Source organism: Rhea pennata, chromosome 7, assembly GCF_028389875.1.
Source record: "Rhea pennata isolate bPtePen1 chromosome 7, bPtePen1.pri, whole genome shotgun sequence".
In the NCBI taxonomy this organism is placed as follows: Eukaryota; Metazoa; Chordata; class Aves; order Rheiformes; family Rheidae; genus Rhea; species Rhea pennata.
In genome coordinates, this window is record NC_084669.1 from 2,543,106 (window position 1) to 2,687,284 (window position 144,179).

General features: G+C 42.7%; 3 protein-coding genes across 5 annotated transcripts; 1 reads left to right on the plus strand and 2 right to left on the minus strand.

The window, feature by feature from the left end:
* Window positions 1–11,239: 11,239 nt before the first annotated feature.
* On the minus strand, window positions 11,240–32,387 carry MKI67 (marker of proliferation Ki-67). The gene is made up of 16 exons (XM_062580372.1): window positions 32,296–32,387; window positions 30,116–30,197; window positions 29,919–30,034; window positions 29,333–29,402; window positions 28,297–28,375; window positions 24,814–26,310; window positions 24,274–24,512; window positions 23,100–23,508; window positions 20,754–20,869; window positions 19,853–20,024; window positions 19,623–19,757; window positions 15,722–17,316; window positions 14,534–14,609; window positions 13,522–13,999; window positions 11,423–13,347; window positions 11,240–11,268 (listed from the first exon to the last, which is right to left on the minus strand). The coding sequence occupies exons 1-16, from the start codon at window positions 32,385–32,387 to the stop codon at window positions 11,240–11,242; spliced, it is 7,110 nt and encodes a 2,369-aa protein (XP_062436356.1).
* Window positions 32,388–44,583: 12,196 nt separating this feature from the next.
* On the minus strand, window positions 44,584–116,974 carry PTPRE (protein tyrosine phosphatase receptor type E). Of its 3 annotated transcripts, XM_062579599.1 has the most exons (21): window positions 100,874–100,908; window positions 100,654–100,727; window positions 74,669–74,778; window positions 68,467–68,569; window positions 68,171–68,244; window positions 67,007–67,143; window positions 64,424–64,514; window positions 63,971–64,047; window positions 63,805–63,841; window positions 63,092–63,189; window positions 61,426–61,545; window positions 59,697–59,857; window positions 56,646–56,781; window positions 56,089–56,238; window positions 54,044–54,137; window positions 53,787–53,863; window positions 51,553–51,687; window positions 50,579–50,704; window positions 49,905–50,065; window positions 46,591–46,726; window positions 44,584–44,730 (listed from the first exon to the last, which is right to left on the minus strand). In XM_062579599.1, the coding sequence occupies exons 3-21, from the start codon at window positions 74,769–74,771 to the stop codon at window positions 44,656–44,658; spliced, it is 2,091 nt and encodes a 696-aa protein (XP_062435583.1). In that variant the 5' UTR covers window positions 74,772–74,778; window positions 100,654–100,727; window positions 100,874–100,908; the 3' UTR covers window positions 44,584–44,655. The 3 variants fall into 3 exon arrangements, with proteins under 3 accessions (XP_062435583.1, XP_062435581.1, XP_062435584.1); XM_062579597.1 differs by lacking the exons at window positions 100,654–100,727; window positions 100,874–100,908 and adding an exon at window positions 116,930–116,974; XM_062579600.1 differs by lacking the exons at window positions 44,584–44,730; window positions 46,591–46,726; window positions 100,654–100,727; window positions 100,874–100,908 and adding exons at window positions 48,760–48,809; window positions 116,930–116,974.
* A 5,479-nt stretch (window positions 116,975–122,453) lies between these two features.
* CLRN3 (clarin 3) lies at window positions 122,454–126,903 on the plus strand. The gene is made up of 3 exons (XM_062580687.1): window positions 122,454–122,682; window positions 125,635–125,814; window positions 126,629–126,903. The coding sequence occupies exons 1-3, from the start codon at window positions 122,454–122,456 to the stop codon at window positions 126,901–126,903; spliced, it is 684 nt and encodes a 227-aa protein (XP_062436671.1).
* The last annotated feature ends 17,276 nt before the right edge of the window (window positions 126,904–144,179 follow it).

Sequence of the window (144,179 nt, forward strand, 5' to 3'; positions counted from 1 at the left end):
CAAGCCATAAATTATATTCTAAAGAAACAGGAAAGGAAGCTGAAGGGGGAATCTATGGAGACAATATCCTCAAAGATCATCAATTACCTGATATCTTTTAATCTTTGAGAATTGCCTCCATTAGATCCCAGCCTCTGGGAAATTATCGAGCCTGACAGTGTTTACAACTTGGCATCAAGGTTAACAACTACAGTCATACTGTTCTCTCAAAATAGCAGCACACCTTAGGGTCAAGTCAGGGGAGGAATGCCACGGAAGATGCAAATTAAAAGACAGAAAATTCAAACCATTGCAAGGTTTCTTTCCAGGCCTCATGTAATTAAGCAGTTGATCTCGTTGTCAAGAAAGCCTTTCAAGTCCAGAACTTACAACATTCATAAAGGATACTGGATTTTAAAGAGGGTATCAAGAATACGTAAAATTGTGGCATTAATTATAATGCTGGTTTGAACTATCAAAATCTGGTCTTGTTGTCAGGTTTTTTTTGGGAGATTTTTAAACTCTCCATGCCAATTAGGTAACTTCTTCAAGTTACTTTATCTACGTAACTGATGCAGAAAGCCCATGTACTTTAAAGAGCAGTCAGCTCGCTACTAAAAGGAAAGTTTAAAATATTGATTTCTTCTTTCCTACTGGTTCAAGGTCACTTAGCAAATATGAATATGCAGTTGACCTAAAGCCCAGTGTTACAAGTTTGTAGTTTCGTGATCATGTTTAACAGAGTATGAATAGGCTCCTGAACACAAAAAAACAAACAGAAAACGCTTTGATTGTGTGTTTACTATGTTATATCCATGTAACATTCTATTTAAAATGTAATATAAAATAACGGGGAACATACCCTTTTCAAGGGTATATATTATGCCATTGGGAAATACTTGATGATGCAATATTAACATACTTGCAAGTACTTTTGGAATGTTATTGTTTCTTTGGGAAAAAAAATTTGATTGAGGCCTCCATCATATGATATTAAATATATCAAAACGAATAGTGGGGTGCGCTATCTGGCATCATTTAGTCTTTTTCTTCTTTTTAATATAGTTCTTTCCCCCACCCCCCTTTTGACCCAAAGTAAAGATCCTGTTGATAAAAAGAATAGCAGTTATTATATTACACATTCTTCCCCAGTCTTTGCAAGTGAATTCTGCTCCAGTTGAACAGAAAGAATGACCACAAGATATTGCAATTTGTGAACTGATTATTTTACTCAACCATGCGTGTTCACCACCAGTACTCAGCATTAATTCCCTACTGTCTTTCCCTGTGTGTTTATTTACTTTGGCTTTATGTTTATATCCGTTCTATAGCTAGGCTCAGAGAAATAAAAGCATAGAGCACTATACAGAGAAATGTATAAATGCAAATACAGCCAATGCTAAGCCCAAGCACATTTTCATGCAACCGTGAAACTCCAAGTCACTGTAAAATATACCAAAATTAAAGTCTTTTTTTTTTTCCCATCATCAAACAAAAGCTTTCTAGAACCAAAGCATAAAAAGCAGTGAGGCACACTTGGAAAATTAATTACATTTTTTTTCTAAATTTATAATCAAAACATTCTAGCTAGGTTGACAAATAACTCCTTGTGTGAGATAAGAACTGCTTTACTCAGATAAACACGATATGGCACCATTTGCCCAATACTTTGGTCCCTCCACATCTTAAAAAAAAAAAAAAAAAGAAATCTTCCAGCATTGAGTTCAGTTGTGTGAATCTTAAATTTGCAGATTATGCTCCTTAGAAAAAATGATTCAAATGTTTCTTTAAATGAAAGACATACTGTGTTCTTCCCATTGTACATTAAAAAAAAAAAACAGGTGAATCTTTGCTGTAGCTCATACCTTGGGACAGAAAATGACACTATCACCTCACATCCCTAAGGTAAATAAACTGAGCTAGTTCACAGAGTTATGTAAAATATCTTACCAGGAGATATTTATAAGTATGAGCATTATACCTTCTTTGAACTACTTTAACATAGTTTATCCTTGAATTTTTTCCTGTTTGCCAATTCTGTGTCATTTCTTTCTTTCCAGATGGATTCTACATAGGAACCTGCTTCCCCCTGCCCCCCCCCCCAAATATTTTCCTAGCATAAGGTTCAAATGACAGTTGCTTTTAGAACAAATTTTTTGCACAGTGAAACAATTGTGATTTACATTCTTTATGTACTCCACCACCTTTTGGGGTTCGCTTTCTAATTCCCAGGGAGCTTCATTAGGAAAAAAAAAATGCAAGTATTTTACTTAATTTCTGTATGTGCCCAGCTGATACCATCTTTTGTAGGGATGACCAAAGAAGGGTCTTTTAGAAAAAGCGCAAAGTCTAGTGGAGACACAGTTAAAATTGGAAGAGTGATGTAGAAGTCAGCCAGTTCGGGAATTACTTTGCCGGCTGTTTTGCAGCTGCATGGGATTTTTCAAACTATACATTCAGTTTCTTGAATGGGCAAAAATATAAATGCTACTAATGGACAGATAACACACGGCAGGGATACCTTTAAGTATTTAGCAATCTCAAAGACAGTGAGGTTCCCTGAAGGGAACTAAGCACAGGTATAAACTCAGGAGACTGTGAATAGTGTGTAGCATGGGTTGACAACCAGATTATACCTTCGAAATTTTCATTCGCACATTAATATTTGCCAGTAAAATGCTTGAGAAAAGGATTAAACTTAATTGGAAGCACATAGTTACACTTGAAAAAAATCACAAGATAATTTGTGTGCTTTCTTCCAGAAAATAATTCTAAGTTTTGTTTTGTCCTGTGTTACAAACTGACTGTGGACTGAGTTTAAGGCATTTCCTCCACTGTCCTCCTAAATTACTATGGTGCTATAACTAGCACTTGGCACTAGAAGATGGTTCCGTAAAACTGACATTTTTCTGTTACTGGCTCCCAAATTAGCCCATGCAAATTAGTAAAGCAGCACTTTGTTACCTCTTGGTCTCCATGAGCATTGTACCAAAGGGCTGGGAGAGGAGGGATCAGCACAGCAGTCCTGGTCCATGGATCCCCGTTCTGTCAAGGATGAAACACCAGTTATTCTTTGCTCACTCTTAAACCCAAAGAAATGTTCAGGTAAAAGTAATAAATCATTTTTTTCCACTGCCACATAAATAGCTGTACCACACTAACTACTCTGTTGGTATGACTAGAAGCAGGTGAACTGAAGTACCACCACCACCACCACCAAAAAGAAAACAAACCACCAATTGTCATTACTTACATGATAATTCAGCTCTAAAAGCTGAAGGCTTTCTCTCTGCATTTCACTGGGTCAGAAAACAGACAAAGTATTTAAAAAGCTCATACCTGCAATCTAATCCATAGATACAAGCCACCTAATCTGTATTTCAAGTTAGGTATTTCTTTCACTGGAGGGGATCTTGGTATGGAAACATGTATTGTAATTTAATTATTTTCTCCCTAAGGTTACGCACAGACTTAAGGCAATTCTCTAAAGACTTCTTAAAGATTCATAAACTCAACACTTAATCAAGATATCAGGTTCTAACACATCTCCCACAGGGCTGTAGAGTGTGCCCACCTGACGTTAGAAATGCTGCTGACCTTTTGACACTTCCAGGCAAAATTACGCCAGAAAGCAACACTTCCTCCCCCGATAATTGGCATCTTGACTAACTATAAACAAACAATGAATGTATTATGAAGGAAAAGTTCCCTATTGACTGGCAAGATAGAGTATGAATTCTTTCTACACCAAAAAATATACTGCATGTAAATATAAAACTTGAATAACCATACTTACAAATATGCAGAGAAAACAGAATAGCACATGTGGACTGAAACTGGTAAATAACATCAGTAATTACAGAATTTGTGTCTGACAAAGGGTTCGGGATGAATAAGTGATGCTACAACGATCATTCATCCTCCATTCAGAAAGCCTGTTCTAATGATCTGTGGTATCAATGAAGTTCACAGCATTAATGATGAAACTGAACATATTCAAATACAAATTACACTAGAATAATTCACTCACAAAAAGAACACGAATAAAGCAGACGTTTTGAATGCACAAACTTCTAAAAGGCAAAGGCATGGTTGCTTTGATTTTTCTTTCTCCAAATTTCTCATAATGGATATTGGAGAGTTGCAGATAGGTAACCATTAACCTCAAACAACTTCTCTTCCTGATTTTTATTTATTTCTTTACATTCCATTATTTGCTTATAATGAAGCAAACCGCTCAGATTGAAAGCTCTACACGAAGAGGAATTTTTAGTGTGATTGGACTTCTAAAGAATTAGTAATGCAGGTCCACGTAGGAAAGGTAGCAGCAGACTTCTTCCGTTTCCTTCTTCCCCCATCTTCCCCCCCCCCTTTTTTTTTAATTCCACATTGGCAACTTACCAACGAAGATGAAGTATCATATAGAACATAAAGTAATTTGAAAATGTTCTAGCTAGAGGGGGAAAAAAAAGACTTATTTCCTTGGCAAACCCCTTAGGAAAAGCTTTATTTCAATACTTCCTGAGACATTTCTCAAAAAAACTTTGGAGGTACATTGGAGATACACCTGAAATTTTAACTTTTTGGGGCAAAATTTAATTGCCAACACAATACATTTTTATAGAATTTGAATAAACCAGAAATGACGGAAATCCTCAGTTCTACAAGAGAATCCAGTAGGACTTCTTAGCTCAGTTACAGTAGCTGTGCCACTACCGGAGCCAGCTCCGGTCTCGGAGCAGTTCCTGTCCTGCGGAGTGGAGCTCAAATCAACGCTCCCGAGCGGCTGCTTGCAGAGCAAGCTCAGACATCGTGTCACTGAGCCGTAACGCCAAGGCACCGCAGCAGTCTGGATTCTAGCAGGACTCGTTAGCTCCGACCCAGTGGCAGACCTGCGTTGACCCGAGCCAGACGAGTCTGATGTGCTCCTCCACTTATGCTTAAAGAGACTTTCTGACTGCAAGCCTGCAGACTGGAGCGCGTGAAGGCGCAGAACCAGCTCAGCTCTGAGCTCCAGCTGAGCACTCGGAGAAGAAAGCCCTCTGAACAGACATGGACAAGCCAGCTGAAATTCATGCCAGATTACACCAAGTGTGAGAGAGAGAGGAAAAAAATAAATAGTAAGACCATCTTTCTAAACTGGAATATTTCCCTACCACATGTAAAAATAAGAGTAACTTAACTGCAAAATAAGAAGCCACTTTGCTGTTTTCTTTTGCATGAAGAAGCAGTAGCACCATTACTCCAGAATCCCAAACTCTGTTTGCTTTCACGAAAGAGCAATTGCAGCCATTAACCTCCTTTTTCACCTTAAGTTCCTTAGAGGATAAGAGGGATAAAATGTGAACATTTGTATTTGGTGGACTGTGGAATAAAATGGAGCAGCTGACATACTATACTAGCATCCAGTAGTCAGTAAAATCTGAAACATATTTCTGCTGCAAGTTTGGGTGACTCACGCAAGGACAAGTACAGAAACCATGGCCTCCCCAAGATAAACCACTGTCACAACAGTTCAAACAAAGAAACATCCGCAACTCTCCATCCCTCCCCTCAGCCTCCACCTCCTCTTGAAAGGACCCAACAAGCCCAAGATCACGGTTTAAACATAACTTTTCCAGTAGTTACCTTTCTCCCCGCCCCAAACATTAGTGATTTTTAGTAACAGAAGGCACAGGGTGCAGCCATACCGAGACAGATTTCTCTTATTTCAGAAGCAGTTATTTATTCATTTGCTTTGATTCACACTAAAACTCAACATTTTAAAACCGGGGCTACTTACTTCTTTCAACCCCCCAAACAAAACAAAAACCAAAACAATTAATTTGATTGTATAATCAAGATCATTGCTTAACGGTGCCAGCAACATAAAAGATGATTTACTCTCAGTAGCTCTATCTAATTAAGGATGCAGATGAGTGTGTACCACTTTGTGTGTTATGCATAACCGACAAGGCTACTAAGTGAAAAAGCTGGCTTGCTTGTCTTGCTGACATGTCCTTCTGCACAAAAAGGCTAATCTACACCGTACTTGCAGCCAGGAATTCAAGTGCTGGCATGTAAATTGTGAAGTACTCTCAAGTACTCTCCTGCACTTTAATTCACTGTACCAGAGCTAGTACAACATACCTAAATTTATCACGGCTGGCTGAGTGCCCCGCAGTGCTCCGCTCTTCAGGACTGCATGCAGCAGCTCACCGTCACAGCTTGCTGCCGTGCTGTGGCTCACCACTTCGGCAGCTACTTCACCGCAGCAACGGAAACTTTCCTGGCATTCTTCCTCTAGGCACATACCGAGGAGTGTAACTGCACAAGCTTCACTTCTCCTTCGTACAGAGGGTGCATCACCACTGAACACTTGCTAGCGAAGGCGGAGAATCTGGTGTGAGCTATTACAATTTTAAGAAACGCAGAGGTACAATATGCAAAGTGGAGTATTTTCTTCCAAAGCAAATAGACTTCAACACCGCTGCTTTCTGTTATTCTGGAAAACCAGTCTTCACAACTACCTTAAGATTTTGATTTATCATTAGGCCAGAATTTACTGCCTTGACTATAGAATGATACTAAAGATCAAAAAGGCAAGAAGTACAGCTACTTATAGACACTTTATTCTCTCATACAGTCATGAGAATAGAAGAGAAAAGTTACAGATGGGAGCACAAGAAAGAAGGGAAGAGAGAAGCAGGCTCACCTGGAAGAGCGGTACCTCCACCAAATGTCACAAGAGGTCAGGGTATTACTCTATTTCTACATTTCATAATGAAGGCTATCAGGCCAGATAAATTTTCTGTAATTATGTAATTGGGACAGGCAGTGGGAAGATCTTCCTATGGCTCAGTGAAAAGTAAATGTCAAAATTAAGCAGCAGATGAATATAAATGCAGAGTTCTAACCATAAATATTCATTCAGACAGACCAAGTTCTGAGATGGATCCCACAAACGCTTAAATGATTTCTTGGGGAATAGAATGCCCCCCCCCCCAAAAAAAAAAAAAAAGACAGGTTACTCCAAATAGAAATAGCCTGTGCAAGATAAGCTACATAGATTAATACAGTGAATACATGAGCATAACAGTACACTCCAACACATTTGCCTCAATATCATGTTCAGCATTTCATTTCCTCTACACATGGTGTCAATTATTACAGCGCATCACTATTTCTTCATTTGTTCTCTGCAGAGATCTAGCCATCTTCTGCAAGATACTCAGCTGGTAGACAACAATCTTTTCCATTAGAAACAATGCAAGATTCTAGGAAAAACAGGGTAAGACATCAATGCTGACAATAAAATCCTCCTTCTGGCACAACTTTTAAATAAGTTGGCTTAGGTGTTGGGTTTTTTTTTTTTTTTTTTTTAATCCTTGTAATGTTATGTGCACTAAAGTCATAATGGGGTTCTGACAAAATTATTCATTATCCATTAATATTAAAATATTACATCAGTAGGTTACCTTGTTCCGTTTCCCCTCTGTGAATCAATTTGTGACTATGGTCTCTGGGCTTCTACAAAAAAATCGGGTGCTATTTGTAAGGAATGGCCTTGGAGGAGCTGACGTAGCACAAGCTTCATGAAGATGGAGTTGTCTCTATTTCGCAAGGTTAGGTAGATGCAGGGCTATGAACAAAGTGTAAGGAAAGACCACCCTTTTGTGGGGTGAGAAGAAACTGAAAAAAGAAGCTGCTGAACCTGCCAGACTTAATATACACATAGACCCAAATCAGTTAAGTGCTGCTTTGAAATGAAACATCTTGCGATTCTGAAAAGCTCTAAGATTAGCGGTTCAGATCTACCACTTCAGTTGTTCCCGTGACAAGAAGCATCAAGCTATGCGAGCCTGGAAGTTACAAAGACCAAGTCTGTAGCACTGGATTTGCAATTAAACATTTTGGTGAAGATGTTCCTCACATTTGGGAGGCTGAAAACTAAGCTAGAGAAAACACTTGGGGGTTTGCTCCTATTTCATCAGAAATAGACCTGTTGGCCAGACCAGACCACTGGTCCGGATCGGCGGAAAGCATACAAATAACCTAGGTAGATCAAACATATTGGCCCCAAGTCAGAGCTAATTTGAAAATATGGCTACATCCACACAATCTTGCACTGTAAAACAAACAGAAAACTAAGTGCATTTAGACAGGAAGTGAGTGCCCTAAACATCGAAACACAGCCTATTTTACCTATCCTATTCTACCTAAAGTTTAAATAAATATTTTGTATCACACATGAGCTCCAAATATCTGGACAGCATTCAATACATCCCTTAATTAGGGGATGTCCTGGAACATAGCATCCAACTAACCTTCCCTAGAAATATCTGTAATTCTTTGTAGATTATATAGAAATGCAGGTTCTTAATCTTGGTCTTAAACTGCAGAAAATTTAGATGCCTGAGCCCAATTTTACTCCCTTCTGTGTTTAGTACATACCAGAAGTCACCAGCCTTAAAGACTAACCCACACTGTTAGTACCAGAGAATGAAGACACTGATCTCTGAAAAAGGGTCTCCAAAGCTCACTAGGAACCCTTGACATCACCTGCAACTCTGAAAAGGCACAACAACAGAAGTTTATATACTCACTTTTTCTGCAGCATATCAGTGATTATTTACAAATAGAAGTGCTGTAAAGCATGGCAGTGTTTACCAGAGAACTGCCTGCATTTCAGAAGACCTAAGGTACACTTTCATGATTGTGCAGTTTGACCTGGAAGATCCAACCTTTGACATACGCTTGCAGAACAGTAATAATTATACATTCCTAATTGCTTCTAGGTACACAAATAAGAAGTCATCTCAAACAAAATGTTTTCAAATTTAATGACTTTCAAAACTGTAGTTGCAGTACAATGAACTTAAGATTCTTTTTTAAAGAAATATCACAATTTCAACATATTTCTGCTAATAAACCTATAGTTTTCCTTTTTTTAAAAAAAAATATTTACAGAACTTTAAGGAAAAGACAGACATAAGCACAGTAGAATTTGAGTAGCAAAGAACTTACAGTTAGACTGGTAAAGTAATAAGACTTCCTGACTGCTGCACTGATCAACAGAAAGAAGGGATAAATAGTTACAAAAAGATTTATTTTTGTGTTTGCAGTTTTGCACAAGCTTCCCATTATTTAGAAAGCACTATACATATAAGGCAGATCTATTTAAACAGATATCTAAGCTATATCTGTTAAAAATAATTTCTATAATATCAAAAATCATTGATTGCTTTACAAATCTGAGTTTAAAATCTGAGCACAAATCAATTCACATTAAAAAAGCTGCAGTTTTGATTACTAAATGGATTTAAAAACTAGTTTTGCAACAGTTAAAACTACTGTCTTGTTCTTGTTCTTGTGCTTGATCTTGTTTTCCTGTCTGTTCCTTCAGCTGTCTGCTGGATTGCAGTTTTGTCAAGTTCTTCTTTAGTTTTGTTTCTTTTTCCTTTTTGCAGAGATCTATTTTCATCATTCTCTATTTGTAGACAAAAACATTAACTGTAAGTACGTATCATAAATCAAACATTTCATAACATTCAATTTTCGGTTACATTGTTTTTAAAGGAAATGTCCCTAATGACTATATTCTACAGATTACATCTATGAACTCAACAAACCAGCTACAAAACCCACATTTCCGCACATTCAATATCCTTTAAAATAGTTCCCTGAGGACTTGCAGCTATTTCTGAAAGTAGGTTAACATTAATGAGAGCACCAAAACCAATTAGCTACTATTTCAGCTAAAAACCCTTTTACTGATATGTAAAACTAAAATATACCCAATACTGATGTAAAATCCTGCAGAAAATGAATATTTAGTATGATTTTATGCTCCAAATAGAGCTCGCAAGTCAGGTTTTAACTAAAGAAAACAGACACCTACGCAAGAATCTAGATAGTACAGAAAACTGAGGCTACTCCAAGAAATGAGCACTAGCACCAAAAATGTAAACTTCTGTTAAAATCCACCTGGGGAAAAGATGACATCCCTGGAAGAGAAGCTATCCAGGCAGGTAGTGAAGAACATATACAGCATCAGAAAGGAGGTATGTATAGGTACTTCTGGCAAGTACATATAGCAGGATAAGAAGGCAGAAATTGGCAAATGTATAAAGAAGGGAAACAAAAGAAAAGTCCATAAACTAAGACAGAAGTACATGTTATCGAAGGATACGGCATGTGCCAAAGAAAAGTGAAAGGGACCAAGAGAAATAAAACAGAAGGGACAACCAAACTGCAGTATGTTTTTTAACACAATTTGCCAAGAAATCCCTAAATAGGTACTTGTAAAGATTCAGTCATTATTTCCATGTATTTATTTACTAACATATTTCTAATTATTTCATACTAGTTTTTAAGTTACATCATATCCAGCTGAAAATTTCAGGGAATATTTTAGACATTAGTGACAAGAATTATATTGGCTTGAGGAAAGCAAAACAGAAAGGGGGGAGAATAGGAAGCACATGGAACCTGTGCCATCAAGGTCCTCCAGAAGTCAGGGATACAAGAGTTTAGACAGCATTTAGGAGAAAACAACAGTGAACAACGTGTGCGACAAATGTGATTATCACATTATGTCATGACCACATTCTCCTGCAAGTTAGTTGTTGCATTTACTTTAAACTAAAAGTTAGGTAGGGTACAAATGAGGTATGAAAGAGCATGAGGACATTTGAATAATCCAGGGAATGAATACAACTGTCATATCCCACAAAATCTATACTTTCTATTTGAGACACTCTTGTATAGAGTAACCACCTTTATTTACTTTCGATTTCTTGCTATATTAAAAATCTACTGTATATCTACGTTAGAGTATGGTAGCCCACAGTAATATAAATTACAGAGAGTTTGTTCACATTATTCTTACATCAATAAATAACTTAATTATTTTTAGGGAATAGAAAGCAAATTCATGCCTTACCGGATTTTAATTTTTTGGATGCTAAGTCATCTTCTGGCAACTGACATTTTCTTCTGCGAGAAGTGGAAGTTGTCTGTGGTAGAAGGTTAACCTCTTTTCCCTTACTAGAGGAATTTTTTTTTTCAGAATCAGGGGATTTCAAACATGTATTTTGAGTTTTTGAGGAAATGTTCTCATTTTCTGGCAAGTTGCCGTTATCACAGAGCGAAGTAGAAGTAGCTGCCTCTGACGCAAGTTCTACCTTTTTTCTTTTATTCCTCAATAGCCTTGGTTTTTCCTGGGATAAATTACTATCCAGCAACGCATTTTCATCATCTTTAAGAGTATCCTTTTCATCTATGTCTTTGGACAAAGCATGTTTTTCCCTGAGAAAGGTGGAACCAGCTTCTTCAGATTTGAAATAAACAGTTTTCTTTCTACTTGCTCTTGACAGATTGGCAGATGGCACTATTTCCAAAGGTAAGTTCTCTTGTTCTTCAGGAGTTTCATTCTTACCACTATCCAGCAAACTGATTTTACCTTGTGGTGAAGTGGAACGAACAGCTAATGAAGTGACATTAGCTTTTTGCCTTAAGTTCCTTTTTGAAAGATCCATTTTCTGGGGAGAAGTAGAGTTTTCCAAAATCAGTTTTTCAGCTTCCCCGTAAGTATTCTTTCCACTGTTTTCTTTTAATACACTTTGTTTTCCCTGAATAGAAGTAGAACTTGTTGCTTCTAACAAGAGGGCAACTTCTTTCCTTCTGCCCTTCCTCAACTGAGTTTCTTTTACAGATGAAGCAACAGTTTCCAAAAGCACATTTTGATCTTCTTTAAGAATATCTTCTCTACCACTATCTGCTAGCACACCACGTCTTCCTCTAAGAGAAATGTAATTAGTTGTATGTGACATCAAAGCAGTTTCTTTCCTTCTGCCCCTTCCTAATGGTTTTTCTTTCGCTGGGGACATGGTTTCCAAAGGTATATTTTGTTCTTGATTAGAACTCTCCTCTTTATCATCAGTTTCTGACAAGCCACGTTTTCTCTGGAGAGAAGATGAACTTTTTGCCTCTGCTGCTGGATCAATCTTCTTTCTTTTGTCCTTTGCTGCTGCATTTGATTTTGCCTGGGAAGTTTTATTTCCCAAAGCCATATTTTGATCTTCTTTCACAGTCATCTTTTTATCATCACCTTCCAGCAACCCACGCTTTTTTCTGATAGAAACAGAACTAGTGGTTTGTGATGCTACAGCAACCTCTCCTCTTTTGCCCCATCTCAGCGGATTCTCTTCTGTTGAGGAGAGAGTAGCTTCCAAAGCTGGATCTTCTACAAAAGTCTCATTTTTACTATGATCTTCAATTAATGTTTGTTTTTTAGTAAAGCTAGAACAAGCTGTTGGTGGAATGGAATCAACTTGCTTTCTTCTGCTCCTCCTTATTTGTGAGGAAGTATTTTCTAAAGTGTCATGTTGACCACCTTTATAAGTTATTCCTTTATCATCTCCAGGTAAACTCTTCCCTTCAAGTGCTTTGGAATTAGCTTCTTCAAGTTCAAAATTAACTTTCTTCCCTCTACCTCTTCTAAACGTAGTCCCATTTATTTGTGTCTGACTCTCTTGCAGTATTCCAATTTGTTGAGGTTTAAGTACTTCTTCATTTTCAGTCTGCTTTTGACAGCTATGAGCCACTTTGTCATTGTCTGCAGCAGGTACTGCTGTGGCAGCTGTGTCGTTCATGTCCTTGACAATGGGAGAACCTAAAGAATCCTTGACAGAGGATTCCACTAGCACTGTTTCTGACTTAAGTTTGGGAACAATTACTTTTAGGCTGTTTACATCTCTGACAAATTCATCAGCCTTTATCTCCAAGGAGTCCTTTTTGACTCTCCTACTTCTAGTTCTGCTTGTTTCTTGTACTGTGCTTCTGGTTGTTTCCAAGTACAGAACAGCAGCAGGTGCTTTGGTTGTCTCTCCAAAAGCTGACTGTGACTTTAATCTTTGAGATGACTCTGCTGCATTCTCCTGTGCATTTTCAGATTCATCTCCCTGACATACTTTCCTCTCACTTTGCATGTGCGATTGTGCTTCAGTAACAGTTTCTGCTGAAGTTTCCTTGGTGTCTTGAACTTTTTGCATATTTTCAGGTGCCATCCTGCAAATTTCTGTTTTTGTTTCAATCAAATGCTTTCTAGCATTTCTTAAAGATTTTCCTCTTTTTTCTACTACCTTTATTTCAGGTTCAGCTCCGATTTCAGAATTTTCTGCAAGGGCAGTCTCAGTGATACCTTTGTCAAAAGTCTGTTCTTCTTGCATTATCCTTGCTGAAGAGTCCTTACAAAGTTTCCTCGCTGTCCCATGAAGCTCCTCTGAAGGTGACTGTTTGACTTGGACATTTTTTCCTCTTCTTATTCTTTTAGATGGAATTACTGGTTCTGTGATTTCAACTTTTTTCTCTCCTCTAGACATTTTCCTAGGTGACAGAAACATTTCTTTGTTTTCTATACTACCTTCATTAGATTTGTTTTCAGTTATTGTGAATTCTGTTTGCAGATGCTGACAGTCTGCATTTTGAATGCTATTAGACATACTTTCTGTCTTTATACTTTGACACTCTTCAGTTATTAATATATCATCAACACCATACTCCTGCAAAGTCTGTTTTATATTTGCAGGTTCTTTTTGTAGCACTGAAGAGTCTTTGCCACAACACTCAAGACTCTGATGTTTTAACTCCTTTGGTTCATTCTTTTTACCTCTTCTTGGTCTTTGAGCAGCTCCACATAATTCCACAAATGACACAGTTTCAGCTTTTTCACGATCAATGTGCACTGAAACAATTTCTTCTTCAATGCAACGATTTGTTCTCTTTCCTCTTCGTAGATTTTTAGCCGCTGAAACTGAAGCGTTAACCACATCCATCCCCTCTTGAGGGCTCTTTATTTCCAGAGTTTGCAATTCTTTTAAATTTACATCTTCCTCTAGATTCTTTCCACACTGTTTTACTGAAATAGCATGCACTGTCTTCCTTGGTCTGCCCCTTTTTTGTCTCTTTGTAGACTGGTCTTTGCTGGGTGATACCATCTGTTGAGAATCTCCACCTTCTGAAATATTTCCTTTGTCTTCTAAAAGAGTTTTTCCCCCCATTAGAAGTGTTTACATAGAAAAGAGCACAAAAAAAGTTATACGTTTCTATGTCTGACCAAAGTATCTGTGAGTTTTGAGCAGAACTATCCTACTGTGGGAGACGGGCAAGGAGGGAAATTCAAATCACATTTAATATTCCTAACAAAAAAAGTAATTTTTATTGACTGCCAGAAGAAAGGACAGGTTACTGCACAATGATGTCTGATTTATTTGGTAGGCAGAATTCATAGCTTCAAGCTTTGCAAAGAAAGATAATTAAGTAGGGAGCATTTTTTTTTTTTAAACATTAGTTCAGATGGAGATGCTACCATTACTACACCAATAAACTATTACACCATTACTTCACAAACAAATCTACCTTCCGGTAGCTGTTTTTCGGTAGTGATTACTGTCCACGTTCCATCCACTATGTTATTTTTGCATACTGTGTATTTTAGAATTTTAAAACACACTTAAACTTCATAATATGGTTCATTATCCCTTTAGTTGATAATCAAAGCATTTGTACTCACCGGATTCATGACTGGAATTAGTACAAGGAAGTACAGTATCTTCTTGCTGAAGATCTGTAATATTTATTGATCTGACCTAAAGGAATAAACAATAATCGATAAATTCATAGAAAATTAGGAACATAATAGTCGAAAAACATCATGTCAAACACTTTTCACAAAAAAATGAAATCAATTTGATAACTGTAATGTAATGTACTTAGCATACATACATCAAATTCCAAACTAATCATTTGATCTAGTGCAGCAATTTTTACAGTGAAAAACAATACTGTATACAGTTAAAAAAGTATTCAGTAAATCGGCTCAAAAGTGCCCTAATGAGATCTCAAAAGCAATTTTGGGTATTAGCACTGAACGGCTCGAGCATTTTAGTGTTTTAACATAGTTCTACAGAGATCAGCACTAGGCCCTGTGATACTCAACATTTTATTTATGGTCTGAAAATGAACATAAAAAAGTCAATGCTAATCAAATTCACAAGTGACAAGAGTGATAAAGCTGTGAATAAGGTCAAGACGGCCATCAAGAGCAACCTCAGTTACTGCTTAGGTAGGGTTCATTCAAAAAAAATACATACCGATACAGGCAAATATATGCAGATATATCAGTCTCTAACAAGCGACCATTCAGGAAGCAAAGAACAAACTTAAAGGCATAGTGAGCAATCAGCTGACCATCATCATGACCAGACAAACACCACAATACTTGGCAAGAGCTCAGTCTTGGATGTTGAAAGCAGGAAAAAAAACTTCAAAGTTCAGATATGAAGCTATGAAGGGGTCATACAAAACCCAGAAATCCAAGTATGTGTAGGGCTTGTGAAAAGGATAGCAAGAAAAGAAGTTAATTATAGTTTGTAAGCAATGTAAAGGACGTTTTAAACATAATGGAAACAAATAGCTGGAAAATGAAGCACTCAAATTTGTAACAAGCTATATCTTTTAGCAGGGGGCATTTCCCGCTAAAAAGCTATTAAGGAAAAGATTGCCATTTTTTTTTAAAAGTCTTCAAAGCAACACCATGCACTTTCCCAGAATGTCATTTTTCTCCAGGGCCTGGAGGAATGAGATATTAAATTATATGCTATTACACACAAACTGTCGTATTAGATGACTTTAGAGTTAGTTTCAACCATGAGCTCTGAGTCTAGGTAAGTTGTTCCAAAAGCTAAAGAAAGTATTTTACCTTAACTTCCTCTGGTACATCAAACATCTCCTTAACGCCGACATATTCCACTTCAAAATCTGAACATTTTTCCCTGGGTTCTGCCATAAGCCTTTTCAGACCCACAAAATCTTCAACTGGGTGATACTTCTCTCTCGGAGTCCTCACTAATCTACTAATTCCAAATATATCTTCCACTGGTTCAACTTTTTCTTTTGGTGTCTTGAAAATACGGCTGACCCCAATCATATCTTCTACTGGTTGATATTTCACTTTTGGAGTTTTCCTGATTAACTTAACACCTGCCATATCTTTTACTGCTTCCACTGGAGTCTTCAGCAATCTTCTAGAGGCATTTTCATCTGTAATAGCCTCCGGCTTCTGCTTCGGGGTCCTCAGGAGCTGCTTGACACCGGACAGGGCCTCTGCCTCAGCCGGCTCCGGCTTCTGCTTCGGGGTCCTCAGGAGCTGCTTGACACCGGACAGGGCCTCAGCCGGCTCCGGCTTCTGCTTCGGGGTCCTCAGGAGCTGCTTGACACCGGACAGGGCCTCAGCCGGCTCCGGCTTCTGCTTCGGGGTCCTCAGGAGCTGCTTGACACCAGACAGGGCCTCAGCCGGCTCCGGCTTCTGCTTCGGGGTCCTCAGGAGCTGCTTGACGCCGGACAGGGCCTCCACTGGCTCCGGCTTCTGCTTCGGGGTCCTCAGGAGCTGCTTGACGCCGGACAGGGCCTCTGCCTCCACTGGCTCCGGCTTCTGCTTCGGGGTCCTCAGGAGCTGCTTGACGCCGGACAGGGCCTCTGCCTCCACTGGCTCCGGCTTCTGCTTCGGGGTCCTCAGGAGCTGCTTGACGCCGGACAGGGCCTCTGCCTCCACTGGCTCCGGCTTCTGCTTCGGGGTCCTCAGGAGCTGCTTGACGCCGGACAGGGCCTCAGCTGGTTCCGGCTTCTGCTTCGGGGTCCTCAGGAGCTGCTTGACGCCGGACAGGGCCTCAGCTGGTTCCGGCTTCTGCTTCGGGGTCCTCAGGAGCTGCTTGACGCCAGACAGGGCCTCTGCCTCCACTGGCTCCGGCTTCTGCTTCGGGGTCCTCAGGAGTTGCTTGACGCCGGACAGGGCCTCAGCTGGCTCCGGCTTCTGCTTCGGGGTCCTCAGGAGCTGCTTGACGCCGGACAGGGCCTCAGCTGGCTCCGGCTTCTGCTTCGGGGTCCTCAGGAGCTGCTTGACACCAGACAGGGCCTCTGCCTCAGCTGGCTCCGGCTTCTGCTTCGGGGTCCTCAGGAGCTGCTTGACACCAGACAGGGCCTCAGCTGGCTCCAGCTTCTGCTTCGGGGTCCTCAGGAGCTGCTTGACACCAGACAGGGCCTCAACTGGCTCCGGCTTCTGCTTCGGGGTCGTGCTTTTAATTCCTAATTTCACCCAAGGTGTACATTTTTCTGGATTTATTAGCAAACTGTCCATGTCAACATTTTCTTCCAGCATAGTCTCTTTTTTTTCAGGAGTATTCGTGGAGATGGCATCAACCACAAACTCTTCATCTCTCAGAAAGTGACAGATGTCTTGACTATCTTGTTTCTGCTCTGAAGCATCTGAGCTACTTAAGGGCGACACTATCATCTCTCCTGTAATAAAAGAATAGGTTTACGTAATTTGGAAAAAAAATTAAGCAGAAAATCCAAATATTCTAGTTGTTGTATAAATAAGTAAAAAACAGATTCAAACATCTTGAGCTTTATACAAACTAAAGTGTAATTCAGCAATTGATTTGGCAATTAACCATAAGGTAATTGGCTCCTGCAGGACACAGCATACATTTAAAAAAGACTGTATCTGATTAAGCAAGCAAAAATTGTCATGCTTTTATATAATCAAAATATTAATTTATGTTGTCCCTAAAAACTTCTAGTGATACACCTTTACTGCAAGTTTCTTTAGGGTATTGTAGCAATATCAGACATCAATCAAATTTTTATATTACACAATATACACACACGACCTTTCTGAAACTTTGGAAAGTATAGAAGAAAAATAGAGGTGAAGTGAGATTTTTGTACAATTTGCATCACCTGCACTCAGTTTGCACAAGTTTGTGTTTGGAAAGGCACTTGTTGCAAGTATTCATTATGGTCACTGTAGAAGCACTGGCTCTGGGAAATCTTGGACTGTTTTGGGTCTTGATTATTATGCACGGAAGAAAAGGATGCTTGAGGGGAAAACTTAGGAAAAAAAAGTCAAGTGAATTTCTCTGGCTATTTAATACCAGCTATTTGTTTTCTCTCACTACTTCCCAATGTTGTTAACATAAGTATTACAACAAGCATTAACTGCACTGACACTCAACAGAAACGGCCACCACTCTCCCTCTTCGTTGACAAAATATTTCCCATCGTTCTTCCCAGTGGTAAAAGGAACTGAGGCCAATGAAAAGTTATGGAGAAAAGCCTGGTCAGAACAACACAAAAGGTTTTACAATGAGTTAAATTTAAAGTGGCAGAAGCACAACTTCTGGAGGAATATACCCAGAACTAAGCCTTAACTATTGTCAGGTTAACCTCACTTCAGGCCCCAGTGAAATAACAGAGCAGGTCCTTTAGAAACACTTTTCCAGGCACAAGAAGAAGGGGGCAACCAGGAACAGTTAGTGCGGATTTACCAAAGGAAAATGATACCTGAAATTCCTAATTGCCTCCTGTGATAAAGTGATACGTGGATAAAAGGAGAGCAGTGGACATTATTCGTCCTGACTTTAGCAAAGCTAACATCATCTCACACAATGTTCTGGTGCCTAGGTTAGGACATTAGTTGTTCATTCATCCAAGCTGCAGACAGACTAGAACTGGTTGGACAGGCAGGCTCAGAGGGTCATGGTGAAAGGGTCTCTACCTGCAGGCTAGTAACGAGTACTGCAGGTCAGAGGAAAGGACCAACAGGACCCTGACAAAATTCAACAAGGACAAGGTGTAAAGCACTGCACCCAAGAAGGAAGAGCTCTTGCAACAATCCAGGCTGGAGACTGACTGGCTAGCTGGCTCTGCTGAAAAGGCTCTGGCTCCATGCTTCCCAAACTCCAAAACTAAAGTGCATTTCTGACATGCAAAAGGATCAGTGTGTAGAGCACCTAAGATTAAGGGCTTGCCCACCAAACAGACGTAATCTTCAGGTGGACGAAAAATCACTTCACTAATACTTATTTTCAAGGTAAGCATTATACTGGACTCCCTTCTGAAGTTTTAACAAGGTTTGTTACACCTAAGACTTCCACAAAATCTGAAATAAACTAAAAAGCATTTCACTTTTTTTTTTAATTTTAAACTGGAGAATTTACTCTTGATTTTTTTCTTCAGTGTTTCACTACACAATCAGTTTTGCTAAATTCTGAAGAAAAATTAAATTTAGAGAGGTCTGAGCTCTTTTGGGACATGATGACTGGTCTTAGAGGTCACAAGTAAAAAGACACAAGGCAAAAGGGAAGTACCCTTATCTTAATATAAATCTTCCTAACTTGATACTTTTTTTCTTTTAGTAGACTCTTTCTGCAAGATTACACAACATCCTCTTCCCACCATGAAACTGTATCACTGGATTTAAACGTATCCACAGACAACTGATTAAAGAACTGCCATGCTTCAGCACAAGATTTGCCACACTTTAAACTTGCCTAAAACAACAATACATGCTTCGGCATTTTGATAAGTTCATACAAAATAGAATTAATAAGAAAATAACACCTATTCAAAAATTAACTAGAACTACAAAAATGTCTTTTAACACATGATAAAGCAACTCATTTCATGGGTTGCCAGATGCATCACTATATAGCAAGTCCACCTAGGCTGACTACTCATTGACTCAAGCTGTAGACGTGTCACTACATTGCTACCCTGAAATATATCTAAACATTTGCTCTCTTTTCAGATAAGAAACATACCAGATTCCTCCGGAGTGTGCAACTCTGAAACTTCCACTGCACTACATGTTGGTGTAAAATCAGTCTTCTGAACAGTGAACAAAGGCAGTCTTTTTCCACTTTTATTTTCTGGAGTCTGAAACATCTCAGTCATTCCTACAAATTATATTCAGAGAAGCAAGCATACACTTTGACAAAAGAACTACATAGTTGGTAGAGCCAGTAATACATTTTAAAAGCACACAACTTACCTGTGAAGCTTTCATCTGTATCCATGTTTTGTTTCAAGATAGGATTTTTTACCACTTTAGGGACCTGTCCGGCCATTCTAACTGTTGTGGTATAAGCTCTGCCTACAACTATGGTAGCAGGAGACTCCACATGACCTGTACTAAAGTGACCCTTTACTTTTCTTTCTGGAGTCTGTAGAGGGGAAAAACAAAAAAAATATCAATAAAGTAAAAAAGATGTATATAAAAAACCCCTAATCACTCAAATCTTCTACAAACTTAGTTGGTCTTGCTTGGCAAATACCAACTGTTCTGCAGACAAAAGTGGTTAACTCACAGCTATTTTAAGGAGTTAGCTCTGAGAAATGCAAATATATACCCATTCAAAATTAAGTGACTGTGCTTGATGAGCACCTGAGATTGCAAGTTTTCTTGGCCTTAGGGAACTGAGGGAAATCCTGAGTGCTTCAGCCTTATTCCCTTGCGCTGTGTCAGCTTGCAGAGTATTTAAATTGAAACGCATGCCCTGCCCTGTCCCTTCTACAGTTTGGACTGTAGAGAAGGGACAAAGACATACTCAAACTACCCCATGCTTTCACTTTTATCTAGAGATAGCCTTAAGATTATTCAAATTGAGAGATTAGAAGTTCACTTTCAATTACACTAGTGAAACTGGTGTCTATTTAATATACTCTATAACCATGTTACAGAGCAGTTACCTACTCACATATCTAATCCTTTACTACAGATGGTATAGATGGACTTGCACCAAAAAGAATAAATAGCTGTGGCTCCTGACCTCTTCCTACAGGTCTCAAGTTTCTTGCATACCAGGACAAAAATATCAATACTCAATTAACATGATGTTACATACCTATAAGCTACCATCTAAAAAAAATGCTGCTTTACAGTTTAAAAATACCTTTGGTGATTTTGTTATCCTCTTTGCTGATCTTCCTTTCTGGACAGACTTTTTAATGGCTTTTGCTTGTGGTCTGGCAACACCTAACTTTACCACCTCTGCCCAAGATTTTGCAACTAGAAAGCAGAACAAAAATAACTTTTTAGCTGTGTAAGTCAGCATTTGCAATTATTTCTTTATGCTTCCAAAGGATTTCTGCTGAGTGTGACTTAGCAGGCTGGTCAGTATATTACCTGGCAACACCTATACCAAAATGTTGTGTGAAAACACCGTCAGTTGGAAAACCTAATGTCAGTTGAAGTTTAACAAGTGTTCAAACATCCAGTATAAACTGTTTCCACAATCAAAAAACCTCATTATAGCACCAAAAACTTCACAGACCATTGAACAGAGCATTGACCCAATTCTGTGCTTAATCTTTTTGTTAAGGAAGTATTTTCCCCAGAAGAAAATCTGTCACGAGCCTTTCAGTCTCATCATTATTATACCTGAACTTCTCTTTGGTGGGCTGTGAGATTTAATATTACAGAAATGGCTTTCAAGTGAATCATATCCAGCTTTTCTTTCATCTGCTTTCCAAGGATCTTCATATTCAGGAAATTATTTATTTATATTGCTTACAGCATTTAGATCTTCACAGACTCTCTAAAAGTCTTATATCACCTTCTCCACATAATCTCCTTTTCTGATTATTCCCAAAGAAAGGTTATCTTTATCACAACATCATTCTGTACACTGCATAATAATCAGGGAATTAATTACAGCTATGTAATAAATGAAGCTGTAAGCTGGTAGGCTATCTGCCTTGTTTACTGCAGAAATTGGCTATAAGGAGGCAGAGATCACCTAAAGCAAATTATTTTTGTAGTTAAAGTGAAAGCTGTTCTGAAGAACTGAATTTTATTATTCTCTTATCACAGTGACTATGCAAATTGGGGCAAGTCTTCAAAAACAAATTTTCAAAAGTTGTCATTCTTAGGGTGCCCAGATTATGAAGAAAATTGCCCAGCATCCAGGAAATTATCAGGCACTGGGAACAGGATTGTGTTTTGTATACAGCATAAACATTCAAAAATCCAAATATTTAGTAACTGTGGTGTTATTTCCATTTTAGAGAGGAAATTAAGACACAGGCATTAAGAAACACTTTCACACTGCAGAGATGTGGTGAGCAGAGGTATGACATTAATACTTGTGAAATACTCTGCTACTAAAATGAATGGAATAAAGCAACTGAAAATCCTTATTTCATTAAGTAGTTAACACAACCTTCAACTGTATTAATCTGGAGGTATTGCGAAGGGCTGTGATTTTATCTTACCATATAATAGAGGCCATCACTAGGAAACTGCATGTAGTAAGATATCCAAAATTTTAAAAATCTACTAAGAAAATGGAGATAAAAAATAACAAAAATTACTGGGAAAAGGTGCTGATAAGTTTTAAATTTGACTTTTAAAGAGTCAATTTCATTTGATTTATGAAAATAAATGACTGAAAGATAACTTGTCTGTAAGTATCTTCACAAAAATAAACATTTCAAAAACCAGAGTCTAACAAATTTTACAGTGGCTCCAAAACTATTTTGACCAATGTCAACACTCAATATCTGTCACTCAGCACACCCAGATATCATCATTTGTAATCAAAATTGGTATGTAACACTGTCAACAGCTTGCACAAGTACAGTCCAGTCTACAGACAAAGCTTAGAAACTACATATGGGAAATGTTACAAAGAACTTAAGCTAAAGCTAGACAAAAATCAGATTGCTATAAAAATACACACTTTAACATCAAAATTGATGTAATTGAGGCTGCTTGATCTAGCTCAACATTATTTGACCTCTGAGTCAAACAGGCTCAATACAATGCTAACAGGATGAAATGCAGTAACTTCATATAGCATACCTTATGTCCTAAACCTGTCTTTTAAGTCTGAACAACATTCAGAGAATAAAAGACATCGTTATTTATGACTTTATAATGTGATTATTTACTTTGTGCACTTTGGATGAAAAAAATAATTGATGATAAAACCATCATCAAAATGCTTTCTCATGAAGGAATTTATTACTGAAAATAACCTTGCAAGTTACAATCATAATTGTAGCATCTGTCAGCTTCTAAGTACATAGAATTTGTGTTTTAAATACTCCTCTATATACCCTTTATATTATAAGGGTATAGAACTTTGCAATTCCCAGTTGTTTTCAAGAAGGCCAAAAACTGACAAAAGATTCATATTTGGTGGTCTTTGTTAAATGACTTCACAGGCCTACTTCAGTTTTGTTATTGTTTCTTAAAGCATTAAAATTCATATTAAAAATTAAACGTTTAAACAAACCTAGCAAATTGGCACTGGAGGCACCACTTCTTCTTTTTGCATTAAGAACTGCTACAGCCCCACTTCTTCTCTTCATGGGAGTGCTCTTCAAAGCAAGCTGTGCGTGTTTTGTTAATTTGTTAGCTGTAGTTTTATCATCTTGGTTAACGTGAGAAGAATTTGGTGTTTTTACTTGAGTATCGTTTTTCTCCTGGGTATTCACGTCTTTTGCAACAGCATTCTGCTCCTCTGCAGCCGGTGATGGTGTCGTGACGTGAGAAATGGAGAAACGACCTTTAGTGTAAGGTGTTGGAGAGCTTAAAGTAAATTTAGGTGTTGCTTTTCCAGAAAGAGGGGAGGCAGCTGGGGACCTCCGGGTCATCAAATTTTTTGGTGACACTTTTTCTTTTGGCAAACATTCAGGAAGTACCTAGTAAGAAAAAAAAGTATATATAAATTTTAAATATTTAAATACACATACACCCAGATAAAAAGGTTATTGCACAAAGCAGAACTACAAAAAGCTCATCTAAATCTTTGAAAAGTAAATGCAGTACTATAAAAGATCATCAGATTAAAAAAATCTTATTCTCTAAAAAGTGAAACAAACCTAAAACATTTTAAATTTCAAAATAGTCCCAAAAGATGCATACAAATTCACTTTGGTTAATTGAATTATCCTATTTTATTCAAAACAGTTGTATTCACATCAGGTGGATGACACATTTTAACTAGCTTAAATCATAGGCAAATATTTCAAATTTTTAGCCAAGTCACACGACAGAAGTCTGCCAACAAACTCCCATTCTAAATTGTTTCTGTTTTCTGGTATTTATGGTAAACTGGCACCTGTAGAGGCCAGATACACAAACAGAAATATATTCATTTAGACATATTCATGAGAACAAGTAAAAGCATGTGAGCTGAATAAAAACCTACCTCCCATGCAGTTAAGTATAAAGGGTAACCTGAGCTTTTTTTTTTGGGGGGGGGGGGGGGGGGGGGGGGGGGGGCGAGAAAAGTTTGCTTTTTTCAACCACAACTTTAATTTGCAATTTAAATGTCCGCTTCTCCCAAGGTACATCCAAATAAGGCTTACAATTCATTTTGAAATCATTTTTTAAAGTCTGAAATAATGATTATTGCTCATGTTATTTCTTTTAGCAACTTAGTTTTTTGAACTTTTAAGGTTTACCTGGACTGCAAAATGCTTCAATCCCTGAGCCTTCTTCAGAACGGCACGTGGCGAGTTTCCAAATGGTAAGCTCAGTCTTGCAGGAATTGCACCTCTTTTAAGGGGCGAATTGGGAGGTAAACTCTTATCAAAAAGTTCTGGGCTTAGATGACCACCAAAAGACACTCTCTTTCTTTTTCCTAAAGGCTGAAGTAACAAATTGCCACTTCTCCTCTTCTGAGATGCTCTTCTTCTGTTACCTAGAAGTAGCACGAATTGAAAACATTTGTATACATCTGAGAATCCAGGAAATCACCATTTTAACCAGCACCAAAAACAGTGGACTATCTGTCCACTCGAAGCCTATCGGAAGATAATTCACTTTAAAGATTCAATTGCATAAACTTTTATAGAGAAAATTGTATTTTCATGGGTAAGTACAATTACATGACAAATATTTTTGAACTGATCTGTCAGTAATCAGTTCTAAATCTATGGAAGTAGGAAAGATTCTTGTTTAAAAAAAGCATAGGAGAATTTGTCAAATTAAGAAGTATTTACCTGATTCCTCTTCTTCGGCCAACAGGCTAGAAATATTCGTTTCTGAGACCACCTCATCTTCTTTCAGTATGACAGCACTCCTAGACTTCCTTTTTGATGACAATCTATGAGGTCTGGCATCTTCCAAATCTAGTTTCTGCTGATTGGTCTTTGTGGTCAGCTCCTCTTTAGTTCCACTATCTTTTCCATCTATAGCCTTATCTTGATGATTTTGGACTGCATCTGCCTCCAGTGCTTTTTTAGTTAGCAGCCCAGAGGTCCTTGGTCTACCCCTTTTTCTTCCAGGGCTGGATTTTTGACTAGCAGGAGATGCAAGATCTGGCGTTAATTCTTCTGAAAGCGGTGTCTCTGAATAGACATTTCTGTTTGATAGTTCTTTACTCCGCCTGATATTTCTTTTGGGACTCTTTGAATTAGACGAAGAGGCAGGAGTTTCAGAATCTCTCTGAACAAAGTTTGCCTGATCACAAATTTCTTTCAGCACTTCTTTTATAGATTTTCCTGGTGTATGTTGTTTACTATTACGCCTTTGTTTCAAACATGTATTTTCTGCCAAATGCAGTTGTTTGAGGCTATCATTTCTGCATACTAAATCTTCCTTTTGAGGTTCAGCTGAAATTTCTGAAAAAGTCTTATGTTCCAATAATACATTGTGCTGACTTATTGGAGTATCAGAATTTACAGAACCCTTTCCACTAGTTTCTTTGGTAGATGATACGGAACGAGACCGAGGACTCCTCCTTGTGGACCTTGGAGTAGACAAAATACATTTATCTATTTCAGAAACACTAGTCATGCTAGTTGCATTTGTTACAGCAGTTGTTGGTGCTAGTTGTTCTGGTTTTTTTGCAGAAGAGTATGTTTTTATTTTATCTCCATAACCCAAACATTCTATAGAGCATGGCTTAGGTGAACATGCTGCGTTTCCATCGGTGTTTTCATTTGGTTTGGTTGTAACTTCAATACCTTCAGATTTGCCTGACATATTTTGTTCCTTGTGATCTTGCAAGCGAATTTTCTTACCGATATCTCTTGACATCTCATTTGAAGCCGAAGTTCGGGGACTTCTGGTAAAGCTCTTCTTGTCTGTACTTCCTGCAGCTGTAATCAGATTAAATTTTGAACCGACCACTTCTTGTCTCACTTTATACTCTTCAATAGTTTCACTTAAATCTGTTTCTTTAGTCAGGCTTCCAAGACCATAAGCATAATCTGATGATGAAATCTGAGCACTGGATTCTAGCAACGCACTCTTGCCATCTTCTTTTTTGGCTTGTTGAGATACATTTCCTTCTTGCAGAGTTTTTTTCACTTCAATCTCGTGTTTCAGTGTTTCATAGAGTTTACTAAAAGGAGACATTTCATTTTCCTTTTTACTAGATTGAATTCTATACAAAGGTTTAGATGTTAACAGCTTGATGGGTAAAACTTTAGAAATATTTTCCTCTGTACTTCGTTTATTTTCATTGGCATTTTGTTCTTCACACTCAGTATTATCTATAAAACAAGCAAAACAAAAGAAAAAAAATATAGATGCATAGTTGCTTAAAAATGCAAAACTAAGTTCCTTAAATACAGGTGAAAACTCCTTCTCTTCATCTCCCAAGATGGTAGTGTATTAAAAAGAAAAAACAACCCTCTGCTTGCAATAATAATTTTGTAATAAGCATTTCAATACTAATGCAGTTATCATGAAAACTAAGTTTTGTTCTTCAATTTGTCCCACATTCAGGTAAAGTACTTGATATTCCATGCTGCTTATCTTTAAAATCAATAGATCACATAGATCTCTTTTAGGGCTGCCACAAGATAGATCCGTAAGCATGAAACAAAACAATCCTTTAAATCAGCTTACCACTACAATTTAATCAGTTCTTCATTTTGCATTTACATTGCTCAGTATTGCACAAACTGTAGCAATGTGCTTCTTTAGGGTAAAGCCAGATAATAGAGCAGAGAGACAAGACAGTAAATGACTGCACGTATGCTGCTATTGCATTGTCATTTGCAAATTGCCTTCAGGAAAGCTTGAAGTAACATGCTTTGCTTTACATTTTCCTTGAGCAAGTGGTCAGCTAACAGGGTTCATCTGACAAGAGGTACCTCTCCAAGCCACAAAAAGCCAAGAGCTCACAAACATCTATACATCTACAAGCTCTCTTTCTCAGCACTGCTCGATACCAGCATGAATGACTGCAGAAATAAATGGCGGTATATGTTGCCTTTCCTTACTTGTGACAGAAAATATTCCATGTAAGGATGGAAGTTAGAAATATACTAGGAAGAACCTGTCAATTAGCTTCTTTTTAGGAAGAGAAGGGAGATGGAAGGGGAAGGAGAGAGATGGGAGACAGCAGGAAATTAGATCTTTCTGTGAAAAACCTTGCGTCTAACCTGCTTACAAGTAAAGTAGATTGATATTTTTTGTATTGACCTGATAATTTGATCTCCTTAAAGGTTAAAGAAGAAGGAAACAAAGACTGTTGTATTGTAAGAAGATGCTAGGAAACTTATTATCCAAATTCCACAAGTCCAGATGCACCCACAACAACCCATCAACATCAAGCACTTTGAAATGTTCTGTTTTGGATTGAAAGAAAATTTTCCTGCAAAATACACAGCATATACCCACTGGTAGAATAACAACCACTTTTCTTTTTCATACACCTTGCATCTTTGTAAGGTTTTACACAAACCTTCCATCTTCCCATGAAAGAAGCTTGCTGACTGAAGGAAGAAAGAAGAATGGATAAGTGATGCACTGATATTTAATCAGCCTATTATTTATAATTACTCACATGTAGTAGGTCTGGGGAAACAGGTTTTTACTCGGTCTATATGAAGTAGCTATTGTGAACCATCATTTCCATCAGCAAAAAAATCAACCCTTCCTATGTATATTCAAAATTATACTTCGTTTACATTTTTTAATAGCACACCTGAGAATGTAAAATTGTCTCAACATTAATCTGGTCCTATTCTAGGTCAGACAGAACTGCAAGTTAAATTTTAATCACAGGGATGAATTTACTTTTAATTATACTTGTTTCTGTTGAAAGGCAAAATGTAATAGGTAATTAAGTTTTACATATCAGCTTCAATGGACATTTGTATTGCATTTGCAAAGCTAGCACGCTGAACTCCCTTCTTAGTTGTAACCTTCACAAACTTAATCTGAACAAATCATTTAAAACAATATATACAGATTTTGCCAATTACAGTCTTATTCTTACTGCCCGTTTGTTGGTTGCAACTACACTGATTTATCCTGGCAGGACTTAGCTTTGGTAAAACATAGCATCCACGCATGCCATGATAAAGGAGTATTATACTCAGCCTGACAGGTCTTAAAATATATACCTTTCACTCCATGCAACCTTATTTTTCCTCTTGATGCTAAGAACAAAAGACAACTAAGGGGGGGGGGGGCAGAGAGAAGAAGGAGGAAAAAAAAAGACAATAAAAAATAAAATAGGTACCAACCAGAATCATGAAGACTTTTAGATCCTGAAGTTTGTTTGTGTAATAATTCTGGTTCTGCCACCTGCTGAACATGAAGAACCTGTAAATTTGTACAACATTACAGCAGAGGAACAAGTATTTTATAAACGGCTTAGCTTTCTACCATACACTGGAAAACACCGATCTTACAGATGCATATACATTGCTTAAAAAAATAAGCTTAAAAAGCTTAAAAAAAAGCTTAAAAAAAAAAGTATTCAAATGAAATTTCTATAACATTTCAGAGCTTAAGAATGCAGACCTCAACACATTCAATGCTCTGTATAATAAGAGTTTAATTGTTATGACTGAAATTATTAGATCTAATAGAACCCGAAGCAGATGCATACATACAAATACTTTCTAGCATTTGAAAAGAAAAATTTCACTTTAATAGACCTTGAGGAAGAATTCTTATTTAAATAATAAAATTATAATATACATAAATATCTCAACAGCCACAGTACTTGTTAACTAGCAATAGCCCTTTTAAGGAGAAAGCTTTGCTGGGGCAGAAAAAAAGAAAAATTAATGAAAATAAATCATTAAAAGACTAAGTTGGTTTGATATTTATAAATATCAATATTCCAACAATACATTAGAGTAATAGCACATAGAACAACAGATAATTTTTGAAAAAAAAAAAGACTGCTCAGTCTCTAGGACAAATTTCCCCATTTAAAGTAGGATTTCCAATGTCAATACTCTATGCTTCCTGCATCCCATCATTTCTTGGAAAAAAGCTAAGGATTAATTTTTAATAGCTTACCTGTATTACTAACACCATAGATCATTAAGTATTTATTACTAGAAACTGACAAGTCTAAAAGTAATAAATTAGTAACAAAGAAAAAAATATTTAGATAAAGACATTGGTTTCCGTTTTAAAAACGGAAAGCTAATCTATGGTTGAAAAACTGTTTCTAATCACATGAAGAAAACAAAATGGGAAATACACTACAAATCAGTACAAATACAAATATGCTTGCAATAAATAAGCCTTTAGCCATAGAATCACCTGCAGTGTTTCATTTTTTGGAGACCTAGAACGTCTCTTTCTTGGAGTTGATTGGGGAGGATATTCAAACCTGGAAGAAATATTAAAAAGTAAAAACAATCATTTTTTTTTTTATCAAATAACCGATTAAATTGCCGTAATTATGATAAATGATATAGCAATAGTTGTCATCTTTCAGCAACATACACATATTCCTTTTAAAGGCTTTAACTACATCAAAGTAATTCTAACTTTTCCCCTAAAAGTGATTGCCCTTGAAATAAAATCAAAATATTCTCTCTAGACAATTCTATCTTTATTGGTTTAGCTTAACGTAATACAAAAGTGATAAAAAGAGATCTTTAAGCAATCCTTCCTTCTGAAGGAGCTCTATAAAGCTAGGTAAAGAAATATGGAATAAACTAAACTAACTTCTGTTCCTGAAGATGGTAAAAAGACGTTTTAATTTTCCCATTTATCTACAGCCATTGCCTGTCTCTTCATCTAGCAGTAAGATGCTGTGTCCACAGAGCTCTCCAGACATTTGCCTGCAGACCACATTCTAGGATCAAGGCATTAACAGTTCATCTCTGTCATTGGTACATACCTGAAAGAACGATCAATAATAGTTAACACATCTCCATGCTTCAGAGGTACAGGTTGCTGAAAACAACCACCATTCAGTTGCGTAGGATTTACTGTACTTAGGTTAGTCAGTATTGCCTAAAAACGAAACAGACAGTTCAGTAGCCTGAAGAGATGCAATGATGCAATATAAATACCACTAATATATGTACATCTTACCTCCTTGTTTTCATTTACTTCAATTTTGCAATGTTCTTTAGAGACCTGAGGCAACTGAATGCGAATATCACATTCTGTTTTCCTATGGGTGAAAATACAATTTCAGTTTTAAGACATACAACAGGCAGAAAAATCTGGTTGCAATATAATTGGATATTTTTCCAACTTTTTAGTTAATAATTTGTAAAGCAGCACAATACTCTGTCAAATCTGATAACCTACCACAACCTCAGCATAGCTGGGTTTAATTTTTTGTTTTGTATTTTTGTTTTTGTTTGTACTTCCAGTCACCAGAAGTAATGTAATGTGTGCGCCTTCTTAGACCCATTTACTGTGCACTATAGACTGGGTCCACTCCACAGATTTGCAACTCTGTCCATAATTTAGCAGTTGCAACACTGTTACAATGGTAGCTAGTGCATCATCATCTTTTCACACACATTTCTTTTCAGTTAAAGCTATTAAAGCCCTCAAATTAGACACTAGTTATACTTTAGTTATATGCTTATGATAAACAGCTAGATTATTAAAAAGCATTCGTTTCAGGATTTGTACCACTGACACTTATTCCCAACATAATTACAAGTGAAAAGAAAGCAAGAAGGTAGCTGCTAAGTGGGTGAGGAGGAGAGGGGAACATTGTATTTTGTGCTAATGTCTGAAGTGGATAACTAGCGCTCAAGTAAAAAGAGCAGAAAGAAACGAAGCAGAGAGAAAAACATAAAAGCTATAGACTAGATCCTAAATCACTTATCAATAAAATCCATTGCTGCCAAAATCTACCCTACTGACAATAAGAAATAGATCAAAAAGTACTGTTTAAGTTTCAGATCTCAGCCTTCATATGGCATGCCAAGCCAAAAAAACGAAACCATTCCATTTGCCAGTGAAACCAAGCATTATATGACTGGCACAAGATGAACCCACAAATTACCATGTATAGCCTAAATTTTTAAAACACAGGATTGCTCTCTCTAACTTACCAGTAAGCGTCATCTGTAAACACTCTCAACTTTCTTTGGCATTGGTTATTGATCACCATCAGAGACAGAATATTACATAGACAGACCTTTGGTCTGGCCAGACTAGCCACTTTCTCTTTGAGAAAGATGTGCACAGCTCTTAAGTATATGGGCTTTTTTATATGTAATTTCTTCTAATAATCTCTCACTCCTTCGACACATTGTGGACCTTAGGCAACAAATGTATCACCTATTGGACCAGGTGTACTCTTCATACAAATATCAGACACCTCTCTCTGATGTAGCTGACAGAAAATAATGTTTGTAAAATTAAGTATCATCTGTCTGGGCAGCTCTACAGAAGGCAAACAACAATATTATTGACGCTGAAGTGCTCCCAGAAGACTTTTACCAAGTAATCTGATGCAGGACAAAATAATTACAGTTACTTAAAAGATCTATCAATGAGTAAAGTGCTGAAAAATTTTGATTTAAGAGAAGTAAAAACATTTTATTTGAAGCACTGTCTATAGTAAGGTCACTTGAGTCAAGTCTTCACACATCTTAAGGTATGTTAATGTCATCTTTTCATATTAAATAGCTGTACCAGGTTTAAAAAACACCAAAATTTGTTTCTTTCAGCATCACTCAATTGTGCAAGTCAAAGTGAGTTTCAAGTTTGGAAGAGAAGGGGTAAGTTTGTACCAATTTTTAAGGCGTGATCAATTCTAAAGATTTGCTTATGTAATCCATTACTGAGGTCTCAGAGAGCCAAAGCAAGATTGAGATGAGTATGCCTGTGTGATGAAGATTGCACAAGACACATATTTCTCCTCTCTTTACTAGTAAGTTCATTAGCATCTTGAATATTTCCTGTAGAAACTACCAATACTATTGATCACTTGTCAACTGTAATTTACTTCGTCTCATTGTTTTGCCAAATCACTTCCTCAAATTCTCTTTGGCTAGAAACTATAAGCAAAGTTTTGGCAAGTAAAGGACAAAAAGCAGTAAGAAAAAATAAATTCAACTCTAAAAAAATAAATTCAACTCTATTTTTACACCACGTTAGTGCAATCCAGTACCACCGTCTCTTCCTTAAACAACATTCATGATTATTCAAATACTTGTTTTTGCAAATAAATATATTCCCTGGGTATGATAGCCCTTAATTATCAATATTATTGCAAAGCATACGATTACTTGACTAATTCTCACCTTCCAAATAAACAAGAACTTGCAGTGAGGGGGAAATGAATTCCATCAGTCCCATTCCGTTTAATTACAACAATTTCCCCAAAGAGCGGCATCTTCAGACGTAAGGAACCTCACCTAAAAAAAGAGCATCTAAATTACTCTTCCAAATAATGTTCTGCGTATTTATGAAAACGAACTAATATAATTAATATTTACTTCCGCTGGGCAGACAACTCCTATAATGTACAGACGAACCTCCGTGCCTTTTGCATGTGCTCGCTCTGTGCAGACCTGGGAATTAAAGCGTACCAGGAGTAATCACTGTAGTCGTACACACCAAGCTGTTTGCGCATCGCGTGCTCACAGAAACTGATGTTCACGCACAGCGGCAAGAACAGGCATCGCGACGTTACGCAGTGCGGTTTTACACGCGAAACAAGCATTCGCTACCCACCGCGCATCACAGCCTTTGCAAAGGCCCGGGGCCAACACACAGTATCCTGCATTACCACAGTAATTTAAATCCGCTTTTAGGTAAACAACGCCGGGCCGCGGCGGCCCCCCTCCCCGCGGAGCCGCGCTCGCCGCCCGCTCCCACCCCGCCGGGGGCGGTCCGGACGCCTCCTACCTCCTGCGGAGCCCCCGCGGGCCGCCGAGGAACGCGGAGAGCGGCGCGGCGCCTCCTGTCAGGCCGCGGCGCCGTCTGAGGCTTCCCGCGCGCGCCGCTCGCGCCGCCGCCGCCGCCACCCCAACCCTCGCACCTACCGGGGCCGCCTCACCGCGCCGCAGCCGCGCGTATCCCTGCGCTGCGCCCACCCGCGGCGCGGCGGCCTCGCCCACCGGCTCGAAACCGCCCCCGCTGCCCGCCCGCCCTCACCTGCCGGCAGCGGGCATGGCCGGGAGCACGCAGGGGGCTCGGCCGCCTAGAGCGGGCAGCGCTCGCCGGCCGCACTCTTTTAACCCCCCAGCCACGCTAGCGTGGCGGAAGGATAAAAAGCACCGCCGAAAGCTCGCGTACGACTTTCGAAAAGGCGCGCGGGAGGCCGCGATTGGCAGAAGGGCGATGACGTCAAAGCGCGGCCCAGCCAATCCAGAGCGCGGCGCCGGTTTGATTTCAAACGGACGCAGCGCTGCCGCAGCCGTCGCCGCCCGTGAGGCGCTGCCCGGGCCCTGCGGCTTCCGCCCTCCGCGCCGCCTCCCGCGCCCCTCCCGGCGGGCTTGGGGTTCCCCAGCGCCTCTCGGATCGAGCGGGAGAGGCTGGACAGGGCTCTGCGAGGCCTGCTCGAGCCTGGGGAGAGCTCGCCGCGTCAGCAGGAGAGGGCGGGAGCGGGTTGCGTCGCTTCAGTGTAACCCACGCAGCTACTTCTTAGACTGGTTTAGGCACTTAAGTCTGCTTTCCACGCCAGCCTTTAGGTAACTGAGATTAAAAACATTTTTTTAGTCATAAAAATAAGGGGGTTTAAAGAGGAGAAAACAGCCAGCAAGGAGGGGAAGGAGAAAGCAGTGAAACATAACGTAATCGCATTAGTCTAGACCGTCTGTAATCAGCTAAATGGTCGCTTTTGTAACAGAACTGGTTCCTGCTCTCCACCCGCCACCTGGAATTGGTTGCTGGGAGCTGGATTTGAGAGTCCAAACAGACGCAGGCTGCGTTTCCCCAGCTTTTTATGTCACTACTCTGTATGCTGCTAATCTTGAATCATTCTGATATTTGCTCCCTCTTGTGAACGTGCAAGATTTTCGTTTACGTTATTTTTGCACTGTGTCCTAACTTCCGGATTACCATTTTCTGTGTAAGGTAAAGCCTATCCGGTCCTCTCTGGCATTTGTCAGTAACACAGGAAATGCAAACTAAGCATTTTATCCCTAGATAAACAGGCTCTGCAATACAAGCAAGCCTATACACAGCTTGAGTGAACACACAAAAGTCACAGATCACGATACGCGTGAGTTAGTATGTCTTCTAATACAGATCCATACTTGCAAAATAAGTGGAGTTTTACAGCAATTCTTTATGCCTACCATATGAATAAATTAAGACAAACATTTTTGGATAATGGTTTAGTTTGATTATTGAAAGCATCCATTTTAGTACTTACTGTTTTCTAGATAAATATGTATTTGTGTATGTGTCAATATCTCTATATGAACAAGTATGAGGTTTTTTTACTTAGTTTCTAAGAGGCTGACACAATGCCATGATGCAAGGACTAACCTGTGCCTTTAATAAGTGTCAACACTCCTATGGCAGTTTACTTATTAATGGTGTAATTTAAATACATAATGTTGTAAAGTATTTTTTATGTAATTTGTGTGAAATCTAGGATCTTGCTGCAGCAAGTTATAAAGTCTTGGCATATGTTTGTACAAATTTAAAAGTGAATCCCCACGGGCGAGATCAACCTCCTGGTATTAAAAATGAGAGAAGGCCCTATTTTGAAAATAGCCGAGGAGAGGAAATTATTTCTAAGCCCTTTGGACATGGACTCAGATCAGAAAAGTTTTTTCCAGATTGGAAGGCTGCTTAACTTTAGCCCTTTCCAGCACGCATAAGATAAAAGTAACCTTTAAAAGTTATTTGTGCAGAAAATGCACAAGACAACTAAGACTGTGCTAAGGCTATATATTTTTATACATTATATTCAGTTCTTTCTCTAGTTTGAACATATGTATCAGTGGTCTGGGGCTACAGAATATGGGCCCGAAACATTTCATTTTATTCTCCAGTCTGCTGTATATGATGCATGAGACTAAGTTTTAAAAGCAAGCAATGTGTTTGCTATCTGTTTGCAGATTCTTCCTGATGCCTAAAGGAGTCATGGAAAATCCTTGATTCCATAAAAGAGATTAGAGGTGCTGGTGTTTTCACCTGTATCAAACAGTTTTAAATAAGCAGTGAAGAGAGGGATTCGCCAGGCTGTTCAAGAAGGCTCTGCTAACTGAACAGTCCTCCCCTCCCTGGTAGGCCAGTATCGAGGGGAAACAAGGAGCAACACCATTCTTTTTGCATGGGTTTGCTCAGCTGCCTGGAGCCTCATTTTCAGGCAGTGGTTCCACAGAAATCTAAGCCAAATTAACCTCTAGCTGTTGCCAGAAGAATAACTAGAACTTCAGGTATTTAAAATAAGCACAAAAGAAACCTAAAGTACTTGCAGGAGTTAATAATAAATTGAAGAAAAGGAACTTAACCTTATCCTAAAGGAACTTATCCTGTAAATATACAGGATATATTTAAAATGAGCTTATGTATACTATGCAGGGTATAAATTTCTAATTTTTTCCTCCATCTCCTAACCACCAAACAAACCGATAACTATTTAATGCTAAAATGTAGCTATGATCTTGTAAGAAGACTAGAGGAAAAACACCCTAAAGGAATATTGTGGGTTGTAACGTGTACAGTATTTTTGATATACAGTGTATTATCAAGGTCATATAAATTTAAAACGCTTTGAGTACTGTACTCCATCAAAAAACAAACTTTATTTTTACCATAACTATTTGACAGCAGAGACAGCTTTCCTCAATTCCTTGCTTTCTACTGTCATTTTATCACAGTTTTTCCCCTTACCCCCAGATCAGGGCAGGGATGGGAATCAGAGGGAAAATAAGACAGGTTAGAGTACAGAAAACAGACAAACAGAATGTCTGACTTTTTTTTTTTTTCTTTAATAAGTATGTAGTAGTGAGATATGGAATCTGGTGACCTTAACTCCAAGTTAACAAAGTTATGTGTGTACATGTGTGGAGAAACAGATACAAAGCGAGAAAGGCCCTCTACAAGGTCATCCAATATTTTGTGCTTCAGGGAGATAAAATTTTAATACTCAGATCTTTGACAAAGCAGTACTTCTTTTGATATTACTACTTTTTTATTTAATCATCTAGTTTGTCTCATCTGCTTTTTTATGTTGTGTAATGACTTTAGGGACTTTTAGATGTGATACAGTTAGGTACAAGCAGCTTTTTAAATGTTAGGATTTTTTTTTTGAATTAAATTACTCTGAAATCCATTTTATAAGCTTTGGTGTGGTTTTAATTTGGAATATTAAATCATTAAACTATCATACTTTAAAATTTGCCATAATAGCATTGTGCTACTGGACAATCATATTTAAGTGTAAAACTTTCAGAAGAATCAGAACTATAACAAGGGAATTGTTATCAATAGACAGATATCAAGGCATCTTGAGTGTATTTATAAGGATAGTTATTCCTGAACTATGTACCTAAAGTAAACTGGTTATACCAGGAAAACTCTCTCAAAGCATAAGTCACTCCGGTCTCTACTAGTACATCGAATTGAATTAGGCTGGACAGCAGAAGTGCAGTTTTGCTACTGTCATTGAATAGGCACATTAACAAGGGCTTTGGTTTTTTTTTTTGTTTTTTTTTTTTTTTTTTTTTTTTTTTTTTTTGGAAAAAACAGTATTTTACTGTATGTCAATAATTTTATATTTAGGCATGATCATATAGTGGTGTATTAGTGCACTTACCACTCAAATTCCTATCAGATCCCTTGTGATAAATGTCTGCAAACACACTCAATACCTGCAAGAAAATGCAAATTATTATAAAGGTTTTGAGTGTGGTCTTAAATCTTTCTTCAAGAGCAATGGTAGTCTCTTAAATAATGGATATACCAATACTTGCAAAAATAGATAGATAAGAGGGGAAGAAATGACATTTTCTTCATGATTTAAATTTTCTGTTAGGGTACTTTGTATCTGTGAACATTTAATTTATTAGGAGTACAAGCCAGTAAATACATTTGGATACAATACAAAGTAAAACTGTCAACTTTCAAAGGTGTGTTGAAAAATAGTTTTATGTTTTAAGTCAGTCCTTGAATCTGACACTTACTTTTTTTTTTTTTTTCTTAATTATTATTATTTTTAACTTGGTCAATCAAAAGGTAATTGCGAGTAGATAACTTCACTGAGATCCACCAGTGGGAATCTGAGCTTTTTCAGGGCTTATCAGTGGAAAACTGTGGCACAGTAAAATAAGGCCTCTTATCGTCGAAGCATACTTGGGCTAAAGATTGTGCCAAGAGTACAACTAAAAATTTCTTTTTAATTAAAAAGAGAAATTAGTAGCTTAACTTCTCATTTGAAGATCTTTTTTTCATGAGATCATTTGTTCTAGTTTTTAAGCAAGTGGTTTGCAAGTACACAGATTTGTACTGTTAGTTAACTACAGGTCTAAAGCACAAGCACAGTTAAAGCCTTTCCCAGATTAGGATTTGATAAGGGACACAAGTATTAATCAGGCACAGAGTCAGGCAGCAGCTTCAATACCGATGAAAGAGCATTGCCACTGATAAGCCCCCATTTTAGAGAACTGAATGACCTTTGAAAATGCTAACTCTCTGTCAGCGTGGCCAATCTGTATTTGCAATTTGGCCAAGGGATCCAGATGACAGCAGAGAAAATGAACACACACACACACACACAGCACCATTAGGGTAAGTTTGCTTCTAGTATAATCAAAACTAAAAATGTTCTGACAGAATTACACTTGCTACGTGATGATTAAACTACCAACTCGTAACAAAAAAGTGCTCACGTAGATGCAGTTAGCATAAATACAGTTGCACTATCATCATATGCCAGTTCTCAGTTTGATTTTATGAACTTTTAGTCCTCTGAAAAATATGTTTCAGGCTGTTCAATCCGTGTCAAAGTCCAGTAATTATTTTATAATAAATTTCAAATTTGTTTTGGAATAGACTCCCTTGGGTGCCCTATTATACTGACACATTATTGCACCTAAGATTGCTGAATGCTTGTATCCATAGTATAGAACCCAATTTTGACAATTTATTCCCATGTGGCAGGAATCTGCATAAGTTTATGAACAAAGTGGATATGTTTTACAAAATGGTTTGTATTAAATTAAAATTTAATAAATGCTTTGAAATAATCCATGTCTCTTTCTTTTAAATGATAAAAGTATAGAATGTAACAAACTATCTAGGGAAACAAACTGAAAGATCAAGCTTCTTCATAGGATATAAAGAACTAACAATTATTTTAAAGCAAAACGTCTGGCTTTCACTAAATCAAAGTTTATCTTGAAAACTAACTTTCTAATAGGCTGCTTTCACATAAAGCCTTCTAATCCACAAAAGATGATTGGAAAGCAAACTATACAATGTCATGAGAAAATCTATCAAATTTTTTAAATGTAAATGAATGCCTTGCAGTCTCTTTTTCAGGACTGGGAACTTGCTTATAATTTCTATGTCTGTATAAGAGATGTACATATTATGAAGTTGCAGAACTAACCAGATAACACATGAGCATACTGATCAGATAACAACACGAATGTACTCTCACCAAAAACACATCATTGACAACTCTAGATACAGAAGCAGTGAAAATCCTCCAGTTTAGGAACAAAATTCTTACTCCAGGAAATTTTGCCATTACAACAGATCAGTTTCTAATTTTCAAAGTGACAAGAGGAGGCATTTTGCACAGTCCATTCAGTTCTTCTGATCTGCCATTTGCGTAAGAGTTAATGATTTGTACACTTGTTTATTGTGAACGGAGTAAGACTGCACAGAGCTCTGTTCACATAGACTGCTTACTGGTCTGCAAAGCCCCAGCAGCCTTTAATAAAGTATGCAGTATTCCAGCTAACAAAGGAAGGAAAGCAAATCCACGTTGCTGCTCCCTTAGAAATGTTTGTATTCGATCCATAGGCTGCCACGTAGTTACCATTAAAAAGTTAATTAGAAAATATTTGCATACATAAATAATTTTTAGAAATCAGAGAGACTAAGATCATGCTAGCATTTCCAAGAAGGCAGGAACATAATCATCTTTTGCACAGACCGTCAGCAGGCCGGACGGCCGTAAGCTGCTCGCTGTCTGTTATGCTGAAATGTAGAACTGGGCCACAGTCCATGCCACTCACCGTTTCCTAACGGAAGACCAATGCAACCAAAAGCACAAACTGACCTTCATAATCTGACACCACTGCAATTACGCTAAATTCTTTTTCAAGCTCTTCAAGAGTGATCTAGTATTGCTCCTCTTTGTGAATACCTGTCTATGCAGCGTGAAGTAGCAGTAAGATCTTCGTTTGTTCAGTTTCTGTTCAATGCTTGTCAGTACTTTGAGTGTTACATTCACGGAAACAATGAGCAATCATTAGTTCAATGGAAGCAGTTGAAAGAAAAACCGAAAAACCGACAATTTATGAAAAGCACTTTGGAAAACTCTCTACCTGATAATTTGATTGCTAACTCTTACACTCCGTGCAAAGTAGCACAGATACGTACAAAAATCTTCAGATGAAAGCTGTTATTAAAATAATACCTAAATTACAACATAATCCTTTGATACATAAGCTGAAAAAAAAATGCACACTGCAGTTAATTTGCTTGAAGAATTCTCAGATGCATTGAACAGCTTCCATTATTAGGCAAGCTTAGCTTAGATTTGACATACGTGCCCTATAAAGAAAAAAAAACTCACCTTCAATCTTGCTTACTCTGCATTATTTAAATAGCTGATTAAAATAAATATTTGGGGGCAATTTACAATTAAGACTTGTTCTTTCTGAAAGCCCAGTTTCTAAAAATGCAACTGTCTTCAGCATCAAAAGCTGTAAAACACATAATGACCAAATTAGCTGTCAAATTTAAAGTTAAATACATAAACAGGATTGCAAAAGTTAGTTTTTATGTTTTCTGTATAACTGTATTATTTCTGTATGCCAGTAGAGTCCTAGGTTATTTCTGTTTCTTAACTGATTTCTCCAGATCTTTCATTAAAATGGAACTTTTTTAGGGAGCAGAAGGTAACTGTTGTGAGAAAAACATTTCCACTATTTGAATCTTAATTATGTTGTCGCCTTCCTGCTGAAATCCCTTCTTCCTGGACGTGAGAATCAAGTATGAAAAGAAAACTTCATTATCCATGCAGCACTTGCTTAAACAGCAGCATGTTAGATACTTTAAAGAGATGAGGACCAAGCGATCCCAAGTCTGTTCTGCAGCCTTAGATTTGGTGTTAACAGAAGCATTAGCTATGACTGGCTGTATGGGTAGCAAAGGTACTTTTTATTGTTCATCTTTAATATAGAAATAGAACAAGTAGAAGCACATTAAGATGAATGCATTAAAAAGATCATTCTTTTTGTCTTATGGCTTGTAATCCTCGTTATCTAACTTGAAAAATCTAAAGTGCTCTTACGGTATTTCCAGACGAATGTCACTACACTACAAATAATAATTTTGATTATTAATCAATAATTATTACTAACCAATGATTAATTAGGCAACAACAACAGATTAATATTTTTGAGTGTCCTCTATTTTATGACACCACACAAAGGTATCTGTCTGTTCCCACCCAAAGCCGACTCTGGGCTCACAAGCTGTGCACCTCGGTAAACGCTTGAAGCACACACGATTCAGTCACACAAATCATTTTATCGCTCATTTCCTCAAGGCTCTTGCGTATCGCAGTGCGGTGCGTCCCTGTATTTAAAAACCATCAGGCACATTCTTGCTCAGTAAATACATCTTTTCCAGAAAGCAGAGACATCTCTTTGAGATGTACACGATGCTCGCAACTTTTTGAGAGCAGCACATTGGTACAGCTATTCTTGGCAAACGTCGCTACAATTATTTCTGGGTTGTTCAATTTCTATTACAAAGTAGCATGGTTACAAAGGAAAATGCTCGAACAGGTTAACATTCAGTGCACCGGAGGGACACGTACAAACTAAAAGTCCTTCCAATCGATTTTTTTTTCCTCTAAGCTCAGCGATACTGGCTTCACGTTCGGGTAGTAATCGCTTTCAGCATAGTTATTCCCGGTGTACACGGGTATCCCCGGACACCTGTTAAAAGAGCAGGCCATCCTGATTTTTCTTGGTACATAGTTAAAATTTAAGCTACTGATTTTTGCTGATGTAGTACCATAGCGTATCGCGATACTATCAAACCTACAGACCAAAGAACGGAGAGGCTCTGAGTCCTGTAAGTGGGGTCCCTCTATCCTCTCGCACAATACTTCAGTTACGACACGAATCAGAATATCATTTCTGAAATAACTGCAGAATATAAGTACCGAAAAATTATTTATCTAGATAATGGATTTCAGCTCCTTTAGAATATTTGATTTAAATGAACACACAGTACGGGAATGAAATAAAAAGATTTAAAGAAAATTAAATAGAGTTTGAGAATAAAACAAAGCTTTGTTCTTGCATCAGAATGTATTAGATCTTGCAATTTGCATATACAAATAATGCAGCAACATTCACTGGCGTTAAAAGCACAGCAGGATCAAATTATAAATGTAATAAAAGAAAATATCAGTAATAGCTGAAACTGTATAATACATACATATATTATAAAGATTTGACAAATTAAATACAATTTGGTTATACAGAAAAGTTTCAAAACTTTACATTGAACATGATGTTAGGGAAATGAAAACATTCAAAATATTGAACACAGGTGGTCAGGCTCATTTTAAAAGTTTAAAAAACTGATACATAAAAATACTCTAAAAAACACCGGTAATTACAGAATGCATTCTTCATTAAGGCCCAACTCCGCAAAGCACTTAAGGGATTGCTTCAGGAACAAAGAATCTAGGGTACTTAAATATTTTGCGGCATACAGATGTCATGAAGCAAGTGCTTAAATGCTTCGGTGAACTGGAACCTATCTTAACACATGAGAACAGACAGTCAAGTCACATAGTGACCAAAACCACACTCTGATCAGAAGGTACAATTTCTAATCACTGTTTGGCATTTTAAAGTAATTCCATGCAACATGGGAAAACTTAAAAGAAAATTCATATAACTTTACCCAGATATAGTTCCTCAGTTATCAGGCTGCTGCAGTTAGGTACAACAGCCCATTAACTAAAAAAGGAAGTGGAAAACAAGCATTTAAATTATTTTAAAAGTCACCACACAGCTACATTTATGAATTCTGAAATAAATTCTAGGTATTTCCATCTCCTCTTAGTTATTTTAAAATGGTGAGCAACTAAAATCAGAGTACCCACTTAGTATTTGATGTTTCCGCTCACCTCTTTTCTACACCTTGTTTAATTACACGTTGCTGCCTGAGCCCTTCCCGTGGGTCCCCTGCGGAAAAACCGGGGCGCGCGTGGTGTCCCGCTGCAGGTCATGCGGCCGGGGGGTCACGGATCGCAGCTGGCATCCCACGGCATTGCCACGGAGCTGAGGAGCTTTGCTGGACGAGGCAACTCTTAATATAAGCTTTTATTGAAAATCCCTGAAACGCAGACCCGAAAGTCTGTCCAGCAGACGTAAATTATTTTTTAAATGTAGGCCAAACGGTTGGGAAAACCCTGACTTTGTGATTTATTGGGACTATAAAATATACTTCCTTGGAAAATGTTGGAAGTTTCTTTACATTATTTTCTGTTATTACAAACACCTCTAATTCTCCCTGTTCTACAAACGATCGCCAACCCCCACCACACTGGTTTCCAAACTGAGTTTATTTGTTGCCTTTTTAAAAATTTAGCGTGCAGTAGCAATACAAGCTTACTTAGCATTCTTCAGTCAATGTTTTCTGCATTGTGAGTGTAGCTTCTACCAGCAACTCCTAACAAACGTTTAGTCTTTAAACGATCCTCTTTAAGTGCATAATTTACTGTACAAATAAATACAGAAGTGCATCACTGGGAAGACAAGCAGTAAACGGCAGCGTTCAGAACAGTGTGCTTAGAAATTTCTGAACTGCACCTTTTCCGTTCAGTTTGAAATCGGAGGAAAAGTATGAACCTCTTCCTTTCCCTCTGCATTGCTACCAAGTATAATGCTATTTAGTATGAGAGAGGAAAAATGGTCGTGGGATAAAATAGTGCAATAACAACAGCGAAGTGACTAGTGTAGGTTGCTTATTTTAAATAAGGCTTTTATGTTTGCATTGAAAAAACCCAACCAATTGGACAGGACAGAACTATTGCATATTAGTTACGTAATTAAAGTCTATATTCTCATACTTTGTGCTCATCAATGCATATAGGCATTTTAAAGAGCGGAAAAGATATATTTAAAAAAAAATTTTCAACATTCAGATCCCCTGTGATTTTTTGGATTTTCCAACCCCCAGCAAATCCTTTTTTGATAAAGATTTTTAAAATTTGTTCTACCAATTAGATTATCAGTAGTACTTTCAGTAAAAATATATCTATATACACAGTCATATACCTCTTTCAGATAAAGGATGTACTCCTTTCTTGACAGTTATATGGGGAGCTTATTTTAAGAATACACATTTTAAAAGAGCTTTTTGCTGCAATGTTTACTGCTAGCGTTATACAGTTAGTAAAGTATTTCTCAAAATTTCAGCAAATACTGCTAATTATTCTGTTGATTACAATCAAAAGTGACACTATCTTCACCTTATTCTCTTTCTCTTTTTCTCAAAGAATGGGGAAACTATGCACATGTATATAGAAGCTTTTTATCCATTTTTGATAGTGGCTATAAAGCCTCTTGAAGTAGACAAGTTCAGGTGCAGCAAAATATACTCTTCTGATATGCAAAATATTCTCAAAATAGCGGTAAACTCACATTATTGTACCTCTAAATTGATTTAAGCTGGTGTAATATTTAGGAAAGAACAAAATAAATGGAATTTGTAAACTGTATTAAATGAAACAATTCAAATCTGTATTTATACTGATTATATCTTTTTGGTAGTAAGACTCAAAACAGAACCACCATCAACCTGGCTGCTCTTTAAAACAGATTTTGAAAGCATTTATATTTTTCAGTTGGGCTGTACATTATTACACATGAAGAGCCATATTCTGAGACCTCTGTCATTCATAGCACTTCACTTGGTGAACAGTCTCTTGACCTTCAACGAGAATATTTGTGGAATAAGTTACAAATAAGCATGAGCAGGTTATCAGAATGTGCCCCCAAATAAAGACTGTTTTCATTTGCCATTGACTTCAATGAAAAAACAGTTTATGGCCAGAACACATTTAGCTAAAACATACATAACAAAATTCACTTTTCTAGTATGAAATGTAAATCAGCTATGTAAAGTTTCAAGAACTGGGAAATAACATTATTGATAAATATTTCTAAGGGGAAAAATGCAAAGAAATAAAACTTCAAGAATTAATTTACTGTTATTTAGAATAAAAATCCCTATAATATCTTAGAATGATATACTGTATATGAACGTTATAGTTTGCTTTTAAAGATATTTAAGAAAACTTTATACAGCAAATGCAACTTTTAGAGCAAACACAAAGTCCTATTTACAGTAAAAGTCAACAATAAGAATGACAAAAAATAAATTAACAGAATATACACCTATTTATACAGACAACTTAAAAAATAAGGCAAGAATTTTCATTTGAAATTAGCATAATCAGAAAATATGTCGATGAAATCTTGTACCACTCTGTAGCAGAATTCATACTGTTCCTGAAAGACAATAAGAAGATATCAAAATGTACTTTGGTTGTGTAGTATGATTACACTGCAGAAAAATCCAAGCGGTAAATACATGTTCCAATTTGGACCATTACAAGCTTGGAACAACTACTGATCCAACTGACCCTCCAATTGATCCAAATTTCCTCATTTCTCATCACTGCACCAAAGATCACTGCATGCTCCTCTCTCTACTGGCTCGTTCCTGGCCCTGTGCTTGCAGTAAGGTTTGAACCAAAGACAGGAGAGCCGAGGACTTCAACACGGGTTGCACCAGCAGAGTTAAAGGTTTTATCTGACCCGTGGCACACGTGACGTCAAAGACCTCTCTCTCTGTCTCACAGGCAGTGAACTTTCCAGGATGGGAATGGTAACATCCTGACCCTGGAAGATCCACCAACCTGCCAGCTGGGCCTTCTCTCCAGAGCTGTGAGTCTCCCCTTTATGAGTAGAAGTAGCTGAAGCCTAATCTCTCGGGTTTTTGTTTGGGTTTTTTGGGGGGATTAAATATAAAAGCAATGCTGCCTCCCTCTCTTGTCAAATAAAGGCTGGCTCTTGGTTTCAGTTAAAAAGCTTTGTTTAAGCTTTCTAGGAAATGGCTCTTAAAATGCAAATTAATTCTCAAACCGGTTTGTTTAGATTAATAAACTGCTTGCTGTATCTGGCTGTTACCCATTTCTCCAAAACAGGTAACTTCCTACACACTGCCCGGGGAGCCCAGCTGTCCAAGTGAGGGCTACCGCTTCTGCTGCAACGCTCAGAAGGTGACGATGGGGGGTGACCTCCCAGGCTTGTTGGCTCATCCATTGACCACGACCCTCTCTCCTCCCCATCACTGGCTGATAGACTCACCGGGCTGCCCAGCATCAACCTGTATTTTAATTTCTGAAATTGAGCTCCGCTTGTAAATGCCGTCTGCGTGCGTTATTTTTACCCACTTCCTACACTGGCCAGCTGGCTAGTAGAGCTCCGCGTCCTAGAGAAGGCACTTCCAGACATGCCAACGTGCCTCGTCTCGTACAGGATTTGCTGGCCTACAAAACCCATAACGATGCTGATAATAACTGAAAGCGGCATCTGAATCTGCTCATGCTGGAAAGCAGAGTCTATCAGAAGCCTTTCCCTAGACTTTCCGCAGACTCAGTGGGGAATATCTGTTGCAATTACACCTATAATTAGCATTATTAAATCACAGAGCCAGAACCCCAAAAGATACATATTTCATCCCCGTCTCGGTGTGGCTGTAGATAATCCCCTTTTTCCCCTATCCATACATTGAAAAAAAAAAACCTATCTGAAAAAAGTGTTTTGAGGTAACTGTTTCTAAAGAAGTTTCTAACTGCCGAATGGATGCTATCAGACTAAATAAGAGCATTTTTACATGCTGTCCAAAAAGGTATGTCTCCAAGAAACTCTGATGTTTATTCAATAAGGAAAAGTGTCTGCACCAAGCTTCACGTATTTGTAGACGACTTCAAACAAGCCAAAAACAGTTTTCCCTTTCAGTGATAAACTGGAAGCCAATTTAAGCTTAGACATTTTTAACGTAAGAGAAAACAACTGATATATAACCTAAAAGGCATTTACACTTCATATCTTTGTCATCAGCAAAACTCAGATTTTTTTTTTAAACCATCACCCGTTCCTGAAAACCACAGAATGTTTAGTCAAGTTGTATTTTTAGAGACTGTACCTCAAAGTAAAAATACAGATTTCTGCTAATACTGTATACATACAGAGCCAGCATACATAATTTATTTCAACCTGCAAAAAGCAACTTTGTTCTCCTCCCCCAAGAATATTTACAAACACACATCCTTTGACAAAGATTCTTATTGTTAAATATCATACCAGTGTTTGCACCATATGTGGTCTTTGCAGTCTTAAGCTCTTCACAGCTTGAAATACATCTAAGAGCCCTTCAGCTTTTACTCGTTCCAGAATATTGCTGAGTGCTATGAATGTACCTGTTCTTCCAGCGCCAGCACTGCAACATAAACATATTTGCTTGACATACAGTAAGGTTTAAAAAAAGGTAAAAAAGTGAAATACTAGTGATACAGAATACCTGAATACTACTATTAGCCAACTTTCTCCTCTCTCTCTTTATTTTTTTTTTTTTTTTTTTTTTTTTTGCAATTATTTTAACCACCCCCGCTTTGCTAAGACAGGAGCCAGAATTAATCAAAATTAATTCTGAGTCAAGCTGGAACCAATAAAGGCCCAATATTCCCAATATTCAGAGCTTATACACTCAAGCGAGAGATTCCAGAGCTGGCTGAGATAACGCCAAGTATAAGCCAAAGTCTAAAAGACAGATGACGAACTGGCAAAGTTTCTTCTTTAAATCTAAATTAACCTTCAACAACAGCAAAAGCAAACTTCTCATGCTTTCACACTCTGCTTTTCATCTTAATGTGCCAGGAGCACAATCTTCAGACTTTTAATGGCAAAACTTGGTTATAACACAATGATGTCCTGTGTGGTCAAATCCACACATTTCAACACACAATTTCTATTTCTTCTCCATGGACATGTATGAAAGGATTTTATTATTATTATTCCAAAGTTATTGATGGAAAATGTCATATCCAGCTATCATGATTTTAATGACTCTTGTGAATGAAACCGCTTCTTCTCAAACAGATGCATTAATACATGGACAAACTAAAAACAAGATTACATAGGAGACTATACTAAATACAAGAAATTAAAGACTATTCTGCCTCTGGACTATGACAAAAAGTCTGATATAGGTGTGTTTAGTATCTGTGGAAGCAAAATATATTTGAATAAATTATCTCATTTTTTAAGCCTAATATCATACCCAGAAAAAAGTTTGCTTTCTCTGTCCTAATCACACTTTTGCTGGTATGGACCGACAAAATGGTGGCTCTGCACTGGTAGGCAAATGGTTTTGATAGGGAATAGTTATTAAAAACAGGATGGCACTGGGAGTTTGGTAATCAAGAGATAATAAAAGGTTCACTGGATTGCTGAACAAGAACAAATACAAGATTTATCAAATTTAAACTTTTAATGTGTTTTAATCATTCATAAGCAGACGGATCATAGTAACAGGTCACTGCTTCTACCTTATTTCCATCAAAGACAGAAAAGCCTTCTAATGAGCGTGGCCTTATGAAAAGATTAAGTGCAAATGCATGTATCCTCAGCTGGATACTTAAGCAGTCTGGGGAAAAATGAACAGGTAAGATGTACTGGATGCATTATTCCCATCAGACAATTACTTTTATCAGATTAAACACAAATGCAACATTTGAAAAGATTCAGATTTACTTATAATTAGCTAATCTCTAGTAACCATCCCAAAGCCCTGCGAGCAGTGCATTTTGGAGTAAGTTCACAGCTACAAAAAGATGGGGAAATAAAGATATAAAGTCCAGGTTTCTTTGTAAGCCAGTACACTTATATCATTACATGTGGTGCTTACTCACTTGTGTGTAAAAGAGGCAGATAGATGTTGTTTTCAACTCCTTTTTTAATACTTTAAATGTATTTAAGAATTTTTAGTATAGAGGTATGGAAAACTAAACTGCATTTGAAATCCAGGAGAATACATGTGGTCTCACCAGAACACAGCACTCCTCTTACTACTCCTTCTCCAACCCTCCCCCTCCACCCCCTTTTTTTTAAGGGGAGACAACTTCTTTAAAGTCGACTCTCAGAACTTCATTTCCCAAGACTGAAAATTCAAAGGCAAAGCAGGGTCAGGAAGAGCCGAGGCTGGACAAAAGAGAAAAGCAAGTAAGGATCCCAGCAGGCTTGTGTAGCGTATTAAGGAGTGCTGAAAGGTGGAGAGCGCGCCGGGAGAACAAGCGCAGGTACACAGCAGGCAGCCGGAGACGCGCGCTGGAGGGGAAGGGAGTTGGAATTCAGGAACCGACTGCCTTTGCATTCTGCTGGCAACCCGCCCAGGAAAACCCCGCCACTACTCAGAGATTTATCTTTCTTCTACAGAACAACCGCCTTTGTCAGCGGTACCTTAAACCATCCCTAAACGGGGTTGGAAAAGAACGAGTAGAAGTTTTCACAAGGTCACGTGAACACTGAAAAAAAAAATAATCAGTCTCAGACTTGAAATGTGCTTACTTATTAATAAATTTATACTCATTTTTTGAAGTCCCTGGCATGACTTCACAAAGTTCCAGTAACTTTCCAATACTGGGAAACTCTGAAACCCTCGTGACACTGTTACCGTGAACAGTGATTGTTCTGGTTATTTGTAGGGAGATGGTAGTAAACAGACTGTTGCTAAAGACAAGATCAGAAAAAAGGAACAGAAAGATTTCACTAATTTATAAAAAAATAAAATATTTTAAAAGCAGGGTATGATTTTTCAATCAGGAAAAGGCATAATACTGTTTTGGTTTTTTTAAGTCAGCAGATGTAGTATGAAAAGGGGAAAAGATAAATTTGAATGACTAATAACCCCTCCACCAAATCTTGAAAAATATCATTTGAAAAAAACACAGGAAAAGCCAACTACATATATATATTTTTAAAAGAACTAAAAGAGATGTTCTAATAAAAAAGGACAGTTCAGGAAAAAAAAAATGAAAACTTGGCAGATGACAAAGATATATTCTTGTCATAATATATCAAGTCATACGCAAGCTACCTCCTAATATTAATGTAAACGTTGTTTTCTCTGTCCTCCCAACTCCTTCTTCTGTCTGCTTTTAAAGTCACAGGTAGATTTTGCCTTCAGCTTAGATTAGGGATATATTTTATTCTCCTGGTAATTGGTAGAAAAACAACAGCATTTTCATCCTAATAGAACATTTGAGCACTATATTGGTGGGATGTATTAAGACATCACTTCTATAATCCTATAGCATTATTTTCCTAATTGCAGCGTTTAATAAACTCAGGGGCAAGACTGCAGTTCCCCAAGTAACAAAGACACTTGTTTATTCTCTATCCATTAAGGTACTGATGCTTAACAAAGTAATTTAGCAAAAGTCGAGTCGTAAGTCCTTTACCTAATCCTAATTTATGGGGGTTTTACTGTTTGTTTGATATTAAAAAGGAGACCACCTACGCCTTCAAGAAAGAAAATTGCCACGACAGCAACCAGACTGGAGAAAAAGGGACAACGCAGTTACTTAGCCGACGGCAGGCGGGAACGAGGTGAGCCTCACCTGCAGTGCACAGTAATCGGGTGGTTTCCTGTCTGCTGCTGCTGCTTCTGGACAGCTGCAATCAGGTCAATCATCCCTTTTCCTTCCGCAGGAATTCCAATCTCTGGCCACCCGTGAAAATGGAACTGCCGGACTAGCCTGCTTTGCTTCTCCTGGTTACTCTGCAAACGCACGAAGAACAGATTTTATGCAGTTGTTATTTCAAAATGGAAACGCACTTCTTACCTTACCTATTCTTAATACAAATTTTGTTCCATTATGATAAAAGGGGCTATTTTCAACCCAAACCGTATATTAGTCAGGCAGATCTCAGAGTTGGCCTAATCAAAAAACGAAGATAACCACTTTGATCAGGTTTTACAATCAGAATTTTACTTAAATTTTACATTTCAACAAAATGTTTTATATAAACTTCTTCTCCATTGGCAAAATGGAGACAAAATGACCCTGCTTGAGCAGGGGGATTGGACTAGGTGTTCTCCAGAGGTCCCTTCCAACCCTACCGATTCTGTGATTCTGTGAAAATGTTGTATGAAGACTAACCACAGTTATCTTTAGATAGAAATTCCAGCATTTAAGTAATCTTATTTGTAAATGCCTGCCTTAAAAAAAAATAAAAAAGGAGAAGAAAACCAACCAACAGAACAAAAACTCATGTAATTTAAACACTATACCTGACTGTACGTGACTATGAAGTCCCTTACACTTATGGCATCTAAAAGACTGTCATTCTTTATTTCTACGGTTATCTCTCCGTGAGTCACAGAGCCCTCTGATGGCCAGTACTGGAAGCATTTTTCCTGCAAAATTGAAAGAGAATCATAAAATGTTCCTTGAAAATTTTTCCAGTTACCTAATTTTTTATGAGTCTCCTCTGTAGGAGAGGTCTTAACAACCACATTCGAAATACTTTGGAGTGGAATGGCTAACAACCCCTCGGTTTATATAGCAATAAAATATTTCCACAACATAGGCCACTAGGATATAAAGGGCACGGATTAGCGGTAGTAAATACCGCTTTATAAACAGATTAGAATAAAATTAACATCTAAATGCAATGAAATGTTCTTTAAAAGTCTCCCAAAAGCAAACACCACCTCCCAGACCCATACCGAAACACCCCGGCTGCAGAGCGGAGTCCCGAATCTCCGGCACTGCAGCAGAAAGGGATACAGGATGATTTTCATTACTCAAGAACAGAATTAGGCAGGTTCAGAATAAGCCACCGGAGCTACACGCTGGCCAGACAGCAAGGGAATCTGGCAGGAAAGCTTTGCCCAGCTTCTCTCCAGTCCAAACCAGCTCTTCAACTGGTGTCCACTTCTGGTGGCCCTACCTGCGTTGTGCCTTTGATGGTGGACTGGGCTCATTTACAAAACACAATTCTCAGTAGTTTAAGTCAATTTTCTGAGAGTTCAAGCAAAAGCAAAAAAAAAAAAAAAAAAAAAAAAAAGTGGCTACGCCTCACAGTGAAGCAGCAAGTCATTTCAGGAAAGGCAAAAAAAATCTATTACTAGAATTTGCAGGAAACAAATAGTTCATCTAACACTGGCACTCATATCTGTTGCATTTTTAAAGCCATGAGGAGGGTTTACAACTGCTAATGGAAATCACTTTGCTCAGTAATTAGAAACAGCACGATTCGTACCTGCTCCCTTTCTTGAACTTCGGTGAGCATAACTATAGTGTGACATTTCCACTCCCACACCATTCGCCAAAAATCCTCCACGGTATGAGGAAGCGGTCCTTGCGTGGCAATGAAGTAATCCTTCTGGCGATAGCCCTACGTGGAAAGAAGAGATCTATTTATACGCAGGACACTTATTCCAAATCTGGGCTATATTTTCAAACAGTCTTCAGAATCTGCCCCGAACTTCATGCAAACGACTATGCCCCTCAACAGACATCTGATCAACGTTTTCAGAGTGTTGTAAGTTACGGAAAGGGAAGTAGTAACAAATATTTTTTAGTTACTTCCCTTACTCCAGGAAGCAGAGTAAGTTAGAATCCAATTCTAGGTGAGTCCAAGAGATTTTAAAATGTTAAAATATAAGTATTCCCTTGAAATTATATCCATTTTTACAAGAGAAAAAAAGTAAGGTAAAACTAAACAAAGACTGTGATCAGCCACCAAAGCCATCATGGTACTCAATGGCCACTCTTTTGATAAACATTTTATTCTTAAGTTTTGTTTGTTTGTTTGTTTAAATAGCATCTACAACGCTGCAAGTTTTCTCCTACATCAGGACACTTCCATACTTGAAAGGTAAGGGGAGCCCGGAAAGCAGTACCGTCTGCTGTTAAAATGCCAAACAAGGAGACGTTTTTGGAAGAACCAAAGGAATAAAAGTAAAGAGTGACAGAATTCGATACTCGGAAAGGCTAGTATACAATTTCTCTCTACTGAAATTTGTAAGTTTAAACAGGCTGTTTCATGATTTGAAGGCTACCTCAAATTCTCTGCACACGGTTGTGACACCGAATCTACAAAACACCTGATACTTGCTCATTGCCAGCAATGCAGTAAAAAAATCTCAAATTCTGAATGTAAAAGGCATAGTCATGAGATTTAAAAGGAAACATTTTTGATACAATCTTCTTGGATGAACCATAAAAGTGGTTGTAGTCTACAAGCACGCTTAAATCATGGTTAAATTAAGTATTTCTTTCAAAAAAAGGTTAAAATAAGAGCCTACTTCCAGGCTAGGTCATTGCAGATGATGCAGTTTCTATCCAGCTAACCCTTGGAGTGATTTGTAGTGCAAGAGACACGAATGATTACACAACATGAAGTCCCACCTCGAAGATAACGCTGAGCCACTCTTGGCTTCCCCTTCCCTCCACCCAGCTGGGTGCCTGCAGTGAGATGATCTGACAGCCCAATAGGTAACTAGCAGTTTGACATTACTCCTACCAAAAATGAACATGAACGGCAAAGGAATGTCCGATGTTAAGGTTTGGGGAAGCATTTGAGAGCATGAGGTGAACACAGTGATAAGGCAGAAGTGACCCTGCTGTAATCACAGGAGAAATGGCTTTATTCTGGTTTTATCTGGAAGAGGACGATCAGGCCCTGAATTCCCTGTCCAGGTGAGTTCACCTTGTCAACCTGCAGAAAAGCCAATTCGTAACTCTGAGTCATACGAGTTTTTACAGTCATGGTTGAAGGAACCAAATTCTGCTTGCTAGGGAACTGAGAAGGGTTCCTCAACGAAAATATTAAAGAACATTAACCACTGCAGTTATTAGCCTTACTGCAAAATTACCACATAACTCACTTTCTGAGCTGCAGTTCTATTCACATACAGCTGTGATCTTTGTAACGAGCATCCAAGACCCTCAATCATTAATAGAGTTTTATTGCTTTAGGATATAATTAATTCTCATATTTAAATACAACTGAAATGCAATAGATGGTGTTGCCCAAGCTTTCAAGAGCAAGGCAGGAATAAAGTTAGGAATTAAGCCAGGTCTCCCCAGGTAAACCAGAGCTCCCAAACTTTTCCCTTCCCCATACTAAATACGTCGGGTTTTTGCTTCGCAAGTCAGCAAAGCGCATGCTCAGTGTATTTTTTTAACCTGCATGCAGGTAATGGAGCAGATAGTTGTAGCACTAATTAATCTGTTTCACCGTTTGTTTTCTCAGGATTCAGGGTTTAATAAAATCTTTAGTTTGTAAGTCTAAGTTTAAATTACATAACCATTTAAACTGAAATTGAAAACTAAAATGAAAAATGCATTTGGAAACTCTCATAAGCAAAACCAAACCAAAATGCCAATGTTCTTCATAAGCGGAGTCGACGGTATCTCTTCAAAAAGACTCATCAGCAACAACAAAATATTTGGCTTTCAGTTTAAACACGTTAAGATTTTTATACGTACATCTATGAAGGAAGCATTGATGTAGTCTGTATATTCTTGACCTCTTTTCATCGACAGAATCACTCTGTTAAAATCATCTGAAAAATAAAAAAAACAAGTATCAATTCTTTCTTTTGCTAACTAAAATTTATGCGGACGCGCTCCTAGGCGAGGTAACCGCGGCGCTGCCGGCGCGCGGGGGTTCACTCGCGACGCCGTCGCGATCGTCCCGTCTTTGCGACGCTCGTTTCCGCGGGCACAAAACCGACCCCTCTTACACGGAATAATCTGGATGACTCTCGCCTTTTTCATGTTTGCTGGAAGATTGCCAGTCCTCATGTTCTCCTTCATTATTCGAACGTTCGTCAGCTTCTGTAACGAAACACGCGGACGGGGGTAAGGGCGAGCCGAAGGGCGGCGGCCGTCACGGGGTGCAGAGCAGTCACGCAACAGTCGCCCCGTTGTCCTGTCTATGGGATGGGATCAAAAGCAACACCCTTCCATAATCTGTTTCATATTGGTGAATGTTTACAAATCCGCACACTACACCAGTAAATTTTAAGGTCGATAAAACAGCAGCGAATTCCCCCATCCCTCTTTCTTAAGGGCTGTTTGGGCCCGGCTTTCCGAAGAGGGCACGGAGAACCTGCATCTCCAGTCAGGATCGCCGCGGGTCCTTCAGCAATCATCCCCCACGGGAAAGGGTCGCCTTACTTCCCTCTTCAGAAATTCCCTTCCATGAAATCAGCCCCTTTTGAAAACCTGCTCGCCTTCGGGTCAAATGGCTGTTGTTTTCTCTCTCCCCAGCCTTTAAGCAACGAGAGAAAGACTGACGAGACCACTGAACCGGCTTATCAAACGCGGGCGCCAAATACTCCAACTTGGCTCTACGTATTTTCAGCTTGCGCCCGTGAAGGACCAGCTCCCCACCGCTATTTAACCGGAGTGGGCTGAGAGCGCTCCCGGGACACGGGACACATCCCTGCTCGGTTCTTGCCCCAAAGACCTCTTACGGGCTAGACTACGCGGAGGCAACACATGCGGATAATGCAGGCTTGTTCTGCCGAGGTGGGGCTTGGAGGGTAAAGACCATCGCTGTACACATACATCCCAGGAGCTATTCAATATACATTCAACGCGTGTTAATTTAATTCTCAAACTGCAAGCAGATTTTCCTGCTGCATTTGCTGGGTTCTGAGTTTCAGAAGCATATCCCGCCTCAAATAAAAGCTGTAATATCGGCAACAAATAAAGATGCCTATACACCCCAGAAATCACTTTTCAGTCACTGCGTAATATACTTTACGCAAATAAACTTTACGGCAGAGACTCTCCAACTGGTTACAGCATAGGGCGCAGTGTGGATGGGATCAGTGCTGCTGCGTCATCTAAATGCTTTTCAGAAGACACCGCAGAACTAAACGCTGCTCTCTGTACTTTATGGAAAACAGACTAATCTTTGGCAATCTTGCTAATACAGCAGACAGCAAAAAAAAAAAAAAAAAAAAAAAGACTTAGGAGTTCTGGAAAAGGCAGAATAATTGATGGGCTCATTTACTGCCTTCACTCAGAGACCAATGAAATTACTTATAAAAATTTATACTTACGAAACTTATGAAATTTGTACTTGTTGCTAAAATTTCAGGCTTATTTTGCTTCATTTTGTTTTCCCTGTTCCAAAATTTCTGATTAAAGCAATTCTTTAAAGCAAAGGGAGAGATCCAGCTAACATATTATCATTTAATGCTTTAGAATCGTACACAGGATAAATGTTTTTGCCTAGCAAATGTCATAAAAGTTCTAAAGTAACTCAGGACAGTTAAAATCTACGTATGTCCTAAACAACGATCGCAAAAAGCCAGCATTTTTGGTTTCTCCATCAGAGTTTTCTCTAAACAGAAATGCTAGATATTTAGCACAAGATCTGAAAATTCACAGTAATTCGCCCTACAGTCACAACTAAGTTAACATTTTTGACTTGTAAATTAGGGGGGAAGGTAATCTAGCTCTACCTGCATCTAGCATATGACCAAACAAAGAGTTCCATTTTATTTTTATAAGCAAAAATTACTGAATGCATATAGGAAAAGGTCAGTAAAATGATGCAAGTCTTCAACCAGCATTTTAAAGAACATTTTAAATGATGTTAAAGCAAGGCCCCAGGACTTGTCTCATCCCACTGCAGGCACAGAATAAGATAAATGAGGTGTTCAGCTTGGATTTTTTTTTTTTTTTTTTTTTAAAAAGGTCATGCTTCCCCATTTTTGAGGTATCTTTTTGGTCTAAATGTTGAAATCTTAGGGCAAAGGCCTTCCATACTTACTTTAAATTCTTCTTCTAGCCCTATTTTGACAAGATTCGGCGCTGTACTGTGTGATGACTGTAGATGTTTTTCTAAGGATGACACATCCAGTTCCGTGTCCCCATAGAGGTAGTATTCAAGTAAGGCTTGATAAATGAATGAATATTGCATCTGCAACAAGCAAACAGCAAGCCCATGAGCAGACTGAAAAGCAACAAAGTGAAAGTGCATCAAATCTGGCACTTCCTTCTCTCACCTGGTCGACAATCATCAAAATAGAGTTTAAGCTAAAACAGAGTTTTCTACTACCTCACTCACACTCCCTAGAATTCCACCCTATTACATACAGGGACACGATTACTAACTAAAACGTGCCTTACGGCGGTTTGATCACAGCCCTAACTTGTCTGGATCTTCTTCCCCAACCTTCTCCTTCTACCGGCTTTTGCTCAGTTTGCAATAACCCAGCAGCACGACGCAACGGGAAATACTGGGGCACGCATCAGAGGGGGGACGCAGAGGCACGTGCGACTTTGGATCTGGAAAGCGGTGACTCCAGCCTGTTAAAGTCTACTTACGTCAGTCTGAACCATTTGTGGACGCTGATTCCGGATTCTCGAAACAAACTCGAAAACATCAACTTTCTGTTCAGCGTGCATCATGTCTATTATGGCATCTATAACGATAAACGTGCCCGTTCGACCCACTCCGGCACTTCAAAGGAAAAAAAGACGCTTAGATGAGCTACAAAGTCTTCATGGACTGCTACAGCAAAGACATAGGCAGAGCTTAGGCTGTTTATACCGGACTGAAATACTAGGAAACACAAAGTTTCATTTTTGGCTTCAGTAGTGATACCAACACAAAACTCACCCTTTTTCCAGCTCAGAAATGGTAAGATCGAAATTACATTAGAAAAGATCTCTAGGGGGAAAAATATATTATTTGACCATCTACAATTATTCAGTTTAAGGAAAGGATGGAATTTTCAATATTTTCTCTTACTTCAGAGATCCTTCCTGTGTGGTTGCTGTTGCATGTTATTTTAAGAATAGCAAGTTGTTAATAAATTCTACAGTTTTTAATACGGCTATCCCAAAATACGGTTCTGCATCTCCTTCAACAGCCACGAGAGGGAGCACGATTATTATAAATTATACTACTTGAATGCCTTTCAGCTCTTCCTTTCAGAGGAAAAGGGCATGGCATCCTGTGCTAGGCATTAATAGCTCTCCTTTAACCTTCTGTTCACCTATTTTATACAGCAACTGCTGTAATGTCAGAGAAATAACTTCTAAAACATGGCAAAAAAATCTCCTCTCACCCTCATGTTCCCAAAGACACAGGCTAACTTTTTTAAAAGTACTGGAAAAACTAACTACATGTGTGCGTGTACACACACACATAGTCTTAACAGCGAATACTACGTAAAAACAAGACACTATTCCACGTCTGCCTGGAATGACGTTAAGTCTGCTGAACCAGGCAGGCAAATCAAGGAACTCTCCGCCGAACTTCACAGAACCTCTTCAAGGTACAAACCCACTGCAACCTTCTACCTCCAAACTCCTTTACGTTTACTCATCGATTTGGCAGGTTCTCCTCCTTTCCCTCATGCTTTTCCCTTCTTCCAGCCATTTCCTTTTCTCCCATTCCCACCGCTGTGACCTCCCCTCCCACCGCTGGAGCAAAGCTTGCCTCCCGCACCTCTCACTTCCTCGCATTCATACTCGACCACTACGGATGAGTCCACCTCAGTGTCTCCTACTTGCCTGACTCACAGTTAGCAGATATTTCCCTCTTCCTGCCCTGGAAGCCACCTCTGAGCGTGGCTTGCTCATCTTCGGTTTCCACTTGTCCTCCACGAGCACCCCGAGCCCTGCTCTCAGCCTCCTTGGCTTCCTGACTTCTCTTCCCTCTGCAGACACCATCCCTTTGTCCAGATCCACCGTTTCTCGTGCACTCAACTGCTTCACCGCCTCACGGTTAGCTCCCTTCGGACCAGCTTCGCTCCCTCGAACCTTGCACATTCTTGCTGGAGGTGATGACTTCATCACTGACATTTGCCTCAAAACCTCACTGATTTTGTCCATCTTTTCCCTCCTTTAAGGTCTCGTTTACTCCATTATTCCTCCTCCATTTCTCTCTCTGCTTGAGAGAGTAACATCTGAAAAAACATATTTTGGTAGAAACTCCCCACTCCCTCTCCCCATTTTATCTGCTGTTCTTTACTCCCAAGTGCTAAATTAGGCCTTTATTCACTTAGAAGCTTCTAACTGAGCTGTTTTGGTTCAGAAGGACTGGATGATGTGTTCCTAAAGGCTCCCTCAGAAATGCACCCTTACTATCGATGAGTTTCCCTTTCCTTTTCCCGACAATTCAACAGTGTCATATCCTGAGCAGTAAAGGAAATTAAGTGTCACCTTTTCCAATCTTTATTTCTAAAGCGCATGGACGTACTGCTCTAGTCCCAAACACTGATACCTAACAGTGCTGTTGCATTCTTTTCGAGCATTACATTTATGTCGCTGCATATTTGTAATGAGAGATGTTTTATTTTTACCGTTTCTTACCATTACCTACTTTAGTTAGTCTAAATACAGAACGTCCTTCGGGTGAAAAAATAAAGCTCAAACTCAGTATTAGCCTCCGCTGAACATCACAGCACAAGGCTGTATGTGGTTTTCACAGCAAAGGCTATGTGAGACAACTCAAATTTTATTTTTCCTTCTTAAATTTTGCTTTAAAGACTCTTACGAATTCGAGCAAAGCAAGGTCTGCATGGAAAAGAAGAAACAACAGGCTGGCTGGCCACGACAAACATGCTCTTTTTCAATGGTGCACAGCGAATGTCTCAAAGGCTCTTTGAGACTATTTCTACATATCTAACATAAGCAGCGGCAAAGAATGAAATGCATTAATCTAAAACCATTTCCTTAAAAACAAAGGCCAGAAAGACAAAGCTGTTATTCTTTTCTTTTGCTTCTAATCTCAACTGACAAGACACTTTTTGCTTAGTTGTAAGCCTACAGTGGCTATTGGGTGGTAACTATTCTTTTAAAACTGATTTGCAGTTTGTTTGTTGCTTTATTAACATTAACTATCCAAGAGTTTAGCACAAACCTTTAAAAGCAGGAAACTCAAGTATTTGTGACTGAGTAAGCATGAGTAAATTCTACATTGGTACGCCGGTACATTTTTAAAATTGCAGCATGTAAATCTCTTAAGTACAAGCCTTCATTTAAAAATTTCTACTCATTTAATGGATCATTTATATAGCAAACACAATTTTATTGTGGGAAAAGTGAGGGAAGAATTCTCAGAGGAGTAGTTAGCGGCAAAGGTCACAGATTTGTATTACATGTCTGTTTTTCTGACAAAGAACATATTTATGCCCAAGACTGGATCTCACTCACAGATAAACAACTTCTGTTTCAGTGTTAAAGTGACAGCAAAGACAGATCTTTTGAATTCATTCTTACCTTGAACTCTAAAAAAGCTTAGCATATTATTGCAATTTTTTTTAAACAGACTTTGTAGCCTTCAACAGAAAATCAATATTTAGCCTTGACATTTTATATACAATCCCCGCCCGAGCTGGCAGAGTGGCTTAAAGAGCGCATACGCACCTACAGTGCACCACAATTGGTCCAGCATGGGCAGGATTCAGCGTTTTGACTTTCTTCAGGAATTTCAGCATGCCGATAGGTGTGAAAGGCACTCCAAAATCCGGCCAGCTGGTAAAATGAAGCTGCGTAACAAGCCTTGGAGCTTTACAACCGTCGTGAAGCTGCCAGAAACACACAGGCTCCGAGTTAGACATATCAAGTTTTAGGCATAAGTTTATAAACAAACTACTATGGTTATTTATTACTTGTATTCCTTCAACATTTAGATCCGGAGTCAAAGATTAGGAGTTTACAGTGCACATACAACACCAACAGAGAAAATTAACATATATTTTTTTTTTCAGTGGAAACCAGAATAATCCTAGAGAAGGATACATGAAAAAAATGAGATTGACAATTTATGTTAACGATGGATGAATTATGATATCTTTTTTCCACTTATCAAATCCTTATGACACTTCTTTCAACAGCCTCAGCTGACAAGCACAAAATTCGCTCTAAAACTTCAAGATCTGCGTCAACCACGAGATGCAAAATGTCGCCTTTTACAAGTCATTTTATAATGAAAAGGCTAAAGATACGGACACACATCTGACGCCAAAACCTTAGAGGCCGATTACGAGAACTGCTCGATTGCACCTCACCAGTCTGTATCACGCATGACAAGTGAAAAGAGAAGTGTTAGGGCTTTAAGGAGAAGAGCTAATGGCCGTCTACTGACGGTTTCAGAAACTTATGTACTCTTAAGATTAAAAAAGAGATATTGCGGAAGCAATGGCAGTAAAGCCAGAGCATTCTGTTTCACCTGCATTTATCAACCACCATCTGTTCTTAAGCTCAGATGGTAAAAACCATCTCTAAGGCCAGTCAACCTCTGGCTTTTTATTTTTTATTACTTTTTTCTTCTCCTTTCTTTCTTAAAAAAGCCAAAGCGCTAATCAAGGCCGTTTATTTCAGTTTGGGGAACCGGTTTGTTTGGTTAGCCTACGGGTGGTCTCCATCAATGGAGAACCACGCCTCATCAGCAAGCACCAGTCCCACTAAGGTAATCTGCAGCCTAAATCAGCAACAGATGCTTTACAGTTCAAAACCTCTGTCTAAGGCTGAATGAGCCAACGAGCGTTTTTCTGAGGACCTCTCTCGCTCTCCCTGTAGCTGTGCATGGTGGTAGCGAGGATGACCTCGAGGAATTTGCCTCCCACCTCTCGCAAGGCAACGCACGGTGGACCTACGCTAAGCCACCATCACTGTCCTCTTTCGTGGTCTTTTGGACACGGACAAAGCTTTAATTTGTGCATGAGACTAACGATATGGCAGAAATCAAGAAGCTCTAATACTTTCTGACTTTGGCCAACTAATATCCACAGGGTACTCCAGATACCCACGTATATCCAAATTGACTTTGTTCTTTCATCTATGCAATTTGTCCCCCAAAAGGTCAGACCACCATGCCTATGCCCCCTTCCTGCCAGTTTAAATGACCGACTGTGGATGGTACGTGGCTACAGATAAGGCCAAAACTGAGGGCAACCTGCTACAACCCATTAAGTCGCAGCAGACACCGAATGTCCCGTGACACAGTGCCTGCCTGCCTCTAGCAGTGCAACATCTTTCTTGATTTGCACAGATATTTAGCCGATTTTCTAAATTTCTTCGAAGCGAACATTTTGCACTGCAACAATTTGCTTTAAAATTAAAGTGAAGACTCAACAAGAACGTTGTTACTTACGGACTGGACACAGAACTTGCGAATGGTGTAGTCCACGAGGACTATACAATCTTCCACCGACACGCGGATACTGCCGTAAGTCCAGCATCCTTGATCAGGCCAATACTGATAACATTTGTCCTGCATAAACATACAGCCTGTTTTATAACACTGAGACAGATTTCCTTACTGGTCGGTCATACAGAGAATAATAGTTATTTGCAAGTAATGTACATTAGTCTGTGTATGAGTATATAGAGTTTAATTACCTGACATAACACTAACACTTTGCTCAGACTATTGATGCTTTAATTTATACAGAGAAAGTAAGAACAGCTTTGCCGTTTTTTTTAAAAAACTAGATAGATCTAAACACTTTTTTTTGGCTTAGAAGTTTGGGAGATTTTTGGATAGCAGAGAGAGGACTTTTGGTATCTCACCCTTTCATTTTTAAGTTTTAGGTGCAATTAGTGAGAAACATAACATAGTCCTCATGTAGGAGCCATCAGGAACATCAAGTTTTGCAGCTCTGGCTTCTCATATTAGAAACAGGCTCGCACAGACCGCCTTTGCTGTTTGAGCTTGGTATGGCAATACTACAAGTACACGTAAAATAAAGTAGGAGTACCACCACCTTGAATAGACAGAAAAGAAATGCCTTTCATCGAAATTGCTCGGAGCTTAGAGCCTCTCAATTATCTTTTCTTCATATTGGAAAAAAAAAATGCACAAAATAGTTACAAAGCAAACTTGCAGACGCTGATACTGTGTATCAGTTATCACAAATGCACCTCCACCTCCTCCTCAAGGAAGGTGAACTACTGGACTTAATCAACATTATTTCACAACTGGCAGGAGAGGTCACCCTTGAGCAGTGGAAAAAAACTCCAGCAGCTGGGTAATATTCCCTTACTCCATCTCCTTACAGCTATAGGGGAAAACAAGGTTGATTTGGGGGAAGGGGCTACTTGTCTTTGAGAACTTTACATATGTCAGCTCAGGACGTGGCATGATCAGTTTAGCAAACTGCCCCTGAGTGAAAAAAACAACAAGGAAGATTAAAAAGCTTCTCTTCTCAAAGGTACTTCTAATGGTGCATTTCCTTATTTTTTTTTTAAACTTATCTTCTTTAATCTGTGACGCAAAGATGTTAAACACATTAGCATTTTAGTAAGTGTCTCAATGTTCAGCTAATACACTTAGAAAGCCTACCACAGCAGGAGGAGAGGACGAGTAAAGGGGGGGGGGACAGGGGAACACAAAGCAACAGAATTACTCTCACAAGAAAGAAAGGTTGTTTTTTTTAAACTGTTAATTGCATAGGCTAAAAATTTTGAAATATAATACTCAAAAAAAAAAGAATAATGTTTGAAGCTTCGTTTCTAGCCAAAAACGTCTAAGTCTAGCCTTACTTGCATTGTAACAAAAAAAGAATTTGTCTTTGGCTATGACAAATGGGCTATGCAGGACAGAATTACTGTCAGGTATTTTTCCTTGATACCTACTTACAAAATTTTTATTTGGAAGTTAAAACCATGTTTGATAGCAGAAACTCAGGTATGCTGAAAGGGACTTGGAAAGGAACTGGTGAGAAATACTAATGGGCAGATGCCGAGCTGCCCCAGGCTGCTGGTTTTTGGAGCGTTCTTTCTAACGGAGATCCCAAACCAAACCCGAAGTTGCTTACCTCTTTTCTTTCTTTCAAGTTTGTTAACATGACAATAACTGCAGACTTCTGCTCCCATATCATCCTCCAGAAATCGCTGACTGTCTCTTGTTTAGGTCCTGAATGCACAGAACACAGTTCCACTTCAGAGACACAAAACCGACCAGGAGCATCACAGCTGACTCGCGGCTGCTGCGCGCCGGGTGCCCACCCACAGCTAGGTTGGCTACAAAATTCCCAGCTTTTGAATATACCATGTATTCCTTAAATAAAAAAAATCCTGTTTTCTTCCACACAGTTATATGCAGCGATGCTTTTCCTGTATCACGCGGGCTGTGTCATTTCTAAGAAGTCTTTGAAACACCGGTAATCCCCACGAGGTCTAGGAGAAGGGCTCGGAGGGGATGACAACAGGATGATTTGTCGTGACAAATCCGCTCTATCATGATTTTTCCTCCTTCAAACACTCAGTAAGTGGTTGGAAAAAAAAAAGAGAAAGAAAAAAGAGAAAGAGAGAGAGAGAAGCAGATCTCTCCTTCGCTAAGGAGAGGAGCAGAAACTCCAGGTCTAAAGGCAGGAGGTTATCCTACGCTCACTGCAATTTCATTTAAACTGTCACCTGTAAACCCCATCTTGTATTTGGCCATCATCTGCACCTGAAGATGGCCTTAAGACATTTCTCATGTTAAATGGTTTTAGTCATAAAATGTACACAACAGAGAGAAATAAATTACCTTGTGCTGCTATAAATTTATTCTTTTCTTTGTAACCCTAAGGAAATAAATATCACAGTAGTTAAAAGATGAAATGCCAGCGCGTGCTAGAAGACAATTATCTATTTAATACTAATTTCTAGTCAAAATCAACAGCTTGGCTAATAGACGAAAACTGTTAACTTACATCTATGTAGGATGCATTAATGTAGTCTGAAGATGGGACTCCGTCTATTTGGGACAAAATCACTCTGGAATGATCATCTGGAAGAAGACATGTTACACGCACGTTTGCATCAGAGCTACAGTTTCTGAAGCAATCTGAAAGACATTAGTTCTTGCTCCATATCAGGGCAAGGAAAGCTCTGCTAGCGACCGTATCGCAAAACACAGGTTGAACAAGTTACTCCCCATGAGCCAAATCCTGTCGACCTGACACGGATGACTTTTGGGTCTCAGCTTTGCTTTGAGTAAACTGTTCCTGGCCCCATTTTAGAAACTTCTGCCACAAAAATCCTGCTCTGCTCCCACCTCTGAGGGCCTCTGGGACTGCACTGGAGAACATCAGGAGCCCAAACTTGCCCATATTTCGTTAACAGAGAGTTAACTGGGCTGATTTAAATAAAAGGTAGCGCCTTACATGGTAGGATGTTCGGGTATCTGTTTTTCTCCCTGTTTTCTTCCTTATTTGCCATTTCGAACGTTCCCTGCACATGTCCAGATGTCAATGACTAAAAGAGAAAAAAAACAACCCACCATACCCAAAGTCAGTGTGCTATACCATGGCTAAACGCTAACGGCACGTGGCGCTCCGAAAAGCCGCGTTTATCCACGATGCCTTGCACGCAACAGAATTAAAACATGTTTGAATTTCTTTTTTTGTTTTCCTCTAAACAAAATAACTTTCCCTCATTAACCTAAAATCGGAAATGATCCCCTGGTAGCTTTCACCACGGAACACCAGTTTAGCAGTGTTGAAGGAATACGCCGTTTTTCCACCCGCAGTAAGCAGAAGACGGCTAGAACGGGCGTTCCCGCTGCAAAATGCCGTCTGCCGCAGTGACTCACAGGCCCGTGACCCCGTCGCGCGGCGCCGGATGCGTCATCCTCTCGAGCTCGCCTTCGGGACCTACTTTTAGCAGGAACGCTTTGGGATGCAAACGGCGCTGGGCCGCTCAGAGCTCAGCGTTACGGGCAGGGAACGCGAAGCGTGGCGGCACGGGGGACAGCAACGTCGCGCTCCTCCCCGAGAGCCCACGCTACGCTTCTGCCGGTAATCAGCCAGATCTAAGACTGCAGATAAATTTAGTCACGTGCTAACTATAAATGAAAAGTCAAAAAGGAAAAAGAAAAAAAAAACCCAGTCTTGCAGAGTAATTCAATGCAAATAAGCGAAGAGGAAGACACTTCAACATGAGGACGAAGAAGGGCGATGAACAAAATCGCAGGAGGTTGTTGTGAGCTTCCCGTAGCTCTTTTCAAACAAGTGAAACGTGGGAAGCGAGAGAGGAACGGGAGCAGAAGACGCAGCTTGCTGCGCCCGCGAGGCTCTGCAGATGGGCATGGCGTTCACTCCTCGCTCGCACTCCTAGGGAACTTCGGGACAACAGCTCTTCCTCGTGCTCACATGGGACAACGGTGGAAAGCTAGTTTAGAAGACAAGTAGCATTTGGGTAAATAACTCTGCATTCTCACTGCAGTGTCCTTGTGTTAAAACCTTAAGCTTGAGTCTATGGAGCTCAGCAGAGCACCATGCTCAAAGCTTAGAGCTTGCACAGAGCAGCCGAGAGCACGGGGGAAAAGAAACTGTCCCACAAGGAGACGTCGTGGTCCATGCTTGCTCCTTCCTCCTGTGAGCCCCTAAAAACGGGGCAATGTCACGTTGCGCTGCCTGAAAAGCATCTTGAACCGTTCACGCCAAGGGGCCTGAGCCACCCCAGCACCATCCCACAGCATCATGGTTTCCACCACGTGAACCACCACGAGATCTTAACCGAGTCAAGACTAAACTTTCTAAAGCACATGCTAACAGAAAGGTTTTCAGACATTAATCTGAAAATTGAGGCAATAGCCTGGCCGTCATTTACTTCAGCAACACACCAAGCTCATTTTGCTTTATGCACAATAAATGCAAGTAAGACTTATTTGAAAGGCCCCAAAAAGGCACGCGCTCGTGGTTTTGTTTTGGGTTTTTTGTTTTTTCACTGTGAAGAAAGAAAACAATCTTCAAAGTTGCCTATCTTCATATCAGGGAACAAATAATAAAAATGAAGTAACTGCAGAGTAGCAGGAGTCTCTGCTATTTAACTAGCATACAAGTGCAAAATGCACTTACTAAGGATAATTTAGGCTTTAAGGACAAAAGTAATAAAGAGCAGCATTAAGAACATAAATCTAAGACAACTGCCTTCAAAAATCCAACCTGCTGCCTACCTTAGTGACTGCTCTGCTTGGCTTCTCCAGGAGAATCGCTTGGAGCCTCGCCGCTTTGGCTAGGGCACAGCGCTGCGTTTCGCTGGGTCCTGGGTGCACTGGGGGTGCAGGTGTTTGAGCATTTCTACAAAACCTACACGAGTACAGAAACGCACCCCGTGCTTTGGGGAGCTCAGGCTCACGATGGGCACGGTGGGAAGCTTTGCAGCAGCAGGACCTTGCTCCAGACCTCTCAGCTTTGGGGCTCCTTAACCAGGCAGCACAGGCGGTCTGGTCTGAGCCGCTAACCTATTCCCAGCAACGAGTGGGCGAGTTTCTCAAGATTTCCTCTTTTTTCAGCTGTAGTTTCATTAAGCAAACAGTGATTTTTTCAAAGGCTAATGCCAAGCTCGACTTTCTGCCCCAAGTTCAGCATTCACACGGTACACGCAACATTTGGCATTTGCATTCCGGTTGTGCTGTGATCTTTTCCTCCCTTGAAGGGGGGCAGCTGCCCACCAAAGGGTGTATGGGAGCGTCATGATGGAAATTTGCTGGTGCCAAGGGCACTGATGTCTCAACCACTTTCCTTCGTACACCGTAACAACAGGCAGCACGAGGAGGTGCTCAAGCAAAGAGCATCCCCATCCCAAAAAGGTGTTAAAGATGTAAAGGCAAAACGTACTGGCATGCTCGCACAGTGCCTCCAAAGGCAGCGAGAGAATTTTAGGGTTTTTTTTTAAAAGAATTGCGCGTCTTCGCAGCCATTCATTTCCCAACTCCTGCCCTCCACGCCAAGGTGCAGACTTACGTTAAACTCCTCCCGGAACAGCTTCCCTTCGTCCGCCGACCGGATCCTGATTTCTTCCTCCAGATTTTCTACTGGGATAGGAAAATACTTCTTGGGGCCCGACGGAGACCTGCTGAGCAGCATCACTCTCTGCTGTTCTGTCGGTGCGGGGAAAATCAGTGTTAGAGGCACATGTATAGACAACAAGTGATTTCAGCTTACAAATTAACTCCAGCTGGAGGACAGCAAACCAGACTTCTGAAATGAGACTAAAACCGGTGATTTAAATAAAAGAAGAAAACAAAGCCGCAGGCCAAGTGTTCCTTGGAGGACATAATAAACTCAAGCAGAACCACAACTGGTAGAATTAATGGTTTCGGTACCGCCGCCGGATTACGATGCGGCCAAGGCAGCCGAAAAGACGCAGAGGAACGTCAAAACCCATCGCTTCGTGCAAAACGCCGGGGCAGCCCGGGGCAAAGGCGAGCGCAGACCGCTTCCCCGAGCGGCCCGCAGCCGAGAGCGAGCGGGGAGCGCGGCCAGCGCCTCGCCGGCATCCCCCGAAACGCTCCTGCGCGGCGAGGAACGCCGACCGCCGCAGAGGAAGCGGCGCCGCGCTATATTTAGAGGTCTCGACTTGTTCTCTGACTACCGTGCTCTTTTTTAACCAGTTCTTACATAGCCCCGATACAATACTTTTTGACATTATGTTTTTTTTATCTTTGTTACGGCATAAAAATCTCTAAGCCAGAATCTGTCCCCAACATCCTGTGCGAAAGGAAAACACCTGAAGCACCAGCACAGCCAAAAAGTCCAGTGGAAAACATTTGCACTTGCTGGGAATATTTTATTTTCGGGCTAACGGCTTGCAGTCCTTCCCTGCCTCATCCCCCTTTTTTGTTTCTGCTCCTGTACAGGAACTAGTTTCTAATTTTGCAAGCAGTTAAGGATTCCCTGCCCGCTTTAAGAAGAAACGCTGGAGTCCTCTTAATACAAGCTCACAGCGCCACAAATTTGGATCTCAGCTGGCTTCCTAATAAATTATTTAGGAGGAACAACCACAAAGAAGTATTTGCTGTATTGCAACTTAAGGCGAAAGTTAATTAAAAGCAACCATTGCAACTTAAGATTTTCTCAACGTACGGACGGCGTGCGCGCTCGGCGGGGGCGCGAGCCTCCGCTTACCTTGCTCTTCCAGGATCCCATTGGGCATCTTTTTGTCGCCGGAGCTCACGACAGCTTTCCTGCTCCTTCGAAACCTGAAACGCAGAGGACGCCTTAGGGGAGAGCCGCCGGCGGCGCCGCGCTCGGGGCCGCCGGGCGCTCCCCCAGCCCCGCCGCACCACGTCAGCCGGGAGAAGCTCCTTCTGCTCATCGTCGCGGGCGCCGCGAGCCCCCGCAGAGCGCGCAGCCGCTTGCATTTCCTCTCCCGAGCCCGGCGCCACGCCACCGCCCCGGCTCGGCGCTGCGCAGACGCCCACCTGAAGAAGTAGCCGGCCAGAAGGAGGAAGACGACGAACACCAGCAGCAGGACGAGCACGGAAGTCAGGAGGTCCTGGTGTAAGCCGCTCTCCTCCGTGGAGTCTGCGAAAGCCACCCAAAGGGTTTCCCCTTCTGCAGAGCAGCCGCTCCTCGGCCGCAGGAGCTGCAGGGCCCTTCGCAGGGGCCGCGCGACGGGCCTCGCGGTCAGATGCGAGGACGAGGAGGAAGGGGGAGCCCTTCACAGGCGCTCACAACAGATACTAGAAAACCTGTATGTTACAACTGGCTTAAAATTACAGGTTTCCAGCTGCTGTCAGAGGGTTTTTTCATTTATGCAACACTTTACGTTTCACTTTCATTACGCTTTCAGTAACTTTTTAATTGCAGCGAACAACTCAAAATACGACAAGTCAAAGTCATAGGGACACGGTATTGTATTCGTATTTGAACAAACGAAATGATGAGCCTCAGTCTTCAGCGAGACGACGCTGATCCTGCTTTTTCCAAGCGGCCAAAGAAGTCCACGCGGTAGAAGGAGCCCGTTCCCTCCTCGCCAAGGAGGAAAGGTCACGGTCTTCCCACCTAGCATCTACTGCTCACACGACAGGCGAACGGTGAAAACCACAGTGCCTCAGGGACGCCGCGGGCTGGTTTCTTTTTTTTAAAAACGGTATTTACGCCCGGCCTCTGCTCGCCCCTCTCGCGGGGCCGCCGCGCCGCTTCCCACCCGCGCCGCGGCCCGCGCACGTAAACCTTCGCCTCAGCTACCCCTAGAGCAGAAGCTTCCAGCACGCAGACTCCTACCCGCGCTGCTCCCACTTTTCCTTCTTTAAACGAGAAACATGCCTGGGTTTTACTAAACTGCGGGCGAGGGAGCAGCAAGGAGTTTGAATAACTCTGGGAAACACAGAGCTCCGTACGGGCGGGAAGAAGGATGCGATCCGGAGAGCAGGGATGCGAGGTTGCACACCCAGCGCTTCAGGACCGGGAATAAAACTTCCCCTATAGGTACAAATTCACTGGGCTGTGCGATGTCCTCGGCCAACGCAACAGCCCAAAGAAAGGCAGGGCAACAAAATTCACGGCACTAGACAGTTAAATCGTACATAAAGACAAAATGGACGGGCCTGACAAAATTGTGACCCGAAACCATCGCTTGGCCGCGTTCGGAAAATCGCTGCCGTAGGAAGCGCCTGGATGCGCGGGAACCCGTCAGAAACAGCCTAGCGAGCTCTGGGCGGCACTTAACACCGCCGCGCTCCGTACGGAAACGAAGGTCAGGCAAACCAAGGGAAAAGCTGCAAAAGGAAGAAAAAAATAAAACCCCCAAACCACCACACGGGCAACTTCGTCCCACTTCTGAAACCAGCAATTTTCAGATTGAATAGCCGAGAAATTCCAGATTTTTTTTTTTTTGGGGGGGGGGAGGGGGAGGGGAGCAATTTTTATCGTCGGTACTGAGTCAAAACGCAAGACACTGGCAGGAAGGAGGGGAGAAGGGGACCAGAGCGAAACGTCTGAGTCACAAGGGGATTAAAAACCCCCCAGTTCATTACACAGTACAAAATCCCCTCTCTCTTTCTTTCAGAATAACTCATGTTCCTTACACCCTGTTTTGGGGGCATCATTGGAAAACACTGATTCCCGACCAAAGGGCATGACAGAAAAGCTTGCAGTCACCCCTCGCACCAAGCCAGGAGGAGAAAAGTTCATTTTTCTGCCTCCATTTCTTTATTTAAGGACAGAGTGCCCTTATGACGACTGATGCAATTCTCTGCATCTACACCTCACCTCCCCCCCTCCCATTTCACAAGGAAATTAGTTCATAAAACCACAAGAAGTCCCTCTTCCTTGCACACCAACGCACCGCTTTCAGCAGGGCTGCAGTGTCAGACCTACGTGCAAGGACCACGTGGCAGGCATGGTGCGCTTTCAGATCGCTGCATCTACCGCCGCTATTTTCTTCAGTGGCTCCACTGGCAATTTTGTAAACAGAATCCAAAAATAAAGCGAGAAATTACGAGCTAAGTCTTTGTAGATGCAGAGGGTGAAAGATATCTGGCCAACACAACTGCCTAAACATTAAGTAGGACTTTAAGGGGAAACTGAAACACAGATCTAAATTATTTCTTTTTTTCAGTATTGCTTCAGAAGTTGTCAATAGAAACATGTAACTAAATACACGCTGGAAAAGCAGATGTTGTCCACAGTAGCTCTGCAGTGCACCATTTCCCACAGGAAATTCTGTACTGCTGCAACACAGAGGGAACGGTGGTCCACCACCACGTGGTCTTCTGTTTGCAGCCCCATGAAAATAACCATCCCAGGTACTTTGCAGAAACAGAATGAAATACTGACTTTCCCCTTGACATGGAATTAAGATAATCACCAGAAGGATGGCCACAATCCCCATCCTGTTTCTCCCGTCTTCTGCTAAGCTTTGCTCAGGCGCTCTTCCCCATCTCATTCCCTTAACGCTCTGCCAGATTGCTGCTTCTGGAGATGCATCACCACTTCCTTCAGGGTTACGAGGTTCCTAATTTCAGTACGCCAGTGTTAAAAGCAAAACCAGCACCCTAACCAAAAAGAGGAACTTAGAGCAGTGCCTGCACAGCAGGAAGCGTCTCGTGATCCACCACGCTCCTCCTTCCACCAGCCCTTCCCAACTGCTTTTCTTCACCCCTCTGTTTGTTACCTTGCACAGAGGACCTGGACAGGGCAACGGCCTGTGAGCTGCAATTTAGTGATTAACACCTTCCCCCCCACCCCCGCCAAATTCAACAACCACAAGCGTCACATATTCACAGACACGCAGGTGGTCTTAGAACAAGCAAACTCCCTCCGACCACACAGGCCTTGCTTTGGGGCAGCAGCACGCGCCCGTGCTTGGGGGCTTTTCTTTTGGGCATGACACGTGCCTCTCCTTTGGGTCAGAACTGATGTTTCAGACATCTGCAAAACATCCTGGCCCCTTCTAACTTTTCTTTTTAAGAGTGGCTGTTGCAATGTCTTGACACAGACCTCGTTCCATCAAACTGCAAATGAAACACACTCAGCCTTAAATAGGGCCATGCTGTACCTACACAATCACGCATAGATTTCTGATTGAATTTGTCTCTTGTTTTTGTACCTGTAGATGGCAAAAGTTTCTGATGGCATATATTCATTACCTTATTAGACTACGGGATCCCTCATGGGCTGGAAATATGACCTTTCCAGCATGTCTTTGCTAAAGACTTAAGTCCATTTTGCACCCAGTTTTGCTCCTACCTTGCCTGGCAGCCATACAAGACCTCTGGCATTAAATTAGGGGCAATTTCAGGTCAGATCATCTGTGGCCTGCGCGAGTGTGGAGCATCTCCTGCGTTACTCCTCCACCCCGCTGCTAAGCCTGCATAACGACGCTTGCATCCTCAATTTTCACTGCCATCGTCCCATGCTTTCCTGCAGTCCTCCTCGTGTGCCCGAAAGGACAGCTATTTGGAAAATAATTCAATTGGCTTGATTAATCACTGCAGTTTCATGTATGGAAAAGTTCAGCAATCTAACCTGTCTTATCTATGCATGTAGTTAAATAAACCCTGTAAGGTTCCTTAAGGATGGAAACAGGTTATCCTCCAAAAACCTGTAGGTCTGGCATGCCGAGCATTAGCTAAGATACACTGAAAAACGGAAAGAGATCCACACATACCTGTTGGCATAAATGGTGCTTATTCACTACCTTAAACAAGATCTTTTTAATACATAAAAATCATTTTTCACTTAAGAATAGAAACATGGGTGAGTTAGCACAAGGCAGGTGAGGAACACAGGCCAGCGCTCCCTTCCCGACACACTGCAACCAAAACCCCACGTTTCTGAAGGTCAGTATTCAAACAAGTCATTGAACTGGAGCTCCAGATGAACAAGCATCCACCAGAGCATCCCCCTGGCTTTAAGAAAAGCAAGGAAACCGGGCCAGCTGCCCTCTTCACTGCTCAAAGTTCTGAAAACGCCTCATTTTTCACATGACAAAGAAGCACTACGGACTCCAGCAGGACGGGAAAGTCACCACCCCTGGGTCCAGTTCTACATACTGCCACGTGGCTCTCTGTTTCTACAATAATTCTATATTCTTCAAATATCTTCAAAGAGGCCCACTAACTTATTGACAGATCAGTATTTAAAACAGCGGTAAAAAGGGGTATCGAAAGCCGTTCCATTTACTGTCTTTCCACCTCCCACCCATCTGATTAATTAATTACAACTGCGTTACTATTCCTTTACTGGAAAACACCCTCTGTAAAGACAGGCATGAAAATGTCAAATATTCAGAGCAAATGCTAAAGAAATTTAAAAATTTATAAAGGACTCAAAAGCTTTATTCCTGCATCTCCCAGGCTGCTTTCACATTCAAACTACGTAAGTTTAAATGAAAATGGAGCAACACAAATCGTGTACCCACGTTTAAAACGAGAATGAAAACAGTCACTACTTCAAGTTAACAGAAGTTTTAAAAATCAAGCATGCTAAAATTATACTGAAATGCAATAATTTGAGACCATTCCTTTCAGAGTTAAAAAAACAATCTTATTGTTTTGTATCATTCACCAAATCTGTATGCAAAAAGAAGGCTGGATCTGTTGGTATCCTCCAGCAACTTCCATAATCTTTTAAAGAGTTTTCTTGATACTTCAGTGAGGAATCTTTATTTTTGATTTAAAAAATATTGTTTTAGTTCAACAGCTATCGAAAGCATTAGCTAATCCTATTACCTTGGAACCCGCTTCATGTAGCAACATACTTTCAGTCTGCACATACTTGTCTACGAGACAAAATTCTTCTTCCCTTCCCACCATGGAGAAATGTTAACATGTATTTAAATAATAATGAAGGCTTTGATATTTTTTAAAAATTCAGTTTAGTCCCACTAAGCAAATCTAACTTGTATCACTGAAATCAATTAAAATATTGAAGATAAGATTACTTTTATCAGTATTATCACATATTCATACATACAGCACCATTTTGAATTAATCTTTGAAGATGAACAGCATCTATGAAGGAACTTCCTGTTTACTAATTTTATTAAAATCTTCTAGGAAGCGCTGCAACTTACTTTCATTACTTCTCTTCCCCAGCGCCTATATTCTTTCATATGCAGAACAAGTATCAGTAACCGGTTCTTCTGATGCTCCAGGTGCCAGAGAAGAAACATGGCACAGCTCATTTATTGACCAAAGCAATGGCATTTAGTAGCAATTTCATATTTGAAAGCCTTCAGCAAAACAACACTAAGGTTTTCATTACTGTTGTTGTTATTACTAGAGCCTCCTCGCTCCTCGAACCCTACATTTCCTAGATGCAGAGTGCCACACTGAGGTTTCAGAGCGTCTAAGGAGAGCAGTGCTCAGATGGACCTCTACTGCTCTCTAGAGCCTTAGATTTTGTTTAAAGCAAGATCTAAATTATCATAACTACAGACCAAAAAATTCTAAATGGGATCCAAAAAAACCACCAGTGAAGTGCTGTCCACTGAGTTTTCAGAGAACCTGAAGAAACAGCTCTTAAATGCAAACAGCCACATGTATTTCAAGTGTTGCTCTGTTAAATGTCAACAGCAGTACTTTTTTTAAAGTCAACCCCCTTAATGACTGCACCCCCTAGAGCTCGCAAGAGAAAAGCACTTTCTGTCACTGGCCAATCTTTACTCAGAACCACGGGGTCATGGGTGCTGGTTGCCCCTGCCAGTAGACATGCTTGACTTGATTCTTGCTTGGTTTTTCTTCCATGCGAGCATTAAGTTTAGGTAGAGGAAAAAGGAGGACAGACAGATGGACAGAAGGAAGGAATATCCTTATATAATAAGGATATCACAATGATATTTTCATATCCTTGCGTATTTTCCATATCCCTCCTTCTTTCTTTATGAAGGATAAGGAAAATGGGCAAGTAAAATATATCATGCATTCAGGGAACATGATAGTAGGACGTCTTCATGTCTTACATCTTAAGTAAAAATCTTTATTTGCATTGAAGTAGCCCCTTACCATGTGGTTGTAATACACTGGGAAGTAGCTGGAGGAGGGTTTGAAGCAAGAGGAAGAAATCATGAGGAACATGGGCTATAGTGGTGGACTGAGGAGTAGAAGGGAGCTTGCCAAAACTCCCCTGGCCAGGACCTCACCAAAACCAACCACCCAAAATCAACTATGTACTTACTTGTCGTCGCTGTTGGTTTTGGTAATTCAGTCCCATTTGGTGGTAAAGCGTGAACGAACAGAAAACTAGCACAAAGCAGCAGGAACAAACAGGGATGTTCCATCCTGGACCTAGGAGTAAACAGAAGCGTCTGGTAAATTTAAAGTCAAACTTATATTACTTTTTTCCTCTCATTTCACAACAAGGTTACAAGCAAAAGCAAGCGTTTACTTTAGATGAGGAAAGTCTTAACCTGCTTTATAGTCTCTATTACCGTCTTTGCACTTAACTTTCATTTCTGATGCAGAGGCAAAGAAACAACAAGCTGCATGCATTACGAATGCATTTGAAGTGTTTTAAATCCAAGAACAAGGAGAAAGCGTTCAGACATAGTTCAGAGACTGCTACAGACCGAGGGCAGATTCTGCCCAGAGCAAGCAAGAAGCTCCACTTCTGAGCGATCTTACACCAGCTGGCTTTATACAGATACGTATGTGCAAACAGTCTGACATACAGGCCGGTAGATATTCCTCCTGAGGACGCATCTGAGCCACAGCTACAAACCTGCAAGCTTTGTAATAATTTACTGGAGCTTTACAAGTATGGAAAAATTCAGATTTAGTGAGATCAGGCAATAATGTCTCAGCTACAGAGAACTCGGAACCCAGGAACTCGCTACGAATTAATAGTTGTAGACAAATGACCTGGTCCAGGATTACTCTAGACCCTCAGAACTGTGCTTAATGTGGAAAAAACAAATGCTGTTACTAATTAGCCTTACATTTACCCAGTCCCTAACAACACGTTCGTTATCCACGGCTGCCACGGATCCCCCCGGGTGAAAACGTGCAGCGCAAGCTCCGCTCCGTGCTTCGCAGAACATCTCCAGGAGAGGGCCCTACACCCATGCCAACACCACCACCGTAGTAACTTTGCAGAACGACGCTTGGCTCAGGCTCTTCTCTAGCCGTAGCAGCATCTCCGAACGCAACCCAATTTTGCAATTTTTGCACCTTGTTGCTCCAGCGTATTCCAGCTCCCAGAGACCAGTTTGGTTAGGCTTAACTGGATCCGAGCAAAACCCCTGGGGGTTGGCGTTACCTGTCAGCAAAGGAAGCCTCCGGCCCTTGGACTCGCAGGGAACCCGTCGCAGCGAGTGCCAAGAGCTTCTCAGCCCTTGAAGCTCAGCGCTCAGTCAACCTCCGCGCCGGCAAAACACATCCAGCTCCTCGCAAAGCAACTGCAGCTGCCAGCAGCTTCCCAAACCACTGCAAAGGGGGAACCACCTCGAAGTTTCCCCGGAGATTCATGTCATGAGGATTCTGCAGGTACAAAGACCATGCCAAAAGCCTTGCATCTGCACTCCTGAGCGTCAGGAGGTGGCACGTGCTCATAGCTTTGGCGCCTCAGAATTTATCAGGCATAAACACACCGACAGCAACTACGCAAGCGTTGGGATCTCTCTTTAGCCTGACGCCACGAGTGAACGCTTTGTGTTTCTGCTTACAAAAGAAAATAAAAGGATCAAAATTCATAGCAAGTTTACGAGGCCTGCCATTATACCGAAGCAAATGCAAGAGCCTGAACTTTGCACCGTTTCAGCAAGCTCCGTCCGTGACCACGTGGACGGAGGTGAGCGAGTGACTGCAATACGCCGGAGCGCCGTGTGCTGTTGCATAGAGGCATATTTACACAGCTACCATGATAGAAGATTTACAGTTATTACAGATTTTTTTTTTGAAACAACAAACCCACCACCAAAGAAACAGCACCACCCTCCATTCTCAAGAAGATGCAGTGTCCTGATATAGCACATCAAAAAAAGCAATCAATCTCCGGAAAAAACAGACTGGTAGAAAAGTACTGCTAAACCAGGAAGGGCAGCCATATACACTGAAAGAAGTCTCTTGCTTATAAAGCTGGAAAAAATGCAGGTATAAAACACACGCTCTCATTATCACCCAGCTTTCACATGGCTCGAGGACACCTCCAATCCGTAAAGCAATTTCCAGCTTGCCTGGAAGAAATAGGAACTGCTTTGATAACATGTGGATGCAGGGCATTGCTGTCTACTTATATCCTCAAGTCTTTACATTGTGATTATTCATGGGTAGACAGCTCAGGTGCTTAAGCTTTAACTCCCCAGAATAATATTTTCTTTTCTTTTTTCTGGTAGTATAGGATTATTAGCTATTCTTCATAATCTTAAGTCTTAAAGACTTAGAAATCCACTTTGAAATTCTTGTTCCAATCACAATTTTAAGTCACCACTGTTACAGAAAATAGCAACCATGTCCAACAGCAAATTTCACGGCATGATCGAAAAAAAGAAATCCCTGGAAAATTGCATAGCTGAAAAATTGCATAACTCAAACCCTGCCGAGGAGGCACAGCACTTAAAACCTGAATGCAGTCTAATAAGGATCGGCTCAGAAGCCCTCCAGGAACGCGAAGCCTTTGCACGGCTCTTCTCAGCATTCGCGTTATTCCCACTGCTGCTCCCACGGCCCAAGGCGGCACCACAGCGGAGAGCTCCGCTCCCCCCAAAACGTGAGGAAATTGCATTATTTTCAGGGCTTATTGGATTAGTATACATGCTTAACTCCTATTCTGGCTGCAGAACCAAATCCTCACCTGACCTAACACAGCAAGGCTAAAACCTAGGGTTTAAGAAAATGTGATAATAAAAGTCCCTGCTGCCGTGCTGCGTGGCATAGCTGTCGCGACGTGGCTTTTTTCAAAGAGCCGGAGGCCTTCAGTACGTGGCTACAGTTACACCCCAAATTTTAAGTCTGGTGCTAAAAATACGGAAGGCAAAATATTATTCCAAAGGACCAGCACCATCAGTCTGGAAAGCGGAGAGACGTGAAGGCATTCTCATTTTACGTTGACAAACGCTGGACTGACTTCCTATTGCAAAGAGTACGGAGATCGTTGACAGCCGTGGGAACTTAACTTCCACCCTACTAGAGGAATCGCAAACATCAGTGATATCCCTAGAATTTATCTGCAAAATGCACTTTGAAACTCCCCAACTCGGCATCCGAGACACTGGTCACGTCAAGTGCAAGCACCTACCTGCAGAGACGGAGGGTAGGAGACCTCTTCCGGAAGGGAAGGGAAGGGAAGGGCGAGGGATCTTCTCTCCTTGCTCTGCTTTTTCTCCTTTTGCTGCTCCTGCTTTTCACACATCAACTCCTAGACTAGTTTGGTCTCACCAAAGAGACCCTCCTAAGCAAAGCCCACGCGTCCTCGGTTTTTCGGGAGAGCCCGTAGGCTCACCCACCCGGAGCACGTGCGACGTGGTGGTGCAGCTGCCACGGCCACGGTTGACCGAGGCTCTCCCGCGGAGCTCGGCCCCCGAGGGGAGCGGCCCCACGCACACGGCACAGCTGTGATTTATTGCCCCCTTGACCACAGCTACTTTCTCTTTCATTAAGTCCTGGGGCTTTCCCACTGCATCCCTGCAGAAATACCTCTTAACCCATTAAAAGGCCATAAACTGCATACTGTGGACCTTGCTTATTTATAACTTAAATATTTAGCGTGTGATGTCATTTTTCGTTCGGATTTTATTGCACCGTTACATCATAAGGTGGTACAAAAACCTTCCTGCTAAAGCACATTAAGGAAAATTATTCATTCAAAGTGATTTTTCAAAATCACTTTAAAAAGAAGCATACCTTTCCTGCACCGCTGCCCTGCTGTGAAACTATCAGAAACCCACTTAAGAGACACAGATTAGCATATCACGTAAAATAAAGTATTTGTTAAATGTAAGAGTAAAAGCAGAGTCAAATGGAGTAGATAGTAAATCCTCCTCATTTATTGTGTGCGAACTCCTAGCACAAACTCATAATAAATTCAGATCTAAATGAACATGCAGAAAACAGGCTTTGGGGAAGTCGCATGAGGATGAGTTCACGAGATTTGTCTCCAAGATAACAAAGCAACCCCAGTCAAATCTTTAATAAGATAACCTGGGAAGCAAGCTCCGACCAGTGCAAACAGCTCAGTGCTGGTTTCTGCCACAGATGCTAAGCGACAAGCGTGGGACTGCGACCCTTCCGCACCCGCAGCTTCCCGACAGCCGCCCGCCGGAGCGGAGGCCACCACCGGCTCTCCGGGCAGACCTCCCTTCCAGAGGGCAGACGTGGACCTATGCCTTAAGCACCAAACCAAATCTCAAGAAGCTTTCCAGAAATTGCATGTTTTGATCTGCTTTAAAAATTAGGAGCTTTAAAAATTAATACATTAGCAATCTTTCTTTTTTTATCGAACCCCTGTAATCCAGAATTGCTTCAGAGACTTGAGATGTCCTAAAAATCCAGAGGAAGGAAAAGAAAAAAGGAAAAGAAAAGGACTTAAGGTATATATTTTCTGCACTTGAGCTAAAGGTCAGCTCCCAAGCGAAAGGCACCCTTCACATTCAGTAACAATTTATACTGACCACGCTGCCTTCCTGCAGCGGGGAAAAGACACCTAATACTGAAAGACCTGAATTTGTCCTTCCAGCCTCCTCTTTCTATAAGCGAATTCCTTTAAGGAGCGTCAGACGGCGCGATGAGGGGTTTTCGGACTGCCCGCGGCTGGCGTGCCTTGCACGAGCGAGGTCCGGCTCCGCCAAGAAAAGGAGCCGAAACTTCCCGGCAGCCTGCGAATCGATCCGCCCGACAGCAAGGATTCCTGATGGGAACAGAATACGTGCAATAAAGCGCTTTTAAAGGAGACGGCAATAATCAGATTAGAGAACACAAATTAGAATAATCATTTATACAAAAGAGATTTAGTGAGGCAAAGTGCCAATTAACTTAATAAAGTGCATTTTCATTTAGAATAATGAAGCTTGAGAGACTGTCTTGCTAACTTAGTTTCTCTGCTCCTAATTCAGGTAGACAAATCAGTATACTTGTTTTCAGTGTCATGCAAGGCCACGGCAGCGTAGGCAGCTTAGGTTTGACAAAAATCTACAGTAGGCTGTTGAGAAAAGAAGATTTCTGATCTGCAAGTGGCGAGTTTCCTAGGTAATCGTAGTAGAAAACAGTACACATTGCATTGTGCATAATAGGATTTATCTAAAAATAAACGAACAAATAAACGAGAGAGAAGAAACTGCAACCTGAGCCAGCAGGAGAGGAAAAAATACTTATTTCAGCGTGGACGTATAGTTTTATTTTCCAAAAATCGATGGCTAGGCCAATTCCGGCCCGAGCCCAGCCCGGAGCAGAGCGAGCCGGGGTGAGCGGCGCAGAGCCCCGGGCAGCAGCGGGGCCACCGCCGCCTGCACCGTCTGACGTGCAACAAAATTCTGAGTTTGGAATAAAGCACAGAAAATGGCTGCGATGAAGGAAAAAAAAAAAAAACCCAAAATCAAAGAAAAAACAATGAATTACTGTCAAAGTACCCGATAGCCACCACCAGGCCCATGCTACGGCTATTTTGCTTTCCTATTTCACACCCAAATGCGTCTCTCACTACATAGATATGCACTGTCTGTCCTTCTTGGTCTAATTTTAGCTAAAAAAAAGATGTGTACAGCAAGGCTCTACGTTGAATTACTTACTATTTCCCCCGAGAGTTTACAAACGGACTAAGTTCATTAATATAGAAACACGGACAAGGAGAAGCGACTTACCAAGCAAGCAAACGAGTCTCTGCAGGGCACTCATCAGGCAGTCTACTTCACTGCCAGCAATGCATTTCCAAAGTTTCTTACACCAGTTTATAGGAACAAACGTTCAATCTCAACTGATTTAAAAAACTCATTAATATTTTGCATAGTACTAAACATCTGCCACAAATTCATTACGTCCTACTAGGTATTTATGGAGAATCTTACAAACGAACATGGAAATTTGCATTTTAATTTTTGCCAGTTCCTGGTACGTGTCTTTTCCCAGTAGGCTTGTATTGAAAATTAAGTGACAAATTAGGGTCACCTTTCCCTATGCCTTGTCAGCAAATCAATTTGTGCTGCCTTTCAAACAGAGCTCATGCATAAATTAGGTGGCCTGCAATCGATTCAGAGAAGTAACCCGAGAGCAGCAGAGTGAAACACCAATAAAATCTCACAATTAACTTGAGAAGTTGCCTTTTATGCCATCCCAGCGGCCCTTTTATTCTCGAGCTGCAGAAAATACGTCGTCATTCAAATGCTCCCTTCCGATAGATCTATGTGAATATTAGAAATTGGTTCTGGAAAACTCAAGCGGATCATATGCAATGCAAAACGCACGCTGGAGAACGGCATGCAGCAAGATGTCCAGCCCAAGCGCTTCCGTTTCATCGGCAGGGTTTTTTGGAGCGGGAACGGTGACAAGACAAGCGGGGCAGGGAGCCCTAGATGTTGGCCTCATCGCCCAGGTAATGCCACGTAGCCCCGCTACGCGGCTGACGTGTCGTGTCGCAGTAAGGGAGCCCTGGAAAGCACGCATCTAAAATTCGGTTGCGTGCCGAGCGTGCACCAAACCCCAGATGCTCCAACTTGCTTGAAGGAGCCGGCTGGATGGGCCAGCTCTGGGGTCTAGCTCCCTCGCATTAACGCAAAGCAAAAGCTGGGCTGCTACTACACGCGTACTACGTGTTTTACACATATTCACTCAAAACGCATGCACGTAAGCACCGCCGTGGTTCTCAAGTCCGTCACCTAACTAGCGCGGAGAGCGGCAGCGGCGCGCCAGCTTGGGCTGGCGCCCGGGGAACCCGTCCTGGAAAACCACAGACGTCATCCCGGCACGCGGAAAAGTAAGTAATACGGCACAAACCCTCAAAATAAGCACAGTTCTGCAGCATGTCCCCTACTGTTATCTCCTGGCGTGGTTTGTAATGGAATAACGGAATGATGCTTTTGGGCACGGGGACGCCGGGTGCGCGAGAAGCTCACCCAGGGGCTGAGCAGCCCGTGCTGGGTTCGCACCGAGCACGCGGGGGTTACATGGGTTACTTTTTCCCTACAGGGCCACCCAGTGCATTGAAAAGAAAGATGTTTTTATGAACAATCCATGTTGCTCAGCTTTAAAATACAGCCGCTCTTGAATTTACAGGCATAGGCAGATCCAGTTTGTCACCGTATTAGCAAAATCTCTATGCAAGAGGACCGAGAAACAGAAAGCTCAGAGGAGAGGAGGTGCTGATAGGAAAGTAACTGCAACAAGCAGGATTTAAAGCTTAGAAACCTATAAGCTGCACAATACAGCCAGTAAGCTTGGAAAAACCTCTATTAAGCTTAGAAAAAAGGATAAAGCTTTGCACACACGGGATGCATCGTTCTTAACACCACTGCTTGCACAGTTTAGCTCAAGGAATAACGCTGTAAATTAGTATATACGTAAAAATGATGTTGGATATCAGCTTCCAATATATGACAGCTGAAGATGATTTGAAATATAGGTGATTCTGAAGTCAAAGATCAAGAGACTTGGGGGAAAATCTACCTAAGCAGGCAATGATCTCCATCGTGAAATACAGATACAGCTGCCTGGATTATCAGCAGACAGGCTGCCAGAGGAGACTTCAAACTCCCCTCACACTCACCCCCCATTTTACAGCCCTACAGATTGATGGATGCACTGCAGCTCCTCCAGGCAACCAGAGTCACGCTGCAAAGTCGGGCTCCTGAAGCGCTCCGAAAGACACGACACCCCTTCAGAGGACAGCCGGAAAAGCATTAATTCTTCCCCAGAATGACCGCCGCGGCCAACTCGGGTGGACCTGGCCAGCGCACGCAGAAGCAGGACACTCGCCCAGCGTGGTCACCTCGCTCTCCTGGCGCTCGCTGCCTGACGGGCGGTAGAGCTTTCCCTGAGCAGTCACGCGTTTGCAATCCCGGTGCAAGAGAAGATGCCTCCAGACACGCTCCTTCGCCTGCAGATCCATCTCTCCTACTTGGTGCTCGGGCAAAGCTTTGGGACCGCATAAAAACCTAAACTACGTCAAAGCGCGCTAAGGAAGGTAACTACTGGTAAAAGCTCCGACAGACGGCGCGAAAGCTCAACAGCCTGAACGTGCTCAGGAGCACATCAAAAAAAACCTAAAGAGAAGGCTAAAAAAAAGCATTTCATCTTCTAATTCACGAAGCCGGTGGTGCCTGTGGTCCCCGGGAAGTACCTGCTCGCGCTGCCCGGCCGTGCTCCGCTGCCGCTAGGCTCCCGCCGGCCACCCTCGGCGGCACGCTCCGCATGGAGACCTCTCTTCCGCTCGCCGGCCCCGTTGCCCAACCGCCCCCGAGTTTCGCTCGCTGGACTTCTACTTTGGTGAAGCAACCGGTTTCTGACAAAACAGTGCTTCCAGCTGAACGCCTTTTTGTTGACCTAATACAGGAAGTACCTCAAAACAAAACCAAAGGTTTCCTATTTCTTTTATTTGCCACTGAGCACGCTACTTCTTCTTTGACTTAGCAAGCTCCGTTGTAATATTGCCCAGAAGCTGCTAAAATGCTGTAAGATCACCTTTTTTCTTTAAAAATCATTACAATTCTATGTTTATTGTTGATGGGACAGACATCCAGGTCTTCTTACAAACGCAAGCAATAGCTTGGGGATAGCAATAGGAGGTGGGAGCGATTTGGCAAGGCATGCACCACCTGAACAAAGTCCTCCCACGTCCACATGCAGGACCCCTGGAGCACCCCATCTGCCCTCAGTGGAGGTAGAGTGGTCCCCTCCCAAGACTGAACTAGGGAGAAAAAGCAAATTTATCTTCAGAGTCAACCCCCAATGTTATTTTAACCATCCTACTGGATGTCACTAAAAGCAGGAACATAGCACCACAGCAAGGAAACATCCTCCAGAACCATATTTTATGCTCAGGCCTGAAGCATGTTTAGGGTGCTATTGAAATAACAACTCCTATCTCCAAATATGTTTTCCTAGTAGTTCAGAAAATATCGTACAGATCAACACTTCTGCGCTACTACAAAAATAATTCAGTAGGTACGAAAAACCTGAAGTAGTCTTGCTAGCAAGACCTAGCTGACTAAAAGATATAAACTTAGGGACTTTTAACCAAAAAATGTACTTTTATGGAAACACATAACCCCTCAAAATGCCCTTTAAAAGCTTGCACTCTATATTTCCGGTGCATCTACAAGGGCATAAGCAAAGTAACCCAACGCAAGGAAGCCTTGTAGAGCAAAGCAGTGCCGGAGTTGAACATCAGAGCCGGCCACGTGTCCCTCTGGAGCATCTGGTTCCACTTGAGGCGGCCCCAAGGCCCCAAGGAGCAGTAATGACCCATTCCCCTTTCTCTGAAGGCACAGTGCCCTTTCCTGACATCCTCAAAGACGCCTCATCAGAAGTTTATTCATATGCATAAAGGACTGTAATTGTCTCTACTTCCATCTGAGATCCGCAAGGTCTGCTATTTCACCAGCTTATTTAGTAGCAATTTATATTCAGAAAAGATTACACAGCCCATCCACAACTCCTACACTAGGGTGAACGCTCTTCAGTGCGACAGGGGTGACCGCTGCTTTGAAGGAAGCGTCCTATCAGCCCACACCGAGCGTCCTGAGCAGCCCATTCGCAGCAGCTCCCAGCACCTGAGCTGTCACCAGCGCTGCTTGAGGTGCCTCCAACCATGCTTAAAATGTACCTGCAGCATCTCTGGTACCTAAACACCCCCACTCAAGTTCTTCTCATCCTCACTGCTGTACTGCATCCAAGCCTACGGCAGTAACAATATTCCTACCTCTTCATCTCAAGTTTCCTAGAAATTATGGGCCGTCCCGGATGCAACAAGTCTACGTGGAATACCGTCCCCACCCCTCAGGAACTTCTGCATGTGCAGCATCTTAAACATTAGGAGTGGAGCATCTTCAGCTTGGCTAGTTTGAAAAAACTACTTACTTGCAACTGTAATTTGAAACACACTGAAGAAACCCACACTCAAAGCCCATTTGACTTCTATAATTAATCTGCCTGTAAGCTGTACGTTTTCAGACAGCAAGTGTAAGACCAAAGCCTTTATGCATCAAGAACCACAGAGATAATTCTTCTATCTTAACTTCTGTCCCCTGCCTTAGAAAACTAATATTATATGGATTTTAATTTTTCCTTCCAAATTAAAATATAAATTCCCTTACTGGAACATTACAACCTTTTTCATTTTTTGAACTCTTCTGAATTCATTTCAGAACCCATTTCCAAATGGTAATAATTTCCATTTGGACTTAATTTGCCTAAATTCATGCTGAGTCTTCTTGGATCAATCAAAACACCTCTGATACCCATAATGGTGTAAAACACAGGCTCTGCCTTGCTTATTCTAGAGAACAGGATTGAAACACTGAAAATTTGGCCGGTGTAGGCTTTGCCCTGCTCCAGGTGGCATATAGCTCTGCTCCACGAGCCTGCCAAATGGCAAAACGTCTTGGGGCACTCAAACTTTTTGCATTAAACAGTCCCGTGCTCCTTTCTACTTAGTTCATTTTCACATTTGCAAGCATTTTATGACCAGCACCCTACAGGCTTACACTAGATCTACCAGCTTTTCTTAAACAACAACAGAAAATTTTCTAAGAGTCCGTTACTTCATTACGTGGACACTTCTAATGACGGAGTCCCTAGGCTGGGTCACCCAAGTTCTCCAGCTGACAGTCAGCTAATTTGATGCAAAAGCAGCGAGGCGTTTGCAAACACACTGATGTCCGCTCCTCCTCCTCTCCAGCCTCTGCTACCTCCTTGACCACTGCTCACTGCTACTTCTCCAAAATACTGCAGCGGAAAACCACAAGCCAGCAGCCAAGGAGGCCCTCGCAGCAAAGCACAGGTCAAAGGAGGCAGCTAACACACGAGAAAGCGCCTGGGAGACCACGTCAACAGAGTTGGAGAGCAAGAAAAAAAACACGTTTTCCCCACAACTTCAGACCAAAACTAAGAGTTGCAGGGACTTCTTTCTTCTACACCTTCCTGGGCACACATACATCTTTCAAGAACATTTTAAAAAAATCACGGGATAGAACTGTAGAATCCTGTATACTGTTACATCCTTACAGTATTTCTCTATAGTTTAGAGCTCATAGTCCTTGCAAAATACGTGCTTTTTCAGAGCTGGCAAACTGCGAGCAAGACAAATGCAGTCCACATATCTGTCATCCCCAAGAATTTCAGGTATTTGCTCCCTGTAATACATACCCCAGTGTACATTTGTAGCCTGTTTGGTGTATTAGAGATGCAACTTATAAATCTGAGACCATCAGAAGAAAAAACCTCTACTTACTGTATCAAAATCATCGATAGCCTCTTGAGAACAAAGAAGAAGAAACTGCGTTTCTCTGCCTACTGCTCCCAGGTAGGCGACCCTTAAAGAAATTCCAACTTTTACAGCCACAGAGTTATCTCCTCTGAAACGGTCATTCAAAAAAATTAACGCAAACTAGGTAAAATATTAAATCTAATGGCATACACTTCGAATTTGTTCTGTCTCTTCACATCAAATTCACATTACTAAAATACTAACACCCACAGTAACCATGAAGTGCAAGAAAATTGAGGAAACTCTGCAATGAGGACGGAATAGTGACCATGCAGTTTGTAGGGGCTCAGCAGCCTTAAAAGTCTCCAAACCTCTCCTGGCTTCAAGGACTAAGATTAAGATCACTTTCATTTAAAACTTCCCTTTAATGGAACAGTTCTCAGATAAACATGTATTTAGGTCAGCAGCTTCCCTGCCTTCTCCAAAATGTGTGCTACTTACCCAAAATACAAGAATATCTCCCTGGGAGAGCGGCTGCATCTTTTGAGAAAACACAGCGTTAGATCACGCAAGCAAGAACATACTATTTATTTTGTTTTCATGGCTTTTCTCAGTATTTAGATCAGTTTTTTGCTCTCTTAAATGCCACATAAATATAAGGAGTGTCCTTTAATCTAGAAATAGGTTTTCTGGTCATCCGTGATATTTATTATGAACTAATAATACTGCAGCTTCTGTAGCAAAATTCCTTTTGAAAACCTCAAGGAAAAATACCACCAATCATGGCTACACACTGCTGCTTAAAACAACATTTTTTATGCCACAAATTTTATGTTTGTGAAATCCAATTAGGAGCCAGAGTCTTTGTAGCCGTAGAAGTACAGCATTACACTGTTTTAGCAAAAGCAGCCTATCGCTTCCTAAACATGCATGATGGTAACTGCAGAACCTTCAAAGCAGGGACAGCACCGCTGAGCTACAGCGATCACGGGAATTTCCACATCTGCATTAACCTTTGTGGGGTTGGGACCTGCAACACTACTACATCATTCAGAGAGCCAAAAGAGCTGGTTTGGGGCATTTTTAAGGTTTTCGCTGTGCAACATCAGCTCTGGCAGCTTACACACACCACAGGCTTTGCCCCGGTTTTCACTTCCAGCTTAACTGCAGGAGCAACCCACTGCACGTGCATGTGCTTTGTTTGCAGGCTTGAAACAGCACTGAAAAAAAATCAAAATCAAAATTTGTGCAAAATGAGCAAAGGTATTAAACCACAATAAATATTTGCATATACCCATGGCCAGATTTTAAGCATCAGCTTTGTTTTCAAGTGCTCCAGTTCAAAGAGCTAGGCTGAAAACACTAAAACCCAACAGAGAGCTGAAGCCAAGTGTGCATAATATCAGCCAACCAAAGGGTCACTGTTTAAAGTTGGATACAAAAGAGAGATACAAAAGCAGATTTAAATACATAACGGCATTCCTCAGTCTTTAATCACAGTTTTCACCGTTCCGTAGCGTTCAGCTACAGGTCAAGCGTAGAGAAGGCAACACCAAGTTCGCCAACGTGGGAAAGGCAATGCGACTCCCCGCTCCTCTGCATGGTGCGCTGCAGCTCTGCAGTTATACAGCTATGGGCTGTTAGCCACTGTACTGGAAAAAACGCTCTCCTTTTCTACGACGAAATGCCTACACACAGAAGTTTCCCTAAATGCGCTCCCATGTACATTTTCCCCACGCAGTCCATAAATTCTTAAGCCATGAGGGTATTTAAAGTCACTCAACCCCCCTAGAGAAAGGCTGGCAGTGAACAACTGTTTTGGTTTTTTTTAATGCTGCACTTCATATATTGAATTTTAACCCTTTAAAAAAGGCCTACAAATTATTTCTACAGAAGAGGATTACACGGACGAGTATTAAGAATCACACAATTTCTTAGCACAGTGCTTTCCTTAGAAGCTTTTGTTATGAATACTGCAAATCTTAAAGACTAAGAGACCTGGATAATATTCATGAACTGCACAAGCCTCAGGAATACCCACGTGGCACTGAGCTCTTTTGTATCCTTCCTCCCCGGAGAAACACCATCACCAGGCAGGGCTCCCGAGACACCCACAGCTCTACAGGTCCCCGCTTGGCACGGTGGTAACGCAGCACAGACCCCACACCCAACTCACGCTCAGACATTGAGTGGAGAAGAGGAACCAACAAAACTCCTGCGCAGCCCGTATCAGTAAGCACGTAGTTGGGGGGACAAATTCTTGGAATTTTAAGTTGCTATAGCTGTCCTCACAGAAGCACCAAATGGCTGAGGTCAGCAGGGACCCATGGAGGTCATCTGGTCCAACCTGCCTGCTCAAGCAAGGTCACCTACAGCAAGGTTGCTCAGTTAGGTTTTCAGCATCTCCAAGGGTGGAGGCTCCACAACCTCTCCAGGCAACCTGTTTCCGTGTGCAACCACCCTCAAGGTAAAAAAGCTTTTTCCTAAGGTTAAATGGATTTTTTGCATTTCTGTTTGCACCCACTGCCCTTTGCCCTGCCACCAGATACCACAGAGAGGAGTCTGGCTCTGTCTTCTCTTCCCCCTCCCCATGAGGCGTTTATACACGTTGCTCAGATCCCCCCAAGCTGTCTCTTCTCCAGGCCTAGGGTCCCAGCTCCTTCAACAGAGGCTCCTCAGTCCCCTGGGTGGCCCTGGGCGGGACTCACCCAAGCAGCTCCATGTCTCTTGTACTGAGAAGTGCGTCTCTACCCATCCTCACCTTCCTCATCATCCCACCTCTGCTCTGCCCTCACCTCATGGACTTCAGAGACTTTTTCCTTTTGCATTTTTTACATTCAGGGGAAAAAAACGCATTTTCATCACACATAAACGGAATGAAGGTTGGAAGATGTTGGCTGGCCTCTTTTCATCAGAGAGGTTTAAGCTTGAACTTTATTTTCCTTCCTGGATATTTATATCCTGTTGGCTTAGAAGAGGGACAACAGGAGAGCACACATAGTGACCGACCACCGCAAAGCTTAGCTCCTTCTCCTAAAAGTCCACCCATGACATTTGGTGCTAAAAATCTTTTCTTTGATCGCAACTACAGCGAGAAATAATAAGTCTTTCATCTTGACCATGTCAGCTAACTAGAAAGATGAATCTGAGCAAAACTTATCACTGGAATTTTCCCTAAGCTATTTCCTCAAAAGGAAAGGATTAATATTTAAAATACACAAAGTTAGCCCCAAAGAAATATAACAGACCTCAAAATGTAACAGCTGCAAGATCTAGAGCACCACTGTTTTGAGTTGCAATATTCTTTATGAACCTCATTATGACCACTGAAAAAGCAGAATATTTAGAGGTCATTTCTAAAATGCATATCTGGAACTGAAACTATGGATTTATGCCTTCTTCTTCACTGAAATGAAAACCATCTGAAAAAACAAGTGTTTACATATAAATAACTGTCAAAGAATACTTTCCTAACGCAGGAACACGCATTTTTAGAGACAGTTTCTGGATTTTTATCTGTCTTTATGCATCTATAATCTTTAATTCCTTTTAATCAACATGAAAGACACTGTTTGTGTGAAACTACATGAATTTTTGTTCAGTAAGAGGGAGGCACCACGCATGCTAGAAAAGCGAGGCCACAGAGAGCTGAGGAAAAGGTAAAAGAATGCAATTTAAATGAGGACAACGAAGCAGCTTACGCTAGGAGCGCCTTATTCTGCTGCTAAAAAAGATATATTGCGCTAACTCGGGTGCACGTGGCCAGAGCAGCAGATAGCTCACGCAGGAAACGCTGCATATTCGTGCAACGCCGCAGAACAGCTCTGCAGCCCGCGCGGGAATCGCCTGTGCCTGGAGAACTATTTTATTTGTAAATAATTTAATAAAAAATGGCAGTTGTGCAGAATTTTTGAATGCATCTGCTGGTGTATGACACTGATGCATCCAAAATTAAGACATGTCTTTGTTTAACAAGTACATGGACTTAGTGGAAAGATTACCATGTGGTGAAAAACAGCATTAACACCTGCACGCTTATGACAATAAAAGTAGTTAGCTACTTTTAATACTTGTAATGCTCTTCTGTTCCATGCTTGGTAACCAGAGGATTGCAATCCATTCCTATCACTGCTTTTCTAACCACTTTAGCCAATACAGACTATATATATTTATTGAAACGCAATTAAGCCCTTGAAATTTAAGCCAAAAGCACTAAAATTAGTCTTAAGCCTTTAGTGGAGGTGTTTCAGACATACTTTATACTGTCTCATCAGCAATATGATAATCAAGAATAGTCATGAGAACGCAACTGTTCACAGAACATTCTCAGAAATGTCAAAAAGATCTGAAAATACTCAGTTATGGTGTTAACTTGGGAACAGATCTTTGAGGAAAAACATTAGTTTTTAATGTTCGAAGTCTTACACACACCTCACGCATACTTGTAAACTGACCTTGGACTTGCTTGTCCAAATAATCCAAAATTACAGTAATAGTTAACTAACAACTTTATATTTATAAATGTGGCCAAATGGTATAACATTGCACTGAAAATGGGGACACTGCATAGGGTTCAACCACGCTGAGCTCTCATAAAAGAAAAAAGTAGCAGGTTTTATTTGCTTAGGGATTACTTGGGTAACAGCCAAGGCTGAACCTCTGCAAGCATGAGACCCACAAATCATGTCCTGCTTAGTCAAACTATGATTCATCAAATCGGAGAACTTCTGATTCTTTATTTTTAGAATATTATTTAATTCTCAATATTTAAGTGACTGTTTACCTTGCAATAAAGGCAACTTGATCACTAGTTTTGATATCATCGCCATGACTGCATTTAAAAATAATAGGATGGGTTTTGTCTATATGTCAATTTGATCATTAAAGCCTATCTATACATTCAGAAAAAAAAACCACTCCACTTTCTCAGGAAGGAAGTGGCATATGGAGCTCATCTATTCAACTGTCAACTTTTTTCACATACAAACAAACAGAGGAAAACCATCCCAACCTCCAAACGCTAATAACGGGAGGAATGGGGTAGAGGTCACGTTTTTTATTACAGACTCCGAGGTCTCCACCCTAGGAAAGCTAGATGCAATGAAATGAAGCGTATTTCTTGAAAATAATCTCATGATAAGATTAAAGAAGTTCATTTGTCTCCCCGACTAAACACCATTCGTTGTCTTTGTAAATTCCCAGGAAATCTTAGAAGCTGTTTTTCAGTGCTACAGTGGAAGTGGTACTTCCCCAATTACGTAGAGGGCTAAAAATATTTCAGCAAGCTCCCTCGAAGTTTAAAGTTCCTGTGACAGAAGTAGCTTGCCCACAGATAAAGTCACAATACCCAGTACTAATGTTTAAAAGGAGCTCGTGCTTCCAAATATCGCAGGAGTAAGACCCCAAATGGAGTCCTCGAAGGAGGTATGGAGTAATTGTGAAAAACCCTACAGTTTAGATCTGAAGCCTCTGTGCTTTTGGAAATTCCATTAGGCAACTTCTGGTGCCTTTAAGTACCTAAAAATGTATGTATCCGGGCTTTCAGCCCAAGCACTGAGGTAGCTGGTGTAGATGCCTTCCCACCGGAGCTTGTGTAGATGCCTTCTCCACAGCCTTCATCTGCTGGTGGTAGGCTCTCATCTACGCTCATTTGCTCTCCCCTCAACTTGGATCAATAATTAAAATGCAACAGCCAGAAACAACATGAAAAGATCATTAATCTTCACTTGAAGCAGTTTTTTTAAAAAGGAACTTCACTAACTAATCAAAAATCAGGTTAGCTTGTCCCCCCACCCCCCTCCAGAAAAGAAGAAAAGAAGAAAAAGATCTCCTCCCCCTCTACTCCTTTAAATAAAAACGGTAAGATTGCTTTGCAACTTTATGTTTCTCTAAATAGCATTTATCAGGCTAGGTTGAACACAAGCTATATAAAGTTGGTGACATTAAAATACCATATGTAACATCATACGGTATTTGCTTAAATAGTTCAGTTTTGTAACGAGAAAGGACACGAAACGGTAATTCTACGCAAAATAAGCACCGACTCAGAAGGGCATGCCTTTTGTAATTACCAAATTTCCTTTTATATTTATGTTCTAGAAAGTTTTGTCAAATAGCTTACATAATTCAGTGCGTTTTCTAGTATTTTAAGTTTATTAAGGAACAAATCGTCCCTTTTAAATGATAGCTCTTCACATCTGCTCCGGACACTTTCTGCCACGGTCAGGTACCTGTGAAGACTCTTACACGCATCTGTGTTCGAAGGGGGCTGCAAACACAACTGTGGACTGTAGCAGGCATCTTTTAGTTTTTAACCCTGCATGGAATAGCTGCGTCGGTGCAGCGACTGCTGCATTTCTCACCTGTTTTTTGGCTTTCTTCCCCTTTATTTTTTATTCCAGCTACAGCAGAGGATTGCAAATGCCTCTGCCAAGGCATCAGCAAGACAGCCGTTCCCATTTATTCTTATGGAGAAGAAACTTTGACACAGCAACGTGACAGCTCTACAGTCAGACACTAATAATAATTCTTGGCTGCAACCGAACGTGAAATCTCTCATTCTCGCAGCAGTTTCCACCGGTTGCCATGGTGATGTTGCAACATCGCTGCTACGCGAGGCTGGGGCTTCCCACCTGGTCCGAGGAAAAACTCAAGACAACCCTTCTTCGTTTTCCCACCAGGTTCCCGACCAAAGCGTATGTACATAAAACTTCATCAGTGACCCGCAAGCTGCTGCATCACTCAGTTCGGGACTGCAAAACCACCGTGCTGACTACAGGGTCCCACGGAGGACCGCATGCTTTAGCACCCAAGCGCAGGTGGACCACACCATGAAGTCCTCCACCCGTGCGACCGCTTCCAGACCTGCAGCCTGGATGTGCATACGTACCCGTGCAAAACCACGGCTTAAAAATCATTCGTCCTGCAAATTCCAAAATGCAATACAACCCACAAACTAATTTCCATCCTCGACTCCTACATTTTCAGTAGAAAGTTTCTATTAACTTCAGGAAAACCAGAGCGAGCGATTATTTCTCCCTTAACTCATGGTGCTGAACTTAAAGCCATTACTTGCCATGGTCTACTTACAAGTTCGCAAGTCAAGAATAGAAGTCCTCAACAATTTGCGTTTTCCATGTCGTTCTTTCCCCCGCGTTTGCGGCGATCAGAAGTCATATTACACCGCTAGAATCATTTGGAGAAGATCTCACTGTTTTAAACCTACTTCTATCTTTCTAATGAACTGTTCCTCGTGTGCGGTTCCTCGCAGCGATGTGTCAACTGCATCAATCTGCCAAACAGCAACAACCTGGACTGCTAAAAATACGCCTGTTTGAATACAAACGCGAAGGGGGCTTAACAGATGGCCTGAAAAGAAAAACCAGCGATGAAAGCTGCCTCGTTTCCTTTTACTGCTCCCGAAATGATAAAGTCATATCAGTGAAACTGCGCATTTAGGTTCCCCTACGTGCCCAAGGTTCACGTACGGCTAATCCAGACAGCAAAGCCCGAGCAGGTGCTGTGTAAATACATTTTAGTCACTCCTGGATTGAGTTACAGCAAGCATCGACGTTGACAGACATCACGGGGACGTTACTGGAGGCTTTCGGGAGGAGACCACATTGCACAGGCTTACCGTCAGGAGTAACCAGCATCTCTGAGGAGCCTCCTTCCTCCCTTCAACGCCAATGGCAACACGCACGTAACAAGCTCTGCGTTTTGGGGCAAAACGCTGCATCGTATTCTGCAGCACAGCTCCTTATTTATAACCTTGCACCATGCCTGGCACGTTATACTGTTTCTCCTCACCTCTGACTATCAGCTGTAAAGCTTCCTTTGGATTAGACCCAGTTTTTGCTGCAGCTTGGAACAGGAAACAGCAAGTTGCAGTTACTGCCGTATTCGTTCCGGGGCCGGCTCAGCTGGGACTGCCGTTTGCTCCCATTCAATTCTGATTAAGGTCAGGAAGAGTTTATTAACTGCTACAGCAACCTCAAGACGTCCTGAATCATTTCACATGAACGGGGGGGGGGGGGGGGGGGGGGGAGGGTGGGAAGGAGTCATTTAGAAGTGGAAAGGATTGCTGTCCTATGCAGGGGTCACATACAACCTGACCTCAGCTCGGGAGAGCTTCCGGCCTGACACCTGGAAGCAACCGAACATGCAGCCAGATTCTTCTCCCCAAAACAGCTTGCTTACAGTTTCCTGCAGAAGAACAAGTTTTCTAGGTCAAAAGCCTCAAAAAAGGTTGTAGTTGAGCGATTACAGCTATGATTTTTTGATGAATCTCATTTTATATTTTTGAAAATACAGCCAAACAGCATCCTGGAAGATCGTTATGGGAGCAGCAATGGCAAAAGAGCTTTTTAACCATGTAAGATCCCTGCGACCGATATAGCGCATTGACCTATGCAGTCCTCATGGTAGCGGACCACACGGGCTTGGCTGGGGAGATACCTGCCCCCAAGGGAGATACTCTTCCTCCTCTCTGGTCAATAAACCAGTGAGGCTTTTCCCAGTGCTAACGTGCCAAGAGCGGAGGAGAGCAACCACCCCAAAGCCCTCGTCAGCTCAGCCTTTCCCCAGCATCAGCACAGGGTCGCAGCAGGCTGCCTCCTCCTTTGGGTGGTCCCATCAGTGCCAAGCCCAGCAACGTCATCTCCAGCAACGCCCCAAGTTCTCCCTTCCCCTTCACAAGTCTCCTCAAGCAAAGCATCTTTCAAGGAAGAAAGAAGCCAAGCATGATTTATCTGGAAAAATCAGACAATTCAAGAGCTGCTATAGTTTCTGAAGAAGTCTAATAGAATCATAGAATCAGTAAGGTAGGAAGGGACCTCTGGAGATCATCTAGTCCAACCTCCCTGCTCAGCAGGGGTCACCATGTTAGCCAGCATGTTAGCCAGGGTTGCATCCAGGCGGGCCTTGAATATCTCCAGAGAAGGAGACTCCACCACCTCTCTGGGCAACCTGTTCTAGTGCCCCTCCTGTACTGTGATGGTATTTGCCACCTTCACACACTGCCACTTTGAGCTTTGTTCCCCCTCATCGGTCAACTTGCAAATCCACAGCCAGCGTAAATAATCTTTGCTTTCCAGTGACAGCCCCTGCCAACGGCTGTATAATTTTACCACCGTCCTTTCCGTAGGATAAGCTGACGTTTTATTATTTGACACATTTAAAAATCACTACTGGCATTGCTGATGGTATTATTGGTGATAAAGTGCATGTTTATTCTAAAGCACTCAACATGTCACAAGTTAGCAACAAGAATGGTATTAGAAGGAATTGCTGCACTTAAACATATTCACTAAGGAACGCAACAACCACATGCAATTAATAGCGATAGGAGAGTAATAGTATAATAATAGCAATATTATTATACAGAAACATATTCTGGGGAAATATGTAGCACAAGCAAGTTCAGAGTGCTCCTCAGGGTGTTTACAGTACACTTTGCTGCATCTTGCAGAAAACGATAATTCTGCAAGGATTTCTAAAAAATAAGTTTATTTCTTTTCCTCAGGCAAACTTTAAGTGTTGGATTTTGGCACAGAGGAATATTAAAAAAGGAAAGCGCATGCCCTGAGCCCCCCTGCTTCGCAGTTTGTAGGCAAGTTTATGAATTCTCCCCTTTGCAAAAGTAGCTGTTTTTGGAAAGAGCAGACAGAATTCCCTAATCAGAATTCCCAGTCTGCTCCGCCACGCTTATTACGGCACCGTCCTCAGCAGGAAGCCGGCGGAGCTCGGCTCCGGCCGGAGCCATCTGCTTCTGCTGATGGGAAAGCCCGCGTGCCGGCGTTACCCGGTGTACCGCATCCAGCTCGCCTGGATAGCCGCATAACGAAACTGCCTATTTTTCTCCCACATTCTGGACCACGATCACAAATTCGTGCTTGGGCGTCCTAAGCACAAGCTGGAGAATAAAGGCTTCATAAAGACCAGGCAAATGCACGTAGCGGAAACTACACTTCCAGCTCTTTTAAACAGTTATGCATGCTTTCAAATAGTGCAAAATTTGCTCTATAACCTTTTTTTTTTAAAAAAAAATATTTTTATTTTAATTTTAATCCTCGCAAGGTTATTTCCGCTCAGTTAAGCGGTCAACAGAGAGCCTGCTGGAAGAAGTTTGATCTGCTTTCCATCTTCCCAGCTGTATTAAATAAGCTGGTTCTACTGTATTTCAGTTAGACCTGCAAGTTCTGGGCTGGCGTTCTGCAACGGCGAAAGCCCCGTCGGGTCCTCCGCCGAGCCGCCACGGCCCCGCACTCCTCCTGGCCGGCGGTTCGCACCGGTCCGGCACGTTTGCCCCGAGCTCGCTCCCACCTCCGTGCCCGGAGGCTAAACTCCGCCGCCCAAATCGCTCCGCTCCGGTTCTCCCTTTACCTTTTTTCCAAAGGAGGCGAACCCGCGCCGGAGCGAGCGGCGCTGCCCCGCGCGATCCATTTTCACAGGCAGGCCGACGGCCGCAGGCTCTCCAGCTCTCCTTCCGCAATACATTGGCCAGAACAAAAAAACCCCGGGCGAGATTTTTTTTATAGAGCAGATTCGGAGCGTTTTAGTCCCACCCCGGGCGCGGAAATCCCGATTTCCGAACGCCGTGCTTAGGGATCTGCCGCGTGACCGCTGCTCATCCCGCGAATCCGACGGAATAACCCGAGCGGCTCCGGCCGGGTCTGAACATTAACATTTTCCTGCTGTGACTGGAAAAGGGAAAATTCAGGCTGCTCAGCGGCTGGAGGAAGCCACAGCGACGCCACCTTCCCGTCTCAAAACGGCCACGGGGAAGAAAAAAAATCAACGCTGAAAAATTCCCACCTCAACTTCTTAAAGCTTATTTAAGAACTGGTGCAACACATGGCACGTCCACCTGCCAAGAGAGAGCAGTCGGGTCTCCTGCCATCCCCATCCATTGCAAAAATTCCAATTTTTTTTTTTTTTTCTTTTAAGACAAGATGTAGGAGGGGAACAGCTCAGGAGAAGGAAGGAGGAAGCACATTTGAAGAGGATGCACAAACTGAAAAAGCACATAACTTTAGGAGAAATAAACCAGGCTTTCGCCTCCAAATTAGGGTTATTTTAATCATATTCTATTTTCAGAGTGGAAAAAAAAAAGTCATGCAGATTGTCTTTTCCAGAGTGCTTTTGAAAGGTAGGAGTCATCCAGGGAGAAGGCAAAGCAAATATAACGCCTTTTAGAGGTGCAAAAGCAAGGAACGAGATTTCTGAGACACCACAAAGACTTACACTATAACTCACACTTATTGCATATAGGATGGAGGGAAGAGGAGAGGTAAGATTTCATCAACGTGCTTTTGGAGACTGGCTGTTTCTCAGAAGACGATCAAAATCTAAAATAAAATTTAAAAAAAGTCTTTTTTTTCCCCTTTAGACAACACCATTAGCATTTGCTAGTTGCGGAAAACTCAGAAAAGTAGCCTAAAGCAGATAAACTAGGGTTAATGAAGTCTCAAAACCCTGGAAAACTTGACACTTGATTAAACAAGAGGCATGAAATGATTTTTTGGCAAGAAAGCTTTCTGGCAGCTGCACAGCTGACGATGCCTAGTTCCGATTTTGCTTGATTCAAGTCAACCCCTTGCCATCCGGTGAACAAAATAAGGATAATTTGCTCACAGAGCTACGACGCAGATTGCTTTGTGCATGTAGCTAAAAACTCCAGCCCAGCTTGTAGAACAGATCTAGCAAATTATTTCCCTTCCGTAATGTTAACACGACCTCAGTCGCAGGGGGCACCACACCAAGGTGCAACTAGATATCCAGGCAAGTTCCCGCACTCCCGCGGACCTCCTTGACGGTCCTTCAGACCTACTGAGCCTCTCCACATTTCTAAAACATACATATTGTTACGGTCTTATTTCACAGACTTTTCAAGAGCAAATGCGACACACACGGGAGCGATGGAGAAAAATTCAACCAAGCTACCCGTGCAAGTGGCTTTGCAGTTTAAGCCTGAAACCTATCATCTCCTCCTCGATCACCGCATCGGACAGTGGCTACAAAAACCTGCTCCCTGGCGTGAATATTTTGTGCCTGGGAGCTTTTTCTCCCGTTTAAGTCATTCACGTACGTGTTAGCAGAAGTCAGCTTTCTCGCAAGGCGTGTCCTAGCCTTATCAGAAACGCCACCCGAGCAATTCTCAGGGCAACCACACACTCATCCCTCTCCCTGCTTTCTGCCCATGCGTTTCCCGGGAGGCCAGCGATGCAAACCCACCACCAGAGAATTACAGCCACATTCCTGAAAAACGAGGCAAAATACTGAGACTGCAACTCATTTCCAGGCTCCAGCTGATTTTGCACCCCTTTGACTGTCTGGTGTCTTTGTCCTTATCTCACAACTAAGCTACGTAAAAGCGTAAAAGATTGCTGCACACCAGAGAGCCACAAGTCTTACTAAACGTACCAACAAAATTCACAGTACCTAAACTTAGCTCAGTATCTAAATACTTCCTTCCTCCTAAAATGAGAACTACGTGGACAGAAAGTCAAGTTACGAGGACAGGAACGAGGCAGCCAGGATTTTTCCGCAATCACGGAAGTATTACTCTATCAGGAGTCAACAGGAAGGATCACGCGGGTCTGAACTGTACCTGCTGCGTCCCGGGCAGGTCGATGTCTCACGCCTCTCCAGACCGATCCCCAAGTTACGTCCTACGAACGTACGCGGGATCAGAACGCGTGCTTTCCCTGGAGCCCACCCGTGGGGCTGAAGGGAAGAGAAAGATTTTGCCAAAGCCACCCAAAGCCCTGCGATGTGCCCCAAGGCTTCCGCCTTCGGGAAGATCGCTCGCGCTGTCCTTGCCAGTCTCCCAGGAGCCTTGCTCACGCGCACGGGTTCGAGTCCTCCAGAGAACGGACAGGGTACCAACTAAAAATAAAACGTTAAACAGCTTAAGGATCTTCCTTAAGGAAAAAGAAAAACCTATTTCACAGCAGGGTAATTAATACAACAGAACCAATATTTTGCTATCGTGATTAAGAGCTGTTCATTTCCAGCATTTTTCTCAACAGCCGATCAGTTTAAGATGCAATTAGGACCAATGCAATTATCTGGCAATTTGCTCCCCACGTGACTTACAAATATGCACTACTGAGATAAGGCAATACCTTCTCTAAAGGGACCGCGAGCGAGGCCAAGAGGAACGTGCAGAGAACACGTCGTACACAACGTCCGTCTTGACCCTTCAACAGCGAAGCAAAAGGTGTGCCTAAAAACTAACATGCAGGCACACAACCACAGGAAAAGTTAAGGAAAAATGTAAAAATTTGAAGTCGTTGATTCCCAAGTTAAACGTTCACTGGGGCTGATGCTTTCAGGTGGGGTTTGGGGCTAGATGCCTCAGGAGCTACAACGACACATTACCGAATGCTCATCCGAGGAACAAAGGAAATAGAGAGGGGGAAGAAAAAGGTGAGTTTTTTCCCCACATTTCACAAGCCATTAATCACTAAGAAAAATCCTGTGACAGAGGAAACACCACAGAGATCACCTCTGATGAATACAAAGCCGAAGTCCCCGACTTCCTCCTATTTTGGAGCACAGAGCAGAAGTGACGCTCCGTTGCTGGATTAATCATTTATTCCTGCCCTAGTTTGTGCACGGGCACGCTCTGCAAAGGGGAACCCTCCCCTGCTCCAGCAAAGCGCTCTGGAGGAAATCCTTAATGATGCACAGCTTCTAACGGCCTCTCGCTTTTAATTGGTCCGCGTTTGTTTGCACATCTACAACGCACTGCAAAAAACCCACCAAAGGTTGGGTATACCACAAGACACAACCTTACCAACAGGACCCAAACTTTTAATCACCCAAATATCTATCCACTTCCTAGTTCCTTTAAAAGACTTAAAAATAGGAACCACAATGTTTACCAAGAGTGTTTTACTTCAAATCAAGTATGCTGAGCAGACTCACAGCACAGGAAAGCAAGGCACCCTTTCCAGCTGGGAGCAGGGCTCTCAGTTTGGCCCGTGCTCTGTTATAAGCGTTAGTATGGTTTGCACTACCTACAATTTATTTTCCTCTGAGTCAACATATGTATATACACACACACACATATATGTATGTATGTATGTATGTATGTATATTTTCTTTTTTTTTTGAACAAAATCGTTTTTGATTTCCTGTATCACAGCAGATAACATGCATGTCTAAAAATAGAGGCACAGCAGTAAACACAGGCTACAAAAATTAGTTTACAATATGATTCAGTGAAAAACTATACGCAGAGGATGTTCTATAAAGCTGTGCATTCCCGCAGAACAGCCCAAGGATCTGCTCTAATAAGCTACTCTATTCTGTCAAAACTAGCTCTGAACTTAAACGTTGAACATCTGCTTAGGACAGTCATCGTGATTAGTGTTAATAACGGACAAAATAAGGGTTATTCTGCAATAAAAAGCGTCAGTACTTTGGAAGCGTTTTGGAATCGCGCCTCGCGCCCTGCAGAAGAGCCTGGCTCCGTCTTCTCCACGACCTTCCTCGAGGAAGCCCAGGGCGCACCTCGGTGCCACCCCCGGCCCCGCCGGCCGGCCGAAGGCTCTGCCGGCGCGCCGCGTCCCCGCGCCGGGCTCCTCCGCCTCCCCGCGCTTCCTCCGGCTCTGTTCCTCCAGCTTTCCGGCTTCCTCCGAGCAGCGGCCCTGCCCTCCGGCGCATCTCCCGCCGCCCCCGAAGCGGTGCCGCCGGCCCGCCTGCTGCGCGTGCTTCGGCCCGCCGGCCCCGTCACCAGCCAGGACGCTAAAACGCGAACGCAGCGGAGTGTCCCCCAGGGGAAAATTACGGATAACGGGTCTCACCCTCGTGTTTGTTCAGATCAAACGAGGAAGAGCTGCTGGGCGTATCCGGCTTCGCAGCTTAGCGGTACTGCCATCTAGCAGAGAGTCGTTTTGATTCCATGCGGTTGCAATAATTAAAAAGAAGAAAAGGAAAAATTGCCATCACACAAAACTCCCGAAGGATCTCTTGGGCTCCCCCTCCCTCTCACGCATGCAGAACACACCAAGTTTCACTGCTTACCTTCTGAGAGCTCGCACAGATGTTAACTTTTATTTGGTGCTTTTCTTCATGATCCAATAAATAATTTAAAGGGTCTAGGCCAATGTAAACAGGAAAAAAAATCACTATGCTCAAAGGTCAGGCTTTGCGTGCCTTCAGTGTTTTAGATGTACAAAGGATGTTTGTTCGGATGTTTCAGATGTACAAAGAATTCAAAAGTAGGCCTACATTAACATCCAGCTTTTCAGCCCCATCTTAGAGAACAAAGAGACAAAAGAACCCCCCAAACTGCTTCTTGGTGAATACGAAATGCTCCAAGAGCTGCAGTCGTTTCAGCAGGCTTCAGCTGCTCGTATTTTGACCGTTTGCTACGAGCGCTCGGGAGAGATGGACTAGTAAACGTCACGCTGCATCTCAGCTCAGAAGAAACACAAACAGCTCAGCGCAGATGTCCACCGACGGGTGGGCAACTGCACGTACGCCGACACAGCAGGTACTCGCCCTGCGGTTTTGCATGTATTAAGATGACTTCCCCCCATCCTTATAAAAAGGGGAAGAAATCTAGAAACACATGTTTACTTGCTCCCCAAAAGGCCACCGCCACGCCCTATAGGTCAGAAGGGACCTCTGGAGATCATCTGGCCCAACCTGGCAGGGTCTTAGATTAGGTTTTCCAGGCACATGTCCCTGAAAAATGATTTTGCACTGTGGTCATTAAGGAGCTTCCTTTTTAGGCATAAAAAGAACGAAACCAACTTCTAAGCATTCACTGCTGAGTCAGGTCGGGATAAACTCACGCGTGAATTACTGATCCTAGCAGAGAGGTGAAGTACTGCAGACCAGATGCCCTAATTCTTATTTATTAAATACCAAGGTGAAGTAGGAACACATCTATATGGCTTTCCATTAATTCTGTGTGATGCACAGGCACTTTTTGACACCCTCTGTCCCGAGGGAGCCTACAAGAACACTAGGGTATGTCTCTTCAACTGCATTTCCAACATAACGATAGTTTGCTGCACGCCAGCTTTCCCCTGCAGGACAAAGCCCACGGCATAAACTCTGTTTTCCCGGAGATTATAATTCACGTCAGTGCCACGTGGGCGTAGCACCACTAAACACATCGCGGGCTTTGCTCCTGCAAAGCATTTGGGCTCACACCCACCTGCACTTGGGCTTATTTCATGTTGTTCTACCAAGCCCGTTCGATCTAACTTCCCCGGAGCCGTAACAAGGAGCCCCATCCTAAGTTCAAGGACAGTTATGGTCTGCATTGACTCTTCACATAACTGCACTCTGTAGTTTTCCTAACATCTGCGCCTGAATATTGCATGCAATACAGATGGCTCGCAAAGTCATTTAATACACACGACTGGTATGGTTTTCATCGCAACTGCACAAACCAGTCCTTAATAAAACTGACTTAATAAAACCGCCACGAGAAGTAGTTCACCGTGTTAACATCCTAAGACCCCACAACACGATGAGCAGCTTGCAACACGTTTCCTGGCTCACTCAAGCATGACTCCAAAGCAGGTATTTATTACAGTCCACCGAAAGCAGGTCACGGGAGCCGTGATGTTTACAGTCAGCTTTATAATTCAGTCAAAAAAAAATACAAAAATAAAAAAATGAAAAGGTCTTTTTACCTTTACTTTGCACTTGTCATTTGTAACTTCAGATATAGGTCTCCCTACTGCCCAACAGATGGGTGTCTAGGAAAAAAAAGTTATTAATCTGCAGACCTAGATTAACAGGTTACTTCTCATCAGAAAAAAAACCACCTCACATCTAGAGAAAAGACCCCAAAAACAGAAGTGTGCTATCACCGTAAAACATGGAGAAGACCTTAAGGCACAGGTGGGAGAAGGAGCCCTACGAAGCACCGACACCCCCTGCCTTTGACGGATGCTTGGCCCCACCGCGTCCTTCACTAGTGCTCTGTCCAGCATTAGCCCTCACGTGTTCAAGCACTTTTATTGACTAGTTATACCAGAACGTAACCCTGAGACATCGCCGCCCAAACAAGGTGCTCCCTGCTGATGCCCAGCCACAACCACGGGATATGGAGGACCGATCAAATGTCCTGTGTGCTTTAATTAGACATCAAGCTCATCAAAACATCATCAAGCCAATTTAGTTAAAACTAATGTACAAAAGATGCAAAAACATGCTCTCAAATTTAGAGTTTGGATGCCTAGAAAAGGAAAGGATTAATGAATTTCCCAAGCCAACTACTGAGGTCTTCCTTAGCAAACTCTCTGACATCAGTTTAAGGTCTCCTAGCTCCCCAGGTTGACTGGATACAGTTTCAGTGTTTAACATTTCCATATCCATCTCTATTCTCCCTTTTTAAAGCACTGTCTTACACAACTGCCGCGTGCAATAAATAGACAATTCAATCAGATGTTCTACCGTGGTACATTAGACATGCACATACGGTTGAAATCTTTTTCAACCTTTCAGAAGTTAACTAGAAAAGGGAAAAAAAAAGAAAAAAAGGAAAAAAAAGACACTCCTCCGTAGGCTTAAACTGCTGAGCGCAGCCATCTACTTTCCTGAGAACTTTCTGTGGACTCCTCATGAATAACTCCTCCACATCACTGAACACTGCCACATTCAGCTGGAAAACAAAAACGGCATTATAAGAAAATATGCTGCTCACAATTCTGGTGTAATATCATCCAACAACAGTGCAATGTCAAAACTGGCATTTTGCTTATCCTAGCTTGAACAGTGACATTTCTGGCTCTGTATAAACAAGCCAAAAAATTCAGGTTTTCTTCTTCTACAGCACGGGATCATGCTTTCAACACACAATTTCACCATGAAATAAAGACATCTAAATCACTTTTCAGGAGTTTGTTCTATTTTTCCATCTTCAGTTACTGCCTGTTAAAACCCATATGCACAACTGCAGAACTTGTACAGTTGCATTCACGGTGCAAAAGCACAAGGAGACCCTCTGCCCCCAGCAAAGGGCAGTTTCGTTACAAAACTTCACAAAGTTAATTTAGAGCTCTCTAAACTCACCACTTGAAAGGAAATCTGTGGGGCTTCTCAGCCACACAGCACCTCATGCTTCCACCAAAACAAAAAGCACCAACAGACAAGAAGCTTTGGCAGCATCCCCTGAAAATTCAGCATTTTGCTCTCGAAGGTAGGCGATGCCTTGGGCGACCCCGCAGGTGCCGTAACAGGCAGGAAAGCTGCACGCAGCAAGCCCAGGAACAAAGTATAAAGCTATTTTTACAACTTTTCCTCCAACTTAGTAATGTTGCAAAAATTAATCCTTGGCTATTTAAATAAGTGATTCAGAAAAGATATTTATGAAAGGTCAATGTTTACATTTTAAAACGCAATGTCTATTAGATCCAGCATGTACAACGACAGTGGTTTAAAATTTGCATTGTAATGGGGAATTGAGATTCTAAAAACACTGTAACATCAAACAAAAAGAGTAAACTCATATTCATCCCTAGCTTTAACATGAAACCTTACCATAGCATGAATATGGATTTTGCATTTTATACATACAACTGCAAGCTTATAAGGTGCCTTGGGACCTTTGAAGAAGGCACAGAATAAATGAAAATCATTTTAATTAAAAGCAAATTAAAGGGCCTTCTAATCCAAGAAGCAGCAGCAAATCCATGGGGACTTTTCAGGATACGGATCCTTGAAATTACGTTGCTTATAACCCTCCCTAACTCCAGTTTCCCTCCCTCAATTCCCCCCCCCCAGGGGGGCTCTGAATCTGCACGAGATCAGGTTTATTATGAAAATTCTGCTCTAGTTTCTAAAAAAAGATTTTGCTCTACTTTGAGGGGCCAGAAGCATTAGCATCCACGTGGAGCAAACGAAAACAAAGAAATGAGGAAGGGAATGTTTTTCCCACTGCAGGGAAAAAAAAAGATCAGGATTCAATTTTAGGCTTTTACAAAGTCATTGCAGCCCTAGCAGAGCTCTTCCTCGACAAGAGGCTTTTGAAATACAGCTCAACGCATACTCCAACCTAAACGCTCCGAGAGAAACAACTGCTTATTACAAATCTCACAAATTAGAAAAAAAAAGCAGAGAAGTAGAGCAGACAGTATACCTGTAATCACTGCCATAAGGGGTCTTATAGCAGGAAGACACCGCAGGTAAAATAAGTCACAGTCCTGAACCTAGTTCACCATGGTTCATACACCTAAATAAAGGCTGAATTTACAGATACTATGAAAAAATGAACAGGAATCTCAAACCAGTAATATTCAGCTCATTTCTATCCAAAAGGCTTTTTAAAAACATTTATTTATCTGGTTAAGCTATTGAATTCTTCCGTTAAGAGGAGCTGCTAAATCCTAACCTTGAGGGGAGAAAAAAAAAGATATTCAAACATTTGAAACAACAAGAACAAAAACAACAACAAAAAAAAAAAAGTGGGCAAAATGCCTGGAGACTCACAGCTTTGATTTTGACACATGGGAATAAATAGGAAAAATATTCAGTTAACATTCAGGGTTTTTTTTTTTTTTTTTTTTTTTTTAATCAAAACCATCTTCTATCTCATGCGCACATTCCAACAGCTCAGAAAGCATCCCACCCAGCCTCCCCAGACGGCGGCAGCAGGTTTTATGGAAATACTAGTCAAGAAGGGATGGGGGTCTGCGGCAGCCTTTGCAGGGCTCTGCTCCAGAGCTTCCCTCCCGCCTCGGTTCCAAGGAACGCGGTAGCCGAAATACGGACGGGACACGGGAGATCTTCCCTTTATTAAGTAGCCAAGAAGAAGTCTTTGCCAGTAGCCGTTTTGAAGCAATTATTAAGCAATTTAGCAAGAGAACGACTTCGCTGGCGACTCACAGTTCTGCACCGATGCTGAACGACGCAGGGCTTGAAGGCTCCTCCCGGACCGCGGAAGGGCAGCGCAGGGCTGGACCGGGGCCTCGCCGAGCGGAGCTGCGCGCGGCTTTAGCAACTAGGTTATTACTTTTACCGTTACCGAGCCACGGGGGATCTTACTGTCCGACCGCCGCTCAAAGGAGCGGCAGCTTGCAGCAGCGGCAAAGCAGAAGGGCAGAAGACGACGTTCACGCAGCTGAAACGCACTTCGATGCCACAGAGCAACGAGCAATACTGCACGTGCATTTATTTCAGCCTCGGTCGCTCTTCTCCGCTTCGTTTCTCAGTCCTCCCGTGCAAGCACTTCTTTGCGCGACGCCTTGCTGTACGCCCAGGCGAGGACGAACGGCAAAGTCGGACCGGCCGGCGCCGAACGAAGCGACTGGGCAACCCAACGCAGCAACGCGGGGCGGGCAGGTCCCTCCCCGCAGCGCGTGCGTGCACCTCCGAGCCCCCTCCACCGACCTCGTGTTTCTGTCTGCACCTTTTTGCCAAGGCATGTTCAGGAAACATGATTTTCCCCCTGGCGATTGCCAATTTTCACTATAATGATGCTTTGATATTAAGGAAATAGCCTCTTTTCCCATTGACTTTAAGAAAAAACACTACGAAAACCAGGAGAGTCAGAGTCGGGTTTTAAAGAGCTTCCTTCCTCACGTCACCATCGCCACCGGCGCTGGGAGCACGTCAGATGGCAACGCTTGGAGCCTGGATAGACAAACAAATCCAGATGCAGAACAGAAAAACTGCTGGTGGGAGGGCGAAACGAAACCAGATGGATCTCCTGTCGGGATACACAGAGACGTCATACGGAGTCTCTCTCTTACAGAGGGCGAAGAGGCGGGAGCTCCGGGGTTATAGTCCGAGATGCACAACGTGCACAGGTTTATGTTGTGGGGCCTGCACTAAAGCCTGAGACCAGGACCAGCACTGTGACCCCCACCAGCTCCAAATCCTGCAGCTTCTGGCATGCGCTTTCCAGGGTGAAGGCTCCAAGATAGCATTTTAATTCCAGAGGTATCGCGATGGCACGGCTGCCTAACACTTTTGTGGAAGCCTGTGACCACACCAACCCAACGCATTAGACAACAACGTTTCCTGAATTCCAGAATCCTTGCATGGAAGGAGGTGGCAGACTGAAAGACAGGGTGTGGGGCCTGATGGTTGCCTAAGAAAGGCCCGAATAAGAGGACCTGTCTTTCCGATGAACCTTCTGCTCCAACAGCGGTGGTCACAGCAGGACCTGGACCATAAATGTCAGTGCTAGAAATCAGCCATCACCTTAGACCGGCCTTTTTGGCTCATCTGCCCTTCTCCCCCGCTCTCCACAAGGCCGAGGCTCCACGGAGGGACGGAGGCAGCGAGGAGACGCGGGAGCAGCCACGTTGGGAGAACGACGGCCCCCAACCACCACCTTGCACAACACCCAGCAGCGCAGCGGGCCGTGCGCGCTCACAGCTACACCCACTCCAACAGCTTCGCGCCAGCTCAGGCACGGCGCAGCGGGCAGGAAATAACAAAGCAACCTCCGAGCTGCAAAACGGAACGGTGGCACGCACGAGGGAAGGCGAGGATCGCCACCAAGCCATCACAGACTCCTCCGGCCGTTACCGGGCAAGCACTGGCAGCAAGGGCGTTTCACCGGCTATGCAGAAACACTGCAAGAGGGAGGAAGAAAAAAAGGATTCTGGAAACGCCGACCACGAACATGTCATCGATAAGATAAATGGAGACAAGGTGTCCCCCAAGACAGACTGTGGAGCAGCACATTTGCACCTAATCGAGTGGAAAACTGGTCAGGCACCGCTCACCCGCCCACAGGAGCGACCTCAGCGAAGCTCTTCCCGTCTGCACCGCTTGCTTTATTCTCAAAGCGCAGAGTTTTAACCAGCCTGCAGTAAATACCCTTAAAACATGCCAGTGCTGAACGGACAGAAGTGCACGCCACACGTTTTTCCAGTTCACAAGACAGATTAAACAGCTACACTAAATAATTATAGCCTTAAACGTTACACGGATCAGTGTTTAAGAAAACCCAGCTTCTACAACGTGGTTTTCCGAGAGACCGCGCCACTAAAAATCTCGCGTGCAAGCACACCGACTTGCAGACTGCCGCTTGCCTGGATGCACCGCACACGTGTGCTGCATAAACAAGCCCAGGAGACGCCCCAGCTCCAACCGCCGGCTCCCCCCGAACCCGCGGCGTCTTTGGAAACGGGAGGTTGCTTGCACGGTGCCACCCGCAGCACCGCGGCGCGTCACCGACCCTCCGCCTCCGCGAGTGCATCCGCACAAGGCACTCATACCCGCTTGCACACCTTGGGAAAAAAATAAAATAAACAGAAAAAAAAAATCCAGCAATGAATTTTCCCTACAGTTACCACTATTTACTGTCCTGCCAAAAGCGCTAGCAAAAGCGCAAAGGCAGAGCCCTCCGGGTGCAGCACCGTGATTTTGCTTACCGATCTGCTTACCGAGCACCAGACACAGCGCTATTTTAAGGACACAACGTTTGACAAATTCAAGTTAGCAAGCAGTGTTTTAGTACACTAAAAAAAAGTGTTTTAGTATTTAAAAGCTAGGCTCAAAGAACAGAGACACAATTCAAATTTATCTATGTTTCTAGGTGGACGCAAGAAGCTAGGAAACAGCAAAGGAGAAAAACCTTTTAGTTGTTGAGGCTTACAAGAAAATCCTTAATCAGAGACTTCAGAATTGTACAAAAGCCTTTGAGGTTTTTGCTCTTTGTTTCCTTTGGGCCCCCCAAATTAATAGAATCAACATCTATTTAATATTTTTTGAAAATTTATTAGCCACTGCTCAACTGCTGCAAATTCATGAGCAATAAATCTCAATAAGACACCAGGTCCCAGCAAACGCCGCATCTCTTTCATCATTCACAGCCTATAAAATTTCTAACTGTCACTGCCAGAAGCTAGCTAAGAAAGTTGCCTTTTCCTTCTACCCGAGGCCACAGTAATATTTCAAAACTAAATTCCACAGATTGAATTCATCGATGTGCATATGACCAACATAATATTTTTCAAACATAGACAAACAGTATTAAGAACCTTTAAAGAAAGTGCTATGCCCAGCTGAGCTAATGAGTCATTTAAAAAAAAAGATAAATGAAGAAAAACGATAACTATACATAAAAAGCAGCCGCAAGACCGGGATGCCGCCGAGTTGGTATGCCCTGCCCGCGGGACAGCGGAGCGGGACCTTCCCCGCGCTCGCGGTGGCCAGGACGAAGCCCGCCGGGGCTGGACACGGCCATCCGGCTCCAGCCTTGCTGCCGCTGCCCCGGAGGAAAAAATCCCGCTCGCATGCAAAGCCCTGGGCTGCCGTCAAATTACGGCAGATTTTGGCCGCTCTTCCTTTTTACGCCCAAGTCTCTAATGCATTAAGGACCCATTTGCGAGCGGTTCTTTGAATCCAGATTAAAGGTCCGTTGGCCGCTCGCCCCCGCGATGCTCCTTCAGCACCTTCTTCCGCCACCGGTCCACCGCCCTAACGATTTGCACGGGAACACTACCAACACCGCTGGGAATTTCTTCTCTTCTCAGAACGGAGTTGTGCTGCCTTCACTAACTTGTCCTAAACCTGGGTCAGATCATCCCCTCTTGCTCTTCTCCAAATTGCTCTCACTCCACCAGGTCTTCTTTTCTTACAGCTTGCTTTATTCACATTAAAAAAAAATAATAAAATAAATAAATAAAAGAAGAGAAACCAATGGATCCCACCTGCAATTCCAAATGCCATCTTTTGTTAGCTTCTTATCAGCATCAGAAAATCAGCACTAGCGTGCTACCATGGGTTAGGGTCAGCTGATGCCTCCTCTGTCCCCCAGGCAACCCTGTTTTTGTGTTTTCTTTCTTTTCCTTTTTCTTTCTTTCTTTTTTTTTTTTTTTTTTTTTTAACATATCAGGATGTCTTTAAAGAGGGAAAAATCCTTTAAAACTCTCCTCCAGATTTTTTATGCAGATTCCATAAGGTTCTGCTCTCGATTCTCATCTTTTCTCACTCAGTCCCTTATCTCTGGATCATCCCACCTGCAGACACCAATAACTCACGCTGCCACCCTGGGACGACAAATCAGTTCCTCTCCGCCGAGAGGAGGAACACACCCTTTCCCCAACGCACCTCCGTGGAAGTCGGGCCATCAGCCCCAGCTCGGCATACCTTGGGCAGAAACAGCTAAAAATAATAATAGAATAACAATAAAATGTAAATTTTAATAAACTTATTTAATGAAAGTGTAAATTTGTCCAGTTCAGCTTCCATTTAGGAAACGATAAAGCACACCTGCAGGCATCTGATTTTAAAATGTTTCAGCTGCCATGGATAAACTTCCTATAGAAATACAGATCCCAAAACACACCTACGCGTCTACGCGTTTGAGCTTATTAATTTGAGGTTAATTAGAATAACTCAGTTCCAGGTTTAACTCTGACTTCACACGTGTGGGGAACCTCGCCTCGGCACTTATCTTCACCGCATTTCAGTGTCTTCACCTACTTGCAAAACAGCGTGTCGACCTAATTACTAGGACAAGCGGTATTATCAGATAGGCATGTAACTCTTTGCAGGACATGCCTTTTAATATTTTTAAATCATTTTTGAAAGCAAAATACAATGCAAACATTTTCCAGAAATGCAACTGTATAAAAGGAACGTTTTTAAAGTTACCCTACCAGATATTCTGCTAATAAGCATCTGTTAAGTGACACTCCGCTTTGTCCGTCCCAGAGGCCGATAATTCAAGAACAACATTTCTCGGACAGAATAAAACACGCCGACAGGGAACAATAAATGAGGATTAGCTATTTCCTGGAATACGGGCCAGACACCTGAAAATCCCCTGCGCCACGTCAAGCCCAATTTTGCATTTGGTATAACACTGGCATTTGCAGCATCGATCATCATGTGGCTGCCTTTTTTTTTGGACAACTATTATGGGTTTATAACTAAACGTGGAAGATCTCGGATGAAGATCAGAATCCAGCTGATCTCTTCCAAGCAGAGTGCGCACATTTGGGGGAATAACCACCACGTGTCCGAGCTACAGACAGCTTCAGAAAAGTATTTTTAGCCTTAGAGAGAGAGAGAGAAAAGATTTTTTTGAACTAGAAGATTAGTAAAAGTCATTAAATGGGTTAAAACTTTGAAACAGATAGGAATTCAAATACGGAAGTAACAAAAGCCCATAACGCACCCCCAGAAGCTGGCACACAGCTGTGAAGGCATTTCTAGCCTAAAACTGATGAAAACATTGTGGCCTTGCTCTCTCCCTTGACAGACGGGCATATTTCTGCAAACCGCTGTCCTTCACATAGTTCCTTCCTTTCCCACGCTCCAAACTGGTGCTGATTATAACTTCCAGTAACGCTGGTGTCATGCAATGGCAGCCGGCCACCGCCTGGCTTCCCTCACGGACTTGGAGTCAGGACACGTGCCCAGCGATGGTCCAGCCCCATTTCTACATCAAATACCACCTTGGGGGCAGAGCAGTTTCTCCAGCTCACAGCAAACCACAGCCAGACAGGGGATTAGCAGCAGATACCTACATGCCGGCTCTCCAACAAGTCTAAAATGAGTTTTGTCTCAAAATTACAGAGATGACCCAGAGGTCTTACCACAGTGCAATGGCTAGGGCACCTTCCTGTACACCGAATGCACTTCCTTTTGCTCTTCTATTGCCTTCATCTGCTTTTGCAATCAAGCTAATTCAGCTTATTAAAAACTACACTTCCTCCAGAGGGAATTTGCCAAGATAAACTTCTTTCCCCTTTCAGCATTCCATAACCAGTCACCTTGAAGTCTAACTTAAGTAAGAGCACTCGGAGCAAAGCTGTCCTTCAAGAGCACCGTGCGGGCAGCAGCTCAGGGGACAGGCTCTGCCTTCCGTCTGAGTAGTCCCAGTGTTGAAACTCCTTTTAGACAATCCCCAAAGAGAAGGTGCCTCCGTTTACCATAGAGGATGACAACCAGGAAAATCCCCTTTGCCAGCTACGGTTATCTCAGTTGGACTCTTGAACTCTATCTCCACCTGGGATTGAAGCCCCCACAGTTCTTGAAGTTGGCAGTAGAGCATCGGCAGGGCAGCTTTACTTCAAACTTGTTTATACCGAACGTAAGGCTGTACACAAGGTATGATCTCCACTGGTGGCTCCTCAGTCTTGGACACGTGCAGACTTTAGTCAAAAGCCATCCTTCACATCTCAATTCTGAAGACACGAGCTCTATCTACGTCTGTGATTTGTAATGCACTAATTTTCCCACCTCAGCGTAATACTTTGAGGTGTATACTTTGATTTTTCTTCACAGCACATCACTAACGAAGAACTCCAAGGGCTTGGAGGAGGCGGAAATGCACTGTTGGCTGGTGGACCAGGAAGGATCAAGAAATAAAACAAAAGAGATATTGTGCGCGATTTATAATATTAGCAGACAAAAAAAGCGGTATGTCGGCCCAGCGGTAGGACAGAGGATGCACAGGGTCAGGACTAACCCTGAAGGCAGCAACCGCCCAGTGAATTATGCTTGGCAAAACTGGTGGTCTCCCTTGGAAGGCAGCAAGCTTCTCGTCTCGCAGAATAAACCGCTACCCGCAGGCGGCTGGAAACACAACCCTGTTTACAAAGAAAGTCCTCTGAGGGTTAAGTGATTTTTTCCAAGGACACGTTCAAGTTTCTGCTTCTGAAAATCTTGGTAAATCAGGCTAAATTGCAAGGACAAAATAGCCTGATCTAGGACAGCAATTCTCACTCTTTTTCACTGCAATTTGCCCTCTCAAGTCACACGTACACAACTCTAAATAACCTCTGCAGTTTGCTTATCAAAACCATTAAGAAAAAAACAGTGAAGAATCTGACTGCCAAGAGCTTTCTTGCACAGCCTGCTGTCTTTGATGCCAGGCAATGTTTTGTTCGAGTTAAATGGAGAGATTTACACTAGAAAAGGAGTCAGCCTTCTTGAAAAATCGCCCATGCCCAGAGTACCAATTATCTCAAAGTCAAGCCATTACAAGCTTTTTTTTAAATAGTTTAAAATAAGCAATGCAAATGGGTCACTATTTAAATATAGTTCCCCGTTTGCACCTCTCTTCTCCCTTGCCTTCACAGAAATATTGAAGTCAAGGAAAAAAAAAAAAAAAAAAAAAAAAAAAAGTGTCCTCTACCCCAACAGCTCCCAGGGGGGAGCAGAAAGGTGCCAAAGGTGGGAGCTTAGCCTGGGAAAAACAGATTAAAGCGTTGCATCTGTGGCCACATGCCCTAAGCTGAGGTTTCAATTCAGCTTCTCCACACTGATCAGCACACATGTAATTTTAAAGCAATCGCAAACAGCAAGCTAGGTAGTTTGACTTAAAATTAATGAGCTTTTGACAAACTCAAACAAAGGGATAATGTGACTCCACTTAAACTGATGCCTGTATTTAACAAGAAAGGCATATATCATTTTAACCTGTTTATACTAAAGCTGTCCCTCCGCAGCAGGAAAGCTGGTTCACCAGGATCTCTCTTGCAGCAGCACTTTAGAAACTTTGCCCAACTGTACAAGATCAGTACAACGAAAGAGAGCGGATGAAATATTTAATTTCTGAGCTGTACTAATTTGAGTGATGTGCAGTATAATTACACACACTTAAGAAATCCAAATCTAGATTAAAAAAATAAAAACACTCAGAAAACACCTGAGATGCATCTAATACCTTAAAACACAGAATACAAACATATTCATTGCCTTTTCTACAAAAGCATGGCACTAGCTCAAGCTATATTTACTATATATATATATATATACACACACACACACACACACACACACATATATATATATATACTGGCAGAAACTAAGGCTAGAAATGCAAAGAAAAACAGGAATCAAGGAATAAATAGCAGAGCAAGCAAAGAAGGCAAGGTTAAAGGAATAACAACATGAGATGAGAAATGCAATTTAGTAAGAAATACTAAACAATGAGGCAAGAGTTAATGCACATTATATTTGTGTTAGATGAACATTTAAAGACTCAAGGAAGTTGGTTTTAGACTGGAAGTCTAAAAATTAAGATTGGAGCACCCTAGGAATGACAGCAGACCTCCGTAAGAGTTAGAATACTCTAATGTATTATGGTAAATTCTTTGCACATTCCACACTTAGATGAAGTTACAAATCACTGAATTATTTAAAACAAAAAAAAGAAAGAAACAAACAAACAAACAAGACTGAGACGTTGTTGAAAAGTGAGTTGTCCCTCTAAGAAATAAATTAAAATAACTTCCAAGGCAGTTTTCTCTACTGCATGGGAATGCAAAGAATTACAACTTTTGGTAAAGAACTATCTGTAGATATTTTATCAAAGATACTGGAAGTAAGAGGGTCTTCAACCACAAATTCTCAAAATTGGCTTCAAGTATTCATTACATGGTCTCTCTCCCCCACTCAATCATCCTTTGCTTCTAATTAAAAAAAAAAAGAAATTCACTAAAAAACAAAGCAGTGGATAAAAAATTAAGGGGGGGGGATGACAAGATAAAAGAAGATACAGCATGAAACTTGTGGAGCGCAATTCCACACTGGGAATACTTAAATAAGACATCAGCAGACCACGTAGTGCCGCGATCCTTAGGTTGCGAGGCCAAATAAGTACTGGCCCTATACAAACCAATCAATCTATTATGCGTCCATTACAATCCACATTTCTACCATGTTCCCAGGAAAGGGACACTTAAAGCATGAAGCTCCCACAACCCATCTTAGAGCCTTTGATTATTCTAACAGATAGTCAGAATTATTCTGCTGGTCTTCAAATTCAGCTCTGGCTTATACAAATTTTCAGATCCGCTGTACCATTAGAAGATGCATGCGTTTGAGCAAGAAGTTTGGAAAAGTCACTTTTTTAAAAAAAAAGGGGGGGACGCTAAAGACGCCACGGAGCGCTGTTCTTGCTGTATTATTCACACGTTAATTTAAAAAGCAAATATTTCCTTGAAAGGCAGCACGCTCCTCACGCTGCAGGACCAGACCAAGCAGCAGGGTTATCTCCAATGCAAACAGGACTGTCAGGATAGCGTGCCTGCCTTCGGGAAAAAGCTGCAGTTTCTTCCGCGTCCCTCCGTTCACCCTGAACGCCTCGCCCCCGACAAACCTCCCGAGAGCCCTCTTCAACAAGCACGAATGCAGAACAGTACATCCAGCGGCGTTCGCCGTGCCTCTCGATGGTTGTACGAGGCACCAACAGCTCCAACCCCAACCACCGGTTTCACTTCTGCTCAGTACTGGGGAAGCAAACTCCTGCTGGAGCTCGGTCCTCCGCAGGTCACTGCTGGGTGACCTTTCCCAGGGCAGGGACAAGACCCAAAACTGCCCCCAGCTCTGCCCTACGTTGAGGCTCATCCTCTAGAAGCTCGTGCAATGCCTCCTCCTAGGCAAGACTTCCCTGTCCTCTCCGCCTGCTTCTGCGGAGACATTTTCATGGATAACTTTGACGCAGAGAGTCATTCAAGGTACTGTTTCCACTTGAAAACACAATTTTTCCACCTCCATTCATTATTGATGGCCCTGAACCGCTCTGACACAACTTTCAGGCGCTGGTACCACCCAGCAGGCCCTCCCGTAAAGCTATGCTGAAGATCACATTGGAAACGGAGCCTGAAACACAGAACGGTGCTTACCAAATGACAACAACATGCAGAGGAGATACAAATATACTCTTTCGATTGAACAGTTTCTCCTATCCATTCAAAGGGTGGATTATGCTTAAATCAGTAAAGCAAAAAAATCTTTTTAAATCTTTATGCAACATAATTCAGCGCTATTTTATTGGTTCTTTTTTGTTTCTTCCTCATTACAGTGTGATTGATTGACCTGTTCAGAAATCTTGGTTACATGACACCAAACATGAAAAAAGTGTAGAAGCATTTTATTGATAACTTGTGCAGCAAACTTGCCAAGGGCCCCCAGGCAGAGGCAGGATCGCACCCTGGGCTTCGCAGGGCTTTTTGGCACTCTGCACCTTGTCAGCTCACGTCCACCCACTTCTCTTCCTATAGCCTCTCAAACCAAAAACGTCACCAAGCACGCCAGTCCGAGCACCACCACGACGCGCTCTAAAGCTTTGGTCCATAAGCCAACTGCACCAAAAAAACAACGTATCGCACAGTTAGTTTTATTCATGAGGCGCAAAGTTGCACACAGCGCGAAGCAGGCGTGCTACAAGCAACGAGCTTATTTTACGAGAGCAGCCTTCACTGCTGCGAGGTACGTAGCATCCTACAAGGAAGACAGCGAGGCGCTTCTGAACGCCCATTAAGCCACTGTCACTTCACGGGTGTGCAAGAGCCCCCCTTACTTGCAAGGGACGGGCCACAGCTTAGCGAAGCTGCAGCAGAATTATTTGCTGTAACTCACGTGTGGCAAACAGACCGCTGCACTGCGGAGTCCCCCAACCATCATCTTCCAGCTCCCAAAATTTCAGACCCCCCCCCCCAGGGCATTTCCGACACCGTCAACAGGCTGCATAATCCACGAGAGGCACAAAACCAGAACGGGGGGGAGCGAGGCACAGGCGCGCCCTAGCCCCCAAAGGCGCAGAGGCAGCACGTCCGCACCTGCGCTTCGCGGGCGCAAGGCACGCTGCTGAAGTTCACGGCGCGCAGCCACCGCGCTGCCGGGCCGCGGGCAGGGCGCTGCGGGCGGCCGCGCCGGCGGGGTCCACGGGGCGCAGCCCCCGGCCCCTGCTCCCACGCACCTGACGGCTGCCCCCGGCGCGGCGCGGCGCGGCGCGGCACGGGAAGGGCCTGCGGCGGCTCCCGGCGGCGCGCTAGGAGCAGATGAGCGGCTTTCCCACGCCGCAGCGCGCAAGCGAGCCCTCCGCAGAGCTCCCCCGCGCGGGGCGGTCACGCGGGGCCCGCAGGCCGCCCCCCCCCACACACACACTCCGCGCAGCGTCCCGCGCCCTCCGGCGGCCGCGGCACCCCGCTAGCCCCGTCCTTCCTCCCGCGGGGGCTGCGGCGGCGGGACGCGCCGCAGGGACATCGGCGGAGAGCGCGCAGATGTGCGCGCGGAGGCGCGGCCCGGGGGACGCGGGAGAGGGGAGGGGGGTCCCCGCGGCACCTGCGCAGCAAAGCGCCGCCCGCACCCACCCGCCGCTGCGGCCCCCCCCTCCCCACCTCGCTCCGCGGCCCCGCTCACCTCGGCGGCGCCGCAGCCCCTCGGCGCCCCGCGCGGAGGCGGCCGCGCTGCAGCCGCGGCCGCGGGCGTCCGGGCGGCGGCGGCGGCGAGGCAGGAAATTTCCCCGCGCCGCCTCCGCCCCGCAGCGCCGCCACCGCGGCGCCGCCTGGCGGCCGCGGCCGGCGCCGCTCGGCGCGGCGGGGGCGGGCGCGGGCGCGGCGCCTCCGCCCGCGCCGTGGGAAACGCCCGTCGGAGCGGCGGCAGGGCCGGGCGGGCTGCGGGCTGCTCGGCTCGGGGCGCGCACGGCGGCGCTCCGCGGGCAGCGCTTCTGCGAGTGCGTGAACTTAAATGGCTGCTCGCAGCCGAGCCGATAAAATAAATGGTAACTTCATCCAACACGCGTGACAACCCCAGCCTGCGTGTTGGTGCACGGGCCGCAGGCGCTGTTACGTTGTGGTTCAAAAATTCGTTAATTGCGGTTAAAAAACGTGAAACTGAGGTCGTATAGTATTATAATTGTTAACACATTATTGGGGGAAAAGAGAATTTCGCAGGAAATAACAGGAATAGCTAGAGAAATGATCCAGTTGTGAAATAAAGTTAGAAAAAGAACCTGGCGGGACTGTAAACTGCCTAACTTGCCCATAACGTACCAAGGATTAAAGGAGCGGGAGGGCCACTAAAACTAGCTCTCTGGTATAGTTTCATATAGTCTTTCCTGCTCTGCAGCACTATAAGGGAGTTCTCAGGGTAGCTAATAAATAATACAGCACAGCCAAAATGTAGCCTTGCTGAGCCACATCACTGTAAATAACTCCACTTTCTTACAGTCAAGTCCCTATTTCCAACCCCAGCTTTATGCCACTGGTGTGCTACAGGATGCGCTGTGAACCGGAGGCAAACTGGAGCGACTAAGCCCAGGACTGACTTTACCTTCGCTTGCTGGCTAAAGGAAAAGGGCATGCTGTGATGTTCCGTGATACAGTGCTTTATCCAGAAATCTAGGATAGTAGTCCAAAAAGTCTGGTGAGCTGAGGAATGAACCCTCTTTAAACCCATTTTTCAGTCCTCACCAGGCAAGATCAAATGAGAATTTATGCCATTAAAAAGGGGGAGAGGGTGGCTGGGGGGGGGGGGGGGGAGGGAAAGCTGCATAGTGAGTAATTAGAGGATCCAGACGTGATTAACTGTTGAAGTACAACTGGCTTCTAGTCTGCAGCCATTAGCTAGCTGCTGCGGGTTTTGAAGAAATTTAGCTACCTTGACAGAGCTTACTTGCTTCATCATAAAAATAAATTTAAGAAATTAGAAGAACAAAACGCTGTAGCAAAATGAGATAATAACCGGTAGATGCAGTGCGTTCAGCCCGGCCGAGCTCCAGCAGGGGCCTTTCTTTGTCCGTCTCACAGTCCACTGGACAGCTGTCTTCTCCTCTCTTCCCATCACAAATCAAGCACATTCTCAGCAGTGTCAGCGCTTTGGCAACTGTTTTACTTCTCCCAATTTGCTTGAGGAACTGCAAGACCTCTGACAGGCTGCTGGCAGGAACCAACACCTGCATTTCTTGCTTCTCACTGTGGAAATAATACCGTTATGACAGAAACGGTGGAAATTTTCCCACGAACGATTATAGTCCCTTTGCCACCCTTAGTTCTAAGGCGTATCTTCTTTGCTTGAAGCTAAAGAAACCTTTGATCAGAAATACACAATATTTGAACACTGAAAATTTATTTGAAGTATTCCAGCATGATAGGGAATTTAACAGCTCCAAATAAGATGAAATGATGTTTCCTGCTTGCTGTACAGTGCCGGTAAGAACAAAAGACACTAACGTGAGATCAGAGCATTTGGAGAAGGGGTTTTGAGGAGGACCGTCTGCAGTCTTCCTGACTACAAATATGTGCAATACAATCCGATGAGTTTCTGTAGGATGTATAATCCTATGGGCTGCCTTCACTGAGGAAAAGGTCTCAAAATATTTTACAAGACTTTCACATTTATTGATAAGTGGCCATCATACACTTGGCAGTAACACAGTGCATCTGACCCTTAGCTGAATAATTTTGCAAATAATCCAAAAGTATCGGCAGTCATATATATCAGACTTCAAACAGAAATAATCTAAATAAATTATTATTTTTAAAATTATAGCTTAAAGGTCATTATAGTGCTCATTTGTAAGGTTACACACAACATATAGCAGTGTCAGGGCTCAGCCAGGACAGTGTCGGATCGTGGTCCCTGCTACGGCCTTCTCCTCGAATAGCACAGATGGTGTCTGGAGGCACCAAAACAAATGCCGACAGCATTAGCCAGAGCTGCTGGTAAGAAGGAGCGGTGCTCTTGCAGCAGGCCGTCGTTTTAAGACACGATATTGCTCATTGTATTTGCGGTGACAGCAGTGTGGGGGTTTGGGGGTCTTCCTCCTTTTTTATCCCAAGTGGAAACCAAGAGTCACTGCTATGGGTAATGGCTCATATGGACGGATGTTCCTTTGGAGGGTTTGGTGGTGATGCGATACTCCGGATGTCACGTCAGCACTTACCACTCCGTTTCCACGCCAGCGTTGAGAAATCAATCGTTACTTGGTGATGGAGTTCTCAGCTGAGAAGATTGCCTTTTTCTGGGAAGAAATCCAAATAACACTTGCAATGTTTTTGTCTGTATATTTGTTTTTTTCCTCAACAGCACTATAAAAAAAAGCTCAGAGCAGGAGCAGAATGAAGTCGGAAGGTGTAGTACGAATCCAGTACACAGCTGCATGAAGCATGGACAGCTGTGGGTGTAGATACATGACAAGTGTTCTGATCGCATCTCTTTGAGCTTTCTAAAGGATAAAATAAAATAAACCAACAGCCCCAAACCGTTGTTGCAGTAATTCTTCAGTTCAGTTGAGCTTCAAGTTTTTATCTCCAGCTACAATAAAATTCACGATGCCAGGCCAAAAGGCATAAACAAGTTACCGTTTCCATCACTGCTCAGAGCACTGTCTGCAAAGCTACCAGAAAAACATCAGTCTCGCTCCTAGCATAGTGCTCCTGTAGTGACCTGTTTCAGCTGCGTTTCACCCCTTTTAGGAGCTCAGCGACAACGTTAGCAATCAAGGCGCGATCCTCCAGCGCTGCACGTGGGTCTGCCGCACGTGGAGCTATCTCGGCTCCTTTTGTGACCAGCTCTCTCATATTCAGGTACAACCTGGTTTGCTGTCAGCAGTTCGGATCTGCCGCAAAATATCAAATAAGAGGTGATATAATTGTATGTAGCAACAGGTCGCGAATCTTTCTGCTCTCCGTCTGATTCCTAATGAATTGCTCTGATTTTTCCATTTGTCTGCTGAATAAGGTCACGAGAAGAAAAGACACAAGCAGTCGAACAGTCAGCAGAGAAGAGGTTAACATCAAAGTAACGGGGTGGGGTGGGGGGGGAAGTCAAATTATGCTCTGGTTTACAGGGCAACTCCCCTGACTTCAGGAGAGTTTTTCTCAGAGCCACCTGGTTTATTAAAAAGTATCCTTGGGCTGTAAACGCCTGGACTCTGCTCTTTGCGGGCAGCTACGCCGAGGCTGGACGCATGACGGCATAAGCGCAGCGTGACGCGGCGGGGGAACGGTCTCATAAAGCTTACCCACAAACCTACGGTTAAAATTTAACTCGGGTGCTGGAAGGACAATTAAATGCATTTACAGTGGTTGAAAAACTTCCCTTTGGTGCTTAAAATCATGTATTGACTGACTTCCGCTGTGTACATGTGCTAAATGCTGTATGGTAGATTATGAAGTATATAAAGTTTAGTATGAATGCATATGAAGCATATAAATTATTTATGAATAAAACATAAATTCCTAAAAGCAGTAACATCAGAAGTATCCTTAAAGTAACATATAATATTAAAAAAAAAATGCAAAACCATATCATGTAAAAGTCCAGTTATCAATCTCAGAAATAAAACGCATTCACTTCAAATGTAAGTACAGCTTTAAAGTTTTCACACAAGAAATCAGCAAAACTGTCACCCTGAAACAACTAGAGCATAATAGCGCTGCATTGCAAAAGAGCCCTTTTCTCTTCCCAAGAAATTCTTTGCTATGTCCAGGTTGCAAACCTTTATAGTCTTGCTGTATTTACTGGGCAAACCAGCCAAACTTCAGGAAGGGCTTCCGGAAGATAGCTGAACAGGTCTCTAGCAATGCTCTTAAAACAGCTTCCCTTCCCGAGATTATTTTTTTAAAAAAATCTAGGTGCTACAGAAGCATAGCTTCAGTATAACATGGCATAACTGCACTAAATTAATACAAATAAACCCCCAGGGAATCTCTTTTGCTTTAGCTTAGCAACGGTATTAATTCAGGATTCAGATTTCACAAAGGAAAAAACAGCAGACTGAATAACTAGTTTTTTAGTCTTCAGTATCAAGCTTAAGTATTTAGTCTCCATATTAAGCACAGAGTTTTAGGTTTGAAATCATGTTGTTACTGTCTTTTGTCTTTGTGTAAGTCAATCTGTCCAGAAGAAAGGCATATATCATAGTTTTCTGCCTCAAGAGTCCGGGACAGGTTTTTGTATTGCTACCTTTACATATCCGCCGCTTCTTTGAAATGAATCTTTACTCAAGGTATTTCTTTTTCCCTATAGGGTATGTAAGCACATCAACGAATAATGTGCATTTCTGGTCGGAGCTGAAGAAAAACTGAGTATCTGAAGCCCCCCTGTTAAAAAGAAATTAAAGTTCACTGTACTTTTAAAACAACTGATGCTTCTAGAAATTAATAAGACATTCTCAAACATACTTTCAAAAAGAAAAAAAAGGGACTAAAGAATAGGAAATAGTTCTTACTTGAAAATATACAGAATTTAATAAAGAATTAGAGCCCTTCCTCAGAATATAGCCTGTTGATAATAGAAGGAAACCCCCATACACAGACACACACAAAGCCTAAACCAGCCCAGCCTTTCCGCGAAAGGCAGGAAGAATTTAAGGGAGGTCTATAAGTGCAGGCAGCGGCGTAGCCGTTTAGCAAGCGTAGAAATTTAAACGGCGAGGGAACATTTTACGAAGCTCCACCGTAACACGTTACTGCGTGAGCCCCCCAGCGTAGGCTCTCCAACACGGACTGTGCCAAAAAAAAAAAAAAAAAAAAAAAAAAAAAAGATTCTCCCCCAACTTTCCAGATTGGTTTCAGGAGAGGGCAAAAAAACCAAACAAACAAAAAAAAAAAAAGCAGCAAGAACGGGCCAGAAGGCTGCGGCGGGGGAACGTGGGAGGAGGCGGCCGGCGGGCGGGCACGGAGGGAGGCGGCGCTGCGCTGCGCGGGGCTGCGCGGCGCTGCGCGGGGCTGCCTGCCGGCCGCGGCCGCGCTGTCGTGCTGGAGCTGCAGGAAGAGCTTTTCGCCCGGCCAAAGGGCAGTTACTTTCCGTTTTGATCGCCGCTGCAGCTCCGGGGAGAGCTTTCTGCCCGCGCCGGGAAGCAAGCGGGCTCACGCGAGGCAGGGCGAAAGAGGAGAAAATTCCCCGAACCGCTGGAGAAAAAAAATCGCTCCCCGACAAAATGCCATCCAGGGAGAAGACGCTCATGTTCGCAGCGGCGTTTCTCACCAGCGCTGCCTCCTTCGTGCTGGTGTGCGTCGTTCTGGCCACCCGCTCCTGGATCACGAGTGACATCGACTTCTCTGGGGACGCGTCCTCCGTCACGGTCACCCTCACCTACGGGCTCTTCCAAGGCACCTGCGAGCAGACGGTGACGGGCGGCCTGCAGATTTCGGAGACCTCCTTCCAAGGTGAGCCGTGCCGCCCCCACTCCCTTACGCCCTTGTGCCCGGGAGACCCTCGGTGAAGGCTAGGATAGCTGCCAACCAACCGGGCAATTAAAGCAGGATTTAAAAAAAAAAAAGAGAGAGAGAAAAAGCACCTAAACGCCACAAGACTCTTGCCAGCGGCAGCTTCTTGCAGCTGTGATCTTAGCTTGCACCTTTGAACAAGGAAATCATATAACATGGGAGCGCTGTGCAAAATAGGTTTGATTTTCAAAAGCTTCCGGCAAGGAGCAGAAAAACGCTCTAACCATCTTATTAAAGGATTTCAAACCTGATTCAACTTCTGGGGTTTGAACTTCATTAATTGTCTGGTTGTAGACACCCACTGTCGGATGAGCCTTATTTCCACAGGTTTTCCAAGACTTCGGAAGAGGAAAGAACAAAACGCAAAAACATTCTGCCTTAGGTGGGCAAGGTGTTTGCGTATGTGCTAGACATAGATATTAGAACAAATACCCTGTTATTTTCTCCTTTTAGAGCACACTTGGCCAAATAACTTGGAAATTCTGGGAGCAGTTATTCAGGCCATGCTGGGACAAGCTAAGTAATTCTTACAAGAGAAAACACCTCCCTGGAAACTGTTTCCGCGTGACGCCGGCTGGCCGGAGCCCCGAAGGGCGCTGGCTGGCGCTGGATGTAACGGGACCCCCCCGGGAGCGCCGGCGAGCCCAAATCCCGGGCAGCGCCGCTGGCGCAGCCAAGCCCCGGCCCCGAATACGGCACCCGGGTGCTGCCGTCACGTGGATTTTAATTGCAATTAGTGAAAAGCACTCACAAAACGCTTGCTTGGGTGAAAGAGTGCCGCTGTTTGCATAGGCTACGTGCACGGCCTCCTCCCCCCAACTTTCCCCGTAAATTTAGGTCTTTGTGCTTTTCATTTACTAAATATCCCTTCAATCCTGACATATAAACCATCGAGAGATGAACAAAACAGGAGAGCTTTAGGAGTTGCTAGCTGCTTTCAACAGCTGCTGGGAGAAAGGCATACTCTAAAGAGAGTCTAAAGGTGGATTTGCCCACCTGCCTCAGCTAAATTCATCAGGCATATATCCAAGATCAAACGAACTGATTTTACACTAGTTCCTAGGCTCTATTCTAGATGCGATTGTGAAGTCTTGTATCCAGCCTGACTCTACACATTCTTGAAACAGGGAAAAAAAAAAAATACTTCACAGAGTTGTATGCATGCTATTTTTAAATTTAGTCAAATCCTCCAAACGTAGTGGAATATCTTTCATTTACCTGCATCCGTAAGTAAATGAAGTTCACTGCGGTGAAGTTCAGCGTTGTGCTTTCTCCACTCTAAGGTTTCAGGCAATAGTAAGAAGAGCTGCAACCATCTCTGAAAAATGCGGTGCAACCAGTCACTAGCAAGCACACCCCTGGCATGGGTGTCCACTGCGCATCCCGGACGCCTTTCCCCAGGGGAATTTTCCTATTTGGGTGTGCGCAAAAAAAGGGGGGGAATTGGAAGTGTGAAATAAATACTAAAGAGTAAGACTGAGGGTAGCTCTTGGGGTCTAGAATACTTACTAGCCATAGCCGAGATTTGCTTTTCTTGACGGCAGTATGAATATAGATTAACAAAAGCTTTGCAGAGACAATAACTTACTATATTGAATATCACATCTCTGAAAGAAATTTCCAAGCATAAACATAAAAGGCAAGCAAAGGAATAGGGTTGCTACAAGTTTACAGAGCATGAACTGCCTGATCAAGCTAGCCTCTTTTAATAGACTGCCATTAGTGACCTTAATAGGGTAATAAATCAATACGGCTACTTTGGAGGCCCTGGAGATGAGCTGAATGACCTGGAAAAATTCAGAAGTTATTGAATAGCTTCTAAAAAACTTAAGTCCTAAGACACAGTTACAATTAAATAAGGCCCATAGGTGATCCTAGAGCTTGTGAAAGCTGCCAACTTAGCACCACTTAGAAGATGGGACCTCAAGGCTGGTGGCTTGGAGTTGTTCACGCTCAAGTCAGCAAAAGTTAGGGAAATTAAATCTGGTTGCACAAGGGTTAAAGACAATTAGAATCAAAAAGGTGATGATACAGGAGAGTAAGGGGTGGCCTGAGAAAGGCAGAAACCTCTGCTTTCATCTCATCCTATTTGACTTGTTTTACACTGACTGCAGAGGATGAGCTGGCTGCAGATTTGTACAGACTGCATGCAAGTCCATCAGTTATTCTATATTCCTTTTGTTTGTACTGACCACCTTACTTAAAAAAAAAAAAGAAAAAAAAAGGAGAGAGAGAAAAAGAAATAAAAGAAACTGTGTGTCCAAAACAGCATTTTGCTTAAACCTTTGGAAAGGTCTTGTGCTGTTGCTTACAGCAGCGGGAGGCTGGCAGAATTACTGCCCTGAGTTTTGGATCTCCTCCTTTATTTCCAATAGCTGTTCTTTTGGTTATGAGTGCTTATTTTCTTTTTTATGGGTGTTTATTATTTTTGCTGGTGTTTTTACTGCTATGATTTCTGCAATTTATGCACCAACAACTCTGCAGTAATGGAGCACAGGAAGGAACTTTTTTGGCAGTGGGCTTGTTTGAGCAGAGCACAAGCGCACTGTCCCCATATTTAACACAGATTAAGGCAGCCATGGGCACAGTGTAGTTGCCCCCTCAACCTTTTTTTAAACTGAGGGAGAATAATATATTTCAATGCAGCTGTGCTGCAATTGCAATCTGAATATTCAAACACATGCATTCACATTTGTGTCTCTTAGTACCAAAACCAGAGCAAATAATTAGAGGGATTTAGGCAAAAACAATAAAATCGATGGCAGGCCTGGTGGCTTTGGCTGCACGTGCCGCGTGTATGTGGCGATCTGCACCTATAGGTGTGGAAACCCCAGCAGACAGCGCTCTGGACCTGTGCGGGTTGATGGTTAATGCCGAGCTCCTCTGTTCCAGTTGGCGACAAGCTGAAAACGGCTCAAACAAGAGCCACGAACGTGGCCATCGTGGTGCTGCTGGTTCTCGCTTTGCTGAGCTCCCTCCTGAGCTCGGGATTCACGGGCACGAATGCCGTGAGCAATCCCTACCAGACCTTCCTGGGGCCCACCGGCGTCTACACCTGGAGTTCCTGCACCGGTGAGTCGCGCAGCCTCTGGCCGCCGCTTGGTTTTGGTGGAAACCCGCTCGGCAGCGCGGAGCGGACACCAGGGCCTGTGCATTCAGCTACGGGCACCAGCTAGCGTGCGTTTTCCAAGCATTTCCCGTTCGGTCCCTAAAGAGACGATCTTTAGAACAGGGTTTGCGTGCTCTGCCTCTGACGTCTATGGAAGACCAACTCAACCAGATTACCTCTGCAAGGCACGTCTAAGGCACAACTCATTTCATCCCAGAGCAGCAGTCCCAAGTAGGACAGATCAAGTCCTAAACGTGGCCTTTTCTCTCCACTGAAAGGACTTCTCATTTTGACGGATCAGAGTCATTGAGGCTCAGGTTAGACCTTGGGTCTGTAGTGCAGCCTCCTGCTCAGAGCGGGGTCAACACTCAGTTCAGACCAGACTGCTCAGGGTTTTAGGCAGCTGCATGCCCCGCGAGTTTGGACTCACATCAGATACGCATCCTGCAAGTCACCCAAGGGGAGAGTACGTCATACACATCAGCACCAAGTTCAACAACAAAAAAGTTACATTAAAGAGCCTTAGCTAAGAAAAGTCAATGAAAATCCACTGATTTTGGCAGGACATAGAAGTAGCTACCTGTGTCCCAACACGTGCCAGGTAGATGGGACAAAATACATTCTTTAAATACACTTGTATTTTGTTAACAGCAAATGGCAGATTCGTCTCTGTTCTAGTCCAGGCATTCCAACCGATTTAGACAGAATATTTCTACTTACAGGTAGCTACATAAATAATACAATTCCACCTTTAACATTTGTATTCGTGTTTTCTAGGAATCCTCACACTTCTTGTCCTGATACTTTTTGCAGTGAACATAGAAAGCAACGGCCTCTCTATAGAGCTGGCTGAGGTATGTTACGCTATTCCAACGACATACACTAAATCAAGAAACAATTATGGATATTCGTATTGGATCATGCTGCTTATCATTTTCTTGAACATTTCTACTATTATCATCATATATTTCTACGACCATGCAAGGTATTATAAGAAGAAAGAGCAGGAAAGACCCATCGAGAATGCACCAAAAGATGTCATTCTGTTTTAAAGATATTGTTTTCCTCATTGAAAAGAGCGTGCAACAGAAAAAGACTATTTAATGTGGACAATCATGGCCAATCTTTTACATTCAGATTGAAGCTATGTGCATAGTTCAATTAACAAAATAGCCTATCGTGTTTTCAGAGCAGATTAATACCCAGCATTTGGAAGAAAATCAGCGTAATGCTTACAAATGTCCATCGATATGTGCAGCCCCCTTAAATGCATCAGAAGAGAAGCGAGCCCAGGTCTGCACCACTCGGGAGGAATGAACTTCACGCACCTTCTGGTTTTCCAGTGAATTCCTAGAAGGGATGCGCTAGTGGAGCGAAGACCCCGGCTTCCCGGCGGAGGACACTCGTAGCCCCCGGAGAGCGGCGGCAGAAGGACTCGGGACGAGCTCCCCTCTATTCACCGTTGCTGTCTCTTTCAGTGCTGGGTTCATACGAAGGCATTCCTGCCCTACCCCTTGGATCCAGCTGTGAAGACCAAAGACACTGCTTGGATTGTGTGTGTAATTTGGGATCAGAAGGGACAAAAATAGTGCAAATGCCAAAAATGCTGAACATTATGAGAAATCCCGGCGGTATCAGTGCTTCTTTCTGTCCCGCAATTCTCCCTGCTATGGCTCCTGCTGATGCTCAGCACAAGCCTGCACACAATCTCGCCTTGGCCAGCTTCCCACCCCACCTCCCCACGCCCACACCACCGGCCTTCTCCACCCACGTTGCTGCCTTGGAGCCGTCCTGCACGGCTGCAACCGCAGCCTGGGCTCCTCTAGCAGCAAGAAGATGGGAAAAGGCCTGCTCGAGGCAGAAAAGAACCTGGTATCAGCATGCACCGTTATTAATTCATAACAACATTAGCAAAATCCTGTTCCGGGCTAATTACAGGCTCTTGATCAGTGTCATTAGTGGGACTGTGAAGCCGCACCTTGAGCGGGTGTGGTGGCCCTCCGCTCTCCTGCGAGCTGCCTTAGGGCGTTGCACAGAACTGATGAGTTCCCTCCCGATGACACCCGGGAACGCGAACCTTTCACTAGGCAGAACCAGCCCAGCGGGTGAAGCCATGCTCAGGACACGTGCCCTAGCAGCAGCAAATTCACGGCGCCGGATGGGCAACGCCCTCGTTTCCTTCTCGCCCCTGCAGCTGGAAGACCAAGCTTTGATCCTACGGTTTTCCTCTACGGTATAATTTTCACCATCATGCTTGATATCTGTTCGATGTTGCAGGAGGAACTCAGGAAATGACACAGGAGCTAAGACAAAGGAACGAAAGATAGGAAAAGTGACTTCCCGCCATTTATGTCAAAAAAAATAAAGCTTTGGGATTAAAGCGCCCAATACTTTCTGCAGCTGTACTCTATCAAAGGAATCTGAGCAGGGAGGTTTTTACATCCTGCTTAAAAATTTGGTTAAAAGTGTGATGAGTGCAGAGCAGGGAATAAAAATAAGGGGAGAGAGAGAGGCTGTACGTTTTGAGGAGCAAGAGGGTCAAAAAAATAAGAGACGTTATCTGTTCTGCACTTGTGACAAGAACCATGCCTGTAACTGCTTTCCGCTGCCGTAAACATTTCAGTTAAAACGTCAGATATTTTGCACCCCTAAGCTCAGCTGGCGCAGAGCCAAACATTTGCCAGCTTTGCTTTGGCTGCAAAAAATTTTCGCCCGGCTTCAGCGCGCATCTGTCGCTGTTGCGCGAAGCCAACGTCCGTCACGCTGCGCTGACGTCGGGCGCTTGCCAGGAGGGGAATAAAGTCCCCGTAACGGGATAACGTGAGCGGAGCCGAGGCGCCTGCAAGCATTTGGGAGGAAAAAAACCAGGAAATCAAAGAGTTTTCCCTTTCCTGAATCAAGCTGGATAAGAGGGAACGTGCACGTGAGTTAAAGCCCGCTCTTGGGAAAGGGACGGAGGGGCAGAGAGAGGACATGGCGTACAGCGGCTTTGTATCCAGCATTTTGGATACCAAGAGGGAATTGGTTTGGCTCTTGCCAGCCAGCCTTTGCAATGAATGAAGCTGTGTTCAGTGCGCTCATCCTCTTAATGAGGACAAATCCTGGCAGCTCACCCTTAGCCAAAAAGGAAAAAAAAAGGAAAAAAAAGAAAAAAAAGAAAAAAGCTTGCACTGTCAGCTTGGTGCTCTCTTGAAAGAAAAATCAAGCTCCCATCTTATCTAGAAGCAGGGTAGTTTTGCACACTCATCGCTGGCAGCGGCCCGCGTACAGTGCTGCTCGCGTCGTGGCTCCTGGGGTTGGGAACCGGGCTCGGAGGAAAAAAAAGAAAAAAAAAAAATTCTCTGCTTGGAGGAAAATTGCCAGAATTAGCGATCGCTGTTCTAAATGGAGCGCAGTGTCGCCGGCACCGTGCTGGGGTTTAGTAGGGAACCGTCAGGGAGTTAAAAAGCGGGCGGTGGGCTCGCCAGTCGCGGCCGGAGCAGCCTTTCCACCCAGCCCTCGAGGGCCTTCCCGTTGCACGAGGCCGCCTGACGCTCGTGCCTGCCGTCATACCTACGGGGCGTAAAGCAGAGTTACCCTTTCTGTCCCGTGGCAAGAAAGAAAAAAAAAATAGATAAAAATCAAGAGATACAATTTAAACTGGAAAAGCAGGCTTAATGATAGCGAAATGTGTCCTTTGGCAGCTCTGCCCTGCTTCTCCGTGACTCACCTTTAAAAACATTTGCTTTAAGACCATGCCACAGCTCACAGGTTCACAGGGAAAGTGCTGGTGCTGGAACAGTACAACTGCTCACCATACAGGGAGAAAGTACTGCTGGTAAAAATACAAGTTTGCTTCAAACAGCAACAGAAACTTTGCATGGTGGCCCAGTTTGGGGACGGTTGCATGCTGGCCCATGCATTTCCTGAGATTAGTCTGGAGAAACATCCTAGAGAAGCTTTCCCTTGGAAAACTTTGCTGCAAAGACAGGAAAAAAAATCTTTTAGCCTATTCAAATTTAAGTTTCCTCTTTGTGGAAGTTGTTGTCATTGATGCTTCTAAATCTGCTCCTCATTTCCTAAAGATTGGACATAAGTTAATCACCACATTACAGGGGTCACCTTGTCTCTCCTGCCTACGTTTTTAGCTTTGAAAAGCCATCTCGAGAAACATTGCAGCAGCTTTCGGTGAGGATCTTTTTTAAGTTATCATCTGTCGAAAAGGATGCGCGGTATTGTTGTGTACCACTGCACTGCTGCTCTGGGGGTTCAGATTCCCAGGAGAAATCAGCCCGGAAGGGTCTGGTATGTGCAACTCTTTTTAGCTGGATAATAGGAATGCAGGTGTTTTAAAAATAAATCAAAATCAGTGCCAAACTTAGTTTAAAGGAAGAAAATCTGCTTGTAAAACCTGTCTTCCTCAGCACAACTTCTTGCAGCCCAAAGCACAGCATCTGCTGCGGTTCTCAGCCATGAAACCTGTCCATTAAGCTTACCTGGAGAAGTAAAGTCTTGCAAAGTGCATCTCGGCTAACAAACACAGTCTTCTAGAGATCTGGTGGCATAAAATCCTGAGTAGGTCTTTGACATCTCATCAGAACACAGGCATATATATTAATCTTTTTTTTCAAAATATTCTAATTGTTGGATCTGTTAGAAATAATAGAGTTAACCATCAGAGTGCTCATACATTTAAATATTGCAATTCAGGTAAAGAGCCAAAACAAACTCTCTTACAAGAAACGGGACTGAAAAGGAGGAAAATAAAGCCCTCCAGACCAGCACGGTTTGGAACACTTCGAGGCACTTGCAGCCGTTTTCCTGCTCAGCCTGTGCGAGCGAACAGCTCACCGTGTCTCCTGTGCCCTGCGCCAGACCTTTGCTGGAAAGCGGAGCGGATGCTCTCCGCTGCTTGTTATCCCTTCCTCCTGGCTGTTTACCTAGGAAACCATAAGAGGGCAGCATCCTCCTTCCCAGGCTTGAATATCCCTTCTCTCTTTTTTTCTTTTTTCTTCCTCCCTCCTCCCCTTTTCCTTGATTGAGGAGTGAGAGCGCACTTTCCTAGCTGCGCATGCAGCAGCAATACTATATGGTCATAGGTACCATGTAGACTGCTCTTCTTCCCAGCACACCAGCCCCCAGGAGGAAGATGAGGGAGTGATGAAGGCCGGGGAGGACCAGGAGGAAGAACAGAGCCACATGCAAGACAAGGACATAGCTGCAGGGATCGCAAGGTGGGCATCAGCTGGCAACGCTGTGTCTGCAGAGCCGGTGGGTCAGGGTGTCCAGCCTGGTGTTGCAGGGGACAAAGGGAGCCGGCGCCTTGCTTGGGTCCGATGGAGCCAGCGTGATGCATGGCAAGCTTAGGGCTGCCCAGGTCAAGCTGTACAGCCAACATTACTGGTGTGGTTCAGGAGCATCCATGAGTGTGGACTTCACTGGGAGTAACCTTACTTATATCAAAGGAGCCACCCCAAAACAACAGCTTCTTCTCTGGAAACTCTGCCAGCCCTTCTCCCTCCCCTTGCTCTTTTTCCCTCCACCATATGTGGAAAAATCAAATTAAATCAAAATATTTTCCATGAAAAAAAGCAGACTGTCTCATTTTTATCTGGTACAGGGTGATATTTCTGACCCACTCTAGGATGTTTCTAATTGATTTTCTTAATGATTTAAGGATGCTGCATGCATATACTTCTCTCATGGCATACTTCTTTGCATAGTATCATTTAAATGAACAGTTTGCCCCAGAACATGTTATTCAGGACTCCTTTGATCATATTTAAAGGCTGTGGTTTAAACCACCGCAGCTCTTTCTGAGGGACCTCTGGCAGTGCTGGGCATGCTGCAGTGGTGACCTGATGAAGCCTAAAGCAGACCTTGGACCATTTGTTTCTGTGCATGTTTTTAGGTGTTAGGGGGTCAGATTCATCTTCCGTTGATCGCCGGAGTAATATTATCTGCCTGAAGGGCTATCTGGGAAAAATAAAAAAGTGTCGTTCCACATGGGGAAACCGAAGCGATGGGGAACGCTTACAGCCCTTTGGGGAACAGGGCAACACATTAACGGGCAGCACCGGCGCGTGGTCTGTCTACGGCCCCAAGGTAGCTGCCAGTGCTAATAATGCCACCGAAAGACAGATGATATCCTAATTATAGGGACTTCAAAGAAAATCACCAACTGCTTTTAATAAAACTGCAGCTTAATTTAGTAAGGACTTCAGGGTTCTACGTAGACATTGCCTTCATCTGTTCACGCACGAAGCACATACCTCTGTACGTGTTCTCTGTACAGGCTCTTTCTGGTCTTCATACTGAACCCTAAGGTTTTATACATAAGATTTCATGAGAAGGAAAAATATAATAATAAAATGCCTTGATATAATGTGCCAGGAAACCACGGGTTCATATTCAGTCACCCAAAGAAAATCAGCAAATCTGGTGAATTCCTTCATCGTGCCACTGCCAAACACTACAATAGAAATGTTCTCTTTCTATTAATATATGTATGTATGCATATATAAATATATATATATATATACACACACACATAGGCATATATAAGTTATTTTATAAGTTATTAATTATTGCTGCTAGGCAGGAAACTGCACAGAAAGACTTTCCAAGTGCAATGTAAGAACATCCTATCACATACATACCTGCCGCTAACAATGCAGTTAGAGGCTTGCGTGCAGACATTAACGTGTATATTTATATTCTTCGTTTTAAAAAAACTAAGATAATCCTATTCAGAGTCAACGCAAGAAGTGGGCAGCATATGCTCTTGTTGTGTGCACACCATTAAGCTGGTCAAGAATCAGACTTCAAAATCCTGTGCTAGAGCAAATCAAGAAGAAAATTCCTTTCTGTCAACACACAGACTAAACACAATAGAAAGGTAGCGTAAAATCTGTTACCAAGACAATAACTCTTTCAGCAATTTCATACACCTCCAAAAATAAGTTAGAGTGTGCCACAGGGGACTAAGTGGAGAGACTGAGTTGTCAAAGACAGAGACACAATTGGGGAGAGAAATTTTAAACCTCTCACATAACCACTTTGCCAATACTCCATCAGAAATTGCTCTGAAACATCTAAAATCCAGAAGCCTACCCCCATGCGGGCAAGGCCTGCCGCCTCTGCGTATCCAGAAGCATGAAGGAAAGGATCCTTCAGAGCGGGTGGGAAACGCTCTCGGTGCCTCGGCACCTTTGCCGAAGCCGGCGGCTCCGCGGCAGCTTTGGTGGCAGTTCGTAGCCGAGCAATAGGCACTCGGAAGATGCCGCGTGAATTTGTGATGCTGCAGCTTTGGGCGTCGGGCACGAGCGCTGGGACCAACGCAGAGGGTGTTGAAGCACAACGACTGAAACCAGGCGTCTTCCCCCAGTTTTAATTTCTATAGCCTTCTGCGGTGGGAGAACCTCCTTTGCTGACTTGATGCAAAGCAACGGAAAATAGGAAAGAGTGGGAACTTTCATCGACTTTTGAGGGCTTCCGATCAGGTTGTGAACAAATTAACACGACAATGATGTGGAGCTCTTCGTGTTTACCTTGTAAACACAAATGGATAGGGATCAAAATATCCTCAGCTAATCTCTTCCTCCTTTCCCTGCCTAAATCTAAAGAGAAAATAACATGGATTAGAGCAGCCCAAGAGGAATTTTTGCTTCAGCCATCAAATTCTCCGGAACACTTTTGCATCTCTTCAGGAAAACCTCCCCAAAATAAAAAATAAATAAATAAAACCAAACAAAACCAAAAGAGAAAGAAAAAAAAATCAAAGAAAGCCTACATTGAAATAGTTTCACAGTATTAAGGATCAGACACCTTTGCACACACATCACATCAAATCATTACTGCAATACTGATACACTAGTGAGTGAGAAGTGCTTAAAAACTGTAATAAGGTCAGCCATGGTCATACCATCCCCAGAAAGCCCACAAGTCCAGGTCAAATTAGGCGTGATCAAGATCATTGCTAATATTTGGATAACAACCAGCTTCTTGTCCCAAGCTGGACAGTCCCGGCGCCGGCTCCTGAATTCCCCCTCCTCCATGGGACGACCGCAGCACAGACCCAGGGTCACCACCGCACGCACCTTGAGCTGAGCACCCTCCTAAGGGGACTTGGCGACATCAAGCAAGGAATATTCTGCTTGTAGAGTTTTGGTCAATTAAAATAGATCTTTTCCAACACAGGCAAGTCTTCTTACTAATTCTCTCGACGTAGTTACTGTCAGGGAGTCTTCTCTATCCAGTTGCTATTTTTTTTTAAATGAGAAAAACCAAACTTAAAGTGCCCTCTACTCCTAAATTTCCCAAATTGGCCACTTTTCTACAGCTCAATCATGACCACATTTTTTATGTAGAGCGATGAAACTAATAGGTAAGCTAAGTGTTCTTATCATAGTCATTTTTCCTCTCCCTCTTGGAGATATAGCTTCTATCTTTTTTGATGTTGCTGAAACATATTTGTAAGCATAGCAGAGAAAGGACAACATATTGCAGCAGAACTACTAAAATATTGCAAGATAACTCCGACAGTTTTAAAATAAAGCATTTTTCAGTGTTCAGTGGGAAAGCTTGAAGCCTGCTTATCTTCTCGTCTTCCAAACGTTCCCTGCACACGGGCTCCAAGCTTCTGCATCACCCCAGGAACTGTGAGTGTCTAGCAAACATGGGCCTTACAGAGGCTGGTTGTGGCTCAGGGTCTGGGCAGAGTCTGGGGACGGCAGGAACCAGCGATGTTCTCTGTTCTGCCAAGCGGTGCCGAAACACAAGGACATCATCTGGGCACAGCACTGAAAGACTGCAGTCCTGATTTGCATGGAACTGCCTCATTTTTGACAGTAGCTTCAAAGGGAAAGGAAATAAAGTTTTTTCTTGTTTTCATTTTTTTAAATACGTTTATTAACCTCATGGTGAAAATCAGGTCTTAGCTGATGCAGATTGTTTTGCTTTTTGTTTGCAGATTTTTTTTTCCTCATTGAAGATTGTTTAGCTTTCCTCCTTTATTTGTTTTTTTTTTCTCCTTTTTTCCAGATGGGGTTTCCAAAGCCTGAGCATCACCTTGATTCCAAATCAACACTTTCATTTAGGGCTGAAGGATTTCTCTTTCTTTTCTTTTCTTTTTTTTTTTTTTTTTAAGGAATAGTTCAGATGTTCGTTTTACAGGCAATTTCTTTGGAGAACGAGAAGAATCCTATAAATAAATGTAAAAAGTTCCAGAGACTTTGAACTCCGTGGCAAGTGGCTCCTGTTTGTTTCCTGCTCCATGCAGATTCCCTCCTCACCCTTCCCTCATAGCGTGTGTCCACGTACCTTCCAGGCATAGACTGAACAAGGGATCTCGTTCCTATAGCACCTTTCTTCTTTCTCCCGTGAATAAATCTGCCGTTGTCGATACACGCATTCTGCGGAGGTCTGTAAAGTAATAGCCGCTTGGCAAACCCACCTCTCAATTAACAGCTTCTGATTTATACGGAACGTTTCTCAGCCCATGAATTGCAATTTTCCTGGCAAGATACGTTACCTGCAACAGAGCTGAAGAGCCTGATGAGGAGAAAACTGACAACCCATATTCATCCATCTTCATCCGTCTTCCACGAATGCAGGAAGATAAGTATGGCCCCCGTTTCACCACCACGCTGGCCTTTACTAACTGATACCATCTCGCTAGTTACTCATCGCCATCGCTTCCTTTTCTCCACGTCCTTCAATCCTGGCATTAGGAATTCAGCCATGCTGAAGTGACCAGAGGTCCTAGATTTCAGAAGAAGATTGGTTTAAGATGTAGTTTGCTGGAAACAAGGTTATGCACAGAGAGGAAAAGATAGAAATAATACAGCAAAGCGTTATCATTCAGAACGATATTTAAATGGACGCATTAGTCGAGTTTTAAATGCTACCTATAAATGCTATTATCAGTCTCCTCTGTTGCAAATACTGCAATGTTCCCTTGCAGATCAAAACTATTGCACAATATATTGGATTTTAACAGCACTTCTGTGTTTAATATGAGTTAATGAATGAATAAACTCACAGAAGCCAAAGTGTTCTGGAAGCAAGTATATTTTCAAGTTATTTTGCTGGAATAATCTGGAAACAGTTTCCATTATTGAAACTAAAGAAAAAGGTTACTGTAAAGCATCTGTAGCTTCTGGTTAATTCTGAAGTGGATATTCAAACACTTAGGTCCGTATTTGGCAAAACACAGGTTAACAATACTTTCAAGCTACAAACTCCCTAACAGCAGAGCAAATGCAGGTAGGGCTGATAGAAAAGCAAGTGATGTAAGAGAACAGCAAACTCCTTCATCAGAGATGGGTGCAGCAGGCTAAAGAAAATAGGGTATGAAAAGGGGAGCTGAATGGGGAAAAATCTCTCTTTAGTCAAAATGTTCTCTTACAGCAAGTCAGGGAACAGGGCACTGACCTTTTCTATAGATGTTACTTTTCATCTTTCTTTAGAGGTAAAAGGATGCTATCACTTACTGCAAGAAATGTTCTCTGGCAGGGAATTACAAGAGGGAGAAAGAAAGAAAAAAAAAAGTAGTTTTGTTTCATCTTGTGTCCTGATTTGTTACATGCCTCTAAAATAAAGAGCAACGTTTTCTCCAAACAGCTGGCAAATGCCAACCATGCACTCGCAAGGGTGCCGAAACCTGCCTTTGCACGTGCACATCTGCTGCTTCTGAAAAGCACCGGAGTCATCTTTGGTACCGATAAAACACGCTTTGCATTCACAGGCTGCGGTCTGAGATGAATTTCAAGACTAAATATGTTCTCCAAGATGCGTTTTGACTTTCAGATAAAGAATATAGTCTGTGAGATTTTCCTCTCACGTGAATCCTCTCGTGCAGCTGTAGCTATTGGTTAGCATTAATTGAAGCTACCAGCACTCTCCTCCTCATCCATGGGACAGTTTGAGGTCCCAGGACGGTTTTACTTCCTCAGGTTGCTCTGGTCTGATGATGTGATAGAATTGATTTAATTAATTACTCAGAGAGAGAGAGAGAAAAAAAAAAAGCTTTCAGAGAAGTTATGAGTTTCTCCTTTAGTTTTCACTACACTCTGACACAAAGCCAAGACCCCTTAATTGCACACGCACAAGTACAAGGGCCTAGTCTTGGCTCCATGCTCTGCGGTATCGATATCGCTTCCCTTTGACGTTCTGACTGTGACCAGACGAATCCTCCCGGGCCTGAAAAACCACCTAACAAATTTTCCTTTGCCAAAAAAAAAAAAAAAAAAAAAAAAAAAAAAAAAAAAGAAAAAACACAGAATTTTCTGTCAATGAATAAATACGTGGAACATATCTATGAAATATTTAAACTTACATAGACGATGCAGTCTGGTGCAATAAGGGGAGCTTTTGTCCAGGGGCAGCTGTGGCAGGACCTCCTCCCCCTAACATCAGGTGCTTCTCTGATCCATGATGGGGAATTTGCCTGAAGGGGTGCTGCTTCCTCCAAATCCTTTTTAGAGGAAGACATTGAAGCTGCTACATTCCTTCATAGAAATGGCAGGCAAGTCTTAGTTTGAAAGTCTCCAAGAATAAAAGGCCTCAATTTGTCAGTGTCAGGATAGGGCAGTGGTCTTTCAGAGCAGTAAAAGCCTCCCGGTGCCTAATGGGGATGAGCACTGAGATGTGATCAGATGGAAAGAGCTTCTCAATTGAAACAAGATCAGTTTCCAAAAAAAAAAAAAAAAATAAATAAAAATAAAAAAAATTGTATTTCCAGGCAAGGTTATGGCAAACTATCATAAATAGGTGATTATTGTAGGCACTGTTAAGACATATTCCCAACAGCTTTGTGATCTAATAAGTGGTGTACAGCTCCCCCTAAACCACGTTTTTTCCCCTTAGCTCCAGCTTTTTAAGACTTTAGCTTGTGCTCTAAAGGTTAAGGTTTATATTCCTTACAACATTTTTATTTTGCTGAACACAGTGCTTCATTCTTTTACTTCCCACGTTTGCTCCTCTGCAAACACAACACCTGGACTTTCTCAAGTGGCAATGTGCTTAAAAAAATGGAAGAGGAAAGTGTTAGCCAAGCCAAACTAAGGAAATATTCGCAGATACTGCAGAAAAACAATAAGAAAAAGACTGTAGGCACCCAGTCCAGAAAAGATTGTTCTGGGAAGCCTCTTATTACCCGGGGGCTGCAGAAAAGAACTGAAGATTTTTCTGAGCCAGAGAGGAAGGCGAGATGAGAGAGTTTCGACTCTGCTGTCCTGCCGCCACGCGCGTTCAAGGCGGGAGGGAACTTCTGAGCCCAGGACTGCATGGTTCCTCTCCGTTAAATAGCTCTCACAGGGAGAGAGCAGATTTGGGAGTCCTTCAGGGAGAGCAAGCAGTTAAACTCACCGGGGAGCTGCCACCTCTTGGGTGAAAGGCTAGTTCTCGGCTCTTACTGGAAGGCTGAGCCATCTCGTGGTAGTTTGGTGCATGGATCTCATGGAGGATGAGCAGTGACACCGGCCTCCTGGCTGCAATCCTGCTGCTGAGCCATAGCCCTTGGCTAGTGTCCATCCCCTGCTCCAGGTTTCAGCGCATCTCCAAACTCATCCTGAGCACGCAACCGCCCAGCTGGACCTCATGGAGACCTCAGTGGTTGATTGAGGCCTCTGTGGTCTGTCCACGGGATTGGTGCCTTGAAGCTAGGCACAGAGCTGCAAGCCAGGTCCTAGCAACCTTTTATGTGACATTTCTGTGAACCAAAGTGCACTTGGGAATCTTAGAAGTTGAACGTTTGGCTTTACAGTCTAGTCATTATGTTTGATGCTGCTTTTATGCTTCCTTTGTACAAGCATGGAGAAACAAGTAGCAGCACCATGAACTCCAGTGGATTTCCCCATCCTAGATGTCTCATTAAGAGATTTTCAGCGTAGGCTATCAAATCTCCCTCAACTTCATTGGGAAAGACTCAATTTTTCTTCTTCAGCGTGTGGATATGCATTACAAATAATAACAATAAAAAAACCATGCAATTTATCAGCTAGTAACTGAAATGAGGAAGAAAACTCAAACAGATCATGTCAAACACCACAGTTTAAAGCTATTTAGGAACTGCTAGAAATTGGCACTCTTTGAAAAAAAACTCACTCACTGAAAACATCACCCACTGCATGTTGAAGACATTTTCAGAAAGTCTGTGGCTATTTTTTATAAAGTCAGTCTTCAGTGTTTTTAAAAATGTGCAACAAAGAATTTACCAATGGGCATATAAGTCAGGTAGGTGCTTAAGAGCTGTAAAACAAAAGGGTTTAAAGCTTTTTTTCGCAGCCTCCTAGTAGTATAGCAGATCTCTGACGAAAGCAATACACGGAATGTGGAGGAAAAAGAAAAATTGTAAAGGTCACTGGGGTCTAGGGAAGGGGTGAAAGAGCACAGGAAATTATAAGAGAGAGAAGAAGCATGGAGGAATGTCATAAGGTCGAGGCTTGAGGATCGTTGCAATTAACACTGCCCAGAAGAGCACTGCTTGCGACGATGAATTAAGTGTTTTAACTACATGCGGCCACTGGCAAGATTTAAGTTTTCTTAACCTACAGCCTGCATTTTCTTTGGTTTTGGAAGTCTTCCTTGCTACACCATCAAAACTCTCCAGCCTTAACTCGAAGCAAAGAAGTCTACAATGAAATCATGGTCTGTCTGGAAACTGAAGGGTCTCTGCAATTAAATCGATGCTGCATTTGTGCAGGCTGCTGCAGCCCTGCTGCTGCCTTAGTTCCTTCAAGGTAGGGAAGCTGCCCGCGCTGCTGCAGGCCACCCAGGGACAGCAGCTCCCACGAGCGACAGAGCTCACTTGACTTTTGCGGTCAGTGGATGCTAGTTGCACAGCGCTTATATGCGGAAAAACAATTTACTTTTGCCCCTGCACCAGGATCTGACCTCCATTTTCATAGCTTTCCACTGTGCTTCAAGCTGCTTTGCATCAGAAAGAGAAAAATCATATCAAATTATGAAATAAGTCATTTTACCAGAGAGTCAGTCTTCTTCTCTAGGAGCTTTTCACTCTAGGGACCTGGTGACTGCTTGCTCTCAGGGAGAATTCAAGGCTTGCAGGGCGTTATTCCTCGAGATGCAATTATTCAGCCAGCGAGATTGTTGAAGTGCTTCCCCAAAGCGGTCAGGCTTGGCAGGTTTGAGTTTGACTGGGGCTTTTCATTAGTTTCTCCACAGTAAATCAACGCCGGCTACTTCGGCGCCCTGCCATGGGCTCTGTCGTGGTAGAAACGAGCAGACCAAGCTCCCGGGTCCTGAGCTGGAGCCGCATCAGAAGTGCGGCCCCGGTGCCTGCTGCACAGCTCGGGCACGCTGATGGTTTCTTTACATCCACAACTCTGAACCCAGAAATAGCAAAATGCATCATACCTTTGGCCGGCTCACGTGTATTTACAACTGTCTGAATATTCAAAGGTAGTTTGCCTAAGTTCTCACTCATTATTCAGTCTCAGGCTTTGGCCTTGGTTTTGTTTTTGCAGTTAAGAATTTACTGCACCCATCCCGATTTGATTTTTTTGTGCTTAATACTCTTTTTTGGACTTGGCAATAACCCCTGCAAACACAAACTTCATTAACTACAATGGCTTGCGAAAACTATATATTGCTTCAGAGAGCTACTTAGTTCACAAGCACTCTCCCCATGAAACAAATTCAAATGACTACGTTAACAGGAACAAACCTGAAGAGATCTACATAGTAAGTCGTGCAAGGTGCCTGCAGTCAGTAAATAAAATCTGATGCAGAAATTTTATGTTCTCATTTTGCTCTTTTCTGCAGCTAGTAGGGGAACTTCAAAGGGGGAAAAAAAAGGAAAAGAAAAGGGTGTGCATATACCTGTTTCTGCAAGGAAAAGGTGATTAGGACGTACAGGACCTTGCAGGAGCCATTTGCTGCTCTCGGTTGCTCTGATTTCCCGTGGGCAGGAATGACCGGCACGCTGCAGTGCGCTTGCGGCACTTGTCCGTGGGGAGGCAGCCTCACCAGCTGCAGGTGCACAAGAACGTTGTTTAAAGGCAATTTTATATTTTTCGGTGTCCCACCTTCCTTTGGGCAATGCAGTATGGCCTTCCCTAAAGCTTTTGTCCTGACAAAGGGTACCCAGGACCACTGATTAAAATTTGCCATTTGTACAGTAAAGAATAGGAACGAAAAAATTCCCAAAGCCATCACTGAATTTCAGCCATGGGAAGTTTAACATCAGAGTTGTCATAACTGGAATGCAGCCGAGTTTTCTTAGAGTTCAATTACAAAAGAAAAAAAACTGGCTCTGCTGCAAACCCTTCACACCTGGAGTCGCGTGCTAAATAACTCTCCAATGGCAGTGATTTAAAATATGATTGCAAATATTTGATTTTTTTTTTTCTTAAAAAAAACAAACAAACAAAAAACGAAGCAAAGTGCTTCAGGAGCCCTCCCAAAGCACTTCTGTCAAGGACTCGGAGCTACGCAGTGACTGTTGTCCGAAACATCAGAAAACTGCACAGATGATGTGTGGACGCCTAAAAACGGAGTGACCTTGTCCCCGCTGCAGTGGCGGCACCAGCGTGCCAAGGTGCCGCCTAAGCTCGCGTTGCTCGGCGGCCCACGAGCAGGAACATCTTATTTCTCTGTAAAGAGAAGATCAGTTTATCGAGACAACGGGTCGACGAGTCCGGAAGAAACAGTCTGAAGCAAACGCAGTTCGCTGCATTAATTATAAATACATGTTTTTCCCATTCTTCCCTGTTTCCTGCCTTGCAGATTTAACCAGCCTCTTTTTGCCTACTCTGAACCATAATCTGGCCGTTCGAGGAGACAAATCCACGTGCAGTTCTCCCTCCCAACTGAAGAGTCCCAACTAGCACCTGAGTCTTACAGAAAAGAGTAATTCTTTCCCTCTGTTTTTCCAGCGTTGCTACTAATGTTCAGAACCGAAAGCAAATAAGGAGCAGTTGTGAAAAAGCAAGACATTACAGAGCACGCACAAGCTCAGCGCCTGCTAGGATAGTGCTAAAAACGAGCGATTTCTGGAGAGCTAAGGCTGCTGCTCTGACCTCCAGTGACCTCAGCGCAGTACGAATTACGGGGCTGCTAATACCATTAACAAAACAAAAAGAAGTGTAAAGTTAGTCTGGCAAAGGATGACATAGCAAAGCCAGGAAAATGACTGGGGAAAAAAAATATATACACCACTACCCTTCTCTTCACAGTTTTGGTTCATTTGCCATACAGCTTGCTTACGATTAAACTGTGAAACCAGGCACCAATGAGCTTTTATTTATAAGATTGCAACTGTGATTACAAACCTGGAGGAGGCTGCTCCTTGGCAGGCACCTGCAAGACTTGTCTGAGCTGAAGTCAGAGGGAAAGACAAGTCCTTTCTCTGTGCAGCAGGGGAGAGGTCCAGACCTCAAAGAAATGTGCAAATGAGGGGCTACCACAGCTCATGAAACAAGAAATTAACAGCAGAAGGTATTCTTCTGGTCATACTCCACAAATATGATCTCCAGATCTTGCCTGCAAGGAAGGATTTCAGGTCCCCAGTGTCCAACAGGGAGCAGTGATATAAACACTCTTTGCTTAAAGAGAACAGCAACAATATCCGTAGCATCGTCGTAGACACGAGAAGTCTCTTTGGCCTGGTGGATGGGGGTTGTGCCCTCTCTGTGGATGATCCACAAGTGACAGTTAAAAATAAAAATTACAGTCATAGTTTAACTGATAATCTCCCCTCTCCTTTTCTGAGACTGGCACATCATGTTGCCATAGTGACAAAGAAATAAGATTGCAGGCAGAAATAGATATAATGGTACTTCCAAAAAACAAGGAAAAAAACCAAACAAGTAAAGGTTCTTGCTTCATGCTCTAGTGAGCACTATTTTAAGAAGAACTTTGAGGCTAAAACGTAAGGATTTATAGAGCACCGAGATCTAAGGTTAGCTGCGTTGCGTCTTCCCATGTTTCTATAAATGATTTTACCCTCTAGTGCCAAGTATAAAATTATGTTGCCTGTACAGAAACCAGTATTTCAGCCCATGTGGGAAACACTTGGACAAATGTATTTTCTGAAAGAAAAGAAAACATTTTAAGACCCACAAGTATTTTGCCTCAGGAAATTTCCTCTTAATCTTCATGATGACACCTCTCCCAGGCACTTCTGAGCACTTTAAACCATACAGGAGGCCGACAGTAGCCATTCCCAAGGTATTTGGTTTCTCCCTGCAGATTTTTGTGATGATTATGCGGCTTCAGATCTAAAAGGCAGCTCTTCTCATCGTTAAGTGACAGATAATTGGAAGAGTGTGCAGGAAGGGGCAGGGCAGAGACGCTCCCTCCAGACCAGCTCCTCCCCCCCGCCCCCAAAGGCAACAACAAATAAATACTTCTTGGGAAAACTGGTACAAATTTCAGCCAATATTCTCTTCAGAGAGCGTATTTCATAATAAAAATTCTAAAAGTCTCCAAAACCGTGATACGCTGAGCTACAGAGCCAGGAATGTTTCAAGCATTGCATGACAGAAAGCACATTACGAAGCCAAAAGAACAGGTTGACCACAAAGAGCTTTCCAGGAATGCACCCGCTGCAGCCTCGGCGTGGAGTTGCATGCAGGGCACTGTGGTGGGATGGTGGTCGCTGCTCCCTCCCTCCTGCCAGACTACTTTTGAATAGCTAATCTTGAATTGGATGGGCTTTGGTCTTTTTTCCCTTGAAGTCAGGCACTCTCCTGAGGCTCGACCCAATTCTGCACACCAGGTCCTACATGGGGAGGCAGCTTGGGAAGTCATCGGTTGTTCCAACATCATTGTAATGGTTACATAGATAGATGCGTATGGGCTGAAGGCCAGCTGCAGTCATGCTGCCATCAAGTTGTCCCGCCAGCATAGCACACATCATTCCTGCAGCATCTTCTGCACCTTTCCCAGGTGGACCTAAGTGGTAGCCAGCACAAATCAGCCAGGTCTTGTGAACTGGGAAACATTCAGCTGTGTAACGGTGCATTTTCTCATATAAAAGTTATTGCATTTATTGCACACGCTACGTAGCTTGTGCCACCAGAGCATCGCAGGGCTTACGTTGCTCTGACCTGCACGTCTGTTGCAGCAGAGAGAGGTCGCGTGATATGACACAGAAATGCAAATGCCACACCGTGCTGTGTGCATGGAAGATGGACAGTTCTGGCCCTCCATACACCAAAAGCACATACTGGAAATATTAACAGTCTCCTTTTTGTCATACATTCCATGTAACTTTTTGAAATTCATCTAAAAGCTTAACTTGCTCAGAGGAGTTCAAAGATGATAATAAAAGCATGAGGAAAGTTACAATGAAAACAGATTTCCTTCTTCACCAATTTAGAAG

What these genes read in the sequence shown, in the direction of transcription:
- MKI67 (XM_062580372.1), bottom strand. Translation starts at nt 32,387, where the DNA reads ATGCCGCTCTTTGGGGAAATTGTTGTAATTAAACGGAATGGGACTGAT. An exon ending in CAAAAAATGAAACACTGCAG is followed by an intron (nt 28,376 to 29,332) that starts GTGATTCTATGG and finishes ACAAATTTACAG; the next exon opens with GTTCTTCATGTTCAGCAGGT. An exon ending in GCACACTCCGGAGGAATCTG is followed by an intron (nt 17,317 to 19,622) that starts GTATGTTTCTTA and finishes CTTTTATTACAG; the next exon opens with GAGAGATGATAGTGTCGCCC.
- PTPRE (XM_062579597.1), bottom strand. Translation starts at nt 74,771, where the DNA reads ATGGAACATCCCTGTTTGTTCCTGCTGCTTTGTGCTAGTTTTCTGTTC. An exon ending in TAAATTTATAGCAGCACAAG is followed by an intron (nt 63,190 to 63,804) that starts GTAATTTATTTC and finishes CTGTGCATTCAG; the next exon opens with GACCTAAACAAGAGACAGTC. An exon ending in CCGATTACTGTGCACTGCAG is followed by an intron (nt 46,727 to 49,904) that starts GTGAGGCTCACC and finishes TTTATGTTGCAG; the next exon opens with TGCTGGCGCTGGAAGAACAG.
- CLRN3 (XM_062580687.1), top strand. Translation starts at nt 122,454, where the DNA reads ATGCCATCCAGGGAGAAGACGCTCATGTTCGCAGCGGCGTTTCTCACC. An exon ending in TTCGGAGACCTCCTTCCAAG is followed by an intron (nt 122,683 to 125,634) that starts GTGAGCCGTGCC and finishes CCTCTGTTCCAG; the next exon opens with TTGGCGACAAGCTGAAAACG. An exon ending in CACCTGGAGTTCCTGCACCG is followed by an intron (nt 125,815 to 126,628) that starts GTGAGTCGCGCA and finishes CGTGTTTTCTAG; the next exon opens with GAATCCTCACACTTCTTGTC.